The sequence below is a fragment of the Phyllostomus discolor genome, chromosome 5, assembly GCF_004126475.2.
Source record: "Phyllostomus discolor isolate MPI-MPIP mPhyDis1 chromosome 5, mPhyDis1.pri.v3, whole genome shotgun sequence".
In the NCBI taxonomy this organism is placed as follows: Eukaryota; Metazoa; Chordata; class Mammalia; order Chiroptera; family Phyllostomidae; genus Phyllostomus; species Phyllostomus discolor.
In genome coordinates, this window is record NC_040907.2 from 76340292 (window position 1) to 76484470 (window position 144179).

Sequence of the window (144179 nt, forward strand, 5' to 3'; positions counted from 1 at the left end):
GTCTGCCACAAGTGGGTGTGGGACCAGCCTGTTCCCATTCTCCATCCCTCCTATCAGTTTCGATGTAGCTTCTTCATTAAATCCCTAGTTGTAGGATCTACATTCAGCTAGATTTCAGTCAACTCGAAATGATGGTTACTCTATAGTTTAGTTGTAATTTTGATGTGGTTGTGGGAGAATGCAAGTACCACATTTTACCTATGCAGCCATCTTGACTAGAGCTAGTGGAGTTTTTTTAAACAACTCCATGGGAATACTTCAGAAGAAGAAAACTGCACGCTTTCACTAAAAAATGCAATTAGAGAAAAACATTGGAGGTAAAAGAATGATAAGGGGAATGAGGAATAAAATCTATAAGCCTTCAGAGTGATTGATTCAATTTTCTGTTAGTCTTGACAATGAAAATTGAAGAGAAATGTGAATAATAATGAAGTTAGAGAATTCTTACTTTCTCAGCCACCAACCAAAAAAGAAAGAAGAAATTATGAAACTTATAATAATTTAAGAACATATATTTTAGATTTAGCATATTATGATCTGAGCAATTAGCAGGGTGCTTATAAATTTGTACCAACAAATATCTTTTTATGGGAAATAAATTAGACATTTAATTCACTCAAAAAATGATAACAGCCCTGGCTGATGTGGCTCAGTGGACTGAGAGCTGGCCTGCAAACCAAAGGGTCATTGGTTCAATTCCCAGTCAGGGCACATGCCTAGATTGCAGGCCAGGTCCCCAATGAGGGGTGCACAAGAGGCAACCACACATTGATGTTTCTCTCCTTCTCTTTCTCCCTCCCTTCCTCTATGTACAAATAAATAAACAAAATCTAAAAAATAATAAAAATAAGTATACATGGAATTTCCTGTGTAAAATGTTAGAGAACTTTCATAGAATGAAATTCAAAATGGATTAATCTTCTTATATAAGGCAAGAAAAGTATAAGTAATGTGTTCTCAACATTTTTAAAAAAATTAATTATTTATTTTTAGAGAGAGGAGAAGGGAGAGAAAAAAAAGGGAGAGAAACATTGATGTGAGAGGAAAACTTTGATTGGTTGTTTCTCATACATTACCCAATCAGGGACCAAACTGGCAACCTGTAACTTTGCGGGATGATGCCCAACCAACTGAGACACATGGGACAGGACAATGTTCTCAATTTTTAAAGTTCAACAGGTCAATATGCAAGCATATGCAAGCATATGTATTATGCAAGCATATTGTTATTTATGTAAGCTTCCCACTGCATGTGACAGAAAGCTAATTGTGTTTTCTCAAGCAAGAAGGATTGGGGAACATGACAGTTAATGGTAGACGCAGGGATTTTTATTGCAATTGATAACTTGTCAGAGTAAATTCCCCAGATGGACACCGTATAACTAAAACAATTTTTAGGAAGATTTTTCAAGTATTGCTTTTCCTAAAGTACTGAAAATGAGGAAATAAGTTAGGATACTATCACAGCAGTTTACATATGAAGCCAAGAAGAAAGATGGTGACCATAGAGATAGGGGAGAAAGAACTATGGCAAAGAAAATTTGCCCCAAATTGGTGTCAGCTTCAACGTAGAGAATGGAAGAGAAGGACACTGATGTTCTTTTAAAAACTGGAAAAAAAAATAATATACAAGCATGATGTGAAGTGAACCTGCTGTTTCCTTTGGACTAATTGCTAAATGTTCTCCATGTAATCTAACCACTAGGGGTCAGGGTACCATACTTCTAATAGCAGCTCTCCAATACTACAAATGTATATACACTGGTTTGGCTCAATTCTGTAATTAATTTCAACTTTTCCTTCTCCCACCATCAGCACAACTGGTTTGGGGTTGTGCCTGGGGCCCAGGCCACAGCAATGAGAGCACCACATTCCTCTACCAGAGTGCAGGGAGCCCACGGCGGGCCAGAGTGAATTCTAGGTTCTCACCCACCAGGGAGAACCTCCCGTGGTTGGGGCGGTTCCAGGACTGCCCTGTGGAGAACACCTGCCTGAGACTCAAGCCCCTTCAGAGGAAAGTAGAGCTGAGTGAAAAAGGGAGAAATCAGTATGTTCTGAAGACAACTCAGCCCCCTACATCCCATATGTTCAGTTTTGTAAACAACTATATTACTCCCTTTTTAATCCCTCGAGCAAATTTGAGGGGGTCTCTTTCATTTGCTACCAAAAGAATTCTGGCTAAACTTATTTTTACATATTATTTTGACTTTTAAACAAATAACTTGTATCTGTTTTCTAACTCTCTGATTGCCTATAAGTATGGAAAGTGGGAAGGAGACATATGATGTTTTCTGTCCTTCAGTAATATATGAATCAAGTAGCAAACTTATTGAGTCATATAATAACATATTTATTGAGTGCATACAGCATACAAAGTCTGTGTTAATGCTCAGAAAAAAAAAGGCCAATATCTCTACCCTCTTAAGAGTTTATATGCTAGCAAATATAGATCAACAATATATAATAAATTTGATATAAATAAAATTATGTTTTTGATTCAAAGGTTATAAAAATAGCCAAAAAATTAAAGCAAATTAAGAAGAACCAAGAGTGAGTGTTTGCAATTTATAAAGATGGTGGTCAGAGTAGGCTTACTGAAAAAGGATCTTTATGCTTGAAAAAGATAAGGAGATTAGCTAGGGAATGTGGGTGAGGGAGAGGAAATTCTAGGGAAAAAGAACACACCCAATAGCAAGTCACTAATAAAGGAGCAGGCTTGGCTTGGTCAACAGAAAGCAGGCAGATGAGAGTTGTTGGAATGGAATGAGTGATAAGAAAGGAGGTTGAAGATGAATAAAACAAGATCATATATGCCCCTGGGCCATAGTCAGAACTTTGGCTTTTATTCTGGAATGGGATCCTTTGAGGGTTAGAAGAAGAGGAATGGATCAAGAAGTTAAGTTAGAAAGCTTTTGCAAGAATCCAGCCAAGCACTGATGGTATCACCTGGGCTAAGGAGGTTACAGTACAGGTGATAAGAAATGATTAGATTCTGAGCATATTTAGAGACGCACTCCTAAAGTTTTGTGTAGAATAGATTGAGGATGTGAGGGGGGAAAAGAGAAAGGATGATTTCAAAGATTTTGACTTGGACTACAAGAAGAATGAAATTGCCTCAGTGGAAATATGATAGATCACTAAAAGACAGATAATGAATTAGAGGTGTTCTTTTTTTTTACTTATTATTATTTTTTATTTTGAAATAATTTTAGATTTTTAAAAATTTTCAAAAATACTACAGTTAATCTGTGTGCAACTTTCACCCCACTCCCCCAGATTATAACACTTTATAAAACCAAAGTATAATTATAAACCAGGAAATTAACATTTATATGATGCTGTAACTGTCCCAATTTAGGGCAGTTTCTCCTTTCTTTGTTTTTCATAACCTTGATATTTGTTAAGAACACTGACCAGTTATTTTATAAAATGTCCCTCAATTTGAGTTGACCCTGGTTATGAATATTTGGCCATACTACTACAGAAGTGATGCCATGCTACTCTTACCCCATTACATCAAGGAGGTATGTGATGTTGATATGTCTCATTACCAGTAATGTACTTTGAACACTTTCTCTCCAATGTAAAGTTACAATTTTTCCCTTTGTTACTAGTAAGGGTCTTGTGGGATGATACTCTAAGACTATATAAGTATCTTGTTTCTCAGCATGTATTTGCCCACTAATTTTTGCATCCATTCAAGATTCCCGTAGGCAACAATTATTACCATGCTGTTCACCAAATGGTAATTTTCCATTATTCCTTTTACTTTTATTATTACATGAGCTGTCCCTTCTAATTATTTATTTATCTGTTCAACAATGTATATTAGTATGGAATTTTATTTTATTCTATGGCTTATAATTTACTAGTAGCATTATTTTGATGCTCAGATTATCTCATATTTGGTCACTGACCTTCACATTGGCTTCTGTGTTCTTTTGACAAGTCTCGCCCCCACCATCTTTCTTTTCAGCACTTTCTTATTTTCTGGAACCACAATATGCTTCAGGATCATCTTGTACTTTCTCTGACCCATGCCAGGAATCAGGCAGTTCTCTAAGGAGTCATGGTTCCTTTTAGTGGAAAATGGTATTTAGAAACCAAGATACTATCACCACGTATGCTCATTGCTGCTGGGTGGCATTGCTTCAGGAAGTCAGTTTTAAACCTGTTAAACTTGAGATGTCTATTAGACATCCAATGAGATTGTTAACTTGGCAGTTAGATTTATCGATCTAAAGTTTAGATGAAAAGTTTGGGATGAAGATATAAATTAGCGAGTCACTGGCATATAGATGATATATAAAGCCAAAACACTAGATGAGATTAGCTATGGAATGAATATAAATAGTGAAGTGGACCAAAGACTGAGGCCTGGGGCACTCCAATGTCAAGATGAGGGAGAAAGAAGAGGAAAAGCCAGCAAACAAAACTGAGGAGGAGCACCAGTAAGGTAGTAAGAAAAGTAAGAATAGGGTATCCCAGATGGCAAATCATTAAAGTACATCACAGAGGAGGGAGTGTCAAATTATGCTGACAGGTGAAGTAAAATGAAGTCTGAGAATTAATCATTGGATTGAGCAACTTGAAAGTAGTTTTGAAGTGGTATGTGTAAAAGTTGAATGAAGTTGGTTCGAGGGTGAAAAAGAGACAAGAACTGGAGATAGCACACACATAACTATTTGAAGATTTACTACAAAGAGTAGCATTGATATGGAACTGCAGCAGTGGAGAATGCGGGTTTTAAAAAATGGGATTTTTTTTCACTAATACATTTATTATTTAATTATTCAGATCAACATCCTTTGCAGGAATTTTTTTTTAAGATACAAGAAGCAAGAGTGAGCATGTTTATATTATAAATAAGAACAATGTGGCCCTGGCCTGTCAGCTCAGTTGGCTAAAGTATCATCCCATTATGTCAAGTTTGCAGGTTCCATTCCCCAGTCAGGGCACATACAAAAAGCAACCAATGAATGCATAAATAAGTGGAACAACAAATCAATGTTTCTCTCTTTCTCTCTTTCTCTCTCTCTCTCTCTCTGTGTTCCCCCATCCCTGCTTTCTTCCTCTCTAGAAAACATCATCCAACAAAATAGAACAATCCCATGGAGATGGGGAAGTTCATTGATAAAGTACAGAGCAAACTATTGAAGTGATATCCCTGAGAAAGAATGGCAACTAAAACCTCAAGTACATTTAGCTGATATTATTTTTAAAAATCAAATGTTTTTTTAAAATGTGACTTTTTTAAACTAGAGCTTTCTAATAAGACATTAGCAGTGACTATCAAGAGTCACCTAAAATATTATCCTGGAACAATAGTTCACTGGCAATAGCAGATGTGATCACTGCCAGGACGATGTGGAAAGAGATGATCCTTTTCTTCTTTTTTTCTTTTTTAACCATAGGGCACTAAAGTGGCTTTTAAAAAATGCATTCATTAAATGCTCACTATTAGCCACATCTCTCACTGGATTCTTTCCAAATATTTTCTTGCAAGTGGTAAACCTGTAGGGGAAATTTAGAGATTTGCAATTCTATTGAGAGCAAATTTCTTTGAGAGTGAGTGGTGGCAATAACAAAGGCTGGCAAGGGCTCTTCACTAGTCAGACACTCTCACAGAACAGAACAATCCTCAAGGCTGATTTCATGGGAATTTACTCCCTGAAGGTATAGAGAAACCAGGTTACACTGCCAGGGCTAGGAGGGGAGGAGGGTTTTCGGTTTTGGTTTGTTTGATTTATTTGGTTATTCTAAATTTCTCAAAGACCCTCTTTATGGTTTTACCCTTTCAATAGGAGAGTAAGAGCAAAGACCACAAGAAAAACAACTAGGACAAAATAAAGGAAACAAGATTTTTTATCTTTATTTTTGGTTGTGTTGTCATATTTTCCCTCTATAATTTCTCAAGAAATGACTTATAAGGAAGTAGAAAAATGTTTAGTACAAAGGTACTCAGTGAATAATTATAACATTTTCAAAGCATATATTTATGTTACATATAAATATGGACAGAATTCATATCCTAAATGAATTTGCCCAAAGCAAAACTGCACTCCCTAAAGTTGATTTGTTTTCACATACTTATGATGTAATATTAGGCAAATGACCCACATAAGTTTATTTAATTGATTGTTGATTATCTTGGCTAATGGGAGGAAACAATGGTGTGGTTAATCCAAAACAACCTGAAGTCATTAGTATTTGACTTTGAAAAAATATTGTATGGTATTAGGAATGAATGAAGATATTTTTTAATATTCTAAGATTTTTAAAAAACTTCAAATAAAACAATGAAAACATATTGAGTTTCTCAGCTTACTTATCTGTAACTTAGCAACTATTTCAGATCGTCATTGCTTTTCCTTATTCAGAAGAATTTACTCTAATTCTATATGGCTCAGCCAGCATGGACTACTTCAGCAACTGACTAAGACCAGTTCAATCAGAACTAGTATTTCTCTGACTTACATTACTAGATTTGATGAATACATATAATCTGGGCAAGCCGCATCATCATATCCTATCCTACTGGCAATAGATTCATGGATGAGCACAAGGTAATAACTATGGCTCCTCAGCTGCCATTTTTTAACAGATTTTATTTATTTATTTTTAGAGAGGGGATTGGAGGGAGAGAGGGAGAGAAACATTGATGTGTGAGAGAAACATCAATATGTGGTTGCCTCTCACGTGCCCCCTACTGGGGACCTGGCTTACAACCCAGGCATGTGCCCTGACTGGGAATGGAACCAGCCACCCTTTGTTCTCATGCCAGCACTGAATTCACTATGCCACACCAGCCAGGGCTCCAGCTGCCATTTTTTAAAGAAATATGACCATACCCTCATGGACTTTGTTGACTGATCTAGAGCTGAGCCCTGTCCAAAATTGGGCCAGTTACAGCCCTTTCTCCATGATTTCAAAGGTGAGACTAAGAAAGTCTATGGCCAGTTTTGACATCTCTCTGACAGAGGAGTTGTATATTACAGGTCTTTTGTGTGAGTGTGAGAGAAGAGAAAGCTATTCTAGAGAGAGAGAATGAGAGAAGAAAGAAGCAGTCAGGGAGAGAGAAACAGAGATAAAAAAATGAGGAGAAAAGTCCTTCTTCTTTTCATTTAGACTAGGCTTAGTTCTCTGAGGGTAAAATTTGAATCTTCATGTTAATTTGTTTCTTTGAAACTGGCTCCAGTTGTTTTCTCATTGTTAATAAAGAAACTGTACTACTTCTGCAGCCCTTGAAAGTGCCATGCTAGCAGAGAATGCAGATGAGTATAATGACCCAGGGTTGTGAATCTGTAGGACAGATAGAGTAGAAAGACAAGAGGAGAAGGAAATTGAAGGTACCAAAGTGAACAAAGTTCAAATGGCTGAAATGAAGGTCAAGTGAGATTGAGAAGAAAGAGAAACCAAAAATGGAATAAACCCAACTAGAGAAGGGAAAGAGCTGAGGGACTGGCGGGCAGTGTTAGATGCTTTGCTACTTTGTGGGAGTCAGAAAGTGGGAGGAAGGATGCAGCATGAGAGTGAGATATAAGAGGTCGAAGAATCTTAAGTTGTAACAAGATCTAGGACATGAGTGGGGGAGAGGTCTGTTGAAAGGAAGTAAGAGTTAGCATAGAGATTAAGGAACTCTGACGCTAAGCAGTAGAGCATATAATATATCAATGAAAGCAGCAGAAGTTAGGTAGAAAAGAATGTGAATCAAGTGTCAAAACCCCAGTGTATGTGTGTTTGTTAGAAATACAGGCACTTGACAGAATCAAATTATATTGGAAATTTAATTCCTCGGTGTCAATATGAGAGACTGAGTGGATGAAGCATTATATGAAAGGTCCTGATATCTTCAAATATAGAGATGATATCTGTAATAAGTTAAATGAGATAGAGGAACTCTATAGTGCATACAAGTGTTCTCTAGGCTATCAGTGACAATAAAAACAGAAATAAATAGCAAAAAGATGAAATAAAAAACTTACATAAAAACAATTTCATTTATCCTAAATAACAGACTTATCAACAAGAAAATTAAGAACACAATAAAAGTCTTTTTTTTAATAAAGTACTTCTCAAAATTCTTGAAATGCAGGAGAACTCACCTTAGAAGAAAATAATGCTCTTAAATCATTTTATTACTAATAGGCAATTAATTAAATAGACATTCAATTTCAGACCATAGAAAAGGAAAAATTTTAAATCTTGAATAAAAAACACTAAAAGCAAAGCTAACTAGAAATTAAAAATGCACTTGAAAAATGAAATCAAAAGCTGCTTTTTAAAGAAACTAATATAATGAAGAAATGCCACATATAACACAGTAAAACGCAGTAAATAGAAACAAGAGGCAGATATAAGCAAATCAAAAGTAATAAAAAATTATAAAGGAAATGTTATAAAAGAATTTTTATAGATGTCACAAAATGTTTATATAAATTATTCTCAAAAATACCAGAAAAACTGAAAACAACTGTCCAAAATCTTTCAACTAGTAAAAAGTTAATCTTTGGGACATACATTCAATGAAATATTATTCAGCAAGAAAAATGAATGAACTCTTTAACACATATGAAAGTATGCTGCATGAAAAAAGTCAGACTTAAATGAATACTTACTGTCTGACTCCACTTGCATGACATTTACTAAAAGGTGAAATTATAGGGACAGAAAACACATCATTAATTGACAGGAACTGAGGGTGGGGGAAGGATTGTCTATCATTGGCATGAGGAAACATTTTAGGTGTTAAAAATGTTCTGTATCTTGATAGAGATGGCTGTCATATGATTCTGTACATTTGTCAAAACTCAGAACCGTGCACTAAAGGTGAAATTTATTCTATACACATTGTACCTCAATAAACCTGCTTTAAAAATTATATTGGACAAAATATTAAATAATAATATTAAAAATAAGAGGGAAAATTGCTTTTACAATAGAATATTACACAGCAACACAAATTCAAAAGTGTCAATAGTATGGCACTGATATAAGTAGACTTAAGTATAGGTAATAGTTCTGACCTAAATATAAGTAATGGTTTCTTTTCCTTCTTTTCCTCTTTTCCTTCCCTTAACTTGTCTTCTTTTCCTCCGTTTCCTTACCCCTCTGCCCTTCCTGAACAATTCAGTGAAAAACCAGTAGGCTGTGAGAACGTACAGTGGTAGAGCTACCCTGAAAAAGAGTGTGGCAGTTTATTAAAAAGCTCAACATGCCCTTGCCATATGACCCACCGATCACATTCCTGGACATTTATCCCGGAGAACCGATGATCTATGTTCACACAAAACCACGTACGCAACTGTACTCAGCAACTTTATTTGTAATACCCTGCACTACAACCAACTACTATGTCCTTCAGTAGGTGAGTGGTTCAACTATGGTGCATCCACACGATGGACGCTATTCAGGAGTGGTGACCAAGTTTAAGATGTCAGTGCCTGAGTTGAGTGAAAAGGGTATCAGTGTAGGATGGCACCAGTACCATCCTTGTGCAAAGTATTAAAGCCCAGGCAGAGTAAGACTAATGTCTGACAAAGCCGGGTGGGTGGTACAGGGTATAGTGTATTGTGTCAAATTCCAAGTGGGGTGAGGAGGGTGTCTATGACAGGAGTCATAGTGGCCAAAGTGAGAGATTAGTTACATAGAGGAGGATTAAGCAAATATGTTAATATACTGAGGATAATAGGAGCCAAGTTTCCTCCTGTCAAATAAGAATTATAAATAGGGAAAAAAGAAAATAAGAATAAACCCTGTGGTACTGAATTTGAATCAAAGATGTCAGTGTGAACTCATTCTTAATACATAAAAGTAAATATAAATGGAATGGCATGTGCATATACCATATGTGTGTACATACATAATAAGTATGTGGGGGTGATGTGTGTGTGAGTGTGTGTGTATCTAAAGTAAAAGGGGTTGTTTAAATCTTAGGATGGATCATGCTTCAGGCAAAAGAGGATTTAGAGCCTCATATAATTTCACCCAGGACCCGTTTCTCTCCATCTCTTGGATTTGTCATTCATTTTTAACCTCATTTTTATTCTCAGACCTACAACGTATCAAGATGGTTAGCTTCCAGGCCAATTTCCACATTCAAATCCAGGAAAGAAAAACAAAACAAAACTTTACTTTCCGTTCAATAATTAAAAAAAAAAACTTCCTTGTATGCCATTGGCTCTGACTGGGTCTTGTGCTTATCCTTGCAAAATCTTTGTGGAACAGAGAATGCAATGTACTAATTGGCTAAAGCTGAGCCACACCCACATCTGGAGGCAAGGGTGGAATAAGCTCTCTAGTGCACCTGGATTGGTTGTGTGGGACATGGTGGTTCCAAAGAGGAAAATTGGACTACTTTTGGCAGAATTATGATGAGTGTACCCTGGGGAGTAAAATGGATTTTTGTTACTCAGTTCATTCCTTTTGAAAGCTCAACTTTCCCACATACCCATTTTCCTATACATCTGTCTTAAAACATGTCCACTTCCCTATTGAAATAACTTACGCAACCAAAACACATCCATTCATTCTCAAAATAAGACAGCTCAAAGTCCTATCTAGCTGTTCCATTGAAATACATGTCCTAAGTTCTTTGGATAATTCTGTACTTTCTAGCAAAGCCCGATTTAAATGATCAGGCTCTCTCTCTCACAAACACCCCCCCACCCCCAACATTTCCTAGATTTCCTGGATAGTCAGATCAACCGGTCATTACACCATAGCAGCCATACAAGAACAACCATCTGCTCTCAATTCAGAATATGCTGCTCAGCTATGAGTGCATTTAGCTAACAGCCTCCATCAGCAGCACCTCTAGGACCTACCCCAGCTTGTCAGTTGAGGTCATGCCCTTCCTGGGTAACTCAGCCAGGCAATGATTAGGCATGACAGGCTTATTCATATCTAGCCATTTCTGTCCAGTGAAGCTACTGTAACTGCAATGTTTGCTAAGGAACTCTCCATTGCACTGACCCAGGCCTTGTATGACTTGCATTGTTCACCAAAGGCTTTCCCTACCCAATGCAACTTGCTGCACCTTTATCTTTTCCAGACATTACTCCCAGGAGTTTTTAGAGTAGTATAATGTTGGGTTTTTTCCCCTGTGGATTCTTCTGCCGCTGCCTAATAAACCTTTTGCACTCCTAACTGCATCAGCATCTGCTTCCCAATAGCCTCCAACAACTCTTCTTGGGAACAGAGAAGAGTAGGAAAAAACAGTGATTTCCAATCTATAGTATAAATCATATACTGTGAGGCAGGACCAGCAATGTCCTCAACCTTGGCAATAGAGCAAGTTTCTTAATCATTCAAACTGGTCCCTTTTCCTCTGTGGCCACATTTAATGTGGATATCACAGAGGATTTCCCTTTTTGAGGTTGTACCCCTTTAGCTACTAATCATGTGGCAAGAGCTTTCACGATGAAATAATCATTAGTTTTTGTTTGCCAGGCCTGGAGTTTAGTTAGTTCTTGCTTCCATGGAATTCTCTGGACTAATAACCAAAGTCAGACAAAAGTTGAGTCTAGTACTGGACCTATGGGTTTCTGTTTCTTAGCAACAGACTCCAGTGCTCTATTGTTCTTCAATAACCCTTAGCTTAATGGCCTTCATCTTCACATCTGTCTTGAGTCATTCAAAATGACGTTCAGTGCAAGTAGGCGAGGCTAATCTGCTCCAGGCTTGGAGCTCAGCCACATTTTTGTAAATGGTAACTGCCCCCTTTGCCAGGCAGAAGTACATTAAGGGAGGTGGTTGGATGGGACCTATAGGATCAAGAGTGTTTTTAGCATTGATGCTAGCTCTTAGATTTCAGATTTCAGCCCTTTCAACCTAAGCTGTCCTTTTTGGAGTACCATAACATGGACCACAAGAAATAGCCAACACACTCTAAAATTTTGACATTGTCCAACTGTATTCTCTAACATTCCATCTTTTGTCAATAAATGGTCTGAGTCCCAAGATAAAGTACAAGATAGTCATTTGACCAGCTGTTTCATACTTCATATTAAGGATTAAGACTTACAAACTCAGCCTAGGAAAGGGGGGTCTTCACTCTTATTGAAACTACTCCTAACTTGGATGACTACTCTTAACTTAGACTCCTTTTTAGTCACAAACAATAGAAACCACGATGCAAATTAGCTTAAAATAAAGATAAGTTACTGGCTTATGTTACTAAAAAGTCTTGTTAAGATCTCGCTTCAATCAAGATTGGATTAGGAAGAAGGTTAATCAAAAAATGTCATCAAAATACCTCAATTTCTTGTCTTGAAAGGTTTGGTCTTGTTCTCTGGCTCTATGGGGTAACAACATGGCTGTCTATAAAATTATCTTCCCAGATTCAATTCAATAAAGAAACAAAACTTAAGTGTGTCTTTCAGCAATCCCAGCAAAATCTTATTTCTTTTTATTAGCTTGATTAGATTACATAACTGACCCCGAACAAATTCTCTGTAGCCAGGAAAATGTAATACAGTATAGGGCAAAAATAAGTTTACAGTTGTGAGTACATGAAACACAGAGTTTATTCTTGTATTATTTATATTTATTAATTACTGTATTATTTTTCATATGAACAACTATAAACCTGCCTTTGCTCCACTCTGTATTGTAATTAGGCAAACTGAGTCACCATGAATTCTATTATATATTTATTTTTAAATAATTTTTAAAGGTTTCATTTATTTACTTTTAGAAACAGGGGAAGGTAGAGAGAAAGAGAGGGAGAGAAACATCAATGTGTGAGAGATACATCAGTCGGTTGCTGGTTGCCTCTCACATGCTTCCAACTGGGGACCTAGCCCAAAATACAGGCATGTGCCCTGACTGAGAATTGAACCAGCGACCTTTCAGTTCACAGGCTGGAGCTTAATCCACTGACCCACACCAGCCAGCACTGAATTCCACTATTTAAATAACAGCTCTATTGAAATATAGTTCATATACCACAAAGTTCAACCCACTTGAACTTTGGGTTGAACCCAAAATTCAACCCAAAGTTCAGCCCATGGAAACAGGGTATGTTTTTCTGGAAACAGAGCATGGCATGAACACCATCTAAAGCACCTAGACTGAAAGTCACAGAGGTGAGATTCCCCAGAGCAAAATGGGCACTGTTGTTAAAAGAGTGGTAAATAGTACTGGCCACCAAAAACTGAGCCTGGCTAGTATGAACCGATTTTATAAGGATCCTACCTGACATATCAAAGCTTTGTACAGTTAACAGCTACTCTAGATTATCCCCAAAATGCAGCACTTCATGGGCTTTGGCTTAAAATAACTTATTTGTTGCTTCTCTACGGATGTTGAAAATGCCTTAAGTCCCAAGTTTTTATCCACTATTCTACTTGGCTCTGTGTTTTGTGCATAGTTGACACAAAAGAAAAGTTTTATGAATTTCATTATTCAAAACTCACTTTGTTCTCTGGCTAGTGTGGCTCAGTTGGTTGGGAATCATCCTGTAAATGAAAGGTCACTGGTTTGATCGTGGGTCAGTCAGGGCACATGCCTGGGTTGCAGGTTCAGTCCCCAGCTGAGGTGTGTACAAGAGGCAACTGATTGATGTTTCTCACATCCATGTTTTTTTCCTTCTCTTTCTCCTTCCCTTCCCCTGTCTCTGGAATCAATAAAAGAAAAAAGAAAAAAATACCTCACTTCATTTATTTGAGTCCTAATATTAATTCTGTAATTCTCAAGCAACATCCTGGGAAGGCTCTATGTCTGATTGGGAAATGACTATACCAGTACTTCCCAGTCAGGCTCAATGGCATGTGTGGGTTCACACGTGCCCTTGAGGTAGGTAAGACTTCAGAGCCCAGACATGGAGTCACATAGCCCTAGCTTCGAATTCCAGTTATACCACTTTCTAATTCAGTAAATTTGGGAAAGTCATTTAAGTTCCCTAAACTTCAACTCCCTAATTACAAAATTAAGATAATATTCCCAATGACTAATAGGAAGATGATAAATGAGGTGACATACATATAGGAAGATAGAAAAAATCACATTCTCCTGAATTAGTGTTGTGACCTAGTACATGAGTTTAGAAGAAATGCTTTGACGTGCTCCTTTAGACTAAGACCCTAGAGTCAAGCTCTGCTATCAGAATATACTGCCTTCTATGAAAGGGGAATCCTGTTAACTGAAGGCCTTTCTGAAGGACTTTTGTTTCTCTGAATGTTGAATAGAAGTTGGATATGCAAAATTTGATAGTTAGTACCTGAGAGATGGGGTAACTCTGTGAGAAAGAAGAATTAATGGCCCTGACTGGTGTGGCTTAGTTAGTTGGGCATCGTCTTAAGGTGAAAGTTCACCAGTTCAATTCCTGGTCAGGGAAAATGCCCGAGTTGTGGGCCCAGGCCCCGGTAAGAGCACATGCAAGAGGCAACCGATCGGTTTCTCTCCCTCTCTTTCTCCCTCCCTTCCCCTCTCTAAAAGTAAATAAATAAAATCGTTAAAAAATAGTCAATGAGGGTGGTGTTGAAGGGGCATTAGGGTGTGCCAGGGCATCATCTCCCAAGGGCTGATTGTTGGCACCTCTTCCCAGTGCCGTGTTCAGTGACATTGTGTTGGCAATATGAAATTGCACCCGTGAGCTTAGTTGCACCACAGCAGGTGGCAGCTCTACAGATGAGCCCCTCCAAAGTGTGGCCTGCTGACCGTTCACAGCACAACACTGTGTGGAACGTCCCTGTCAGAGCCGTGGGGGACATCACTGTGGAACAGGGATGTCTAAGAGACATGTTTTTTCCAGACTGCTTCCCTCTTACTCTTCACTTGATATTTTTAGTAAAGTTCCTTTTAATCACTACCGTTTTCAATTCAAGTGAATTTTTGAAGGAGATGAGGACAAAGATACAGCTGCTAAGTACAGACAAACGGTAGCAGTAGATGCCTTTATTATTATTCATAACAACAAGCACAAATGGTGTCTTTTCTCCCTCATGTGGGTGCTAATGGAGCTGCTTTCCTGAGCAGAACAGATTTCTTTTCATCTCCTTCGTGACAGGACATAAGTAGCTCAGGGTCCCCTGTTCCGAGAGGCCATCACTCTGTTCGAGTCCCACCCATGTGGAAGTTTTGAGGCAGTGACTTGGAAGCCGAAGCCTGGAGCTGGCAGTGGCCATGGGAGAGAGAGGGTGTGAGGAAGCAGGAATGCATTCCATACAGAGGGAACTGCAAATCCAAAAGCTCCAAAATAGAAAAAAGTGTTGGTGGATTTGGAATGTATTAACTGGAGAGAGTGGCTTGAGATTAGGGTTAGAAATTGTTACCAACAAGTTTGTGTTCTTGTCTCCTGATATACAAGAATTTAGACCAGGGACACTAATAAAAGCAAAGGTGGATTTACTGAGGCCCTGTGGAGGATGAGAACACTGAGATAGCATCCCAGGTTCTGCTTCTGGAAGGTGGGGCTCGGGGTTTTCATTCCTTGGGAACATGGAAGTTGATGGGGTCAAATGATCATGGTGTGGGTCAGCAAGCACTTCCGTTTATGAAACACTGATGTCCTAGTGCATGTCAGCCAAGCAAGGGATTCTGCAGCACTTATTATCGGATGCAGGAAGGAACATGGCTTGGCTTCAGATCTGAAAAACAAACCTATAAGGAGTCAGAGTAGTTCCTGCGCCATTGTTCTATAGCTTCCTGGTCATAACTGCCATAGTTCTGGCAGGGCTTACCTTGATGGAGCAATTTGTCCCAGCAGGGCTTGACTCCATGGAGCAATTTTTGGAAACATTTTATATTACCTGTTGCAGAAGTAGGCTGAGACCAGCCATGCTAGGCCTTTTATACCCAAAGAGTGGCTGTCTGGCCTCAAGGAAATTGTCAGGGACTATAATGCCAACTTTATTGATGCTCAATATTAACTAAATCTTGGTTGACAGATACAATATTAATATAGGATTGCCTGAAGCGTATGGAGTGCATGGCTGTCTCTAAAAATCTTTGTGTTAAGTTAGAGGCGCTGAGAGCTAGAATGCATTTATGGAAAGGTACTATGATTTAATGTCACAAGGCCAAATTAAAGGACATGTGGTGGCCAGTATCCAAGATCACCTCAATGATATGTATATATCCCGCCTTTATATATGCCCCTTCCACATTGCATCTGGTTGATCTGTATACACAGTAGGGTATGGCAGTGTAATTTCTGAAGGCTAGTACATACAAGACATTGTAACTTTGTCTTTTTCTTTCTTGGATCATTCACTCTGGGAAAGTCAGCCTCCATGTCATGAGGAAACTCCAGCAGCCCTTTAAAGAGGTCCAGTTGGGAAGGAACTGAACCCCTCTGCCAACAGCCAGCACAAGCATACCAGCCATGAGAGTGAACCAAGTTGTAGCGAATCCTCCACAACCACTCAAGCCTTTGATGACCACCAGCCTAGCTGACATCTTGATTACAGCCTAATGAGACACCTCAAGACAAAACTACCTAAATAAGCTACCCTCACATTCCTGACCACAGATACTGTATGATATAATCAATATATATTATAGTTTTAAGCCAGTAAGTTTTGGTAATTTTTTATGCAGCAATAGGTTAAAGCAGACATTATAGGAAACATTCATAATCAACTATTAGCTACAACAATAACACTGTTTTTAGTCTGTGAGTTTGAGCAAGTTACTTAGCCTTGTTACACTTCAGTATCCTGATCTGTCAAAAGGGACTCTTTAATGCCCTGGCCGGGTAGCTCAACTGGTTATAGCATTGTCCCAGTATGCCAAGGTTGTGGGTTTGATCCCTGGTCAAAGCACACACAAAAGTCAACCAATGAATGCGTGGACATGTGGAAAAACAAACTGACGTTTTTCTCTCTCTCTGTCCCTAAAATCAATGAACGAAAAAAGATTTTTAAAGGGGCTAATTAACAATAGCTATTTTTCAGAATGTTTATAGCGTTAACTGTAATGATAGATGTAGATATTTTCAACAGTAAAATGGACTCAGAGACAGCCTGTAGTAGAAACTCAATTAATTTCATCATCATTATTATTTGCTGTTGTTACACTATTATTTTTTTATTTTAATTTTAACCAAATCTGCTTCTCCTCATGTTTTTCAAAATTAATTGGTAACAAAATGATCTAGACAGTCAAAACATCAGAAACCTGGACATTATCTTTGACAGACTGTATTCTTGTTCTTTGTATCCAATCAACCATTATGTTCTAATAATTATATCTACTATGTACTTTGATACTATTTTCTTTATCCCTACTTCCACTGCCTTACTTCAAGACTCCATCAACTCCCATCTAGAGTACTAAAAAAAATTCTTAATTGTTTCCTGCCTCTAATCTTATTCCACTTGAAATGGTTTTTCACACCACAGTGACCTATCTACAACACAAATACGGTAAAGCCGTTCCCAGGTGAAAACCTTTCGCTGGCCCTCTGACAGCTTTACAAAGTCCAGTCTCCTTAGGATGCGCTGTAAGACCTGTCAGGAGCTGCCCACTGCCTGGCTCTCCTCTTATTGACGCTGTGTATCAAGTCTTAATTCCCTTATTTGTTGTGTTTGGTGCCTCCCTTTCATAGTATTGATTTTCTTTAGGTGTTTGGTGGTTCTTGTTTTTTTTTTTCCTTTCTTGTTAATATTCGCTGCGTGGGTCTAGATTAAACAGCTATTTCTATGCTCAAAGTGAGACTCTAGTCCCCTATTCATGGGTTCAAGTGTTGATCACAGAAAGCCAGTATTGATTATTGCAGGTGAGAACTGGATCAAGGTGAAGAGTAAGGGCATTCACACTCTGAGACCTGCAGATAAAAAATTCTGCACAAAAGTGAATTATTAAAGAATACATAGATGCCTTTTCCACTCAGGATAGGCACTCTGTCCTGGCACAGTGGGATCTGCCTCCCTAAACACCCACTCTCACACTAACACTGTTCGAGCCCCAGAGAAGCACGTTTCCTCATCCCATGTCCACGGCCCAGAAACGAACAAAAAGAACAAGACAATCCTGTCAAAGGACATGAAGGTTTGCAAGTTGTGCCCTATCAGTTTCAGAAATGGGTATCGTTTCAGCTGGAAGGATTTGAGAGGCAGAAACATTGAAGAAAGAGAAAATACAAATCAATTATTTTGCTAAATCATCCCTCTCAATGAATGCCATAGTTTCTTGCATAATAAAGGATTATTTTCTAAGATGGCTGAGCCTCTATTTTCTTGTTTGCCTTTGTGGATTGGAAGATTCCTTTGAATTAGCTCAATATATGAAGTAATTGTACATGACAGCTGAATAAAATTTTGCAATATTAAATAATTCATGTTATTTTTATATTTAGACATAACAGACACATAGCATGAATGGTGATTCTATTGGCAACTAGATGGATGATGAAAACTGAATTTATGACTAGCATTTAGTGTATTTATTTTTAAATTAATAACATTAAAGTTATTTTATTGACTTTAGAGAGAGAGAGGAAGGGAGAGAGAGAAAGAGAAAGACATTGATTTGTTATTCCACTTATCTACGTAGTCATTCATTGGTTCTTGCATGTGCCCTGACCAGAGGTGGAACCTACAACCTTGGTGTATACAGATGATGCTGTAACCAACTGAGCTACCCAGCCAGGGATCTTAAATAAAAATTTTTTATATTAAATTTACATTCTATCTTAAAAACATAATATTGTAAATATTAATTGTAATTGTAAATATAATAGTAATGTTCTAAATTCATTAACTGTAATTTGAGTTTCTATTGAACTTTAATAATTTTCAATATTTTAGAAGGAAAACACTTTTGAAAACATATGAGAAATAATTTTCACATTTAATTTATACATTTTGAAAAAGCAATTTAAATTTTGTACATTTTAAATATAATGAGATTTTATTTGTATTCCCTCCAATAATTACTGTCAATAGAACACAATTATATGAAATTTTTGATTATAATAATACAATTAATGATTTTGCTAAAATGGTCAAGAGAAATAAACGTTATAGAATAAATATATAATTTATGAATTATAGATTTTTAAAATATATGAACATGATTGACCCATCAATAGAATATCCAGACAGGTTATTGAGAGAGATGGAGAGACAAAGACAGAGACTAAATGTGCCTCGCGGTTATGGCAGCACCTTACTGTTACCAGGGTCCCTGTGTATCTTCTAAAACACTGTTTTTGCTTTCTCTTTTAAGTGCAGTACTTATGACTTTAGTTTGGAATTTTTCACCTTTGCCGAAGTCTAGAGTTACCTCTGGCTCTTCCTTACTTAGCTCTCTGACCCAACTATCCATGATAATTTTAACTAAGGCCTTCCCTGTCATATTTAGAAAAAAATAACATTCTCCAGGCTTTATTCTGGGAGCAAACTGTGGGTTAGCACATGGGAGGGTGCAGGGGGAGCCAACAGATGCCATTGTTCCAAGTCAAATCATTATAATTGTCGTAATGATGCATTTGGGCTTCTCTTTTCTTCTATTGACATACAATGAACTTGGGCTTTTTTAAGGAAAAATCTGTTCTTACCCTTGAAATATTATAGAAGAGATTTTTCTCCCATTTTGTGTTTTGGCTACAGTTTCTTAATCTTCTTTCTTTGCTAATCTGATGCTATAAATATTCTATTTTCCAGGAATTCCTCAACTCTTTTATCTGCTGCCTACAGCCCTTCTAAATTTACGGTGTCATTATGAATTACTGTTTTTAAAATATCTTTCCTGACATTCCAATAGGCATATGCACAGGAAAGGAAATCATTATTTGTGGTTAACATGTCAGCTTAATCTCAGTACATCTACTGGCATTTTTGGTTTTTTAATTATATTTTATTGATTATGCTATTACAATTGTCCTAGTTTTTCCCTCTTTGCCTCCCTACACCCAGCACCCTCCATTTCCTCTGGTGATCTTCCCTCCTTTGTTCATGGCCATGGGCCATGCATATAAATTAATTGGCTGCTTTATTTCCTATACTGTATTTTCCAATCCATGGTTATACTGTAACTACCTATTTGTACTTCTTAATCCCCTCATCACCTCGCCCATTCCCGTACACCCCCCTCCCATCTGGCATCTATCAAAATGCTCTCCGTATTCATGATTCTGTCTCTGTTCTTGTTTGCTTAGCTTGATTTTTAGATTCAATTGTTGATAGATATGAGTTGAATTTTTTTTGACATTTTATTGTTCATAGTTTTGATCTTCTTTCTTTTAAATAAGTCCCTTTAACATGTCATATAATAATGGTTTGGTGATGATGAGCCCCTTTAGTGTTTTTCTTTTTAGGGAAGAACTTTATCTACCCTTCGATTCTTTTTTTTTTAAATATTTTATTTATTTATTTTTATGGGGGGAAGGGAGGAAGAAATAGAGGGGCAGAGACATTGATGTGCAAGAGATATTGATCAGTTGCCTCTTATACGCCCACAGTTGGGGATCTAGACTGCTACTCAGGCATGTGTGTCCTGAGTGGACACAAATCAAACTGGCAACTTTTCATCTCTCAGGCTGGCTCTCAATCCCCTGAGCCACACCAGCCAGGATCTGCACTTCAATTCAAATGATACCTTTGCTGGGTAGAGCAATCTTGGCTGCAGGTCTTTGCTTTTGATGACTTTGAGTGTGTCTTGCCAGTCCTAGCCTGCAAACTTTCTTTTGAGAAATCAGCTGACAGTCTTCTGGGAATCCCCCTGTAGGTAATTAACTTCTTTCCTCTTGCTGCTTTTAAGATTCTCTCTTTATCTTTCACTTGTGGCATTTTAATGATGATGTGTCTTGGAGTGGGCCTCTTTGCATCCATCTTACTTGGGACTCTCTGTGCTTCCCGGACTTGTATGTCTATTTTCTTCACAAAATTATGTAAGTATTCTTTCATTATTCATTCAAATATATTTCCAATTTCATGCTCTTTCTCTTCTCCTTCTGGCACCCTTATGATGCAAATGTTGGACCTCTTGAAGTTGTCCTAGAGACTGCTTATGCTGTCCTCATTTTTTTGTATTCTTTTTTCTTCTTGTTGTTCTGATTGGTTGTTTTTTGCTTCATTATGGCCCAAATCATTAATTTGATTCTTGGCTTCATCCATTGTGCTGTTGTTTCCATGTCAATTGTTCTTTATTTCAATTATTTTCTGGCTGGATCTCTTTTATGCTGCTGAGGTCCCCACTAAGTCCCTGGAGCATTCTTATAACCAGTGTTTTGAACTCTGCATCTGATAGATTGCTTCTCTCCATTTTGGCTAGCTCTTTTTCTGGAGTTTTGATCTTTTTTTTTTTTTTTTTCATTTGAGCCATGTTTCTTGGCCTCCTCATTTTGGCTGCCTCCCTGTGTTTGTTTCTATGTATTAGGTAAAGCTGCTTTGACTCTGTGTCTTGGTAGCATGGCCTAATGTAGTAGGTGTCCTGTAGGGTCCAGTGGCACAGTCTCCCCTATCATCCAAACTGGGTACTTGAGGTATGCCCTTTGTGTTGGCTGAGTACAACCTCTTCTCTTAGTTGAAACTTGGTTGCTGTTGGCAGGTCAATGGGAGGGATTTACCCAGGCCAGTCAGCTGCAAGGATTGTCTGTGACCATTGACCACCAACCTTCACCCTCCGTGGAGGATATGCTGTGCAGGGGCAGGGTGGTGGTGCTCCGATGCAGTCTATAACTGTCCATTAAGTGTGCTGGCCCTGGGGTTTCCTGGGTGGTGCAGGCCAAGGTCTGCTCCAACCTGAGTTTGCCCGGGGCCACCCTGCTGGATCTATAAAGCAATCTGAGATGGCTGCTACTTGTGCTGGGTTTGGAGATTCCCAGTCAAAGCCAACCTGTGAATCTAGACTGGCTGCTGCCAGTACCAGGATGGTGCTCACTAAGTCCAGCTGTTGCTTGTTTGAGAGGATTTAGGAAGTTGTAAAGCATGAGCCAAGACCAGCCATTCATATAGAAAAGCAACTTGGGTGGGGCAGATTCTCTGGGGATCTCCAAAGAAGGTTAAACAGTGTTGGCCAGGTTGATGGAGTTTCAAATATGACACCAGCTTGCCAGTTCTTTGGCTCTGTGTGGGCAATGTTTAGCAAAGGGACAATGACCTCTACTCACCTTGATGCCAGACACTTCCCTTGCTCCCTTTATGCTACTGGTGCCTTTCAAGCAGCTGCCTTTCAGTGCTCTGCAGCACTGGAGCTCAGAGGGAGTAAGTCTGAGTAGGTGAGTCTGTGTGTGGGTTCTTTAAGAGGAACTGCTTGGGGCTCCAGCAGTTCTTTCACTGAACTCCATCCCCACTGGTATTTGGAGCCACAATTGTTGAATTTATCTTCCCGGCACTGGAACCCTGTGTTGGAGGCCTGGTGTGGGGCTGGGACTTCTCACTCCTAAGATAGCCCTCCCAAATTTTTACAAAATGTGGATGTGGAACCAGCCCGTTCCACATCTGTGCCCCTCCTATCAGTCTGGAGGGATGTGGTTTCTTTAGTTCTTTAGTTGTCAGACTTTCATTCAACTCAATTCTGATGGTTCTGATGGTTGTTCTTTATTTTCGTTGTAATTTTGATGTGGCTGTTTGAAGAGGCAAGACACGTCTGCCTATGCTGCCATCTTGACTGGAAAGTACCACTACTGGCATTTTTAATCTCATTGCCTGGCATTGTGAGCTTTAGTGCTACAGGAATGCTTGAGTCCTCTACAACACTGCCCCATTATGCTTCTGAGCCTTTGGTTGTGCTGTTTTCTTTTTCTCACTCAAATATTCTCCCCACTTTTGTTCACCTGGAAAACTTACTTATTCCTCAAAACTTAACCCACACATTCTTTTGTCTGGGAAAGAACTAATCAAATAAACAAAATAAAATTTCTGAGACACCTCAGTTTGGTTTAAGTCTCCCTTCTATAACATCTGTATACACTGTATCTCTGTGATTCTCAGATAAAGTATTTGGGAAACACATACTAAAAAAATGTTTCATTGTTATCTGAAATTCAAATATAACCTGGCATCCTGTTTTTGTTTTCTAATCTGGCCACACTAAATAGCTCCTCACTTGCTAATGAGTACCCCTCCCTCGGGTAATGAAAATTCCTTGCAGTAAGGAACCATGTTTTTTTAGTGGGGAGTTGGGGTAGTAGGGTAGAATACATATATATTTTTAAAATCTCTGTTCCCCTAGCAGCTGACAAATTGTCTGACATACTAGGTTATATTAGTAAGGATCTTTTGGTTGCAAGTAATACAAACAAAACTGAAGCCCAATTAAACAATGGAGAATTTATTATACGGAGAATTCCAGGGTAAGAATGCAGCTGGCTTCAGAGCATGTGGAACTCATTGCTCTCTTTGTTTCTCAATTCTGCTTTTCTCAACCCCTGAGGTCCCCTTTTCTCGGATTGCCATGGCTTTCTCTGCTCCTCAGTTTATGTGAAAGATGGCTATACACACTCTTGAATGGTTAATCTTCTCCATTCAAGATATAGACACTAGTTTCTCTTAATGCCAATTCAAATTCATGGGAAAGAGACTGTGTTCAATCAGCTGAGTCTAGGAAATGAGGGTCATGTAATAACAGAGGGTCCACCTGTGAACCTATGGTGTGATCATGGAAATGAAGGAGGGGTAGATGCTGAAAAGGTTTCTACTATGTAGATGCTGCATTAGTCAGAGTTCTTCAGAAGACAGAATCTGTCAGGTGTGAGTGTGTGTGTGTATGTGTATGTGTGTGTGTGATTGGATGAAGCCCACCCACATTAGGGAGGGCAATATGTTTTACTCAAAGTCCCCAACTTTAAATGTTAATCGCATCCCAAAACATACAGAAACGTCCAGAAAAATGTTTGACCGCATGTTTGGGCACCATAGTGCAGCGAAGTTGACATACAAAATTAACCATCACAGATACTCAAAAAATATTTGTTGAATTCAAGAATTTTTGTTGTTTAATACATTTAAAAGGTGTTCTTCCTATGAAGATTCTCAGAGAAACTGTGAATTTGGGATTTCAGAACCAGGAATAGTTAGACCTTCTCCTGAGTTCTGCTTTGTTTCATCCAATGAACCCTGAGTCATATAGATGGTCAGGTTTCTCTGTTCATGCTGGTTTGAGGAACATTGGAGTTGAATTAGTGTTTCTTTTACACCAAATGTGCAGTGGTCTATGGATGCATTTTGCACACTAATCTCACTGCTATATATATTATCTTTAAGATAACTCTAATGCATGACTTCTGGTCAAGATAGAGGAACAGGTAGACATGCTTCATCTCCTCATGCAACCACAAAAAGAATAAAATAATTACAAGTAATATCACACCCAGAACTGTCAGAAAACTGAATTGTGTGGAAGTTCAAAAACCAAGGATTTAAACAAGCAATGGTCATCCAAAGGGGAAGGAGTGGCAGAGACATGGAGACGGGACAGTGAGGCAAGGAGACAGGGTGTGTTGTGGAGAGGTGGTGGCCATGGTGTAACAAGCATGGGTGGTCCCACATTCCTGTGTGTGGATAAAAATTGGGAGGGATACCTAGGGAGTGAGTGATTCCAGCCCCAGGCCAGAACACACAGCCCAGGGTTCCAGCATGGGGAAGATAAAGCCCCATAACTTCTGGCTATAAACACCAGTGGGGGTTGGGACAGTAGAAGAAACTGTGAGATTTGCAGGAAACTTTGCTTAAAGGGTCTGCACAGTCTTCAAACACATGCAAACCCACCCACTCAGGGATTCAACATTGGGGTACAGCTGGAAGGGTGCCAGTTTGCATAAGGAAAGTGGATGAAGTGACTGGAAATGAGGCAAGTGCTGGGCAAACTGCCAGGAGCCAGGCAGAAGTACAGGACCCTCTCTGAGCCCTCCCCCAACACAGAGCCATAAAGCAGTGAAGCAGGTTTCCTCACCCTGGAGATTACTTCAGGCTCCAACCCACACAATTTACAGGTGCCTTTTACAGGGAGTCAAAGCAGCTCTACCTAATACACAGAAACAAACACAGGGAGGTTACCAAATTGAGGAGATAAAGAACTATGGCCCAAATGAAAACACAGAACAAAACCCCAGAAAAAGAACTAAACAAAACGAAGATAGCCAACCAATTAGAAGCAGAGTTCCAAACACTGGTGATCAAGATGCTCAAAGAACTCACTGAGTATGGCAACAATATAAAGGAAGAAGTGAAAGTTTTACTAAGTGAAATAAAGAAAAATCTACAGGGAACCAACAGTGAAGGGAAGGAAGCCAGGATTCAAATCAATGAATTGGAACATAAGGAAGAAATAATTATTCAACCAGAACAGAAAGAAAAAATAAGAATTAAAAAAAATGAGGATGATATAAGAAGACTCTGGGGAATATCCAAACATGCCAGTATATAAATCATAGGGTGCCAGAAGGAGAAGAGGAAGAGCAAGAAATTGAAAACTTACTTGAAAAAATAATGAAAGAAAACTTCCCTAATTTGGCAAAGGGAATAGACATACAAGTCCAGGGAGCACAGAGGATCCCAAACAAGATGGAATCAGAGAGGACCACACCAAGACGCATCATAATTAAAATGCTACAGGTGAAAGATAAAGAGAGAATCTTAAAAGCACCAAGAGAAAAGAAGTTAGTTAACTACAGGGGAGTTCCCATCAGAATATCAGCTGATTTCTCAGAAGAGACCTTGCAGGCAAGAAGGGGCTGGAAAGAAGTATTCAAAGTCAGGAAAGGAAAGGATCTACATCCAAGATTGCTCTATCCAGCAAAACTACCTGGATAGACTGGAAGGGCAGACAAAGTGCTTCCCAGACAAGGTAAAGCTAAAGGAGTTCATCGTCACCAAGCCATTATTACATGAAATGTTAAAGGGATTTATTTAAGAAAAAGATCAAAACCATGAAAATTAAAAAGGCAACAAATTCACAACTATCAACAACTGAATTTAGAAAAAACAAACAAACAATTAAGCAAACAACCAAGCAAACAACCAGAACAGGAATAGAATCATAGGTATGGAGATCACTTCGAGGGCTATCAGCTGGGAGCAGGAAGGGGGAGAATGGGGGAAAAGGTGCAGTGATTAAAAAGCATAATTGATATGTAGAAAATAAACATGGGAATATTAAGAATAGTATAGGAAATGGAGAAGCCAAAGAACTTATATGCACGACCCATGGACATGAACTAAGGGGGGGACTGCTGGAGGGAATGGGGGTTACCAAGCAGAGGGGAACAAAAGGGGACAACTGTAATAACATAATCAACAAAATACAGTTAAAAAAGACAACTTTAATGCATTTTGCACACTAATCTCACTCCCATATTAACCTTAAGACAATTATAATTTTGAATTCTCTTTTTAAAAAGATTTCATTTAATTTTTAGAGAGAGGGGAAGGGAGCAAGACAGAGAGAGGGAGAGAAACATCAATGTGCAATGGAAACATTGATTGTTGGCTTCTCACATACCCCCAGCCAGGAACTTGGTCTGCAACCCAGGCATGCTCCCTGACTGGGAAGGAACCACCAATCTATTGGTTCACAAGCCAGTGCTCAATTCACTGAGCCACAGGGCTAATTTTTGTATTCTTAGTTGCCTTACTGTGTTGTTTTGGAGGAGGTTGTTATGTGTTTAAAAATTCGTAGTCACCATGCTGTACATTCCATCTCCAAAACTTACTTATTTTATAAATGAAAGTTTGTACCTTTTAGTCATTCTTAATCTACTGTACCTACCCCTCACTCCCCACCTCTGGCAATCACCAATCTGTTCTCTGTATCTCTGAGTTTGTTTTTTTACATTCTACATATAAGTGAGATCATACAATATTTGTCTTTCTCTGTCTTATTTCACTTAGTATAATACCGTGGAAGTCCATCCATATTGTTGTATGGCAGGATTTCCTTTTTTAAAAAATAGCTCAATAACATTCTAATATATAGAGCAACCAGCAGAAGTTAATGCCATTGAATGTGGTTGGCAGGGTACGTGAATGTCTTGCACAAGATGGACAATGATTTGAACATTTTACCTAAAGTGTCATATGGTGTGCTTGAGTGTGATATTGTTGTTATAGAATTACATGCTTATGATTTTGTCATAAAAGTTTTTTATGTAATGAAAAAAGTGCATTATTTGTGGACCCTGTATGTATAAACTAACACATATATCTATATTAAATAACATTATATATGTAAAATATATATAAAATAACATTTTCTTCCATTCACCTTTTGATGACACTTAGGCTGTTTCCAAGTCATAGCTATTGTGAATAATGCTGCAATAAACATGGGGGTGCAGACATCTTTTTGAGGTAGTGATTTTTTTTTTTAGATAAATACCCAAAAGTGGAATTGGTGGGTCATATGGTAGTTCTATTGTTAATTTTTTGTGGAACCTCCATACGGGTTTCCACAGTGGCTGTATCAATTTACATTCCCACCAGCAGCGCATATGGGGTCCCCTCAGTAGTTTGCTTTTATTTTATTTAACACCCTGTATGGAAAGAGTATCAATTGGTATAGAAAGAAAGCAAACACTTGTCAAAGTTCTTGATCTACTTTTCATAGAGCAAAGACCAGCTTTCTTCATTTTTAATGATTCTGAATGATCAGGTTATATAATTTTACAAGTCATCATGTGATCTGATTCCCATATCCCTCCCACTCAGCATTCCTGTTGAGAAATGTAAAAGAAACTCAGCACATATCAATACCTTACCATTTAAAGCAAGATGAAAGTCAAGTGCTCGGTGCTGCAACAACAACAAAAAAACACCTCGGGCATTTTTTAAAAACCAGCTTACACTGCTGTTATTCTACTGTCCTAAAACATATGCTCTTTTTTAAAAACATGTTGACTTCTAGAAAAGGCTCTTTGCCTAGTGGTGGTAGAGATGAAAAGTGAGGGAAAATGAGACAGAGTTGTTGGGAGCAAAAACAGAACAGAGAGAAGCATCTTTGTAATTATATATAAATCTGTTCAACAAATATGGCTGGCATTAGAACTTTTCTGAACAACCTGGAAAAGTCTCCTTAATTATACTGCTGTATACTTAAGTTTGGAAGGTTACACTGAGATCACCATATTTTTGATCATTGAAGCAAAGGAAGTTATTGTTATACTTCACTCTGGGTTGAGGCTTTCCATGTACTCTTCATTTGGTACCTTGCAAGCAGTCCAGCGTGTGGTGGCTTTAAGGGATAGACACCAAAACAGGAAGAGGCCAGAGAATGGTCTCCATTTCCTTTTCTATTATCATGTCACCTCCTTGTCCTGGTAAGAAAAATAGTCATCTTCAAACAAGAGAAGTTTTTTTTTTTTTTTAAGATTTTATTTATTTATTTTTTAGAGAGGGAAGGGAGGGAGAAAGAAACATCAATGTGCAGTTGCTGGGGGTCATGGCCTGCAACCCAGGCATGTACCCTGACTGGGAATCAAACCTATGACAATTTGGTTCGCAGCCCACTCTCAATCCACAGAGCTACACCAGCCAGGGCTGAAAGTTTTCTTAAATGACACCGAATTTCATTAAAAGTTTAGTACTGTGTATTTCAGTTATGCTAAGTAATTACCAGAAGAACTAAAAGAGGAAAAAACTGGTAATTTTACCATGGAGAGAATACCTTTGTAATTTTAAGAGACTAAATAATTAAAGGATTAAAAGGTCCTAAAGAAGATTTTAAGAGTTGAGTGGCTATTTCCAGAAAGTATTTAATAGAATATTGTTTTACTGCCTCTGCTCTTTCATTAATTGCATGCTGTGATAGCCAGAACTAGAACAGTAAGTCCCAAGATGCGACACACTAAGCCTGGGTGGTAGGAGGGGATTTTGGCTGGTGGTGTGGGGGTGTCAGTGCTGGGCAAGTGCATTCAAGTCAAGTTTGCACTGGTTGTGATAGCCTGACAAACATGGACCCGAGAGAGGAAAGAGAAAGCAAAGAAGATACAAAATAAGCTGTGGAATTTGGAAGTGAGACAGGCAAGAAGGAATAAATCAGCAAGAATGGTTCAGAAAGGTCTTTCTTACTCCAATTTTCTTTCCCTAGTATTTTTGTGAAATTACTCCAAAAGGGGCAAGGTTCCCAGTGCAGAATCCGTGGAGGCTTCCTCCTCAGCTCTTTCTGCTCTTACAGGCCCAGCCCTGTTGACTCTTAACCACAAACAAGTTGTCCCTGGGGCCTTTAAGGAGAAAATAAGTGAACACAACTGGACAAGGGGCCTGGAGGAAAAGCCTGTTTAATCAAGGGTGGGTCCTGGCATTCAGTACGTGTGTATCTGCTCTTCACAAGTAAAGTACTTGGTAGTTCTGCTTTAGTAAACCTCTACATTTTCTTTCTCCTTGCTTTTTTTCTTCTAAGTTTTTTATTCTGATTTAATTCTTGGGCTTTTTTTTAAAATAGCGAATTGTAAATAAATAAAATCTTTTTTTTAAGATTTTATTTACTTATTTTTAGAGAGGGAAGGGAGGGAGAGAGAGAGAGAAACATCAATGTGAGGTTGCTGGGGGTCATGGCCTGCCACCCAGGCATGTGCCCTGACTGGGAATAGAACCTGGGACACTTTGGTTTGCAGCCCGCACTCAATCCACTGAGCTACGCCAGCCAGGGCTTTCTTGTTTTATTTTTATAGATTTTATTTATTTATAGGCTTTCTTGTTTTATTTTTATAGATTTTATTTATTTATAGCCCTGGCTGGCATAGCTCAGTGGATTGAGCGCGGGCTGTGAACCAAAGTGTCGCAGGTTCTATTCCCAGTCAGGGCACATGCCTGGGTGGCAGGCCATGACCCCCAGCAACCTCACATTGATGTTTCTCTCTCTCTATCTCCCTCCCTTCCCTCTCTAAAAATAAATAAATAAAATAATAAAAAAAAATAAAACAATGAATTGTAAAACATTGACTTTCTATTAATTCTACCCAATTCTCTATTCTTATCTCTTCATTAGAAGTCTTTGCTGTAATACACAAGAGAACTCAATGTATGGTGTGTTATTTTTCTAATGTTAGTTAGCAATACTGGGCAATGAAACATCACATTTAGAAATCTAAAAGCCAGTTGGTTTGTCAAGGAACCTATCGACTCCTTACCTGTATCCTTCTGGTATTTTAGGGCCCAAACTTAAGAAAAATTTTAATTGTGTAATTATTTCATGGATGAAAGATATGTAATATGAATGTAAAATTAGATGGCTTAATAAAAAATGAGTACCTGTGAACTCACCGCCTAACTTAAGAATAAGTCAACAATATTTTTGTATCAAATGATGTTCAAATTGTCAGTATTTTTTCATGGGTTGTGCTTTTTGTTTTGTATGTCAGAAGTCATCACTAAATTCAGGTTGGCCTGGATGTCCTTTTATGTTATCTTCTGGAAGCTTTTTGATTTGTATTTTACAGTTAGGCCTATGACTCCTTTTGAGTTAATTTTTGTGAAAGATGTAAAGGCTATGTCTAGATTGATTGATTTTTTGCATGTGGGTATCCAGTTGTTCTATGACCATTTGTTGAAAAGACTATTCGTCATTGAATTGTCTTTTCTCCTTCCTCAGAGATCAGTTGACTATATTTTGGGGGCCTATTCCTGGACTCTATTGCATTTCACAGATCTCTTTGTCTGTTCTTTCACCAACACCATACTGACTTGAACACTATAGCTTTATAGAAAGTCTTCAGGTTAGGTAGTGTCAGTCTTTCAACTTTATTCTTCAGTATTATGTTGGCTACCATGGGGTTTTCCCCTTTTTATATAAACTTTAGAATCAGTTTGTTGGTATCCACAAAATAGCTTGCTTGGATTTTAATTGGGATTGAGTTGAATCTACTGATCAAATTGGGAAGAACTGACATCTTAACAATATTACTGAATTTTTAGGACTATAAGGTGCACTGGACCATAAGATGCACCTAGGTTTTAGAGGAGGAAAAATAGGAAAAAAGTTTTGAAGCAAAAAATGTGGTAAACTATTTAATAACCTGTGACCCCACTCCACTGCCACCCACCCCCACCCAGTGAGCCAGGTAAGCTACATTTGGACTATAAGATGCACCCCCATTTCCTCCCAAATTAGGGGTGTGTGTCTCATAGTCCAAAAATACGGTGAGGTTTTTTTGTCCATGAACGTGGAATAGATCGCCATTTATCTAGATCTTTGATTTCTTTCATCAGAGCTTTGAAGTTTTCCTCATGTAGATCTTATACATATTTGGTTAGGTTTATACCTAGGTATTTCCTTTTGTTGGTGCTAATGTAAGTGGTGTTTTTAACTTTAAATTTAAATTTTTTATGTCTGGTATAAAGGAATACAATTAATGTTTATATACTAACATTATACCCTGTAATATTTCTATAATCACTTATTAGTTCTAGAAGGCTTTTTGTAGACTTTTTTGGAATTTTCTACATAAACAATCATGTCACTTACAAAGGACAGTTTTATTTCTCCCTTGACAATCAGTATGCCTTTTATTTACTTTTCTTGTCTTCTTGTCTTACCCAGGACTTTCAGTATGTGGTTAAACAAGAGTGGTGAGAGGGATGCCCTTGTCTTGGTTCTGGTGTTAGGGGGGAAGCATCTAGTTTCTCATCAGTATGATATTAGCTGTAAGGTTTTTATAGATGTTCTGTATCTATTTGAGGAAGTTTTGCTTTATTTCTAGTTTTCTGAGAGTTTTTATCATGAAGAGGTATTTTGTGAAATGTTCTTTCAGCATTTACTGACATAATTTTTCTTCTTTAACTTGCTGATATTATGTATGGATAGCATTAATTCATATGCAAATGTTGAACCAGGCTTGCATACTAGAATAAATCCCACTTAGTTGTGGTAAATAATTCTTTTTATATTTTAGTAGATTTGATTTGCTAATATTTTGTTGAGCCTTTTTGCATCTATGTTCTTGGGAGATATTGGTCTCTAGTTTTCCATATATGTAATAGCTTTGCCTGGTTTTGATATTAGGGTAATGCTGGCCTCATAGAATGGTTTGGGAAGTATTCCCTCTGTTTCTATTTTCTGAAAAAGACTGTGTAAGTTCTACCTACTCCTTTCCTTCATTACACTCCTATGCCTATTCTTGCCTTTAGCATCCACCTTATCCCTTAATATATACCCAAACTCTGAGTTGATGATGGCACTTTCTCTTTAACTAAAGAAACACCCATTCTTTGGTTTCTTGCCAATGACAGAATTTAGCTTGTGGCTCTTTTTGAGCATCTTGGATCTCCTTCTGTCCCCTCCCATTTCTAAGCACACACATTCTATTCCTATCCCTAACCCATTTAAACAAGCTCTTTTTGTTGACAAGATTTAATTTTTATTTACTTATGTTATTATTTCAGTTCTCTTCTGTGGAATTGCTCCTTGGGTCTCCAGAGCATGGTCTGATGCTAACTGCTTTTCTTCCTCTGTTTATATCACTGCCCACACAGTTCTGTCACTTGTAGATTGATTAGTTACTTCTGCAGCTGTTGCCATCAGTTACAAAAAGTTTTAGGTGAAGAAACGAGGGATATGAAAATACTATGTAAACTGTAAAGCCCTATACAATGCTAAGGACTAGTCAGAGGTGAGATGCAGTATTTTAAGAGCTTCTGAAACTAAAAAGTGGTCTGTATAGGAAGAGAAGCCTGAGTCTTATAGGGGAAAAAGAACATCCTATTAGGAGCTGCTGCCAATTTGATTCTTCCTCTATTTAAATGGATTGAATTTATTTTCATCAAAGACTGAAGACAAAACATCACTGAGAACTCCTCCAAACGTACACTTCCCACAGCTTCCATCTCTCCCCATTTGTTGTGCCCAACATAGGCACAGAGAGAGGGTAAGGATGGCACGCACCCGTGGAATGTGGTATGGAGTGGGAAGAACTATGGTGCTAGCTAGCAGACAACATGATGGGGCTCTTCTTCCAGAGTCTTATACTAATTCGAAGTGATGAATGGACCGTGACAGCCGGGCTATGTATGGTTCCAGGGCTGAGACTGGGAAGAGGCGGTTTTCTGATGAGTGAATCTGAGCAGGGAGCTAAGGGACCTTGTAGATACAGCAGAAAGAGTGTTGGACTAGGATTCTGGAGACTGTTTTCTTCAAAAAAAAAAAAAAAGAAAGAAAAATTGATAACCGATTGTCATATGATGAAACCAGCGTCTTGTTGGATATGAGGTTGCCTTCCAACTCAAATTCAGTGATTCTATGATCATTGCCAGTTGACAAGGCTTTGGCTGAGTTGAAAAACTAGGCCTTTGTTAATGTTTTTGGTTTATTTGTTTATCTTAATTCCCGGGGTTTTAATCTCATGTTTCTGTGTTTCTGACTGTGTGCAGTCAGCCACTGCAGTTGATACAGAAAAGAGAGGATGCACACGTCTTCCCTTTCCTCTGGGAACTATCTGTTCTGTCCTGTGGTAAGTCCCCAAGTCCCAACATGTTCCAGTGGAAGCACTGCTGGAGTTCCGAGTTGCTTCTGAGGCACATCCCTGATAACACAGGGCTTTGTCCCTCCGTGCCCCACAGCACTTCCCAGACACTCCAGCAGATGCAACTCCAGAACTTTTTGATAATATTCTTCACACACACAGCATATTAATTTCTAGTATTATAAACATTAGATTATAATACTTTGTTCTATTTGTCTTTTCAGTCCTCAAGTCCCAGATTTAAGGGCACAATGAAAAGCTTGCTTTTTGCATTCAACTTCCTGCTATGAATGTTACTTCTTTTAACTTCTGATTGACTCCTGGCTGATACATTCTAAGTAGCCAATGCAGGAATTCTCAGCAATACCCCAATGCACAATCATTTACTCTTGTCATTTTCCTTCATGAAATCAGGTTGTAGTCCAGATGCAGAGTGAGGCTCCCCAGCTCCCTAGGTTCTAGAAAATGCATCTGTTGGTTTACATCTGAGTTGTGTCTACTTGGCAGTCTTCTGCAGGCACTTTGCATCCAGATGCACAGGTCCCTAACCACTCAGACCAGAATCTCTCCTGCTTTGTAAAGGTTTCATCCTCCTTTCATCTCCATTTCCGCATCTAACCATCTGTCTTTCCAAGTCTTCAAACATGGCTTCAGAAAGAAAAATCACTTATTTAATATCTGGCCCTCAGTATTTGCTTCTTCTAGCTAAAATCTGTTTTCCCCCAAACAGACTGTAAGCTTCCTCTTGCTGTCAGGACTGTGACTTTTTCCATTTGGACCCCAACACTTTGAGCAGTCCTGACATAGAGTAATCACGTTAGACTTGTTCCAAGAGTAGAATGAATAACAGAACATTGGTTTTCTCATAATGGACACTGTGTGAATGAATACAATTAATTCTTCTACAATGGCTTCATTTTCTCTCTTAATATTATTGAGACCGATTTCTAAATTATTCCCAGAATAGAAAAAGGCCACTTATGAAAAAAAATACTCAAGTTCTGAATCATAAAATATTTACACATCCTAGCCCTGGCTGGCGTAGCTCAGTGGACTGAGTGCGGGGGCTGCGAACCAAAGTGTCACAGGTTCGATTCCCAGTCAGGGTACATGCCTGGGTTGCAGGCCATGACCCCCCAGCAACCGCATATTGATGTTTCTCTCTCTCTCTCTCCCCCTCCATTCCCTCTCTAAAAATAAATAAATAAAATCTAAAAAAAATATTTACACATCCCAGTTATACGTGCATCTTTTTAAAGGATGCAGCCCTGTATGATTGATTCACATTTATGTTGTCTCCATTTTCCACTCCTTTTGTATACGGGCAATTCTTGTTTTATTTACTAGCTCTGACCACCTCCTGCCTTCAGTAGTCCAAATGCAAGAAGGGATACATCTCTGTATCATTTTGTTCAGATTTTATCCCTGGCTTGACTATAGAACACATGCTGACCAAAGATGCAGATCCTTGGGTAGACAGTACCTATGTTGGATGACAAAATCAGGTCCCCAAATTCTGGGATTCACGGGACTCTAGGCAGAACTAAGGATGAAGGCAAAAATGTAAAATAATAATTCCAGTGCAAGGCACAAAATGTGGAAGATGACAGCACAGGTGAAAAAGCGTGTTCATTCTAGCACTGTTGGGTTGTTTTTAGAAAAAAATTCTTCAACCTCAAACTCTGTCTACAATATGGGAATAATTCATTCAAATATGTATAGGTGTTATGAGCCAGGATGCATCCTAAGCACTTGGGGGCACAATACATTCTGGAGGAGGAGACAACACATTAGCAAGTGGTGTATGCTTTGACAAGAGTGCTCAATAAAGCACTTACAATAAATAGTACCTAGAGTTCTGGGAGCCGGAAGGTGAAAACAACCCTAATGTTCAACAACTGATTAACGGATAAAAATGTAGTACAACCATACAATGGAGTATTATTTGGGTATAGAAATGAATGAAAATATTGATACATGCTATAACTTGGATGAACCTTGAGGACATTATGCTAAGTAAAAACAGACAGATGCAAAAGTTCACATTCTGGATGATTCCATCTATAGGAAGCATCCAGGCTGGGCAAATCCACAGGGACAGAAAGCAGACTAGTGGTTGCCAGGGGCTAGGAATAGGAGATGGGGAATGACTGCTTGCTAGGTATGGGGTTTCCTTTTGGGATGAAAACGTCTGAAATAGTGGTGATCTTACACAACACTGTGAATGCATTAAACGTCCTTAATGAGTAATGCTGTCATTAATGGTGCTCTACCTGGCATGATATAAGTAGTACCTGGTATAATGTAAGCATTCAATATTATGTATTACTTTATAGCAAAACAAACAAAAATCGCTCAAATATGAAATCACCTAGAGTAATACATTATTAAATATATTTTTAATTACCGGAATGCTATGAGGCTTTTGGAGAATGAACATGATCTATAAGCACACATGGAAAGATGTCTAAGATGTAGTTAGTTAAAAAAAAAAAAAAAGACCTACATAAGCATATATTTGGTATACTTTGTTAAAATACACACGCCCAGGCACATACGTTTTTATATAAGTGCAGTAAACAATAGGATGGTGAGTAAAAGTGAAATTAGTGGTTACCTCTGGGGTGAGGAGAGTGAGGAGCGCAGGGAATAGCTTACTTTCTTGCATACATTTTGAAGTTTTTAGATGAGCTTAGAGTTAAGTGTGTGACAAGGCAGGCAAAAAAGTCCTAATATGGCATTACAAGAAATACAGAATAATTACCAGTATTGAGAAAGAAACTTCATTGGCTTCATGCTCCTGATGGAGAACCAAACTTGACTTGCCACTGTCTCCGTGCAAAAAGCCCTCAATGCCAGCGTGGCCTCTGCAGAAGGCCAGAGACACAGCCAGTTCTTGCTCTTCCCAAAGTGGGGACCCGCCACCCCACCGGTGCTCCACAAATGCTTGTTCAATGTTCCCGATGTCCCAAGTGGAGGGGGCAAGGCATACAATGTTTTAAGCTTGTGTTCAAATTTCCTCCTTAACTTGTTACATCAGGTCTTTAAGCATGAAATTAATACAGGAGCAGAAGACCACAGTAAGAAAATCCATTCACAAGTCTGAACTCTTAAAAAAAATCATTTTATTGATCCTTTACCATACAAAATTTATTCAAATTACACCCATTTGAAGTGGTAAGATCACAGCTAGAGAACAGGTTACCCTGTAACAAATCTATTTACAAAATCCATCATAAAAGCCTTTTTTTTTTTACATTATATTACACATTTTCTTTTTCAAACTAGCATACAACACAAAGCTAAACTGATTAGTAGTTTGCCTTCTCCCAATTTTGGGAGAAATACTTCCTTTTGACAAAATCTTGTACCCCAGAGGAAAAGAAATTCCCACAATCGGACAATTACCACCCGACTCGCTCCACAAGGCGTCTTCCCGCAAACCCCTGCTCTCACGCACACGAGTTGTCATGCACACGCTGAGTGCTTCCTTCTTTTTCCTGAAAGCTAAAGCTTTAAATACTGCAGTTTTATTTACAGATCTACACTCAAAACAAAAATGAAACAAGAACCACAACAAAACCCAAAATATAACACTCTTAAAAAATTACAAACCAGCTAGAAAATATTCTGGCAGTGTTTACAAATTAATTGCTATCTCTGTACAAAATTGCTAGATAATGAAAATGTGAGTAGACTACATACCAACTTAAATAGAACCATTGCTATGCACAAGTCTGTACATATAAACACACACCTTAACACTGTTTGACAGCTCATGTGTTGCCCTTTATACAGTTTATTTTCTAAGGCTCACGCAGTCATAATTTGCACACTTGTAACTTATAGCCATTTCATGTGTGAGCTTTAATAGCAGCAACTCAATGGTACCAGGAAACCGGCATACTTTGACTTAAAGTAACACAAATACTGGACAACTAACCCACTTTGTGTGCCGGATACTGTGTCAGAAAGAAAAGGACTGACGCGAACAGAATACAGCATGGACATTTAATTAATGTGCACCAGTTAAGCCCATTAACTGGAGATATCTTATGCATGAAGGAACTTTTAAGACTTATTAGTATTCCTTTCATTAAAAAAAAATAAATACGGCATTATATTACGAAAGGTTTAACGAGAAATTCAACAAAACACAGAACAACTTAGCCAGGTGAGCTCAGTCTTCAGACTTTGGGAAAAAGTCAGCTCCGTGCAGCTGGCAAAGAGAATCACACAAAGCTGGAAGCAGAGGCAGCTAACCAGATGAGATAAATACGGGAAAATGGGGAAAAGCTTGGCATAAATGGTTTCCCATACAGGAAAAAACCCCACAGTGCATTTCCAGTAGGCACTTGACACAAAGCTCTCCCTCCCTCCCTCCCCCACCCCAAAGCTTCATCTCGGACCACATGATATTTGTACCAAGTCCAGTGTGTGTGAGGGGAGGAGGCTGGGGATGGAGGCAGAAGAAAAAGGGGGGTAATCTGCACCTTTGTTTTTCTTCCCAAACACACACTCACACATACCTACACAAATCATTTAAAGTGCTGGTGTCATGGTTTTGACCCCACCACCACTTTGCATATTGTGGAAATCTACCTAGAGTTTGTGGTTTTGTGTTTTGTATTTTTCCTAAGGGATATTCTTAGTTCAATTATACACATGAATCGAGTGCCTACTATGTGCCTACCACTGCGCCAGGCACACAGCATTTCAGTTTGTTTGTTTTTTTATAAGACTCCCTCATTCCCGTTAGCATCCAAGGAATGGATTTGAGGTACTGTGTCACATTCCTGGTGGGCAATGGCCATCTTCCCTGACCAATGGGAGAGCCTATCTTGGACATAACTGGTGGGATTTGCAGCTCACATGAAGCCTCCAACTTGGGACACCATTCCTGAAGAGTAAAGCGGGGATACACCCTGGCATTCTATCACTTCATTTTCCACGTCCGCACTTCCCTTGGTCCAACTTAATCCTTCATAGAGGAAGGGGGAGGGGTTCTGGCCAGGGGTATGGCAGCCCCCCCAAAGTGGGAGCTCCCTGTTCTCACCGGCTTGAGTAAATGCCACTGATATAGGATGCCGCTCACACAATGGGATGTCTTTCTCCCTAGAGGCCTCTCCATCTGACCCCATCCTGAGAAGTGGTCTCCCTGAGTGCAGTGTAAGAGAGCCCTTTCCCGGGTCGCGGGGCCCGGGGAAGCCCAAGGACAGAGGGATCCACACCTGCTGCTCCTCGGGATTGCTATGTCATCTGACCTGGTTCTCCTTTCCAATGGGCCACCCATGTCAGCGAGCTCCAAGACCAACTCGCTCCAAGCTCCCCCTCCATGGAAGGAAGCCAGATGGGGCAATGCTTCTCGCAGAGGCTATTAAACCTTAGATCACACGTTTACATGCTCTGATCAGAGAGGTTCTCCACCTCTGCTTAAATAATTTGAATTAGTAAAAACTGCTTGAAAGTAAACAATCGAAATGGTGATGGGTGCCACAGGAATGCTTAAATGGCAGCTAAAAAAAACCAACAACAACTTTAAAACAATCCACAAAGAACTCTTAAGTAGGCATTTGCTAAAAATCAACTTTAAACTCACAAACACATTGGGGGCAGGGGAGTGGGAGTGGTTTATGGAGACAGGAAAATCCACAACAGCTTAGAGTGGCAGAACTTGACTATTCTTCTGTATCTGCAACAAGTATTTGAAAACAGGTTCTTCATTCAAAAGGCTGTGGAGGTTCCCTTGACCTTCTAGTGTGGGACACACAGTCCATAGCTTACACTGAATTATGACAGTAATTTAAATATTCCTAAGAAGAACTGAAGAAATTCATTTCATACTTTTGCATGACTTCAAGTTTACAGTTCCTGCAGTTCCATTCCATATTAGCAGACCCCAAAGACATGCATTCTGCAGAGAAGGCACGGCTTGAAATGCTATTAAGGAAGATTGCTGTATTCCAGTGGGCCAGGTGGCCAGACCCCATTCTACAGCCCATCCGTCAGGCACAGCAAGCCAATCCGGGAGGGAGGAAAGGTGGGAGGGAGGAAAAGTATGGGTGAGAGACACCTGATTGCACATTTTCTCACTTGCTGACTCATCCAGGAGATTTTGGAGCCTGGGGAAAAGCAGGGTTTTCCCAAGGAGCCTGCAACTGTGCGTTTAGACAATTTATTATTAAAAAACAAAAATCATTAAAATGTCAGCTTTGTTCTGAAGTTTGTAGTTTACTTCATGATACTATCTTGGAGGAAGAAGGTAGGAAGGGACAACACTGCATGACAGGTGTTCTGGTTCCATAATAAAAAAATATTGGTTTATAAGGGGAGTTCACAAAGCATAATCAACTACACATAAAGTCTTCCACCAGTGGGAGCTTTTCCAAATCATAAGCATCAAAGAGATCACTGATGCCTTCTTCCTCCCCAAGACTTAGGAGATAGTCTTCTTGGAGCAGGGGAGGCAGCAAGTTCACAAATGGCCCTTCTAGGTTGGAAGGAATTTGGTCCTCAGTCTGCTGTAAAAGGTTGGTGGGGGAGGCCAGAGGAGAAAGGTTTGCCATAGAAATAGAGCAATCGCTATGTCCTGAGTTGGTTGAAGCCAAGTCTGAATGGAAAACATTGGCAAAAACACAAAAATAAGTTAGGAGAAAATAAAAATGATTTTTCTGTTAGAATATACAGGTTGCTGCTTTAAAAGCATTCACCCTCTGCTAATAGCAACTAGACAACATTATGATGCAGTTCGCCTTAGGAAGTCTTGCTTTGTTCTGGCATATTCACTCATCCTTTAAAGTACCTGCTGTTAAACAAGAATGCAAAAACCTCCAAAGGTTAGAGGTTAACAGGTGAAAACACTTCTCTCTGATGTTAGTCATTATTTAAGGAAATATACATGGTGTAACAAAAGGAGGGTTACAGTTGTAAGTACTCAAAACATGGAATTTATCCTTGTATTACTACTTATTAATTACTGTATTATTTTCCATACAAACAACTGTAAACCTACTTTTGACCCCCCCCACATACTGTAAAGTGCGCTCCCTAGTAGAAACTCACTGCTTTCAACTTACTCTTTTTTGAACAATGGCTTATTAAAGATACCTTGAAAAAGTACAAATAACAAGACATATTCACTTTGAATATTTATGGGGAAAAACAGTCTTTTGTTTTACTATTTGACGTGCTGTACAGTGGTCCCATCTCATCTGAGGTTTTGCTTTCCTTGGTTTCAGAATTACCCATAGTCAACTACGGTCCAAAAATATCAAATGGAAGATTACAGAAATAAACAATTCCTAAGTTTTAAGTTGCCACTGTTCTGAATAGGGTGATGAAATCTTGAGCTGTCCTGCTCCATCCTGCCCAGGATGTGAACCATCCCTTTATCCAGCATCTCCACACTGCAGACGCTCCCTGCCCGCTAGTTACTTAGGAACCATCTCAGTTACTGGGTAGACTGGTGTGGTACTGCAGTATGTGTTCAAGTGATCCTCATCCTGCCTAAAGCTACCTCACAATGCCTTCATTCATCTTTCTTTATCTTATCATGCAGGCACCATATCATCTCACATCATCACAAGAGGAACGGTGAGTACAGTACAGGATATTTGGAGACAGCCCATAGGCACATAACTTTTATTACAGTACACTGTTATAATTGTTCTATTTTATTAATAGTTGTAGTCAATCTCTTACTGTGCCTAATTTAAAAATTAAACCTTTATCATAGGTATGTATGTCTAGGGAAAAAAACAGTATATACAGCTGACCCTTGAACAACATGAGTCCATGTAAACTCAGATTTTTTCCCCAATAAATACTTGTACTATTGTCGATCAGCAGCTGGGAGTCCACAGGGGTCCTAGAACCAATCCCTCTTAGTTATCGAGGGACAATTTAAGTTTTGGGGGAGTCAACAGTTATATGTGGACTTGACTGTGTGTGTGTGGGGGGGGCTCAGTGCCCCTAACCCTGTTGTTGTTCAAGGGTCTACTGTACGGGGTCGGCACTGCCCCCAGTCTCCGGCATCAACTGTAGGGCTTTGCTCGTTATTAAATCAGACCTATTCACTTAAATCATTGCAATTCTTGTTGCTATATTGGGAGATGGGGGAAAAACTAAATACACATCCCCAATCAGAAACTGAAAAAAAAATTACAAATATCTTCCTTTGCTCTAGAGACAGTAGAGGAAGAAGAATTATTTTGCTGGGGGCTTCCGCCAATATCCTTTCCCCATCACATTGAAGGGAGGGAGGGGAAATCAAGACAAAACTTCTTTGATAGAAGGCTTTTCTTTTACAAACTATTTTCATTTCTCTCTCTAATGATCTCTGTGGTGTCATGCAAAGGTGTGTGGCTAAGTGTTGCTGATGATTCATTCACCCAGCTCCACTCCCACTTTGGCTGGTTTTCCAAACACAGCAAGGAAATGCTTTCTGCCAATAGCAAGAGCCTGAGGGACTCCATTAGCGGGTGGAGGAGTCATTAGCCTGAGACCATTATTTTATTCTGTAAACTACTCAGAATGCCTTTTTAAAAATGTTACCTTAATAACAATAATAACAGAAGATTCTGTGTCCTGCCTAGACTTGTGGTTCTGATATAGGATCCTCATAGTCACCTTCATTTCAAACATAGTTTCCAAATGATACAAATGGAATTTTTACCTTTGGAAGTGGGTTTAGGGATATTCCCATTGTGGTCTTGGGTGTTTGTTTTCACTGGACTGTGTGTTTCAGTCTCTTCTGGACATAAGTAAACCTCAATGGGTCCTTGGGTGCTTGCCAAGTGTATTTGTAGGCTCTACGAACAGAAAAGAGTGAGAAGAGTTCAAAGCGAAAGTTCTTTGAAAATGAAAGCTATAGTCATTTTCACCTAAAAATGTAAGGTAAGTGTAATTTTCGTAGTTCACTTTGCTTTTTTATAGGTAGTTTACCTTTATCAGTGATTGTCATCCTCTAGGGAACAGGTCAGCAAACTATAGCCCAAGGCCCAAACCCAGTCCACGAACTGATTTTGTATTGGGTTGGCCAGAAAGTTTGTTTGTTTTTTTTTCTATAAGATGGCTCTCATAGCACTTAGTTGTCTTTAACTTTATTTGAGACAATTTTGTTAGACTGTATTGTGACAGCTGTCATATCAGCATGCTTTGAAAAAAAAACATCAAAATTGGTGAATTTTTGTGTAGCCATTTTAATATTGAAGATGGAAGAATATAAGTAACATTTTTGGGCACATTATGCAAAATATTATGCTTATGCTTTATTATTTCAAGAAAGGTAAAAATGCAACTGAAGCACAAGAAAGATTTGTACAGTGTATAGAGAAGGTGCCGTGACTGATCAAACATGTCAAAAGTAGTGTGTGAAGTTTCATGCTGGAGAATTTTTGCTGGATGATGCACCACCGCTGGGTACACCAGTTGAAGTTGATAGTGATGAAATTCAGACATTAATTGAGAACAATCACATTATATCACACAGGAGATAGCCGACACACTCAAAATATCCAAATTAATAAGTTATTGGTGAAAATGTGTTTTTCATTTTGCAGAAAAAATCTTATGGACTTTTTGGCCAACCCAATAAAGTTTTATTGGCACACAGTCATGTTTATTCCCATTACTTATGCATTGCCCATGGCTGTTTTATTTCTCATGCTATAATGGCACAGTCATGCAGTTGAATAGTCCCAACAGAGACCATATGATTCACAAAGCCAAAAATATTTACTGTGTAGCCCTTAAAAAAAATTGCTGACCTCTGCCCTAAAGGAAGTGAATTATGCTCTCCAAATATATTCTTTTCTTTTGCAAACTATTAAAAGGTCCTTCTAGTATTCCAAATGCAATATTTCCACATTATTATTCCTTTATGGAAGGGCATTTTTGTGTTGAACTTTAATAATCACTGGAACTGAGTTTAGTAAGAGAAGGCAGCACACTAATATTTAACATTCTGCTTCATCTAGGTCACAGAGCTATTATTATCACTTAAGGTGAACTCTACCTAGACGGGAGCTTGCAAATTTCACTTTTTTAAAATTTTCTATGCATATTCTTTTCACTACATTTCTTTACCTTAGCGTTAAAGTCTAGTTCTATTATTATCAAAAATGTCTGAAATCAATCATGAAAATATGCCCTTACTTTCTTACAATATTCTAGTCTATCAAATAACCCAAAGTCCCATTTCAATCCTTAAAAGTAAACATAATATAAATGATAAATTCTTAAACGTGGTAAGTTAGGGAGATACTTTAAAACATTTGTATATCTATTTGTGGTGGGAACCAGAGTAATCAACATAAAATTCCCCAGAAGTTCAAATTGATCGGAAGCAACAAATTATGTAAAAAAGGAAGCACAGAAGGGATGGAACCGTATGCCACTTCAAGCTGAGCGCCCTGTTAATATTAACATTAGACTTTTGGGACACTCAATACATCATACTGAACTGGTGAAATGCTTCTAAAGTTAGGATTCAGTACAATAGATGGGGAAAGAACTTTCAAGTTTTTTGGAAGGTGCAAACTTGAACCATGCATTCAATGAACGATTCTTTAACACCCAGCATGCCACAAAGATCTCTGCAGATGAACAAAGATGTGTCGTCTCCTTACCTCTAATGGGTCAGGCACTTCAAGTCTTGTTTCTGGAGGGGCTTTCACAACTATGACAGTTTGGTCTTTAAGGCCACTAATTTTTCGGATATCTTGATATGTAACATAAGCTAACGTAATGAGTGTTAAGGAAGTCGTCCAACTGATTGACTCAGATGTAACCATTGTGAGGAGATAACAAAGAGACGCATGGAGAATTCTTGAAATATTTTGAGTTTTTAAGACTATATCTGTCTTGCTTTCTAGATCTTTAAATATATGGGATCTCCCATAAATCTTGTTTTCTGGGTGATTCTAAACAAAAGAAATGTATAGTTTTTTTCCTGCACATTTAAAAAAAGTCCATGGCTATCTAAAAAATTAAATACAGAAACAGAATAGGTCAAATAAATTACCAAAAGAAAACCAAAGCCTAATTTGGTCAGGGATTTTCAGACCAGATCCCGCTGGAACACAAGTATTCCATGAACTCCAATGAAGTGTGCTGTCACTCAAATCGAATGATTGCAGACCGCAATTTATAGGAAAGAAGAAAAAGCTCTATTAAGTGTAATGTTTTGGAAATTTCAATAACTTCCACTTTCTACCTGATTATTAGAAAGTGCCAGCAGCCACCCAAATGAATGAATGAATTAGTAGCAAATAGTTTTATTAATGGGAGAACACAATATTGGTCAGGCAGGCAACATGTTTCCTTAAGCGTACCTAGGCTGGCTGTGATCATCTATTGTCTACTGGTAAGAATGTCAGTCTTTCTCTGTTAGAAAATTATCCTTTGTATGATATTATTAACTCTATCACTATTTCAGTGTTCACAAGGAGGAAAGGGGTTTCCAGATGGTCTGCAACCTGCATAAATTTGAGAAACACTAATTTAGGAAAAGAGAGTAACATTATATTACTCTGGGTAGTTACTTCTGAGCACTGAACACCTCTTTTAAGTGCGCTGGCAGCCAAACCTAAAAGGGTATCATGAGAATATGGTACTATTCTATGATAGAAGTATTCATGCAAGCTTGCCTGGAGAGATAAGCTTTCACTTGGCACTAAGAGAGAACAGGCTGCATGGCTTTCTTATATAAGGGACATGGAGTAACACAATTAATGTACAATGTCTTTAGCCAGCATTTTTCTTTCATAAACCCACAAAAAATGCCTATGATGAAACAGAAAATCACAGCTCAATGAAGGCATTTCTACAGGTAATATAATGTGGCTAATAGACTCTGATCTAATATGCTGAACACAGAAATAGGACTTAGAGAGCCTGGAGGAAATAATGTCCCTTAGAATAGTAGCTTTTTATTAGAAATTGAAGGAAGCTAAGAACCTAGTCCTCGGGAAAACAAACACATCCACCCCAAATCTGCACACACATTTAAGGGCATTTATCAAGGCTATCTCCTTTAAGTTTCAATAGTTGAGACAACAGCCCACAGTGTTGAGCTTGACTGGACAGCTGAACCAGCAGTCCAGGTTTTATGCCACCATTTACCTCATCAGGAGAGCCAACTGGTACCCTTCCAAAAGGCCTGACAGTTCTGAATTTTTACTGAGAACACTGGGGAGACTGATCAGGTACTTACACCACAGCCCACCGTCAAAAGCTATGTGACAAGAACTCATTAAAATAAAAACTCATCTACAATTACTCAACATGCTACAGGAAAGAAAATTTCAACACATTTGTGAACAAGCTGTACCAAATTCGGAACTGAATGGCAAATTGAAATAAGTTGTGCAAATATATTCTCTAATCTTAAAAAGGGCTTCCATTGTGGCTCCCTCCTGAATTTGCTTCTTGGGTTAGCAGCCCCCTGCAAGGAAGCTTTCATTTTCTGCAACAAAGGCCCCAAAGAAAGCTAATGTAGGTGACAATGTCATAAGCCACAAGCTGCCAATCATGTGTGACTGCACATCTTCTTGCTGGGGCTCCAAACTAAACGACGACTCAAACAGCCCAACTGGGGCTATTCCTGTTTCTCCCCCTGTACACCCACTCTGCCCACCACCTGGGGCTGCACACTAGCACACCTCTGTTTCCATTCCATTCACCATCAGCTGACGAGGTTCAACTTTTGGTCAACAGGAAATGAATAATTGCAGTTTCAACAAATGGCCCAAACTGGAAAATAAATGTCCCCATACCCTCTGAGGGAAAGCCTGTTAGAGAGGAGACACTAAAAGAAACTGGGAAGGACACATTTTACTTTCTCACAAAGGTAAATGTGGAACAATTAAGCTTGGAACTGCAAAGTTAGGGATGGGACAACTTAAAATATTGCTTTTGTCTTCAACTAATAACTCAGAATATTACAAGCTCTTCTTGCCAAAACAGTGAAGTATTCTCCCTAAGTGTTTTGTCTTAAGTGGCATGATGAACAGCAGGTTGTCCTGAGATGGTCAACAGACTGTCAGCCTACTGAGAATAGGAACATGGTTTTTGTGTATTTATTTCCAAGCACTAATATTTGCAGATGAGTGGATATACTGAGATTTCTCAGGCCTTGCAGTGCTTCTGAAATCAGTTTTTAGTGTTGTGAATCAGCATAGTGCTCTTTAAAAGTTATAGAATAATTTTTTATACTCTCTGGATTTTCTCAACTGTAGCTCAATCAGACAGATTCAACAAATTCCAATTGCTCCAATATCTGATGAAAAGAAAACAGAATGTGAGAACCCCAACAGTGACAGCTAACACCCACCCAAAATCTGGAAAGCCAAAGATGAATCTGCAGAATGTTGTCATTAATATTAATACTGACACCACACATATCTTATAATAGTGTTGCCTTACGCTATGAGTGTTTCCATATGCGCCAACCACACATGAATAAAATGACTTAAAAAACAGGTCTTTCCTTGCTATAAAATAGATATAACAGGTGATTATCCTTCCATAAACACTGACTTTTAATGTAAAAATAAGTGGATTCAAGACATATGCACACACACACGCACACAACATAGACACATGAACATGAAACCAGAGTAAAATTCTACCTTGTGCATGCATCAAAGATTGTCAGTTCTGGAAATAACCTAGAAGACACTAACCCCCGATGACCAGGTGGCACAAAGGATATCTTTGATTCTCTGAATCCTCGGTTAACAGTTTGAGGTCCAGGGTGCAGCTTTGGATCAGTTCATCTAATTTCTTCTCTTCCTGACTGAGCTCGGTCACTTCCTTTGACAGGCCTTGACACTGGGCCAGCATGCCCCCGTCCTCAGACAGACTGCAGCCCCTAGAAACCCAAACACAGACTCTTCATGGCTACTGGAGAGGCCGAAGGGAGGAGGAAAACGAACAATCGAGGGAGGGCAGGGAGAAATGATCCCTTGGGTAAACGCCCCCTCTTGATATAGGAGGTCACATTGTTTGTTTGCCAAGTGTTAAAATTAGAACATTTACACATATTTTTTAATATACTCAGTCCTTCACTTTTCACACCATAGAAATTAAGTGAAAAAACCTTGCTATTTTCAGGGTTCTTTCCTACAGAGGAGGCCTGTTTATTCAGAAGGCTCAAATTTGAAGGGCAAAGCTCCTTCCTGCCACATGCCTCCTGGGGGGAGAAGGCAGATAGGAAAACAGAGAAAAGTGGAAAAATTGAAAGAGAGACAGAATGATTGAAAATTCAACAAAACATCATCCAAAAAGCACAAAAGGCCTAGGTAATTTCTGAGGGTCTCACACCAACAACTGACGAGGGAAAGGAGGGCACGGAAACAGATCCAGGTGCGGTACCCAACGACACAGAACTCCCAGCGGGCCTCTCCCAGACCACAGGCCACACCATCTTCTCAGGTCTGGAGTAGTATTTTTTCAACCCTCACAACAGACTTATTCCTCCCAATACGCTTTAGTAGTTCCTTCTAAAATACTGCCTGCTCAGGTGCTTGTTCATAATTCACAAATTTAATCACACATGCGGGTATATAGGCGATAAGCATTATCATCTCTGCTTCCTAGAAAGAACTGAGGCATTTAACTCTTGTGTTCATTTATTCGGAAAGTGAGTTAATCTGCTATTAGAAGCATGGATAAAGATATTCGGTGACTGTGGACTCACACAGATGTGTCGATACACAGCCACAGTTAATTTCCAAATTCCTATTGGAGTTAAGACATGTGCAAGCGTCCCTGAAATTACACACATGGACCTCATGGTCACAAGTGAACAGCACTCTACTTCACGTCTGCAGGACCTAATCAATCCCAGGGTCCCTTCGCTTGAAGCTAATGGAATACAAACCCTTTTATCTCTGACACTATCGAAATAAGTCTCTTCCTAAAGAGACTTTGAACCTGTGGCTAAGGAGTTGAGGAAGGAAGAGAGAAGGAGACAGAAGAAAAGAGTAGGGGAGTTAAGAAATCAAGCACAGGTATGAATATAACAGTCGGGACTGGGCGGAAGCACAATCAATGTTTGAATGGATCCCATCTGATCAGGGGATGGGGTGGGTGCGCGACTCATACTCACATCCATTGCACGTTGTTTTTAGACTTCTTCTTAATCAGATGGATGCCTTCCAGGACGTTGGTGATATCATAAATCCTTCTCTTTTGCACTTTCAGCACCTCTGCTGCCTTGTTCAAATCCAAGACCCCATCAGGTGACTGGCTCAGCAGCTGAATGAACTTCTTGGTGAGTAGACCAAGGGATGTATCATACCGTGTTTTTTCTGAGGGAGATTTTGGAGCTTAAAGAAAAACAAAAACCCAGCGGTGGGGAATAGGGGGAAAGGTAAAGAAATGAAGGGTTTCTTTGCAGTTGAGCAAGCCCTCTTTCCCACTGCAGCCCGAGTATTAGTACTGGAAGCAAGCTGTTGTTGCTGTTGTTTTTGTGAAGTTACAGAGAAAGCTGTGAAATTGCTTTATTAAGGAAGAGACAGTACAAATTCCTGTTTGCTTTTACTATAAGTTTCTTAGTAGCTTCTACTTTGGCTTACCCTATTCCCTGGGGCTAGTGAAGTATCTCACACATAGCAGGTGCTCAAAAATGTCTGTTGAATGAATGAAAAAGTGCTGTAGTCCCACGGGATCCACAAGTGAGGAACCTAACCTGATGGGCCAGGTGACAAATCTCTGCAGCATCTTGTGACGGGTTGCAGACAGACCCACTTCAACTGGCCATTCAGGCTCCAGTATGTGTGTGTGTGTATAACTCACTCACCAATATTTCAAATCATGCTGTATTTGGATGAAGACTCTGGAATCTGGAAGAGTCTTTTAATCAAATCTCCCATCCCTCTTGAATGAAATTTCTTACTTAGTATTATATCTATTCTCTGATAGGTCACAGGTCAAAGGTTTAATTTAGCAGTACATATAATCTGTGGATTGCCTAATTCATAAACTACAAGAAAGGGGAGGGAGAGAGAGAGAGAACAAAGTTCTTAGCCTTTACATTAAATGCTTGAGACGTAAAGGACTATTTAGCCACCTCCCACCTACTTCTCTCTCTCCCAGGAGAAATGATGACTGTATCAGTGGAAAGCGAAACGAGCTGCAATTCACTGGCCTCAGTCAATTCTTATGCTGCCTCACGTCGAGCTAGAGATGTAGGCGACACAGACATCGGTGACTCTGGCACAGTCGCCCACACCCAGTTAACCTCCGTCTCTAAAGTAATGTCTGTTCAAGTTAGAATTAAATTTCATTGTAGGACACAACAAAGAGCTTGTATTCTGAGTTGAAAAATGAAATTGCACACATTTTAAGAGGCCTCCCCTTAAGCCAGTATTTAGGTACTGGAGTGATTCTGTAAACCTTCTGCTGGGTGTCTGCAGACACTGTATTTATTTTTTGGATAGGCACAGAAAGAAATGAAAAAGAACAAAACATGCCAAAATTATTCACACCTTGGCATCCTTCCAGCCACAAGCTTTGAAAGTTGGGAACCTGCACCACAGAGAATCAGAGATGAAAGAATCCTTACTTTTGGGACTGTCCGGACTTCGCAGTGCAGCTCTCCCTTTGCCCTTCGGGGTTTTTAAACCATCTGAGAGGTACTGATGACCGCTTTCTCCTAGCTCCAGCCTTCGCTTGGCCTGGAACGAGAAAGTACAATCATTCGTCCCGATCATATGGACAATCACAAGAAGTGAGGCTGTTTGGAGCCCGGCCTCTGCCCAGTGCTCAGCGCTGCAGGCTCACACCTGCTCTTACACCTCTGCGCCGCTCACTCAGGTCTCGCCGGCCCCCACGGCCAGCGTTCTGGCTCTGGGGGCTGAGCTGCCATGCAAACTCTGTCTTCATCTGCAGTGATCATCTGTGTATACTCAGATGGACAAATCCAGCATCCTTTACGATTAAGTCCAGGAGCCACTTTGTTCATTTATTCGCTGATTCAACACACGCGCCAAGCACGGGGCTAGGCACTGGGAATACTACAGTAGGCACCAAGGAACTTAAATGATCACCTCCCCAGTGAAACTTTGCTGCCTCTCTCCATCTCTGACCTGGTTGGACCTCCTCCCTTGTGCTTCCCCAAATACTGTGTTTATTTGTATCATACCACTTATTGGATATGAGTTATTTTACTAATCTGGTTCTCATTTCCTTCCAGGCAGAGACTGTTTCCCATTTATCTTTGTATACCAAGTGCTTGGCACAGAGCCTGGGTTTCTGTAGGTATTCAATCTCTCTCCCTCTTTGATTGAATGGGAACACAGCTAGTCACAGACTACAGGTGGTCATTCGTCAGAATAACAAATAGTGCAAACACCCCATCTTCAGCTTCAACTACTACTATTACCCCTGCCACTTTGTCATCAAACCTGGCAAATGAGAAGCTCTCACCTTAGTTTTAAATTTATTTGCATTTCACTTAAAAAATATCCACTTAGTGTCTTCTATGTCCTGGGCACTGGGCATGGGGAACAGAAGGAAGACAGAGGAGTCCTAAACTACCTGGGGCACAGAGTCCCCGAGTGAAGACAGAGTATTGACCGTGTGGGTCTGATGGGCGCTCAGACAGAAGTGGCGCCAACTAGATGCTCCACATGGAAGTGTGTGTCTCAGCTCATTTTAACGCAGGTTCTTCTAATGAGGAAATTCACAATTGCAAAGTAACTTCCCATGAATAGAAACGAAAGTAACAACTTATCAGCTGATGATAAACATTCGGTTTCTCTACAGAAAGTTATCAGCAGTTTGGATTGCCCACTGCAGTAAGCAGCTGCCACACGTGACTCATCTGAACTGCCTTGGGCTATAAATTTTAAATGCTCACTGGATTTTTGAAGATAGTTCAAAAAAAAGGGTAAAATATCTTAATAATTTTAATATTGATGATGTTAAAATAAGTTTGTTGGCTTTATAAATAAGATAGTATTAAAGTTATTATTTCTCCTCTTTCCTTGTTTTCTCTCTCTTTTTTTTTTTACCATGTGGATTACATCAGTGGCACAGATCACCTTTGTATTGCCTAACATTACTCTAAAGGCCTAGGAGTGACAATTCACCAGTTTGTTTTCTCAACTTCACTTCTCCCTCCCAAATGTTGTGTCCAATCCCTGTGTAGTCCTGTTGTTTGGCTGGCCCAGCAAAATTCCCTCTTCATCCGGCAAATGCTCCGACAGCTCCTTGAGTGGTAACCTCCCCTCCCCCTCAGTCTAAGCTGCAGACAGGTGGCCCAGGCCTAGCTGGTCATCGTGGCCCCTTCTCCTGTACCTCTTCCCTTCACAGCACAGTGGCTGGTCGGGGTGGCACACAACCCAAGCTGGGTGAACAAAGACCAACTCCAGAAGTTTTTCTGTAACTAATGGCAAGAAGATGGTGTACTTTCCCAGTAAAATTGACACGTGGAAGCTGGAAGCTACCTGAGAATGGAGCCTCTGCAGGGGAAAGCAGAGTGGAGAGATGGAGACAAAGGGGTCTGAGGCCACCGTTCAAAGCTCTGGATCAGGCCATACACACACTGGGGTCAACAACTGGTCTTCCCCAGACTTTTCAGTTACATTAGTCAATAAAATCTTTTTGCTTAAAGCACTTGGAGTCGAGAACCTGCAAGTGTGGTGTTGCAAGTGGTGGTGTGTGGGATTAGCTGAGCAGGGTGCAACAGTGGGGCTGGCAGCCCTGCTGAAGAGTGGCCGAGTGTGTGGGTCCCTTCTTGGGGCCTTCAAGAAGTGATCACTGATAGAGACAAGCCTCATTTGAGGCTGGCCTACCTAAAGATAGAGAAGAAGAGAGCTTTGTCATGGAGGCCTTTTCTTTGTATAATGCAATCCAAGAAGGTAGACAGCCGTATTCTCTGCCTGTGCTACAGTCCACAGAAGGAAGGCAAATGGGAAAAGAGTCTGGGACCCCCAACTCTGTGGTCCTAAGGCTGTACTCTCCTTGAACCTTCACAACAGAGAACCAACCACTGGCCAGCAGCCTGGGCAATATTAGTTTTGCTTCCCCATCTGAGGCTTTTGTTTCAAATTGCTCTGAGGCAAAGGCCTATGGAAGCAGTAAACCGATAGACTAGAGATTCGCCAGAAATCCGTTGCTGAGAAACTGAGATGGAACTTTAAGGGCTAGGACTAGTCATGATGAGTGACTTTGGTTACCAAACACTAAGCTCTAGAGTTCAGCAAATCTACGTACTAGATAGAAAAATCTACTAAATTTTAAAGGTGTTTGTATCAACAGAGAATCTTTATATCCAGAAAGCAAAAGGTCCATGATGTCTCAGCCACTAAGACAACCACCGAGCATATAAATGCACACCACAAAGATATGAGCTTTGAGAGGGTAGCATCCGAGGTAGCCATATTGACTCCACAAGCCAGAATTGAACTTATAGAATTGAGAGGTCTCCACCAAGTCTCCAAGTGCCAACATTCGTGCTGAGAGGACAGGATGTGCTACGGAGGCAACCCCTGTGTTACTTTCTTCCTCCAAAGGATATTTTCTGTTGGGTTTCCCTGTTACCTTTCCCCTACTGTCCAGTGAGTGGGGGCTGAACTTGCAGTTCCTAGATCTGAGGATGGGCTGAATAACTGGGCTCTCTTTTTGGCAAACGCTAATAATTTTGATACATAACAGAGTAGCATTACTTTTTTAAAAAATGACTTTAGTTTTTTACTTATTGAATTGAGAGGCAGAGGAAGGGAGAAAGGGAAGAGAGAGAAAGAGCAGGAGAGAAGTACTGATTTGTTGTCCCACGTATTCATGCACTCATTGGTAGATTCTTGTACATGCCCTGACCAGGATCGAACCTGCAACTCTGGCGCGTTGGGAGGGCACTCTAACCAAATGAACTACCTGGCCAGGGCTTGGAGCAGCATTACTTTAATTTGGCAAATTCAAGAACACATCCATGGTAAGATACACAGAAACAAAAAACTAGATGGGTGGATTTAAACAGTGCAGGTGGTCTCTGCCTACACCCCCTTGCCCTGGGAGCAGATGAAAAATCTCTTCTCTTGGTCATCTCAACTTTTGGTTACTATTAGGGTGAACCCCTTGCTGAACTGAGTTACTTGATTTATAAACAGATTTTCATATTACATGGCTCCTGAGCAGGAATCAAGGCTGCACAGAGGAGATGCTGTGCAGATCACCCACATGGCACCTTCCTGGAACCTCAGCCCCAACTAAGATCACATTCCTCGTAACAAAATAACAGGATTAATGGTCAGGCAGTCGAGCAGTGGGCTGTGGGGAGGGAGCACCATGGTTTCCACCTGCCTGACATCTGTTGCCTCCATTTTCTTCCCTTGGGGAAGGAATGTAGTCCACGTGGTTGCTATGTTTCCAAGCCTGAAAACAAAAGATCTGATATTGCTCAACATCTTAAACTGACCCTTCCCATCCTGGTTACAGGATGTAATCGGAGCCTACTAATCAGTGCATTCCAGTCTTTTAACTAAGACGACCGGTTTAGAGATAGGCCCCATGAAAAAAGTGGAATGAACCACTCAATCCTGGGATTTTTGTTGAGAAGTACTGGGTTCTCTTCACTGGGAGATATCAGGGAGTAGGGTATAATCCTGGAGTTGCCTGGGAACTCAGCCAACATAGGAGAAAACAGAGCTAAGCACTGGAGAAAGGCTGAGTCCCAGTACGTTCAAGGGAGGTGCTACATAGAGCCATGCCCAAAGGCAGTCCTACCCTAGACTTCCACTGTGTCAGCCAACAAACTCCCTCCCTTTTGTGTTAGCAGACAACTGAGTTAGATTACTACCCCTGGCAACCAGGAGCCCGGACAGGTATGGCCCTTTAGCATTAACTATCACACAATGAACATTGAGTACTTACCATATATTATGCACCACATTAATTGCTTTCCAAATAATTGTTATCTCATTTTCATACAACTTCACGAAGTAGTTATTATTATCTCTGATTTTACAGGAGAAAACTAAGGTTTAGTGTTTAAATAACTCTTCCAAGAACACGTGGCCAGTAAGCATGCCTATACTAAAGTCCATGCTTATAACCAGTTTATATAGAGTTTATTATATTGATACCATCTTACTTTAGGATTACATGTAAAGACTTTTATTTTCATAATAAAAAAACTTTCCCTTAAATAAATGGTCATGGTAACTCAAACAGTACAAACAGATATATATAGAAAACATATTTTCTCCTAATCTTGAACCCTAATTCCCTTTCTTAAAGTCAAGTGCTATTAAGTTACTTTGACATGCTTTTTGATAGTCTATGTAAATACACATACCACACCTTTAAAAACTGTATACAAATGGTAGCAAACCACATACTATTCTTACAACACACTTCAGGGTTTGAGTACTGTCACCATACTTAGAATGACTTTATTTTTCACAGCTGCATAGCACTGTATTACTATACCATGGCTTGTTTACTTAGTGAGGAACGTACTTGGCTGGGCTGTCTTTAACTTCCCTAGGAACCCAGCATTGAGGGCGGGCTCTGGGCAGCTACTCTACCACTACCTGCTCAAGACGGTCCACCTGGATCCCAAACAGCAAGGATGCAAGAACATGAGCTTCCGGAACCCGGGAATCTTAAGCAGGAGGTCAGTGAGAGGTATTCCTCAATGTAAACAACTCTCCTGAAATACCTCTTGGAGACCTGTTTGTATGATCACTGGACCAAAGGCTCAGTCTTTAGCAGCTTAGTTTCTGCAGAGCCTTGCTCATGGCATGTACTCAGTCAAATTTACCTATTTATTTTGAATGAATCAAGAAATAAATTTCCAAAGGCTCTTGGCAGGTAAATCATAAAGCTCAAACATTACCAACCTTCAAGGTGAATGTTTTAAAAGACACACACACACACACACACATATGTATATATACATATGTAATATGTATTTATATATCCTGGAGCTTAATCTCTATATACAAGGAGGGATAAAAGCAGGTTTATAGTTGTGAGTACCTGAAACAGTTTATTCTTGTATTATTATTTATTAATTATTGTACTATTTTCCATTGGACCAACAATAAACCTGCTTTTGTCCCACTCTGTATTTGAAAAGATTTCCAAGAAATATAAAGAGGAAAAATTACAGTTGCAGTTTAACATATGCATAACATGATCATAAAGGGGTAAAAAATGGTAAAACTATAGACCTCACTATAAAATTTCCATGTATCCATAAAGGAAAAGGTCTGGAAAGATCCACATTGAGTGTTAGCAGAGGTAATCTCCGAGAACTAAAACACGGGGTATTAATTTCATGCTTACAGTTCTGCAGTATTTGATTGTATTTTTAAAAGTGATGTGTCTATATATGTGTTACATCCTAGCAACTCCAATTCTTGGAGAATATTCTGAGAACATTTATGTTGTTTCTAGGGTTTATACATTAAAAGAAGCCAGCCAGTTTGTTTTTAATATTTACGTTGTCCACATAAGTCCAACATAAATGCCCAATCTCAGAAGAATAATTCAGTAAGTTACTGTACATTTATATAATGGAATGTTATGCAATTAATAATGATGCACATCTATGTATGTTTTTAAAAAGCAGGTGTGAGTAGTAAAATTGTGTTTTTGTAGGGAAATTATATGCGCAGAAATAAGGCATCTAAGAATACATACCAAATAGTTTGAGAATTAATCTTTGTGTGGTAGGATTATGGTTTTATTTTCTTCCTAGCTTTTTATATTTCTAAATTATTTTAGGGTGAGTGTGGGTTACTTCCATTACAAGAAAAACAAAAATCGCTTCCATTTGAGGTTAAACAAAACAAGACTGGTAGTTTATTTTTTAAGACTGTTGAAAATCTCATGCAGCATTCACTGTGTATGGCTCTGGATTCAACACAGAAATGGGCTGTGCTCCAGAAAGAGCATCCCAGCTTCACGGGGGGAAAGCAAGTGGTGTTCTTAGCTACCATTCAACTGAGCCACCGGAAAAAATCAACTCAAGAAAAAGGCACGGCCTGCTGTAGGTTAACAAACTGTGAACACTAAAATAAACTTCCTTCAGCCCAGTTAGTAGGAGATCTGGGCAGGGGAAAGAACTAGATATATGATACATTTTGTCTCAAAGCCAAACATGAGACAGACATTTTGAACAGAGGAAGAAGGGAAATAGAAGAAAAATGGAAATTAAATAAAAGGAATGAGGACCAGGTTAAGCACATTAGTGAAATAACCCAAAGGAGAAATCTCCAGCTGAAGCCCAGACCACAGCTGAGGCTCCCTTGGATTTTGGCCACCAGCTCAGCAGGTTAGGGCAGGAGGGTTTTAATAAAGGACTACCTACCTTCCAGTCGTAACTACTATATTTGATGCAGATTCAGTGCTTTACTCATTCAGTCATTATGAATGCAACGACCACACAGTACACACATTCACTCATCGGTGTCTACCACCCCCACCAACTAGTACAGTGAGGTCATCATTGTTCCGAATGTGCATCCAGTACACCACTCTCCTCGACTGCCTGGCAACCTTTCTCATTAAATTAACAATGGTTGGACTTCTCTCAGACAGACCTGCACCTGAATGCTTCTAAAGGAAAAGGAATCTCAAACTGAATCATGACTTTTGAAATAGAAGTCATTTACCTATACTGCCCTTCTACATATATTTATTGTTTTAAAAATAATTTAAACAATTTTAAAAATCAATGCATACGACTTTTAAAAATCAACTAGCTCAGAGAGCTTATGACTACCTCCCCAGGGTCACCTCTGTATCTCTAAGTAAGAAGCTTACACAGCCATTTCTGGGTGTAGCCATTTTCTTTATTTATGTACATTTCCTTCATGATACCATAACCATCTCTTCCACACTTTCCCCCAATAGTTACATCATTATTCTTGTTTAAATTGAAAACAAGTGCTGTGCATTTTGACTATACAAATACCATTCATCGCAGAGTTAAATAGTATACTGAGATTGCATTTCCTGCCACGCAGAGCTCGTTTGTGTTCTTGGGAGTTTCCAGTTGTCTTTCCTGATTTTTGGCACCATTTGCCTTAACCACATCCTCCACTTTTCCAACTCTCCATATCGTATCCAATACTCTATTTACTTTCCATTTCTAATGCTGTCTGAAACCCTTGGACCTCCTGCTGTCTAGACACGGGACTGATTGTTCTCCAAGCCTGTCTCACAGATGCCTTGCTACAGTTTTCCCTCACTGCATGTAGTGTTGATGTCTGAGGTGGACACTTGTCATTTTATTTGAATGCCCAGCCTCTGAACCTGCACCCCTATTGTTAGAAGTTTCCCACTTTGACAGTCTTGGTGGGAGGGAGGCATAGCCACCTTTTTACTGCAGAAGCCGAAGGCCCCCATTGCCCTTTCTTAGCTTCCCTGAACCCTGGGCCAGAGCCGGCACCTCGGCTGGCACAGGCAGGTCCAAAACCCCGCTGGACTTGGATCTGGAGTCGCTCCTGTGAGGAAGCCCAGTGGTAATGGCTGGGGAGGCTGGGAGAAGGGACTGAGGGACACTGGCCTTGTGCTGTGGTTTGATATTTGGGCTGTGGTTCAGGCTATTGATCCTTCTGTTTCTGCCTGTTCTCCAAGTCTGATTCTCTAAAAATATTCCTGGCAATTTGGTTATCTAATATCCTTTCAATAAATTCCTTTCTAGCTTAAGTTAGCCAGAGTTGATCACACTGTTATCAATTGTTTTCCTGGAACACACCTGAACGAAGTATGGAAGAGAAAATTTGTGTCTTTATGTATCTGAAATGCATACTTCAGCCTCACACTTGATAGTTTGGCTAAGCTGACCATCCCTTGACTCAGAACTCTGAAGGCACTGCTCCAGTGCCGATGATAAGAAACCTACAGTCACCGATTCTCACTCCTTTGAAGCTACTCTACTTTAATCTCTCTGTAACCTTCTAGGCCTGTCTTATATTACTGCAAAATCTCATAATGTATTCAGGTGTGCATCTTCTCCCACTCAATGTGTAAGAAACTCATGGCTCCTAAAAACTACATGTTTTGATTTCAGCTTTAAGAAGAAACACGTAAATCATCCCCTTGTTGTCTCTAACCTTTCTAAAATTCCTATTCCTTTTTAGATTGATCCTCTAAAGCTCTTCGTTCCTTCCTTTCCTCTTATTTTATGAATAGCATAGCCTCTCTGGTGCCACTTATTATTTCCTTTAAAGTTTTCGTTTCCTGTTTAATCGGTTTTCTTCATGGTCATATTTTCCTATCACTTAAAAAAAAACCTTGATCTCACTGCATGATGTTGTCATCTTTTCTCAAGCGTCCAGTCAAGATTTGTGCCTGTTCATATTTAAGAGCGGAGAATACACTGACAACTGGGAGCTGCATGATTTGAGTTTAGGTGATACCCTTAAATGCTAGAATGGAGCCAATCATTTATTCTGAGGAGGTTTCTAAAACCTCCTTTCTAAATGAATTATTTGTGTGGAAAAAGATCCCTACATTCCAGACATCTATTCTGTGTGAAGATGTTCACATGCCTCCCCTTTTTGCCTTTGGTTAGGCCGCACCTGAGCTCCTGTGGTTCTCGGGAGCAGACTGGCACTCTTCCGGGCCACGGCTGTGCCTGCTGTGCTGGACTGATGGTCACTCCTCCATCCTTCCTGTTTTCCAGACATCTGTTGAATTATCTTGTCCACTAAAAGCCCCACTGTCTTTTTTAATTATTATTTTTAAAAACCTGTTTATTTTCAGAGGGATTCAAGGGGAAAGAGATAAATATGTATGAAACTGCCTTTCTGAGCCACAAATGAGCCTCTTTTTATTTAACTTTCATTTATCAGCAAGTGGTACTGACTACTCACTATGTGTAAGGCACTGTACTAAGCACTTCGTATTAGTACATAAACTAGGCAATGATTTCTTTTGCAAATAGAAGCTGAAGTCCTAATATCTTTCCTACCTAGGTCTCTACTCCAATTATTTTATGTTGATCTTAAAAACCAAAACCCCCTGAAAACTGTTTATAGATTAACTCTATATCAATGTATGCATATACACAATCCATCCCAAATTAAGAGTGAAGGGTTAAGAAATTTAAGAGAAAGTCTTGATTACTAAATTAAATAGATCCAATGTTACTCAGTTGAAATAAGAGAAAATGAGTAATATTCTTGGACTTCCGGTCAAGATGGTGGCATAAACAGACATGGCTTGCCTTTGTGCACAACCACAACAAAATTATAACTAAAATATAGAACAACCATCACTCAGAACCATCAGAAATAGAGTTGAATAGAAGTCTGACAGCTGCGGAATTAAAGAAGCCACATCCACACAGACTGGTAGGAGGGGTGCAGATGGGGACCAGGCTGGTCCCTCACCCATGTGTGTGGTGCATAAAAATTTGGGAGGGCTATCTTGGGAGTGAGGAGTCCCGGCCCAGCCCTGTACTAGGCTCCCAAGCTCAGGGTTCCAGTGCCAGGAAGGTAAGTCCCCACAACTTCTGGATTGATGGTAAGAGAAACTGCTTGAGCCTCAAGGAGGTTCTCTTAAAGAACCCACACACAGACTCATCTGTTCATACTCTCTTCCTCTGAGCTCCAGCACTGGGGTAGCAGCTGGAAAGGCACCACTGGTAGACAGGAAGAAACTGAAGTATTTGCAACGAGGTGAGCAGAGGCCATTGTCCCTTTTCTAAATGCTTTCGTCACAGTGTCACACAGCTGGCAAGCTGGTACCATAGCTGAAACTTCATCACCCTGGTTAATACTGTTTGACCCACCTTAGAGATCCCTAGAACTCCCAACTAACTGGCCCATCCAAGCTGCTTTTCCCTATGAATGGCTAGTCTTGGCTCCTGATGCACAACTTCCTAAATCCTCTCAAACAAGCAACAGCTGGCCTCAGTGAGCCTTAGCCCAGCACTAGCAGCAGCTATCTCAGATTGCTTTATAGAACAGGCAGGGTGGCCGCTGGGAAAACAAAGTTGGGGGCTAACCGTGGCTTGTACCACCCAGGAAACCCCAAGGTCAGGGCATCCAGTGGGTAGCCACAGACCATGTTGGAGCACCACCACCAAGCCCCTGCACAGCAGATCCTCCATGGAGGGCAGAAGTTGGTGGTTAGTGGTCACAGCCAATCCTTGCAGCTGACTAGCCTGGGTAAATCCCTCCTGTAGATCTGCCAACAAGTACCATGACTCAACTAAGAGAGGAGGGTGTACTCAGCCAACACAAAAGGCACACCTTGAGTACCCAGCTTGGGTGTTAGGAGAGACTGTGCCACTGAACCCTACAGGACACCTACTACATTAGACCACACTACCAAGACACAGAGTCAAAGCAGCTCTATCTAATACATAGAAACAAACACAGGGAGGCAGCCAAAATGAGGAGACCAAGAAACATGGCCCAAATGAATGAACAGATCAATACTCCAGAAAAAGAGCTAACCAAAATGGAGACAAGCAATGTAGATGCAGAGGTCAAAACACTGGTTATAAGAATGCTCCAGGAACTTAGTGAGGACCTCAGCAGCATAAAAAATATCCAGTCAGAAAATAATTGAAATAAAGAACTATTGACAGGGAAACAACAGCAGAGTGGATGAAGCCAAGAATCAAATCAATGATTTGGAGCAAAATGAAGCAAAAAACAACTAATCAGAACAACATGAAAACAGAACACAAAAAAATGAGGGTAGTGTGAGCAGTCTCTGGGACACTTCAAGAGGTCCAACATTTGCATCATAGGGATTCCAGAAGGAGAAAAGAAAGCAAGAAATTGGAAATCTGTTTGAACAAATAATGAAAGAAATCTTCCCTAATTTGATGAAGGAAGTAGACATGCAAGTCCAGGAAGCACAGAGAGTCCCAAACAAGATGGATGCAAAGAGGCCCACTCCAAGACACATCATCATTAAAATGCCACAAGTGAAAGATAAAGAGAGAATCTTAAAAGCAGCAAGAGAAAAGAAATTAGTTACCTACAAGGGAGTTCCTTCCCAGAAGACTGTCAGCTGATTTCTCAAAAGAAACTTTGCAGGCTTGAAGGGATTGATTGGCAAGATATATTTAAAGTCATGAAAAGCAGACACTTACAGCCAATATTGCTCTACCCAGCAAAGCTATCATTTAGAATTGAAGGGCAGATAAAAAGCTTCCCAGAGAAGAAAAAACTAAAGGAGTTCATCATCGACAAACCATTATAATATGAAAATTTAGAGGGACTTATTTAACAAAAAGATCAAAACTATGAACAATAAAATGGCAAAAATACTTATGAACAACTGAATAAAACACAAACTAAGCAACAAGAAGAACAGACAGAATCATAGACAAGGAGAGTGTTTTGATGACTGCCAGATGGGAGGGGGTTGTGGTGGACTGCGTGAAAAATGTGAAGGGATTAAGATGTACAATAGGTAGTTACAGAATAGCCATGGGGTTGTAAAGTACAACATAGGAAATGCTGTAGCCAAAGAACTTATCTATACGAGACCCACAGAAATGAACAATGGTGGGGAGATTGCCTGAGGGAGTGGAGGGTTACTGGGTGGAGGGGTGCCAAGGGAGAAAAATCAAGACAACTGTAAAAGAATAATCAATAAAATATAATTAAAAAAATAAAAGAACAAAAATAAAAAGAGAGAAAATGAACAATATTTTAAATAAGAGCAATGCTGTGATTACTTTTTATATCCATGAGTCATGGATATAAAAGTGGTCTCTAAAACAGAGTAGACAAAATGTTTTCATCTGCCATAAAATGTTTAAGCTCTATTATTACTTTTAACTCTAAATTTTGTATTTTTTAATGAAAAATCAACAGCAGAGAAAACTGCAATTAAACCACTAACTTAAAAGAGGGTTTTAAATTTGTTTATATTACCAAATTCATATTTTCCTATTTTAAATAATTGCCAATCTTAAAATGTAGTTATTGACCATAAAAGGGAATTTAAGAATTCTTCTCTTCAGGTATCTCTGTTTCCAATTTGGAGGTTGGCAAAGCATTTCAAATATATTCCAGGATGGGCTGTAATGAAGCTTAGGCTCTAATTCTGCTGCTCAGATGCCTCCCACCATAGTACACTTGAACCTCCCACCTGAGTAAAACTATTTAGTTTATCTCTACTTCCCTTTCTGATTCCTAGTTTTTGGTCTTAAGATTTTACCTCGCTTCAACACCAATGGAACACACCAGAAGTTGACATTTTCTGTAAAAGGCCATATAGCAAATATTTTAGACCTCGTGGGACATAGTTCTGTTGTAGCTACTCAATTCTGCTACAGCAAGAATGCATAAATGAATGGGCTTCTCTGTATTCCAATAAAACTTTATTTGCAAAATTGGCAGCGGACCATATCTGGCCAGCAGGCCAGTTTGCAGACTCAAGGGATAAACCATTACCCTGTAATTATGATTGTTTGTTAAAGGATATTGATACTGCTCACAACAAATACTAAAATTTTATGAAGTGAGAAAGCCAATCACCTTTTTGAATAATTAAATTACATCTCTGACATACTTTGTGTTATATGTAAGGACTAGAACAAGCTCTAAAAATAAAAGCAAATTTAAATTATCCATTTGAATAGTTGCACCTCATCCTACCCACAGAAAACAAAGATAATTGAACACACGGAGAGGCTTCTTTTCATGTCAATGACTCATAGTTAAAAAGATACCATATTTTGCCATGTATAATGTGCTCCCATGTATAACATGCATCCACATTTTTGGCCCAAGCTTTTGGAGGGAAAAAAAAATACCCCAAACACCTTCTGTTTTAATTTTTAAATTCAATTAATTTATTCAATTATCTATCTACCTATCTATTTATAGAAACAAACCAAATATCATATTCCAGGGTATTATTTTATATACGGGTATCATTGTTGCTTTCTAGAGTTACACTTGTAATGCATAAGCATAAATAAAAAAATTAAAAACATTTATATAAATACAGTATTAATACTACCCATGTATAATGTGCATCCTTATGTTTCCCTCAAAATGTGGGCAAAATTGCGCATTATGCATGACAAAATACGTTAGTTTATAGATACAATGAAAAGCTATAAGGTCTTACTATGGGTTCATCAATGCAGAGAGTAGTAATTCAATTGCTTCATTCTTAGTATCCCTCAAATCTGCTGGTACACTTTCTCCCATTGAGGTATTATTGACACATCAGGTTACGGAACAGTAACTTTAGAGCCCAGTTGCTAAAATGGCTTGCAGCAGTGTGCTAGCAGTGCCGTTGCAGAAAAAGAACACGTGTTTCATTATCCCTCTGGTTCTTAGGGACAGGGCACTTGGTGCTGGTGGACATAGTTCCACCAACTATCTCCTGGCGTGGGAGCATGGTAAAAGGACTCCAAGAAGCAGGAATACTCTTGCAAGACTTATGAACCTAAGAACTAATTACCTACTTTAAGAAATACAGAGAACTAATCTAATATATAATTTGAAAGCCAAAAAGTGCTGCTTTCCTGCTCATTCAACTTTCACTTACTGGTAACTTCAATTCCTGTATCTGACGGTGAGGAGTTTCAGGGCTGCAGTACAATAAGGAAGAATCTAGGAGGAAGCCAATAAACTCCCCAAGTAAAGAAGGTGGAGGTGAGAATTCTAGTTACTGTAATCTAGAATTCTGACAGACTACTGGAAAGGAGAAAATCATTCAGAGAGAGAACCTTGGAAATCTGCAGAACCTTGACAATGCAGCAGTATACTAATCAGTATAATATACGTGAGAAAACTAATCAAGGTCAGGAAAAATAAATACCTGAAAAGGAATAGAAAACATTGCCTAGAGCCTCTACAGGGCTTGAAATAAAAGACATGTTATTCAGACAACTATTCTTACTAGCCAGACAGGAAGAAAAAAACCCCAAACCCTCGTTATTCATAAGGCACAGGCTAGAGTACCCAGAAGGGTGTTGTTTCATTAGTGAGGCAAAAGTAGCTCTAGAATAAATACTGCTCTGGTCCTGTGTAACAAAGCAAGACTTCAAAGACAAAACTGTTTCTAAGAAGCATAGCTGCATCTCAGACCACAATTTGATAATAACTACGGAAGTACAGAAATGTCTAGCACCGAACAATGACCATTATCTAACCAAAAATTACCAGGCTTCCAAGGAAGCATGACAACATGACCCATATTTGGAGAAAAATCAGTCAAAACCAACCTAGAACCAATACAATTATAAGAATACAGAAAAGAGCTAATGTAACTGTACCCCATATGTTCAAAAGGTTAGGTAGAGACATAGATGATATAAACCTAGATTCAAGAAGCTCAATGAATCCCAAACATAAAACTACACCAAGGCACATCACAATCAAACTGCTCCAAATCAGTGACGAAGAGAGAAAATCTTAAAAGCAGACAGGGGTCACCTGGGGGCTGGGGTGGAGTAGAGTGGAGTGGGGGTGGGGATGTTACAAACAAAGAAATAAAAATGATAGATTTAATTTGTAACAGTGTAGCTAAAAGAATAGAGCAACATCTTTAAAAGTATTGAAAGAAAACTGTCAAACTAGAATTCTATACCCAGCAAGAATATCTTTCTAAGATATTACCAAAATCCAGGGCAAAATAGACTTTTTCAGAGATATAAAAGCTGAAAGAACTCTTCATCAGTAGGCCTTGCACTAGAAAAAAATATTAAAAGAAGTTCTTCAAGCAGAAGGAAGTGCCAGTGGAAATATGGAGCTATTCAAAGCAATTAGGAGCATTAGAAATGGAAATTACATAGGTAAAAGGTAAGCCCCCCACACACATTTATTGAATTTGCGTGTCGTCCTTGTGCAGGGGCCATGCTCGCCTTCTCCATATAGTTCCAGTTTCAGTATGTGCGCTGTCAAAGCAAACACCCCACCCTCCACATTTAAACCTCTTTAAAAGATGACTGTCTAAACAGAAATAGTAAATCATACTGTGGAGTTTGTAACAAATGTATAAAATACATAAGAGTAATAACATAATGCCAAAGAGGTGAAAAGTAAGAGCATATTATAAAATAAGTGTTTCAATCTTAAGCAGACATAAGAATGAATAGGGTAAGTGCAAAGAGCCAAGAATAAACAAGGCAATTTTGAAGAAAACGATTTAGTAGAGAGACTTGCCTTACCAGACACCTACATTTTTACTGTAAAACTGCAGTAATTACAGAGAAATGCAAATTAACACCACAATGAGATATCACCTCACATCTGCCATTCATTGATTATAGGATGGCTATAATCAATAAGTAAACAAACAATAACTATTGGTGAGGATTTGGAGAAAGGGGAACCTTGCATACTACTAGTGACAATGCAGACAGGTACAGCCACTGTGGAAAACAGTGTGGAGTTACTTCAAAAAATTAAAAATGGAAATGCCTTATGACCCAGTAATTCCACTTCTGGGAATTTAACCAAAGGAACCCAAAAACTAATTTGAAAGAACATAAGCACCCGTATGGTCACTGCAGCATTATTTACAACCGCCAAGATTTGGAAGCAGCCCCAATGTCCATCAATAGATGAGTGGATAAAACAGCCATGACACATTTACACAATGAAATACTACTTAGCCATAAAAAAGAAGAAAATCTTACCCTTTGCAACAGCATGGTTGGACCTGGCGAACATTATACTAAGTGAAATCTAATGAACAAACTGAATTAATAAGCAAAATAGAGACAGATTCACAGATAGAGAGCAGGCTGACCGCTTTGGGGTAGGGAGGTGGTACTGACAGGCTGGGTGAACCAGCAGGCCGTTTAGCTGCAGTGACTTCCCAGCAGGAACTGCGTGACCGAGGATTTAAAGGCCCCTCGATCTGGACAGCAGGAAAGAGGTCCTCTCATTTCTGATCTTCAGGGCAAAAGAATACAGCCACCAAATTTGAAAAGGCATAAGTCTCTGAAAAGGAGTCAATTCCCCCACTCCTACATTGTGCAGTTTTATGACACGTGTAGGGTTTTGACACATGAATTGGACATGAAGTCCCTGCTATGTGGGCCAACATTCTGATAGAGAATATGATTCAGAAGCCTCTTACCCACTAAAGATTCAAAACAAGGTCTTATCTTTTTTCTACTCCATAATGAGCCACTCACTGCCTTTGCGGTACACACACACACACACACACACTAAATGAAACAAAAACCTAGGGCAGAGATTGCTAATGAGTACATATGAAATTGTGTTCATTTTCAAACACACATAAAAAAACTTGAAAACATACTAGGAATAAATGTTATGAAGATGTGGAACAGAATAGTAGGGATACAACAGCTCTGAAAAATATACAAACTTGACACTGAATTCAATGAACTAAGAAAAATGTTCTTTACTTAAATGAGTTTTGGGGGGGAAAAAGCTAATATGTTGCACAGGAAAGGAATGATGATAATGCTAACCTTTATTAATGACAAAAATCAATAACAAACTATGAAGTTTATCAAGGACCTGGCTTGATCCAGCAGCTCAAAGATTACAGGAAAAGCACCCTTTTATTTGAACGGAACTTTAGCTCCTGTGGAGCGAATGAGGCTCTCTTAAGGGCAATGGTGAGTGGCAGGAACAGTTATGTTACTACACTGATAGCTTGTTCCCTTTATTTTACAAGTGAGTTTTTTTCTAACCCACTTCTCTCTTCATTACCTCTAGCCAATATACCTTACCACAATTCTAGGCACCAGCTGTTACCTCAACAGATACGTTAAATGGGAGACTAAGGATCTCAAAAAGTACTCTAGTTGGACCTGTTACTTTGGAGAACAATTTCTTCCTAGTCTATAATTAATCCCGGATGTAGACAAGGGGGACGGGTGAAGGAGAAACACCCTCTCCATCTCTGAAGCTCCATATGCACCCGGCCACTGCCTCTCCTTCCACCGGTTCTCACCCTGGGAATCTCATCTGTGGGCAAATGACTTCACAAACCTGAAAGGCATTGCTTTTCTTGATGAATCATCCTGAGTGAACTTCAAAGAACTCTGTGTGAGGTCTTACCTGAGAATTCACCCGAGGATCCTATTACTAGTGTTAACTTTTTTGCAATGCATCATTACAAATGCAAAATAAGTACCTGGTAACAACAAAAAAAAATTACCTGTGTGATAAATAAAACTTCACAATCCCTACAAATCAGTTAAAGTTTATATATCTGAGACTGTTAGAACTTTATAAATTAATTGACAAGTCAAAAAAAACCCTCTTCATTTTATTAAACATGATTAATGAGTTTTGCGATTATTTTGGTACTTTTTTCAACCAATGGACTGACATGAACGTTTTACATAATCTGTTTCTATTTGTATTCATACGTTGCATCATTCACTAAAGTACGTGTGTGTGTGGCCAGTCACTTCATATAAAAAGCAAGGAGGAAAATAGGCAGAACCAATTTTGAATCACAATTTAGGAAAATGCTCTTTATGATGTTATCAGAGTGGTAATTCCTTTTCTCAGTTTTCAAAATATAACAAAAAAAATTTAACTGTGAGATTGTGAAGAATGGCAAGAAAACTTGGCCAAGTAACAGAGCTTTCCAGGGTCTCGGTTTCCTCATTTGTGCTAAGTGATTGGAACTAGAAAAATCCCTGGAGCACTTTCTAGGACCTGAATGAATGCCTGACAGCACCTCTGTGCTTCACCTCCTAATCAAGTTTAACATTAAAAACAATTTTTCTTCTCTTTTATTGATTTCAGAGAGAGGGCAAGGAAGGGAGAAAGACAAGAAGAAAAACATCAATATGAGAGAGAAGTTATCAATTCTTTGCCCCTCGTACTCGCCCTGACTAGGGACTGAACATGCAGCCCAGGCATGTGCCCTGACCAGGAATTGAACCTGCAACCTTTCTGTTTTTGGAACTGCACTCAACCAATTGAGCCACACTGGCCAGGGTGTGAGTTTACTGCTTGTCCTCTTGTGCTACCATCCCTGAGCAACACTGCCTGCCTAAGTGTGCACTGACCAAAACCTGACAAAACAACTCAATTTACCAGAAATTTTAGTTAGATTACAGTTAAGAACAGGCAGAGAAAATATACTTCAAACACCATTATAGGTCCCTAGGCAAAAGTTTGGTGTGAAAAGTCTCTTGAATGGGGACTTAGCCAAACACACGAGTTCTTTTCCCAGCTCCTTCAACTGTTAAATGGGAGGAGTGGCTTACCTCAGCCACTGGGTCATTTCATGAGCGCTCTCCCTGGACTCCTAAGGGTTTGGATCTAGAGTCACCTGGAGTTGTAAAAGGGATGACAGAATTCCCTTCTGTCCCCACCCTATTACCACACTGTTTATGACCAAATGGTACCTTTGTCAGAGCATTAGGGACACCCTGCCCCAGGGCCAGTGTGAAAGGATGTTCACTTTATTAGGGGCAGGGCCCTGTCTCCAGGGAAAGCAGGATGTGTAGAAAGGTTTGGGTTCAAACCTCATCTCCCCTTTCAGGCAACTGTGACTTGCTACAGCGAAAATTGTACGGCACAGCCAAATAATAAAATGATGGACTTCTGGGGGGGACTGCCAACTGCTGTTGTGGACAGGGCGATACCTGATGGACCAGAAGGCAGGAGAAGGTCTAAAAAGGACCACAGCTTTCCCAGGAGCTCTCTGAGACAGAAGCTTATGGATATCCCAAGTTCCAAAGGGGGGTTGAATCAATGTGCACAATGCATCAAAGCAGAGACAATGGGAAAGTCTAACAACTGACCCTTGTTGGTACTTTGTCACTTTCCCTGCACCCAACATAATTAGCAACTGTGACTACAGAATAGAGGGTGCAGAGAGAAACACGTGCTGCTACACGGGTCCTTCAAACCATGAGAAAGCCATGCAAAAAGGAGGTGATTTAAGTTTCAAGCAAGTCGCTATTTAAGCTACAAATTTCTAATTCTGATTGAATTTGGCATCTTTAGAACCACATTCTTGCATGTTGTAGTCCTGTTATATAGTCTTTTTCGTTGAAACGAAAATCACTTTAAAAGAAACGCACAAGTTCTGGTTCTCAAATATGAATACACACTGAAATTGAGCAGGAAATTTAGAAACTTCCCATGCCTGCACCCTGGCCACAATATATTAATTGCGTTATAGGAGTGTGGTCTGGGTGGCAGGATTTTAAGAAGCTACTCAGCTGATTCTAAGATCCAGCAAAGTTTTAGAACCATGGCTCTGAGGTGGCTGGCAAGCAGACTCAGAAGATACCACTGTTTACAGGAAGTCTGCCTTGTCCTGCCAAGTGTAAGCACAGTTATGGTGTGGCCAACAGTCATCAGAGGTAAATATGATTCTGTTCTGATATCAAATTATTTTTAAAGGCAGAGGGGCAAGGGACAAGAAGGAACAATGATGCTTTTGTAGAGTAAGAGAAGTTTTCAATGCTCCTAAACTTCCTAGCACATTATAAAAACCAGTTTTGCTGGTTTTTTATTATATGACAAAGGGAAGCACTGCCCAATCGGCAGAATTTTGGATATAAGACGTACTAGTCCAAAGCACTAGTGAGATATCTTTGAGACTCCTGGAAAAATCCAGAAGTTTTCTACTCTAAGAATACCACTGTCAAAGAATAGACATTGTCACTTCCTGCTAGTCTTTACATTTTTCCACGTCAAGAAGATAAGGACTAAACTTATCCAGCTAGAGGGTAGCACTCTGAAGTTGTAATTTTCCATCGAAGGATTAAATATAACTTGTAAGGTCATGAGCCTCAAACTTGACCCTGCTCAGAATCACCTGCAAGGCCCATTAAATGCAGATTGCTGGGTTCCCCCACACAGGACCACTGATTCTGTAGGTCAAGGACGCAATTTCTGACAAGTTCCGAGAGCCTGCTGCTGCTGCTGCTTGTGTGGGGACCAGAACTGTTCTAAGCGCTCACGAATGGCAACCTCTTTGAGTAACTAGAAAGTTATTCAAAGCCTGCTTTAGGTTTTGTGATAAAGAGACAATTTACTTTGAGAGAAATGAAACACTGTTCTAAGATAAATCTTGAGGTTTATGTCACGAGACAAAATTTTATCATCACTCTAAAGAGGAAGAGATGGGTTCAGTTAACTCCTTTCATTCAAATACTCATGAGTAAACATTACCCTTGGAGGAGAAAGTGGAAGAGTTGCTGCCTGTAAGTTAAAAAAGGACCCGAGCATTTCCCACCCCCCAGAAACCTTGACCCATGGTTTCTGTTTCACAAGGGAATAGTGGGAATTTTTCATTTACCAAATGTTTAGTTTATAATGTGGGTTTAAATGGGGGTAAAGTTGGGCTTTTTCAGTAAGGAGTTAGGTTGACTGAGTACCGTCTGGTAAAAAATAAAGTTGAATCTGTACTTTACAGAAGAACAACGTAAGTCTCAAATGGAGCAAATATTTAAATGTAAAATAATACAGAAAGTCTGCAAAAAAGAGGGGGTCAGTTTCTAGGTGTGTCTGTGGAAAAGGGAAAATGGAGGATGCCTCCTGTGAATCAAAATCTGGAAGCCATAAAAAATGAAAAAAAAAAAAAAAACCCAAAAAGCTACATAAAAATTAACTTCTATATGGGGCAAACAAAAAACTTCAAATATTAAAGAAAATGCTAAATTGAGAAAAATATTTGGAGGTCACGTCATGGACTTAGAGCTAATTAATCACCCTATTAATAAAGAGCCCTGCCAATCAATAAGAAAAACAAACAATAACCCAATAGTAAAGCAGATGAAGTACAGGAACACAGTTTGCCAAAAAGGAAACACACATGGCCTTTAAAAGTAGATGATGCCTGACCTCAACCTTCTTTAAAAAGGCATGCAAATTTAAAACAGATCAAGATACTATACTTTGTATATCATACTGGCAAAGATCCAAAAGGGTGACAACCCACTGCTGAAGCTCTCCGAAGTTGCTGGTGGGAGTACAAAATAAAGTGAGCCCCAGCAAAGGCAAGTGGTATCACAAGTACACATGCGAGTACACCATGATCGGATTCTAAGTTTCGTTGCAGGAAACTACCCTGTAGATGTGCCTGCACATGTATAAAGTGATACTCATGAAATTTTGTTCCTAATAGTGGAAGACTGAAAGACTCTAAGAGCCTATTCATAAAAGATTGGTTTAATAACTATGACACATCCATACGATGGAATATTATACAGCTTGAAAAATAGTGTAAGGCAGTATTGTATGTTCTAACACGGAAAACTTATTAAATTATTTGATTAAATGTGAGAACAGGGTACAGAATAGGGTATAGTTATCATACTGTCTAAGGATCGGAAAAGTAAAAATATTTTTCAAAAACTAAAAAAAAACAAAAACAAAACAAAACCCCTAATAGAAATAATGACTATAAAAAGCATAGGAGGGTGGGGAGGATGGGAACTGGCCCAAGAGTGAGATTTTTGAGTATACCTTCATATAAAACTTCTGTGGTAATTGTTACTAAAATCAAATAGCAGAAGTGAATAAAAATAAGAAACCTTTGTTGTATATAAACAGTTTTTTCTCTTTAGATGTTTTTTAGCACAATTAAAAAAAAAATTACTTAGTAAACATGAATCAAGTGGTGCTAGGCCAAAGTCACTGACCTCCAGGGGGCCAGACATGAGACGGCAAAGTCCACTCTGCAGGCGAGGGTTTTTCAGAACAACATTTACTACCACGGGTCTCTGAAGATGAGACGCCAGGCTTTTAGTTTTACTGGATCATTCAATTTCTATAAATACTCTCTTCCAATTAAGCCAATGAATTTACATCTCTTTGCAGCCCATGCTTTTAAGACAAGCTCAGATGTTTTGCCACAGAATGTTTTTCACTCTGCGGCAATCTCTTCCACCTTTGTTTTAATAAATAAACAATCAACATAAGCACCTAATTAAACACTTCAGGAATATAAAATTTCTTAGATGAGATGAGAAATACAATCTACCCTCCCCCCCACCTCTCAAAATTTGTGCTCCATCTAACGTGAAGTGAGGAAACGTTAGGTACTGCACAAAAGCACACCGCATGCAGTCTTCAAGTGAGTCTTAGGGACCAAGGGGTTTTGGTGCCTCCACGTCCATCTGAACCCCATGCTTCCTAAAATACCTTATTTTAAAGTCACCCCCTATGTTCATACTCTTGTTACATAACATTTATAAAAATTTAACATAAACTTTATTTAATACTCATATCAATAAAAAAAAAAAGACGAATGCATTTAACTCACTCTGGGTACATGTCAAGTCACCAGAGTTACATTTCTACAGTTGTCTGTCATATATCCATGAAAGAAAACAAGTCTGTTGACCTCTCCTGTACGACTTTCGTTGCCAGGAATTTACAGGAGGATATTTACCAGCAAGCACAGTAACGTACCAGTCGGCACAGTGCTCCTTGGAGAGCTGATTATTGTTTCTCTGGAGATGTTTCTAAGCTATGCATGGAGAACATTCATAACAACCAAACCAAAAAAGCCTACTACACAAACTGGATTTTCAGCATCCCTGGCTCAGTTTCTAAAAGCAGCACCTGTAATCTACATGGAAAAAAAAATGGGTTGGACTAGTGAAAAACCTTTCACATCAACCCCCAGGGATGAAATTTGAGTAAAACCTTATGCATGTGTTACCAGGAAGCACAGTAGAAAGACCCAGGGGCAAGGTATCAAGAATGACCTGTTTTCTAGTCCTAGTTACGTCCCTAACTCACAATGTGACCCTGGGCAAGTCGATTTCTCTCCCTGGGCCTCCACTTGCTTATCTCCAAAATTCAGTGGTGGAACTTGAGGCCTCATCGGGGTCTTTCCCAGCACCCATGAACAGAGCCTTGAATCTATCTCTACTACTTGAAAATCCAATTTATTGGCAAGAATAAATTATGGCAATAATTGTGGGTTCTTCTGTTGGTGAGTGCTTACAATTAATGAATGTGCTGCAGTCTACCTTGTGAACAAAATGACTTCACAACCTAATGCCTTAGATTTTCTGACTCCTGATTATATAGTAGTAGTCTCTGCACAAGATGACATAATATAAAAATAAATTCTCTAGTCCATCCCATCCTCTATCCATAGAAGCCAGATCAGCACAAATCACTGACATTAAGAGAAAAAGAACTGCCAAAGACAGCCGTGGGTCTCAGTGTGGTGCACTGGTGAACTGCCTCCAAGCTCTGCTCTAGCTCAGAGGCACGAGCAGAGAAAGCAGTGGCTTGGGTTTATGATTATGTTCCTGTGCCGAGGGCTGGTTGTTGGATATAAAGCAAAATGGCAAAACTTATTGGCTCGGCGTGTATGCCTGTTTTGCTCTATCACATGCACATGTGGGTGCACACACACACACCGACTTAATAATGCAGTATTGCTTAAGTCATCTGTACTTGAGTAAGAAACCTCACAAGAGACATGCCTTTCCCCCATGTCTGTCAAAAGGTGCAGAACACCAGGCATTGGAAGGTCCTAGTCCCCTTCAAAATGACATTAAACCGTGTAATGTCCAAGTTCCTTGCTCCACTATGCTCTGACGACCTATCTACTTTCCCTGACAAGAAGACACAAGCTAATACGTTAATCTAACTTATTACACTGCAGCCTGATAATACCCAAGAAATATGATTTTAAAAAAACCATCACCTTCTGCATCCAAGTGGCAGTATTTCTTTATAAAGATGCAGTATAACACTGACATTTTATGAGGATGCTTTTGTTATCAAGATTTATTTTTTACTTTTAACTTTCTAGGTTCCCTCTAATGTATGAGTTGTCTATCCTGTCAAAAATAATACAGAGGGTGGATTACACCTTTCATACCCTAGTCCAGAAGCAGGTATTTTACACTGGGCTCAGCAGTGTGTCCAGCCCTAAGTGCAACCAAGGCCGTGACAGGACACCTATATGTGTCAAGCGGGGGCTCCTAATGCCACCGACTGTGAGTCCCTCACCTTGGGATGAAATAATTATACTTAACATGTACCAAGTTTCTGCTGAAAGTTGAGTTGCTTCGCTAAGCAATATCATTTCATTTTCCCTCAACTTCTATGTCACAAAGAAACTTGATGTCAGCCTGAAAGTGGCAACATGGACACTTGAAAACAAGTCCCTCTACTACCAATTTACCTCCAAGAGAAGAGACAACAAATTCCTCAGCTCTAAGAAGCTAATGATTGCAAGATGTGATTGCAACGATGTACCCCAATTTTATAAACAATGGGAGGGAGATCAATGGTAAGATGCATACAGACACAGGGGAAAAAAGCAAGTCTTAAAATATGGAGAAAAGATAATCATTTTTGCACAAAAGGAACAATTTACCATGACCTCACTTGCCTCCCCCAACTGAGGAGGAACCTGAGGCCAAGGAGTGGAGGGGCCGAGGCAGTTCAGTCAAAAAACAAAAGACTGCAGTGAGCACCCAGCACATGACGGGAACTGTGCTGGGCCTGGGCACTCAGTGTGGCTCCTGCCCCCAGGAAGACACACCACCAGAGCATAAGCCCAGAGGTCCAGGCCCGGTCCTCCCACGCCTCCTCCCACCGTTCCTGACTCAGGGGGACTTCCCAAGACCTTTGGACTGACTTGCGACATTTCTCCAAACTTAATAATAAAATCTTAAGTTGATTGGTTAACAAACCATGTTTTCTCTGTTCTTTTTATTGTTTTCTGATTTTGACATAATATTTCACTTCCAAGGACTGTGCTTTGGGGGAGGATATAAATGAGTGGTGCAGGCTGTAAGGACGGCACTCACACGCCTTCCTGCGTGCTCTCCAGGGGCAGCTGCAGTGAGGGACTCACACATGAGGGGACAGGGAAAACAGATTTACAACTGGTGGGAAATGATATTGTTTCAGGGCCCACTAGGCATCAAACTAGTAAAGGAATGAACTAAGAAATAGACAAACTTTTAATCTGCCCAAGATGTCAACTAAGTCACTCTACTGAAAAATGGACATCTCAAAGATTTGAGTAAAGTTTATTTCACAAAGACTGACTTTGTTACGACTCACAAGTAGCTAATATTAAAAATCTCGTTGTTTGCCCTGGCTGGCGTAGCTCAGTGGATTGAGCGTGGGCTGGGAACCAAAGTGTCCCAGGTTCGATTCCTAGCCAGGGTACATTCCTGGGTTGCAGGCCATAACCCCCAGCAACAGCACATTGATATGGTTTCTCTCTCTCTCTCTCTCTCTCTCTCCCCCCTCCCCCCTCCCTAAAAATAAATAAAATCTTTAAAAAAAAATCTCGTTGTCTAAAAGCAATGTATCACATCACAAACATATGGTGTGTACCTATAATATACAAGACATGGGGAAATTAACATGTAACTTTTATCTCCCAAAAACTTACAATCCAGCTGTGAGAAGCATTCTATCATTTTAAAAGCTAACCAATAACAAAATACTTGATAGCAAATTAAAATAAATAAAATGGAACAATTAACTTCCATTGATGAAAGATATGCAATATCTGTAAATACAGTAACTGCCAAGCAACTTCTATAGGCAGTCTATCTATCAGAATCCACACAGGCCAAGACAATATCTGAAACACTGTAGTTTTCAAAACATGTTATTTATAACCCCATATGGGATTTTGGATTAAGAAAGTATATACTTTATAAAAAGTGGAAGTATGGGGAAATCACGAGTTGAGATGCTGGCAAGTTATGTGCATGCCCAACACAGTAACTCCACTAAGAGAAAGAGAACATGGATCTACAAAGGGCACATTCTCGGACAGCGTCACAGAAATCGAAGCAGACATCTCTACTCGTGCCCCCACCAGCCGGCAGTGCTGTGCTTCCCCCTCTACACTGGCCCCTCCCCCCTGCACCCCAGGGGGAATTTGTGGGCAAGCCCAGCTTTCCTCATTGCCAGGCACGTTCATTTCCTTATCTGCCAAAACACACAAATGTTTCAAAGGTTGAATTTTTAAAAATGGCGTTGAGATTTCTATAAAAATAACTATTCAAGAAACCTAAATGCTCACTGAAGGCTTTGCTTATATTGCTCAATGAAAAGAATCATGTCCAGACATAAACACACACACACACACAAACAAATGGTGTGAGAGCATTTCAAAAAAAATACTAAACTTTTCTTAACTTACTGTTATTATATATAATGATAAAAATGTATAAAAAAGTTGAATGTTGTAGAAACTCTAATAATTCTACACTCTGCTTTAAAAAATACAAGTTACTAAGATGATTGGTAAAACAATATCTGACATGTGAGGAGCCCTACCTTTGGGTACGCAACACGAGATAAATTTTTCATTTGGATGAACCTGCAGCTAGAAGGTGGTTACCAGGAAAATTAAAAGACTCAAAGGCAGGCTATTTGCGGAGGAGGCAACGAGCTGGCTCCTTTTACAGCGAAGAACACAGAGTGGCCCAGCGTTGACACTGTGACCACAAGGAGCCTTCCTGCACCTCATAAACACCTTGCACGCCAACCAGCAACAGCTGAACTGAAATGCTCCTTTCCCGACCAAAGCGAACTCACCAAGCAGCAAAACACGGTCACTCAAGGAAGGCCCAGTGATGAATGACGTCTTCGTGAACAAATTAGAGTTAGGTGACATCCAGAGGCATTGAAACAAGGGTTTCTGCCTTGTGCATGGCTGGTGGAAATGTAAAAGGTGCAGCAGCTGTGGAAAAGTTGGGCAGTTCCTCAAAAAATTAAACACAGAATTATCCTGTGATCCAGCAACACACTTCTAGGTGTATACCCAAAGGAACTGAAAATAGGAACTCAAACAACACTTCTACACCAACATTCACACCAGCATTATTCACAATTGTCCCAAGCTGGAAACAACCCAAGAGTCCACCAACAGATAAACAGATAAACCACCATGGGTATATATACAAAATAGCATTATGAAGCCATAAAAAGGAATGACATTTTGATACATGCTACAATATAGACAGACCTCGGAGATGTGCTAAGTGAAATGGGACAGATTTCCCTTATACAAGGACACTGGAGCCAACGAATTCACAGACATCAAATGGAAGAGTGGCGACCAGGGACGGAACAAGATCGGGGGCAGAGGCGTGGAGTCACTGTTCAATGGGGCCGAGTTTCCGATAGGGATGGATGACAACAAAATTCTGGAAATGGATAATGGTGATGGTGGCACATTATAAATGTACTTAATGTCTGCGAATTACATACCTACAAATGGTAAACTTTATGTTTTATACATTTTACCACAATAAAACAGGGATTCCCAAAGGACACCCTCACTCCCCCTGGTCTGTCTCCACTGGATTGGTTGTAGGTCTTCCCAACCTACCTCTGACCATGCCCCCTCTCCCTGACCATGTCTTTATTCCCCCATGTGAGATGTCCACTGAAATTACTCCTGGCCAAAGTAGGCTCAGATCAGCCTGGGAACCAGAGTTTACGCAAGAGGTTTATGATCCTTACTCTCGATGTTCTACTGTTAGCTCGAGCACAGGACCGCCCCTGCCAAAGGAAAATAAGTCATTCTTAATGAGTTTTCACAGAGATGGTAAGAAAACTACAGTTTCTCCAGTGGGTTCCAGAGAACATACTAAATCCTAAGTTGTTTTTTTTTTTTTTGTCTTTAAAAAAAGGGCTTTTCTTCCTGGTACCAGTGACTTCCTACCAAGAAACCCAAGAGAGAAAAGAGACAAAAGGGGGCCAAGGCTGCACATGCAGATGGTAAGTCCTTCACTGTCCCCGACACAGGGGCCAAATTTTCTCCTCTCTTCTTCGGGCCGAAGGATACAATCCTGCCATTACAGCTGCCTGGAGAAGAAGCAGGCCGGGGCTCAGGTAAGAATTCACGGCAGCCATTCACTGCCGTGAGTAATTCTGGAAAATGTTCAGTATAAGATACTGTTGGCTCTATTAATTGAAGTTATTATAACTTTTCTGGATTACCAAGTGAAATAACTGTTATACTTTCTTTGGTAGTAATGTGCCTGTCCCAAAATATGCAATAGTTAGGTATTCATGGAATGAAAAAACAACTCCCTTAAACGAAAGAGGAGTCCAAAATGTGTGACGAAGCTCACAGTTCAGTAACACAAGTAAATCCTTGAGATACAGCAATGGGAATGGAAGAAACCGTGAAGGGGCAGGTGGCATGTGACATTTTGATAAGGAGAGTTGACTGCAGACGAAGCAGCAGCACTGGGTCGGGCACCCAGGCTGGGCAGGTGTGCCACTGCTTCCTCCACTGGACTCGATAAACAAAACACAAACATACAGAGACAAAAGTACCAGTATAGCTCATAAATTTAAGTATTTTCTTTGCATATGCTTAAGTAGGGTGACATTTGTGAGGTCAGGGAAACGTAAATTCACCTTTCCTTTCATTTTTTCTAAAGGAAAAACAGGAGGAAAACAAACAAAAAAAGATGGTTACAGAGGGACACGCCACTGAAGTTAAGAGCACGTGGAAAGAACTGCAGTATGGAGATCAGGCCCGAGAGAGAAATGGGCAAATGAATTAGGAAGTAGAATAAAAGCACAAACAAAAAGGAAACACCTGAAAAAGCCTCTTTCTCTCTCCAAAGGGCAGCTTGCTTCATCAACTCAGGCTAAAGGGTAGTCTCTACATTTTGGAACTCAGTTTAAAATTTGAGCAATTCTGCATTCTGCTTCACATTGACAAAATAATTCTTTGCTGCTACATATTTATAATTTAATTCCCCTGATAGTTCTAAAAACAAGGGAAGAAATATTTTCAAACAAAAATCATTATTTATACAGCTGGAGTTCCCATTTAAGTTAGGAAAATTAGTAGAAAAATGGTCAGAATTTAAGGTAAGTTTTAAATGTTTCACAAAAACTTCATACTATCAACTTCCATATCTCTTTTACTATGTTTAAATCTTTTCCAAAGTCAACAAGGGAAGCCCCCAAATCAACTAAATTAATGGGTTCTGAATTGGGCCACTCCTTTGGCAAGAGATGGAGGATCTTGGAACCAGCAGCAAAAATAGCTCAATTAAAATACCATTCTAATATGCAGTTCGTTTTTGTTTGAAAATGGAAACCAGCAACTTGCTTGCATGAGTAAACAGAAGACAGTTATTCAGGCTGGGTTCTACAGAGCAAGAACAAGAGCAAAAGAGACAGCTGGCAATTATCTGGCTAACTTAACCAGATAATTCATGCCTAAGTATCCACTCTGGTGCCCAAATTTCCCAGATCGACTATATTCATAGAAGAACTAAAGAGTATAATTACCAAATCTCCTTCCAATCCGTGCTGCCAAGGCTGTGTGCCTAGGTGGGCTGTTTTAAACTGATGACCCCATCCTAACTATATTCAACCCTCTACTTCCCCAGTGAAGAGCATGCTAGGAATTTCATAATATAAATTTGGATATTTGCCTAAGTGCCCCATGACCCTAAAGAAAGCAATTATCATACAACGAATAAAGTACCAAAAATTTCATGCTATCATTTCTAGCATAAAGAGTCTAAAGAGAAAAAATAGTGTAAAAGCAGAGAATTTTAAAGAATATGCCCATTAGAGTAGCCAAATTTTTGATGTCTTTTTAGCCTATTACCAAAGATGTGAAATTAACACCTTTATGTTTATTTAGCACTTTATACTTTTATAAAACCTTTCACAACTTATTTGCACAACTGTATAAGGTAAATTGGGTGAGAATTATTATTCCCATCTTATGCATTAAGAAAACAGAGCCCTGGCTGGTGTGGCTCAATGGATTGAGTGCCAGCCTGTGAACCAAAGGGTGGCTGGTTGGATTCCCAGTCAGGACACATGCCTGGGATGCAGGCCAGGTCCCCAGTAGGGGGCGAGTGAGAGGCAACCACACATTGATGTTTCTCTCCCTTTCTTTCTCCTTCCCTCCCCCCCCCCCCCCCCCCCCCCGTCTAAAAATAAATAAATAAAATCTTTTTAAAAAGAAAAAAGAAATAGGACCCTCAGATTTGCTGAATCAAAGCTAATGTGATATTCACCATCACAAAATAGTCTTAGTGTCAACACACGTCCTTAAATAAATGCTATAACCAAGCTTGGCCTGAGAATACAGATTGCACGAGAAGGTGGTTATGATGAAGGCTTCTGTCCACTAGTTCTGTGTGAGCTTGGGCAAGGATTTCTCAGAGACCTGATTTCCTAATTAGCAAAGCAAAAGGACTGAGTGGAGAATCTCAAGTCCCTTCAGCATCAAGCTGATTGTGAAACTAAGTGGCTTCAGTTTTTTTGTTTCTGCCCACTCAGAATTCAAAGCGCCAACTTTCTTCTCCCCCCTCTGGATATTAGATGCTTCTCCAAGTCAATGGCCCTCCACTCTCCCCAGCTAAATGAAAACAGTATTCTAAAGTATATTTTACCAACTTTTGCCCAGCTTAACTAAACCAATATTTAACACTTTATAGAACAAACATTTTTACAATTATTTAATGTTCTCTGAAGGTTACAACACTGCTGAGTTCCATTTCCAAACTTGATTTGCATCAGCCAATTTTTTACTTTCCAGATAGATCAAGGGTATTAGAAGCCAGAAAAAGGAATAGTCATGCCCTGGACATAAAAACCGCTCCTTTTAAATTGATGCCATTTCAAATGCTGATAAACTCTATTCAAAATTACTAATTACCTATAGATGGCAATAACGGATATTATTTTTTATTTTCCATATAAGCTAGGTCCAACCAAGAGGCTTCTACTTCTCACCTGAAAATAGTGATTTTTGGTGTTCTAAAAGATATGACAGACTTCCCCACACCCTAAATGGACTTAACTGTCATAGTTTCATAGAGGTCCATATCAGAACTTGACCATAACTCAAAGGCTTAAATTACAGGCAGACTGCTCCCTGGGCCTGCTTTCCCACTCCTGTGGGTAGTTCTGTTTAAGGGAGAAGGGAGGAGGAAAAAGGACCTACTCATGAGGGAAAGCATCTTAAGTATGGAAATGGAGAATCTCTAGTCTACCATAACTGGAGACAATGCAAACATTCCTTTTTTTATAAAGACAATTCTGTAGTCTACAATCTTTTGAAGTTCTTCCCCCCCTCCAGGGTAGGTTGAGAGGGACAAGAAATCAAGGAAAGAAAGAGCTGTAATAATACTAATTATTGTTATTATTACTCTATAATAACAAAAGGAGTCCATTCTTCTTACTTCCTGTATCCCTTTAATTATGGTATTCAGCAAGTTAAAGATTTTTAGTAATGCTCATTGTTCCCTCAATATTTTTAGTTGATAAGTTGGCTTGGTAAAGTTTTACAACTTTTATTATGCTACAGTGGTCTGGTCTCATTGAATCCAAAGAACAAACAATACTTAAGTCTCTCTGATATTTGGACTTGACTATGAATTTCTTACATGACTTTGGGCAAGTTATAACCAACCGAGGTCTCTAGTTCTTCCTCTGCAAATGGATATACTACTAAGCTACTTCAAAGAGCTACTGCTGGGAAGAACAAATAAAAACCACCCTGAAATATTTTAAAACAATCCATCAGGACCTCACTCATGCAGAGCCACACCCATTCGCACGGGGCGGGGGGGGGGGGGTGGTGGTTGGTGGTACTGAGCGAGCACCTGGGGACAGGTGCCAACCATCCTGGCGCTGGCACCATATTCCTGTGCCCTCCTCTCCAAGGCTTTTGCCTGGAACTGGTCACTCTAGATTCCCCGCCCATTCTCCATCTGCCATGCTAATTATATGTATGCATGTGCCTTTGCTAATTTTGAAGAGCAGAAGTCATTGGTCCTGCTCAGTGTTGTCCATGGTGTAGCCCCCAGTTCTCATTCATACCAAGGATGGCCACCAGCACCACAGAGCTTGCAGCAGTTAAGTGGGGTGACTGGGCAGGGACAGGATACTCAGGTACCTGGTTCCCTCCAGGTCCTAAATGACATAAAGAATTGAAGTTCTAAGAAGCAACAGTCAATAAAGGCACTTGGAAGAAGCCTGCATTTCTCTATACACTTTCTAGAAAGAGCAAGAAGACCACTTTTGGTAATATTGAAAAAATCCACTGATACATTTAGGTGCTTTTAGTAGGTATTAAGATTTAAGTGGCATAGCAGAAGCCAAACAGTTATATTACTTAAAAATTTTTGTTCTGATACCTTGATATCACAGTTTAAACTATATCTAAGTATAGATATACTTACCACAAAGTATGCCACAAAGGGTACTATCTTCAAGTTTGGAGGTTCTTTAGATCTTAGTGACCAGTCCACCTCCTAATCATGTGAACTACAAACCATAAAGCGACCAGTCTGAGTTCCTTGGCCCCCCTGTGCCAAGTTTAGAACTCAAGCCTCCTGACACCCACTACAGCACTCTCGTCTTTATATCACAACAGGGATTTGCTTGTGGCTATTTTAATCAAGTCTCGCCACTGGTGAATTTAGGCTGTTTTTTATTAAGGTCTTAACCAGAAGACCATTTGAAGAGCTCTGCCTCTCCTAAGGCAGGACAAGCTTGTTCTGACCAGCTGTCCTAAGATTTTTCTGCTCAATCATCGAACCTGCAATATCCTCTTGCAGTCCTGACAAGGTGAGTACCTCTTCCAACCACACCAATGCATCTCTCATAAAAGGTACATTCTGAAATCTACAAAAGATCCAGAGGCACAGATTCAAAGGGAATCACAAAGCCTGGGGCAGGGAACGGGACCATTTTTGACAGGAACATTTACTAACATAATTTAAGCTGAGAAGACAGGGTCTCTGTTTTAACACAGCTCCACCGGGGCTTTTTGTGTCACAGCTCCTTTGGCCTCTGGTGAAGCTGTAGATCCCTTGCTCAGACTAATGTTTTCATATACCGAATGGTTGCAAACACTAATGTTTTTATTTCCTTTGTAATAAAGGAAATAAAGAAAATTCTTTATTGAAGTAGAACTATTCAAAATATTAAAAAGCACTCTATGAACACAGTGCTCTATGTGTTTTCAATAAAAAGATCCAGTAGTGGGTGAAAAAATTATTGTAATTTTGAAGTTGTAAAGAGCATACGCGATATTTCAAGATAATCTGCAATGTGTGATGCGATACGAAAATATCTGGGATTTCTGTGGGTGACAAAGTTGTCAGTACTACCAAGATGACTGTGGATTATTGCCTACACTCCTAATGGGAGGCAATGCTAAACTTCAGTCAGAGGATGGTAAAAATAAAGAAATAGTATCCAGAACTCTATTCAGGGACTCAGGTTCAGAACCACACACGATGGACTATGACCTCCTTGAGGTCTTAGTCATCTTCAATTTTCTGATACCTGATTAGTACTGAGAATGGCACAAAACAGGCACTGAGTATAAGTCTGAATTAAACTCAATTTAATGGAATCAATCAATCAAACTCTCGACTTAAAACAAAACAAAACAAAACAAACCCATCAGGAAGGAGCTGAGGAAGTCTAGGCTGACATTCCAAACTCCCAAAACTCCACCAGTCCACTCACTGCCAGCCTACTCCAAGTTCTTCATTCATTTAGCAAATATTCACGGAGCACCTAGTGTCAGGTAACATTCTGGTGAACACAAAATCCTAACTTCAGGTGGCAATTAATGTTAAGAAAATAAAACATGAAAAAACAAGGGGAAAAACCATGAAAACAGGGTAGTTACTGGTGGGGGAGGGGCGTTTTAGAATGGATGGTGGTAAAAAGAACTTTCTGGAATTTCAGCCAAGTCGGTGATAAGAAGCGAAGCCATGGTCGCAGGAGAAGGTGCAGGCCTAGGCCATTCCAGGCAGGGGGAACCACTTTGTAAAGGCTCAGAGGCAGGAAGAGGCTTGGCACAGGTCTTTTCTTCCTCATAATGTATTATATACTCTAAAGAGCTGTTGATATTCCCTGGCTCTGTCTTCCCTCCAGCACAACACTGCCAATATGTCTTCCTTAAACACTTTTGTACTGTGGGGCCCTTGCTGAAACATGCTCCCTATTCCTCAATACACCTGCCCATACCACACCTTGTTCAACATTTCCTCCCAGTCTTTCACATAAACCCTCTGGTCTCTTCTTAAGACCCTGGAAGAGGCTCTATTCATTTCTCCTATACCCTTCCCATCTTCCCCTCCTTCTATCACACTTTCAAATACTTCAGGCCACACTGATTTCTCAATCAGAGAATTTCAGGGCACAGGTTTAATAAATCATCTAAGTTATGAAATTATAAATTTGACCATTATGACCAATAATCACAATGATTATTATTATAATCATTTAGATGATAAAGAGGAGTGTTGAAGAACACTCACTAGGGTGTGCTCACTTTCAGCAGACTTGCAAATTCAGTATTTTAAATAAAAGCTTTGGTTGGGCCTCTTACTGTTTTCCCAAGCTGAATGAATCCTTTTATAATCAACCTGTTCCAGCTGTTAAAACTGGCCCTTCAGCTCTAAAATGAATTCTATTGCTTATCAACAGCAGGAGTTTAGATATTGTATAATCACCTAATTTAAGTTCTAGGTAATTCCTGGAAGCCAACACATAAAAAAGTATTCTCTCTCCTATCCAGATTTCCCCTCTAGAACTGAGTTTTTAGGTTGAATATACGGTACTGTTGAATATCAGTTAAGAGATTTCTAATGCCAGTTGATTCAAACTGCCAGTTGATTCAAAGATCAATGAATTTGATTAGAGAACAAATTTTCTAAATGACCGTCAGAAAATTATTTCCTTCTTTTGGGCAAATAACTGCCTGAGATTTACTATTTAACACTTTCGTGAAGTATAACATCCAAGATGAAGTTATGCAGGAAGATGTCAGGCACGAGAGGCATTTCCTGGTATTCTCCAATCACTCCAAGTCCCATCTTTAGGGTTGCCAGATTTAGCAAATGAAAATGCAGAACAGTTAGTTGAATTATAATTTCAAACAAACAACAAATACATTTTTATTCTAAGTATACCCCCAATACTGTACAGGATATACTTATACTAAAAGTATAATAAATGTTATATGAAATTCAAACTGAACTCAGCATCCCATATTTTATAAGGCAATCCTACTTAATATTCCCGAATGGAAAAAAAAAGCAAAATTAGAATTTAAAAGGAGAATTTCTATTTAAAATATAAACATCCTGTTTTAACTCCAATAAACCCCAGCAGAAGGCTCAAAGCATAACTAGTTAGAATAAGCCGCTACTATGACAGGATTCATTTTAGAACTGATGGTTCATTCTAACAATGAGGGTAGCTCCATTTGAAAGAAATACAAGAATTTAAAAACAAACATTAAATTTCCCCTAGAAATCAAGATGTAAGAACAAAAGCCATGTATTACTTGTATAAAAAAAGAGCAACTAATATGTAGTAAGAATACATTTTGTTTGCATAGCTTGCTACTTTTTACTTAGTGTTTACAAAAAACTAAAACATCAATGCAGATTATGTGATGCTGAGGGGAAAAAGCCCACAACTCCGCAAAAAAGAAAGCTGTTGAGGAAATTTCTGACTGGATCTGAAAGTTTTATATACCTCAAGCTATATGGAAGAAATGGCCTTAGAGCTTTCAGGATTTTGAAAATTTTTCACATGGAAACCCAATACCTTGGAAAATGAACACACTTGTTTGACTTTGCAATAAGGGGAGAAAGCCTGCCAGCAATGGGAACAGGATGACCCGAGAGCACGGGTTCCGAGCTCAGCACTACCGACATTCTGGGCCCAAGGATTCTTTGTTGTGAGGGGGCCTTTGCCCAGCAGAGAGACACGGGTACCATTCCTCCCCACCCCCAGTTACCACAACCAAAACTGTCTCCAGACACTGCCAGATGTCCCCTGGGGGGCAGAACTGTGCCCCGTTGAGAAGCAGTAGCCTCTCCCCTGGCAATTACAGTCCTGAGTTCCCAGCAATTTTTAAAAAGTATATGGCAGCACAGCTTAGAATAACAAAAGAAAGAAAAAACCATAACAAACTTTCCATCAAATCTGTGTTGACCAAAATTGCTCTAAATATATTCACCTATAATTAAAATAAACAGGTCTATGTACCTAAAAGTATTTCTAATTCTCTTCATACACAGGAAATTGTGTGCTAATACGGGACTTAGAGACCTATCTTGAGTCCCATCTCTCCATTTGATCAGCATACAGTTGTACAAGAGCTGAACTCCCTGAACACTTTCCATGTTCCAGACATGCATTCTCATTCAGTCCCTCCCTCCCTCCATCAACCCTGAGAGGTAGGTCATTAACTGTCTCATGTCATGGATTAGGAAACTCAGGTCTAGCAAAGTAAAATAAATTACTCAAGCTCCCACTCTGTGTGAGATTCTAAACCCAAGTAACTTCAAAGTCTAACCCCTTAACCACAAGAGAGGGCTCTCTCATCTTGGGGGAGAAAAGCCACTCAATGTCTCTGAGTTTCATTCTGTTTCCCCACCTATAACTGGAAAGAATGTTTCTCAGTATTTCTCAGAATTGCTGCAAGAACTTAAAGGCAGGTCAGTGAATTGTTGGAGGGTAAGAACCCAAGTCCTGGCAACCTGCAAGCAGTGACAGTCGGATTCTGAAGGACTATAACATCCTCAAACACCAGAAGAACCACACACTGACTCTGAGATCTACTTAGACTTGAAAATGAACTGGTGCCAACTCACTTGGAAAGAGCACTGTCAGGAAAGCAAATGTAAACAGTAAACATCATAATTAACCCTTAGGACTTTGAAAAGCCAAGTGAGAGACATCAAGTCTGGATGGGAAGGGGTATGGCAAGTGATAGGAGGCAGGCCACTCCCTTCTTTGCACAGGTCTGAGTCACCTCCAATGGTCCTCTCTCACATGGGACAGGGTACCTATACACCCTGGGAAGTACAGGAAGTCATGGAAGGCCTGAGTGGAAGGGGGTCATAAAGATGACTCACACTGGACAGATAAGAAACTGGAGCCAGAGAGGGGAAAGAACTGATCCACCCCATCTAGGCTGTGACCCCTGGCCGGGTTCCAGGTCCCCTGGGGCTGACTTACACAGCAAAGGCCAACCCCTTTCCTAAGTAGCCTCCAGTTCTGGGTAAGAAAGGAACTGCTTGCCGTACAGTCTTGGCCTGCCGCCAGCACAAAGAAAGAGTCATATTTGCCAGGTGTGTATCTTGCAGGAGTAGTTTCAGGACCAAATTATTGTTTTTCTAAGAGAAAAAAGACCAAAACAAAGTGTTTGTATAACTCAGTCCAAGAAGCATAAATGAAATGGTTAATCTTTGGGTTACAAAGTCTCATCAATAAGGTAAGAAATAGCCGTAGGAGCAAAATAGGGAGGGTTCTTGATTCCTATTGCATGATAAGAAATGCAATTAGGTTGAAGTCTATTCAGTATGCTTGGTGGAGGCAGGCAGCAATGGTGGTGACCATCTCTCTACTATAGATGCAAAGAAATAGCAAACACTGCTCCTTGTATAGAACTCTTCATTCTAAGTCACTTTCAGACACATATTACCCTATCCCCCCCCCCCGCCTGCCCCTCAATATCACAGTGGAGAAAGAAGGTACAGGTAGATGGTTTGGGATGCTAGGAGACCACAGACTATTTTGAAGAGAAAAATGTCTTACCCATCATTTCATGAAGCCACATTTAGATTCTAGGTCTAATTTCAACAGATATCAGCACAGAGGAGCTACAGTTACAGTGAACAGATCATTTGTCAATGGAAAAAGCCAGGATGTCAGGGGAGGGGTGTGTGTGTGTGTGTGTGTGTGTGTGTGTGTATGTGTGTTCGAGCACCAGGGGGATATGGGGAGAAAAAAGTGAAAGTCCATTTTAAAGGAAATGTAGAGAAAACTGCTAACAGAGTGGGCAGATTAAAGCTTGAGCTCTGGCAGTGAGAAAAGCCCAGGTCAGCCAAGGCAAAGCCGTGGGCGCCAGGACTACCAGCACCCACGGTAGCTACCAGCGCGGCCTCAGCAGGCCTGCCCGTGATCATAATCCCCGAGGGACGTTAGGTAGTGATCAGAGAGCCACCAGGAATGGAGAGGCTGGGAATGGAGTAGATGTGCCAGCCATGATTGCAGACATAAGAAACAAGGCCGGGCATCATAATAAATAATAAAATAATACAAATAATAAAATAATTACACATTTACCTTCCAACCTGGAGGGAAACCTTGTCAGCTTTCACAAAATGAAGACAGCAATCATGCAGTCAAAAGGAAAATTCCTTTTCTATTTTATAATGCAAGATTCACGCAATGTGGACTGATTTAAACAAGTGAACAAAGTACAACTACGTATTTTTATAAAGATCTGTAGGATTTAGTAGCTATTCCTCTATGCTTACACCAGTGATTGCTGAAGAAAAGGTAAACTAAAGGATTTAGGACATGAAAACAAATTTGACCTACTCATTGCCAATTTAATTACATGCATTCAAGAACTTCATGAAGCACCTAATCATTTATATTCTGGGGTAGTATTTCTGCACAGCTATTCTGTTAGATATTTTAAATTATAATTTCAAATGCACTCATTGTCACAGGCCTCTGAGTCTATTTTTACACACAAATCAATATACTTCTACTAATAAATAGGATTACTTTCCCAAGGCTCCTAGTGGGAGCTCAGCTGGACTTCTGTTTGGGAGGCCACTTCAAAGTTCTCCAAGAGTATTACCTTCCTGATGTTCAGCCTTAAGAATCAACAGAAGGCACCTGAGAGAAACCAACTCAAAAGGCAACCAAGCACCTGCAGGATGGGAAGGTTTAGATTGGCAGGTAGATTGACTCAGACACAGAGGGGAAAGCCCCAGTTTAAATGCCCTCTCCTGCAAAGTGTTTCCAGACCCACCACAGACCTTTGTTCCTCCACTTGAGAGCTAACACATGTTGCCTTCTCTTTGAAAAGGTACACACTCCTGGGGTTGTGTATGCCTTTTCCCACCAGAATGCCTGTCCTCCAACATCCAGGGCTTCATCCTCCTCAACTCTGTGGTCCAAACCACAGCCAGACCTGGAGCTCTCAGAGCTGAGGGAGGGCTAGACAAGTGTTGGGCCTAAGAAGCAGCATCTGCCAAATGATTTCTCTCTCTTCACTTATATTTTATACTGTGGTCTCATGTGGGCTCATGTCCTAAGTTGGAACAAATACTCTCGGTGAAGCTGAATGTTTCAACTCTTGCTGGCACGATATGCGAGTCCTCAAGGGAAGTCTTGTTGGGTCTTCCACTCCACACAATAAACACTTCGAATGCCACTTGCTGACTGCCCGCAGGACACAGAGACACATCGTAACCACCCTAGACAAGAGATTCCACGTGTCTGAGTAGCACCAGCGTTAAAGGAGAGGTTTGAAATCACTTGGTCTAGAGTCCTGTTTCTACCACCATCTCGAAGTGCAGCCTGAAACAAATGGTTTACTTTCCTCATGGGCAGATGACAAAGGGCTGCAGTATCAGATGAAGTAACACATGGAATCTGTGAAATGCTCATTCCTAGGGTACACACCTACCAGTAAGGTAGGCAACTGTTATCTTTCTTATTGCCCTACATCCACAGTGGATGGGGTAATCTATAAATTTTCTTTCTTTCTTTTTTTTTTTTAAAAACAGTGGTTTTTTTTTTATTTTTTTTATTTATTTATTTTTAGAGAGGGAAGGGGGAGAGAGAGAGAGAGAGAGAGAGAGAAACATCAATGTGCGATTGCTGGGGGTCATGGCCTGCAACCCAGCCACGTGCCCTGACTGGGAATCGAACCTGAGACACTTTGGTTCGCAGCCCATGCTCAATCCACTGAACTACGCCAGCCAGAGCGTAATCTATAAATTTTCAATAAAGTGTGATAAGAAAATAAAAGCATAATGAGGAAAACTAATTTTAATAAAAAACAAAGATAAGATGAACGGGGGCAGGATTTTCCCTACTGACAGAAAAACGTACCACAAAGCTACTGTATTTAAAGCAGCGCGCTGTTTCCTTAGCGACAAAGATGTCAGCAGAGGGTAGAAGGCCCAGACACAGACCAGCAGCGATCCCCGCACCGATCCAGGCACCCAGTGCTTGCTTCCAGAGCTCGCTTTCATAGGATGCAAATGGCACTTCAGATTCAAAGGGAAAGGCTGAACCATTCAATAAATGACGCTCATTAATTGGCTATTCATTTGGGAAAAATACAAAATCAGTTCTTTAAAACATACACACCCTTCCAAAGATGTTAAAGGTCAAAATGTTAAAATTTTTAAGCCAGAAGTAGAAAATATGGACTATTATGGTTATAATTTGGGGATAGCCAAGGCTTTTGAAAACAACCACCAAATGCATAAACTGTAAAGGCTGTAGTTTTATATTTTTAAAAAATGAGCAAAACTTCTGTAGAGAGATATACATCTCACAGATAAAATTAAAAGAAAAGTGAGAAACCAGGAAAAAATATTTAGTTTACTTCACATACACACCAGAGAAAGTCCAATACCTGTAACTCATTAAAAATTCCAATAATTCCATAAGAAAATTATAAACAGCCTTGTAAAACTGATATAGGATTAAATGTAGTAATCCATCTCTGATTCTGTGAAATGTGTACAATAATCATACCAACTTCTGTAAAATGAGGACAGCAATCATAATAGATTCACAGGGAAGTGGAAGTTTAAATCTCATATAATGTGCTTAAAACAATCCTGGCACATAAAAACTGTCACTCAGTATTAGCCAGTAGCGGTAAGAATAGTACCAGTGGTGGTATGAACAGTAGTTAAGTGTTAAAGAAACACAAAATAAAAATCAGGAAATACCACCTAGTATCACTAGCAAAACTGCAAAAAGACTAATGCTTTCCAGCCCTGGAAAAAGTATCAGAATACTAGTAGGCACTGGTGGTAGGAATAAGAATGGGTTCATCCTTTTTGGAGGACAACTTGGCCTCACCTGCCAGCATTTTACTGTGTGTGCTCCATGACAGAAATTCAATAAACAGAATCCAGCCTACAGAAATGCACATGGGCACAAAAATATATGTACAAGGATAGTCAATGTAGCACTGCTTATAATTATCGACAGTTAAAATGAGAAATACCAATTAAACGGGAAAAGCTAACTGCATTCTGGCATATCAGTATCATGGGTGGTAATGCAGCTATTACCAAGAATGAACATCAGTACAAAAATAGGTCTAATTCCTTGCTAAGTACAAACTGCAAGCCGCAATTTGCACTTTCATATAAAATATTACATTTGCAAATGGATATGAAAGGGGAGGCCAAGCTGTCATGGTGGTTAGCTCTAGGAAGGAAAGCAGAACTAGGAGGAAGTAAAGAGGGGTATTTTACATTTTACTCCATTGACATATATTCTTCGATTTCTTTAAATAATAAGCATGTACTAAAAATAAGTACTTCCTTAAAAAAAGGGGGGGGGGGCTCTGACTGGTGCAGTTCAGTGGATTAGGTGCTGGGCCTGTGAACTGAAATGTCACCCTTCACCCTTTCGATTCCCAGTCAGGGCTCATGCCTGGGTTGCAGGCCAGGTCCCCAGTAGGGTTCCAGCGAGAGGCACCCAATTGACATACCTCTCCTGCATTGATGTTTCTCCCTCTCCTCCCTCTCTCTGAAAATAAATAAGTAAATAAATAAAGTCAAAAAGAAAAAAAGGGGGGTGGCAGCAAAGTCAGTGTTTCCTAACAGTCATAACTGGAACTCTGACTAAATGCCTGTGTCCACCATGCTCCTCAAACCACAAAAGGGACTGCCGCCTCTGCAGGTGCGCTCAGAGGTGCTGCCGCAGCGGGAGGATACTAACAGTCACTCAGCTCCCTTATTCTGACTCAGCTTAGAATCTTCTGATCAGGAACACAGGGCAACACCAATTTGTGCCACTGCCCGCTTGGCAGGTGTTATTTGTCCAGGTAAATTAATAAGCCTGCATTCCAGTTCATTGATCTTCAGAACTCTGATTCACACATTATAGTCCCCCTGAGTTCCTAATCATGAAAAGTTGGGGCCTATTTCTATTCTTATTGAAATCTCTTCTCTAAGGTGCAAAAACAGCAGGAGACCTGCCTTATCTAAAATGGGTAGCCAACTAGAAGGCCATTTTAGCAACATTATTCTTATGTTACAGCAAAGGAAAAGCAAGACTCAGAAAAGCTTAACATTTGGCAACCTGTTACTGTCAATGGTGACAATACACATCTAGAGCTATCTTAACAAATATTGATAAAGTTCAACAGTGTAGACAGCATGGCTCTATTCCAATTCCCCTGACTCCTCAAGGCAGGGAAGGCTCACTCTCTGGTCTGCAAACCTGGTTTTGGAAAGGATGGCAGTAGCTGAGTCATGCTGGAAATCAGAGGTGGCGCACATTTAAGGGCCACACCTTGGTCACCCCTGCTACACAGCACAGCAAACTCGCAAAGTCAAGGACGTAGAAACGCTGATCCTCACCTTCTCAAGCAAGGCAGGAAGCAAGAAATGAATATGCATGCCTTACTTCCCCAACCTCTATAATGTGAACAGCCACAAATGGCAAACTTAAAACTGCTGCTGTAACCAGAAGTTGTTTTGGCTGAGGGTGCACAGAAAGGAAAAGGAAATGCCCACCACTGGACAAAAGGACATTTTTAGAAGAGAACCATCAAGACAAACCTAGGTCATAGAGCCTTATAATCTTTCACATGAATTTTCAAAGTCCATTGTCAAAGGAACTCTCCATCCATCCCAAACCCTCCCTTTAACAAGGTAGTAATTAATTAGCATTTGTAAACTGAAGATGGCTGTTACACTGACAAGTTACTTAAAAAAGACCCAGGTTTGTGTTAGTGCAGAACTAAAGAATTTTTACCAATTTAATTAAGGTTACCCCCCTACTCATCTTCATGAAAGACCAGGTGACATCTAGTTTTTTGAGTGTTTAAGTTCATTTAATTACACATAAATTTAATAAAAGTTTTAAATAATCAGAACTTCTGATTCCATGATTTTGGTTATAATTTATACAATGGTTATTCACACCCATTCAAACTGTGAGTAGTCGAAAGTTCTTCACACAGAGAACTGTGGTATCTATTCAATGACTTTATCGGTTTTTATGAATTGGGGGTAGGGGCAGAAATTGCACCACATTTATCGAGTGGCCAGCCGCTCTGTGCCAAGCTCCAAGCTGGATGAGTTCCATGGCCTCTCATTTCATTCCCTCCTTACAATATCTTTAAATACCCAAATGACCTAAGGAGAGCAGCCATTTCATTTGTACATCTGGCTGGCAATTTGATTATAGATGCAAAGATTTTTAATCGTGCCGGATAAGAGGGTGATTAAGAGAGAAGGAATTAAAAGAAGGAAAATAATTGTCAAACAAGCATGTCGAAGTCTCTAGAGAGAAGGGAGGGAAGTTTTCCCGTTCACTAGATGACAAAAAGCCCAAAGGACGCGGAGCACTCATACAATGACTGAGTTCAGTGCTGTGGCACACGGGAGCCTCCCACTTCAAGGAGGGACTGCAGTACCTCCGGTTTTGAGCTATCTTCACACACCAAAGACTTTTGGTGCATGTGCTTTTGTAAGTGCTGCTGTTATCTGGATTGCTCTGTGTGAGCAACACCTTCCTTGTGTATCACGTTTAACAGTGCAGCTCAGTGAAGGCCACAGGCTTTCCCCAGTCCTGAGAAAGTATCTTTCCACAAACAGTGGCTCTCAAACTTAGTGCATCAGAATGACCTCAGAGGCCTGCGAAACCCTGCCACTGGGGTCCCGCCTGAGTTCCTGACTCAATACACCTGAGGAATGGCCAGAAATTTTGCATTTCTAACAAGCTCCCAAGCGCTGCTGGTCTGAGCCCACCATGTAAGAACCACTGTTGTAAAAAACCAGATCAGAGTCCATCAAAGACAGCAACATCAACATAAGAAACAAGCAAACAAAATATAACCAGAGACACTGAAATTAAGAACAAACTGACAGTAACCAGAGGGGAGGTGGGGGAGGATAATGGGAGGAACAGGGCGGGGTGGGGGCGGTTGTCTCAGGAACTACTGTAAAGGACACCTGGACAAAACCAAAGGGGAGGGTGGAAACAAGGGAGGGAGGTGGGTTTGGCTAGGGTTGGGGGTGGTTGGGGGAAATGCAGACAACTGTAATTGAACAACAATAAAACAATTTTTTAAAAATTTAAAAAAAAGAAACGGGGTACTTACATGGCAAAGCTTTCATCGGTATGACACAAGCCACACAAAGGCAGGGAATTTTGTCTGTGTTAACACTGTTTCCTCAGCACCTACAACAGGGGCTGGTGTATCCCAGGTGCCTCATGGGTCAGGACGGATGCTCCACGGCAGAGACTGGCCAGCATGCAGAGGGATGAGCAGCAGCAAGGAAATGGCTGCTAATGCTGAACTACCCTGCACGGGAAGCTCAACTTGCTAACCATGACAGCAACAACAACACTAATAGGATGACAACAAACATTTAGGAGTGTGTAGCACTGACCAGTGTGGGAGCCAGCACTTTACAGGCATTGCGGCATTTAATTTTCACAACAATCCTACGAGGGGAGAACCTCATTTAACAGGTGAGAAAACAGGTTAGAGGGGAGGTGACATGCCCACATCACCAACATCACCAACATCACCAAAGGCGAAGCTGGGATCAACAGCCATGCTGGGATGTTAGTCCTGAGCAGAAGGGCTCCTTTAATTACCCAGCTGAGTCAATGATAAATACAAAACTTCCTTAGCCTGCCCTGAACTGCAGACTTTGACCCCTTCTCCAACTTACAGGGAAACCTCAAGTGGCCTGTTCACAGAATTCATGATCATAAAACAGACAGGGTGGGCTTCAGGGGACTACAAAGAGCTAGGAAGAGTGGGACCAGTGAATCACAGCTTTGGGGGTTCCGTGGTTAGGCATGCCAAGGGAAAAGGTCTAGTTCGGTTGTTCTCAATGGGAGGAAGGGTGCTTATTGACCGGAGGGGACACCTGGCAATGTCCAGGGACACATTTGATTGTCATCACTGGGGGTGCTACTGGCATCTAGTACATGAAAACCAGGAATGCTCCTCAACATCCCAAGATGCACAGGGCAGCCCCCACTACAAAGCATATCTGGCCAAAATGCCAATGGTGCCAAAACCCGGGTCTAGTTTCAAACTTCCTAAAGCCTTCTCTGCCAACCCTCCCTCTTCCCTGCTTCCCCCCAGTTTGGATGCCTAAGACTTCCCTTATATTTTCTCATGTCAATCACTGTCTTTCATCTTGTCTTAAGTTCCTGAAGAACATGTTTCGTTTCTCTTATCTCCTGATAAACTCCTTGAGGGTCAGAGCATCTTAGTCTCCTTTTAACCCCCAGAATACCAGGAACGGAATTCTGCACTAAGCAGGCGTTAAAAAGTGTTTGCCTAATAGTCTCTTCTCCCTGAAGTGGGCAGAAATGCTAAGAATTTAGATTCAACTAAGAGTTCTTACCATGGTGGGGGGCACACACTAGTTAGGAGCACACAGTAAATTTTTTATAAACACTATTGCATTTAATTCTCCCAACCACTGGAGGAAACACGGACACTATTTTAGGTAACTACAGCTCACAGATACAGTTTGTAAAAGGTCACAGGCTGGTAAGTGAAAGAGCATGTTTCTGGAGCCAGATCTTTAAGTCCTATGCTCCCTCCATACCCACCGCCATGTCCTAGGGCTGAAAACTTTATCTCCTAAAGCCTAGTCCCAGAATTAGGGTGTCTGAGATGTGAACAAGGGAAACAGCAACATGAAAGGTTGGAAACTTTACCACAGTATTACTGTGACCGTCACCAATTCTGCTAGTCAATATAACAACAAAATCAGTCAATTCAAAGAGTGGTACAAATAGGGTTAAACAGATGTTACATATTTAAAAATCAATTATAAAGATACTTAGAATTTACATAGCTCTTTCCTAGAGAGCAGTACTCAAAGACTCCCAGTTTTAAACTTTAACATGCTAAAAATTCAAGATTTTTTTAAAATCAGCAAAACTGGAGAGCAGAGGACATAATGGCCAGAAGAGCCATCTTAGTTCAAGACGTAATTATGTGACCTTTCTGTACGCACAGCACTCTCCAGCTGGCTCTCTGCTCTGAGAGGCTGCAAACTGTGGGCTTTCTCGGAGCACAGAGGAGGCAGCCCGGACCTGGCGGAGCATGTAATAAATAACATCTGATGGCTCATCTCTGGGCACCCTGACAGTATTGATCCCCAAAAGTCAACCTGATGAATCTGTCTCATTTTCATATCATAGAGGGAGAAGTGGAAATGATGAAAAGGTTTTTGTGGCACCAATTTTTTTTAAGCTACAGAGACCAGTGCTTGGCTTGTGATTGCTCATCCGGACTTCCACTAAAACCCATATGCCAAAGCCACATTTCCACAGCTCAGACCCTGCCTTTCAGAAATTCCGATGGCCTCTGGTGTCACTCACAACCAACTCAGACCAAACTAACCATTCCCTGCACACCGTGCACACCCTGACATAAAAGCTCAACCTCACCCATTCTTCCAGTCCCAGCACTTAAAACATCCTAGAAGCCAAAGGTGTATGTTTTCTTTTCTCCCTTATTCTGTCCCTCACTTCCACCTGCCTTTTCACACTGTCACCACAGCTGTCTTGCTTCCAGACCTATCAAATCTGTAGTACCCATCCTCTAAATGGTATCCCCTGGTTCTCCTCCCAAGGACATTTCTGGCTTTTTATCCATTTGATAACCTGTACCAGGCAGGCCCAGGCCTGACAGAATGAAAAGGCTTCCTATAATAGGTAAAGTGAGACCTATTGAGAGCAGGGTGTCCAGAATTATCTCCCGGGTTCCCAGCTGGTGTTGGTGCCTGGAACGCAGCAATGGTGCTCACGTAAACCTCCCGAGCTCAGATTCTTCACCGTTGGGAACCCCTTCTTGTTTTACCTCCTTTGGGTTTTGGGTAACCCATCGCTGGATGGCTTGCCTTGGCAAAGACCTGGAAATCCAGATGTTGGAACTGCAAGGATGGATATGGGGTACCAATGCACCCACCCAGGGCTGTTCTGTCCAACTGAGGAAGCAGTTGGAACAAATGCGGCAGATCCTGCAGCACCTGGTCATTCCAGCTTCGAGAAACCTTTGCTTGTGCTCAACTACCTACAGCAGTAGGTAGTGCTTCTCTGATTGCGGAAGGCAGAGCTGGAGCCTGAAAATGGCCACCTGGAACAAGTGCTACAGGCAATTCTTACTGTCAGGTAAGCTTAGAAAAACAGTGGATTACTTCTTTTGGACAGGTATCTTGGGTTCCTACTATGTAATTAATACAATTAGCAGAGAACACAGGGGATAAAAGCCAGGAATAAGCTGAGACTTTGGAGCCAGGCTCCTAGGGTTCAATTTCAGGTGCCCCACTCATCAGTGGAGGATCGAGCCAGCCCCTTAACCCTTCAGTGTCTGTTTCTTCTCATGCAGAACAAGCTTGATCATGATACCCACTTCATAGGTTGTTATGTGGATAATGTGCGTAAAGCACTTAGTTCCGAGCCCTCCATACACATGGGCACTTGATAAACATTAACTATTATTATCCAAGAGACCAGAGATTGCTGAGTGGCAGTGTTTAAGCCAAATCTGGCCTACAGACCTATTTTGTTTGGCTTTCACATTTTCCTTTCCAATAAAACCAACATTTAAAAACTGGTAGATTTCTGGTGCTTTAAGGTTGAAAATCTGGCAACAAATGAGGCCTGCCTTGCCCTCTGGCAGCAATGGCCTGGGATGGGTCCCACAGCCCCCTTTCATAGGGAATTTCTCCCTTGTTCAAGCACAACCTCCACACCTCTTATCCAACCCCTCCTCCCCAACCCCCACCATTAATTTCTTGCCTGGCCCTAACAGGAAGGCAGTATCTACTGGAGACCAATTTTACCAACATAGCCAAAGTTAGGTCCTAGGATTGCCCGCATATTGACTCTAGTCCAACTGGTCTCTGCTCGTGCTAACCTACTTTCTGCCTCCCTACCGTCAGCTTATAATGCGCCCCCCCAATTGTCCCTCTCCACCTAGCTCAGTGGTTCCAGTGTTGTGCATTAAAATGATGTGAAGCACTTAAAAAAAAAAAAAAACAACCCATGTCTAGCCCCACCCAAAGGTTCTAATTAGTCTGGGTGGGGCCCAAGTATTAATAACTTTTTAAATTGTCCAGCTGATTCAACGTGTACCCTAATGTACTCCAAAACTTACGACCAGGAGGCCACGGCCTCCCCATTTTCACGGCTCAGCTGGCACTTCCTGCTGAAACTGTACAGCTGAGGACTCCAGGAGTCTTGTTTTGCTCCTGACTCCTGTTTAGTCTTGCTTTGGGATCAACTTGTGTCTAAAGCCTGTCTCCCCAAACAGACGGCAAACTCAAGAGTGGGCGGATCACACCTCATGCTTCTTTGTGTCCTCAGCAGGACAACTGGGGCACTACGCATGCTGTGGGTGTCTAATGAAAACGCCTCCACTTAAATATTTGAGAGTCTACAATGCAGAAGGCATTGCAAGGACTACATGGTGAAAACACCAGGCTGATTGCTCACAACTTATAGGTTTGAAAGAGTAAGTCAAGAACGCCCATGGTGAGGATACAAGGCAGACTACTAAGATGTGGTACAGGAGAGCAGTAATGTGAGGGAAGGTGGGGCCCAAGCCTTGGGGAGTCAGGGAAGGCTCTGTGCAGGTCTCCTTGATGGGCCAGTGGGAAGGATGGCATCCAGAGACAGGTAGAGTAGGAGAAGAAAGAACCCACGTGCAAATGAATGCATCAGAAAGAAACCTCAACCACCTGAACCACTGAGCCATGCCAACATCCACATTGGGAAGAATGGGAAGCAAACTGTCAAAGATAAGATTTTACCTTACACTGAACACTAGGGAAAAGGCTGTAATCAACCTAAGTCACAGAAGCAGTCAGTGACGGCCGCCATTCTGGCATCCTTCTAAAAGCCAAGCAGAAGGAAGGTGAGGGGTAAGGGGGAAGAACAGCCTGAACACAAAAAACTAGAGAAGCAGGAGACAAGAATGGGAAAGGAAGGCCCAGAGGCAGGGTCCCCGAACTCTGGAGAGGACAACTGCCCTCCTCCAATGGGGTCTCCAGGGCTGCCAGGGCCCAGAGACATCGGACACCCTGATTTCTGCCATTCAGTCTTAAGCCACAGTTTACTACACAGAAGTGAAATCATGTTAACAGTGTAATTCATATTAATAGTGCAACTGTATTAACACATTTAATCACAGAAATAAAGACTTTAGTCACAACACTGTTACTGCTGAATAAGTTTATTCTCCTCCTCCTCCCATGTCAAGGACAGCAGCTTATAAAGACATACAAATATCTTAAAGAATATGTTTGGACAAAACCATCCCATGGTTCACTCCTCGCCATCACCGCCATATTCAGACAGGTGTTAAAGGTTTCAGCGAGCACAAGAGCGAGGTCAGAAAAGGACCCACCAAAGAAGGGACAGCCCGGTAGAGGGCTGTGAGAGGGAAGGGCAGTCCTACCACGTACCCACTGAACACGCACACCCTCCTCCCGTGGGACAGGCACTGGCGTAAGCACTTCACAGACCCAAACTCCCATCTTCCTAAGCCCATGGAGGCAGGTACATTTATTTCCCCATTTTACAGGTGAGGAGATTAAGACACACAGGGCAAATGATTCGCCTCAAGACACAAAGCTAAGTAGTGTCGGAATGAGAACCAGGCACTCAGGCTCCGGGGATCATCATCTGACTCTTATCCTCAGCGGCCCCCACTTCACCTTTTTGGTGGAGGGTGTAGGTCGTGAGTCTGTTCCTCTCCTAAGGGCTGACAGACCCAGGAAGACTGAGATGTACAGGGCCACAGGGCTGCCGCTCCAGTTATGTATTTTTAAAGCCGTAAAACATCAGAAATGGAAAGGGCAAAGCAGGGATGATACTTGTAGAGGCTTACATCCGATGACTCCAGTATCCAGAGCCACAACCTTCAGGATCCTGAAAAAAAAAACTGGGTAAAGCCTTTCTCAGCAGTCAGTCAAAAGCAACTGGAGGTGCCAAAAGGATCTCTGGGATAGCTAGGCAGGTGCTGGCTGGGAGGACCAAAGGCATTTAGCTCCTCTGCTTCCTGAAAGATGGACTCTATTCACCAAAAAATCTTCTAGTGGAAACCATTGTCACCAGCAAATACAGCACTCATGATTGCTACTTTACCACTCACTGGCTGTAAGACCCAATCTACACGTGGCACCTTTCCGATTTGTGGCCTGCAGACAAGCCATATATCCCTGCCCCTAATGAGTCGGTGAACTACAGCCACCTTGGATTATATTTCACTTTTAGGCTTCAGGACTTGAAGTGATTCTATTTTTAAGCTTTCTCAGTTTCACAAGTAAAAGAAGACATTTTAAGAAAATTAGTTCTGGCTTTTAGGGGATGGTGGCTGCCTCTGAAAGAGTTAACAGACCAGCCACTTGGTTACACCAGAAATCTTGGGGAGCTGGGAGCCAGGGGCCGGGAAGAGCACCTAGTGTCATGTTGGTGGGCAGGGTCCAGGGTCCTCTGAAGATACAATACAAGGACATGGGTGGCCCCAGACAAACCCTTCAATTCCAGAGCTACACTCTGCCTCTCTCCCAGGGAAGTGTCAAAATCCTTTTATGTTTATTTTCTGTGAAGTATGTTTTACTTTTTGAGCAAAGAAATGTCATTTCCACAGAAGACAATCAAATTTGGATATAACTAATAAATCTTTAAAAAGACTACTATTATGTTACTGTTATAGTCAGTCATTCCTTCCATTTTAAAAATTCCCTTGCATTTAACATCTAAAGGAGCTTCACTTATTTTGTATCTTTGAGAGTGAAATGTTACTCCAATATTAACTACTCAAAGGACCCTTCTGTATGTTTACATTTTTAAAAAATGTAACTATTCCTGAAGGTAATCTAAAATGTATTCTACACATCCCAATTTTCATATATAGGGTGCATAAGACATAGTTAACTTTCTCTTGGTGAATGAGGCTGCTTCTAAGAATTCAAGTCTCCAATTTCAGTTCTGGCTCAGCCACTAGCTAGCTTGTGACCTTGGACAAGTAACTTAACTGCAGTAGGCCTTAATTTCCTCTCCTACAAAACTGGGTCAGATGATGACTGTTTCTTTACAGCTCTCAAATGTTACAATCTGAAGACCATTGGTAATATCGACTATGGCCTATGCTAACCTAAATTACTGTTCTTAGGGACTGTCAAGTTATGAGAATGTTACCTGCACAGTACAAATGGCCCCAAAGCAAAGTTACCCAGACATTCGTACGGTAATTGAAAGCAGACTAAAGTCAACCACTTGTATTATTTTAACCCCCTCCCATTCCATCCGCTGTCAATTCTCACTGCTATCAACCTCCCACTGACATAAAACCCTGCCTTAGCTTACAAAGCTAAGTGTGGCCTGCTTTACCCAGGTTCTCTAATAAAGCAAAAGGCAGGCGCTTTGTGATAAAATCTGACAACCAGTGGGCTTCATTTCTTCTCATTTTAAGTTACATTGTAGACTATTGTGGCCACAATACTGACCCCTCAGTTAAGGGTGGGAGGAGAATGAGAATGCATTCCTGTAATTCATGCTTTGAGATTTAAAAGCACACTGTTTTGGGGGAGTAGGGTTTGAAGCAAAAGTGAGAACAGAAGATAAACCAATTTCCTTCCTACTAAAGCAAAAACTATACTCCTTATCCCACCATATTAGCCCCTACCCATGCCCTTCCAAGTTTCTTGTCCCCATCTCAACTGTTGCTTTTTTGTACCGTCTGCTGTGTAACTTTTCTTTGTTAAGATACATTTTCCAAGTCACTCTTTGAAGCCAAAAAGATCAGAGTAGGAGGAAGGAGATACCATTTGTGGTTTCCTATATTTACAACTTTCCCAGTTATCTTACCTTCTTACTTCTAGGAAACTATGGATTAGTAGGGGAAAAAATGCTTCTTAGTAATTGTAAATATAGTCCCAGAAACACTATTTTAAGCTGCTAACAAGCATGAAAACATGCATTAAACCACATGCTTAGTACCTTAAAGAAGTCAGGGAAGTTCTCTTTAAAAACTAAAATGAAACAGGTAACCTGGTAAGAACTGAAACCTACCTTCTTTGCCTGGGGTGGTTTCATGGGAATCTATGAGGGATTTAATTCAATGAGCACAGACGATTCATACTCACGTATCCTAATTTAAGATGTCAGTAGAAAGTGGGTGGTTAAAAGGAATGGGAATTGGTTTAGCCTAGAAAGTGGATGTGAACTAGGCATGCAAATGGAATATACAGAAATCACATAAAATTAGAAAACCAGTCAGAAAATTAACTGAACACCTGAAACTTTGCCAAATGGGTCCAAGTCCTTTGAACGGGGGTAAAGGTATAGATGGTTTATCTACGGGGATGGCAATAAAGACTGAGGAGTTAGAAGAAAACTACTGCATTGTATCTCTGAGAAAAGAAAATAAAACAACTTGTCCCCAGCCTTTCCATCTCCAGGTGCTGTTAGTCATGTTTAAGCTTAGAGTATTATTTTCTGTTTCAAGTTAACTTAACACAGCACATTAATCTCAGAATCTATGCTTCCAAGTATTATACAAGGTGATGATTTATAGAAAAACAACAACAAAAACAATCCTTTCCTGTTCGCAAGCTTGGGTCTTTAGCTCACGGTGCCACATTTAAGGGTGCTTTGCTTCAGAGGGTGACTAAAGTGGTGCCCTTGATACTGACTATGGCACTGAGCTATTTGTACTGCCCAAGTCTGGGCTGCATTACATTAAAACTTCCATTTTGGGGTGTGTAGTGACTAAAAATTCTCTCCTGGCTTAAACTTAGCATCAACCATGTATCTCAGCAGAAGCAAGATTATTGAGTACTGAACCACAAAGACCCAGCATTTTTCTTCTTTTGTACTTGCACAGGAAAAGAGACCCGACCTTAGCACCTATGGTTCCTGCATTCTTACACGGAAATTTCAAGCTTACGCGGGCTCTCTCCCAAGGTACAACCAGTGGGTTGCTATGATTAGATTACATTAAATCAGATGTAACAGGCCATTGTCTCTTGTATTAATAGGGCCCAAGTTCTCTAGAAGTAGAATGAAATAATTTCAGCTTCTTTTTAGAAAAGGCAGAAAATGACAAAGACTTTTCTGTTCCAGAAAATAGCACTTCTGGCTGGTTTCTCTAGAGCTCCTCCATTTCCAACAGTTCAAGAGCTAAAACTGAGTTTACTGCAAGTCTCTCACTTGGTGACAACTAGGAGTTCAGTTCTCTAAAAGCCACTAAGTGCAAATGCACTCAAAAGTTGATAGGTTCATGGGTCATGAGTGGAGGGAAACTTCGGCAAAAAAGTGAGGATGAGTTGCTCCTTGTCACAAAATAAGCACAAGCTCAGGCTAGGGCAGCTCAACTCTGCCATCTCGATGCAGGCCTGTCACACTGAAAGGCCCTTATTTTACCCAGTGCTAGGACAGCTGTGTCTTACAGACTTAAAAGCCCATATTAATTAGGTATAAGTAATTACATTTCAGTCTAGAAAACTTTTAACCATTTTGTGCATATATGTAAACAAGGGGCAGTTGTACACGTGGTCTTATCCTTTGTCTAAGTTAAAAAAGTAGTATTTCTGCATCCTCATGCTATTGAGCATCTACTATTTGTCAGGCACTGTGCTGTTTCATGTGCATTATCATATTTAAACCTTAAAAACAAACAAACATAAAACCCTTCAAGTTAGTATTGTTACTGTTCTGATTTAACAGAAGAGGAAATTGTTTTGAGAGACTTACTGGCCTAAGATCATACAACTTGTAAATGAGAGGCAATCAGCTAGAAAGAGAACACTCACACATATTTCTTCTTGTTACAAAAAAAGGTAAAGAAGTTGTTCCTGGTTAAGTTCTCAGATGTTCTTGAGACAGAACATGGAATAAAGTGGGTCTGCAATTCTGGCCCCTGAACACAAATTTTCAACCACTGCGTGGACAGAAAGTATTTAAACAGTCTCTTGGCTCAGCCAGTCACTCATCTATCTCCAAGTTGTCTGTCCTGCTCAGGGAAAGAATTATCAATTAATTTCAAGTATTAAATAGAAGTCTAATGTAGTTTTGACGAGAACAAAGCAAATTAAACTTTATACTCAGGACTCGTGACTTTGGAATTATATATATTCTCATGGCAAGGAGGACCAAGTTTTGAAATAACTTGGAAGGTGGTGAGGGTAGTTTTTTATACTTTAAAAACTTAAATACAATGAACTACATATAAGTTTGGCTAGACAGTTTTGCAGACCTGGCCCAACAAGCAGGCTAAGACTAAAAAAAAAATCAATCTGGTGGTCTTACAAATTCCTATTATCAAAACTCCCCTCCATAAATCTGAATCCAATCCAAGAAGTATGTCAATAGCTGGTTGTTTAAGATTAGGCTTAAGATATAGTAACAGAACTGTGTAGAAGGAAAATATGCTTAAAATATGTCCAAGCATGTTTAGGTCAAGTCAGTAATAGTATTTAATACTAATACAAGCATGGAATATTCTTGTGACTGAGAACCCAGAAGACACATACTACATGTGTTAAACGGGTACTTGTGCTGTTTCCCCCCTGCTGGCAGGCCCTAGTCACTAAAAAAACCAAAAACCAGAAAACCAATCACCTTCTTTGAGAATGTATCCCACATCCCTAGCAAGTATCTCTGGGGCTGTAATGCATTTAAGATCCCACAAGGGAAGAAATTGGGAAGAGTCAGGCAATAAAATTTTTCTTTATTCCAAAATCCATCTCATTCTCAAAGTAATGCTCATGCACTGACTTTCTTAAACACCCCTCCAAATCTTGGACCCTCCAAAAAATAAACCCATTTGGAGCTGAGACAAGGTGAGGTCAACGACTGGTGTTGTCAACGAACCATTTATCTAACTGAGTCTGGTTCATTTCTAGCCTCGTGGTGGCCAAGCCTGACCACGAGGGTGAAGACAGGAGGCATGGAGGAAGGGAATGAAGGAGAGAAAAGGAGAAGGGGGGGAGACGGACCGCCGGGCCACAATTCTAGTACCAACAAAAAGAGAAGCCGCATACTGACCTAAATCATCTCTCAAAGGCGCTTTATAAATTACAGGGACAAAGGGAGGGGGTGGCGGGTGGCCTGGGAATCCTACGGACACCCAACCCTCTGACCCGCCCCCTCCCCCTCCAGCACAAGGGAAGGAAGACAGAAAACAGAGCACAACTCGGCCATTGGCGAGAAGCCCCCTCCCGTTTTCAATTGCCCATCCACAGGCCCCCTAAGAAAAAAATACACGTAAACAGCAAACCAACCCCCTGGGGCGGACACTCGAGCTCAGAGGTCCCCAGAACCGGAGGCCGGGCATTTACTTAGTTAGATTTTTCTTGCTTACTCATTTCCCTCAAGCACCCAACCCCCCGTTCCCACTCCAAAATCCCGCTCAACCGCCTACCCTCTCGGTTCCAGCCCCCAACAGAATCCGGTGCCCCCGTGGCGGCGGCAGCCCCCCGCGCGGTCCCGGTCACTAACCTGCTGCTGTAAGGGCATTTCCGAAACCAGCCTGGCTCCGGGGGAGGTGGGGGGCCGGCTGGAGAGGGGCCCGGAGGGCCGAGCAGACCAGCGGCGCCGGCAGAAAGCGGGCGTCCGGAGCGGGGGGGTAGAAAGCGGAGAGGGAGGGTGGCCGTGCGGGTGCGAGGGCGCCGGGACCGTCCCAAGCCAGGGAGCCGGCGAGCAGGAGGAAGTGGGTGCCCCCTCTCCCCTCCAGCGCCCCCTCCCGCCGCTGCCTCCTCCCCAGTCACAGGCGCGTCCTCCGCGCACGTGTGCGAAACGTCACCGGCGGGTCCCGGGGAGAGGGACAGACCCGGGCTGCGGGACGGGAACGCGGCTGCACCCGCCCTCCGTCGCCTGGGGGCGGGGAGGGGGACAGGGCGGGGAAGGAAGGGGTAAGGGGAGAGGCGGGTCAAGGGCAGGCCCGGGGCCCGGCAAGGAAGGCCCGGACGCTCCGGCCACGCGGGCGCCGCCGCCGCCACCACCAGGATGCGCCCAGGCCCGAGCGCCCTCTCGCTAGCCCCTCACCCCAGGACACCCCACGCCCCAGCCTGCACCCGCCTGCCAGTTCCACCGCTTCCCCCAGCATATCCCCCTCCGTTGTCCCCAGCCCTTTTGTTGCCCGGAGTTACAGATCCCAAAATGTGACAAGCGCAGCCCGGCAGAACCTCTGCGCTCCCAGCACGCCATAGGGACCCCGTACTGCCAACGTGCTTCCGAGGCCGGCGACCAGCCCAATTGTCCCCCGGTTTCCACCCCCCAGAGTCCCCCACTCCCCAGTTCACTACTCCCTCCTCCACCCCCTTCTCCATCCGGGGCGTGACCCCATCCTACGCCCGAGAAAGAGGAAGCTTCGAGTTGGAGGGGAGGGGACAGTGGGGGTAGGGAAAAGTGTAGGAAAAGAAGTGGGGGTCACAGAAAGTTTCAGAGTCTCTGATGTGGCTCATGCCAAAGAGATCCCTATTGCCCCACGCTCTTTGCGGAGCCCCCAGACCCCACCGGCGCTGAGGGGAGCGCACAGGTCTAACAATAAACCCTCGTTGGAGGGGCAGCCCAGAGGCCCACTGCGCTCGGCCTGCGCTCTCCCGGGACAACCCACAGCGCGCCCACCCCCCGCCTGGGCTGGAGACGGTGGGAACAGAAGGGCATTACCGGAGGGCCGCCACCGCCGCTGCCGCCACGTCCTAGCGCTGGTGCCTGCTGCAGCAGCCCGGTTCTGCTGGAGGGTCCGTGCGGCGTGGTGTAGAGGAGGCTGCCGGCGGTCTGCTCCGCGCCGGGGGCACTGGGGAGGATGGGGCCCGCGGCTACGGCGCCGCTTTGGAGGGAGGAGGAACAGGAGGTGGAAGTGTTCGTGGTGAGGATCTGGATGTACGCGCCCGGGGCGGCGGCGGAGGCAGCGGCGGTGGTGGCGGCAGGGAAGCCGGGGCTGGCTAGCAGTGCCCTTTTGTCCATGGAGGCTGCAGCAGCGGCGGCGACGATAGCCGCCCCCTCCCCACCCCCGGCGGTCACCAGGTACTGCTCCAGGGCGGGCTGGATCCCCCTTCTCATCTCTCGGTCCTGCGCTTTTTATTGCTACGTTATATTAATGTATTTTTTCAATTTCTTTATTATTTGCAGTCGGAGTTTCCAAGTCTCTCCTCCTTCTCTCCTCCCCGCCCGGCGCTTCCGAGCCCCTTCTCTCTCTTTTCTTTTTATTTTTCGGCACCGCACCAGCACCGGGGGCCAAAAATAATCGGGGCTCTGGAGAGAGGAGGGTCCCGGCCGCACGGATATCGGGCCCCGAGGGGGGATGGAAGCGTCAGGGGCGGCCGATGCAACGGATTGCGAGGCGGTGGCGGCAGCCCGGGTGCTGCGGCCGGCAGCTGAAAAATGGCTCCAGGAAGCTGCTGCTGACAATGAATGAAGGGATACGGTTTACGCGCCAAGGTCCTCCCGCGAAACTCAGATTTCCCGCCGGCTTTTCAAACCATATTTACATGTCCCCGCCCCTCAACCCGCTGAGGACCGTTCCCACAGCCCATTGGGCCTCTATCTCCTTACTTCAGTCCCAATCGTAGAGCACGATCACGATTTGATGGCTTCCATTGGCTGCCGTGCAGTATGGTTACCCGGGCGACGTGGGTCCTATTTGCATAAGCCGCCTTGATTGGCTAGGGGAAAGCAGGGGTTTTTGTTTTTTTTTTAGAAGGTGGAGCAAAGCTTTCCCTTCTCTCCCACGGCAGACCACGCCTAATATAGGGTCCGCCCCAGTCCCCGCCCGCCAGCCGGATGGGCGCTGCTGACCTGGGCAGGGACTCCGCGCCCCGCAGACTCTGTTGATCTAATCTAGAGCGCAAGTTTCGCTTTTGGAAATTGTCAAGGTGACTAAGGAGACATCTTCGGGAACTCCCTTTCCTTTGACCAATCAGTGTAATAGGAGAACAACCGAAGCTTTTCCCAAATATGTGCCAAAAGCAAGTTGGACCACGCGGACGATGCCTGGCAGGTGGAAGCGGAGCCCTTTAAAACAGGTTTCTCTCTTCCTGAATCCAGTCAACTCCGGGGTGAGAGGTGATCCGGAGGCCGAGACTGATAGACAGAAGCATGTGGGCAGACAGAATCGTGGTGGCAGAAGGTTGGGTTCACCTGATAGCGGGCACCATTTAGTTAATATTCTAGATCATTCCTGGTGGCTTGAGTATTTCCCTGGGTTGTATTTAAGTGAAAATTTAATCAGCGTTTTGTTGAGTGAAATCTCACCACCAGTATTGGTATGAGTCCAGCAAACACCCCAGGCTAACCCAGAAACACCCAGGTAGTTAATCAGAGCTAACGTAGGACTGATCTGGGGGTTTCCAACCCACCAAGCAGTAACCCGAAGTACACGTTTCCCACGATGACGTGTTGCTCCCAACCAGCCCTGCTGCACGTCTGGGCACCAGCACTTTTACAATCAAGGTTTCCTAGCAAGTTCTCTGACTAAAAGAAACCCGACGACCCAAACTTATTTCAAAATATTTTTAAAAGATTTTTTTTTACTAAACTAGAAACTGTCACCAGAAAAAAATATTAAATTATTGTCAAATGGCGTCTGTATTGGTGCAAATCCTAAATGCGTCCTAAAATTGAAGAATGCTTTGTGAGACCGAGAGGAAAAGGAACCCCTGCAGGAATGTGGGGCATGGTGTACATGTCAAGCAGTCTTACACGGTTCCAATCACTGAGAATTGTACAAAGTAGCTTCTGAGCTGGTGTGTTCACTGTGTGATGAGGATTGCAGTGCCTGAAGCCCTTTCCCAAAGATATTATTATTATTATTAATTTCCAAAAACTAATATAGTTTTTTAAAATTATTTTATTGTTGTTCAATTAGTTATCTGCATTTACCCCCACCACTGCCCCCCCACCCCAGCCAAACCACCTCCCTCAAAAACTAATATAGTTAGTCTTATGAAAAACCTGAAAAGATGTGTCAGTTCAGGCTCGAACTCCTTAATTTTTCAGTCCTATTACCTTATCTGAAACAGAATGAGCTAAGCATACTGTCAAATCTTGTATCAGCTGGAGTATTTGGGACTTGCATTCAAGCTAGATGGGGACCCATGGCCTAGTACCCAACCATTTATTGACCCAAATATTTATCATAGAACTGACATTATCTTTGGGGCAGATTAGGTAGTATATCAATTCCTGGTGGGGGTAGAGCCTAATGTATTATCAATTTCCTTAATATTGTTCCATCGATGTTGTTTTCCACTGTAGGTCACTTTGGAGAAAACTAGTACTGTAATTACTTTAGTATTACCACCTACAAAATATCACTAGCAACGTGCTTTTGGTAGTGATGGTGAGGGTTATGTGTGTGTGTGGTTGTGGGGGAGGCGGTACAATGCACAGTCATTATAGACCTACATCTTCAGATTAGGGACAAATGTAGGACTTGGGACTGTGTATAAGATCCCTGCTGGAGCTTCAAGTCACACACCCACAGGGGAACAAGTGTGCACATTCCATATCCACAGCTATGATTCTGGTTTAGAAAGGTTTGAAATAGTTACCATTCTACCCTATTCAAGCTATATTCTTTAATGTAGGGTATTTGGCAGAGAAACATGTTTTGACCTTTTATGTCTAGTAAATCCCTGGATGAAAAGGTGGAGGGAAGGGTTCAAAGAGAGAAGAGGTGTTAGAAGACAAGATGCTAATATTTGAGGTAGGCTATTAATATACAGAGAGGTAGCATGTTTTAGTAGAAAGATGGCTTTGGAGCCAGAGTGATCTGGGTTTAAATTCTGGCTGTGCCATTTACTAGCTACATAACTTGAATGTTTAAAATTCTGTTTTTTTCTGGCCCTGGCCAAGTAGCTCAGTTGATTGGAGTGTTGTCCCAATACAACAAGGTTGCAGGTTCGATCTCCAGTCAGGGTACATACAAGAGTCAACCAATGAATGCATAGATAAGTGAAACAGCAAATTCTCATTCTCTCTCTCTCTACGTCTCCCACCCCTGTCACCACCCCCCTCTCCAGTCTCCCTTCCTTTGTCCCTCTAAAAAAAATAAAAAGCCCTGACTGGTATGGCTCAGTTCATTGGGTGTCATCCCATAAAGCGAAAGGTTGCCAGTTTGATACCTGGCCAGGGCACATTCCTGGGATACAGGTTCGGTACCTGGTTACAGCTGGAACATGTACGAGAGGCAAGTGATTGAAGTTTCTCTCCCTTATCCCTTCCCCTCTCTCTAAAAAAAATAAATAAAGTCTTTTTTAAAGTTATAAAATCTTGTGTTTTTTTCATGTTAAATGGGAACCAGTATTGCAGATCCCATCTTGAAAGGTTATGAGGAAAAAAAGCAATAATAAATGCAAAGTGCCAGACATAAAACAGATGCTAAATAAGTGGCAGCTATTTATGATTCTACTTATTTGTATGGTTGTTCTTCGCCTCTCTTTGTAGTCCAATCTGATTCCTAGCGCCTAATCTTCCTACTGCCCTGGATATCCACTTGCTGTGGCAACTTTGTCTGAGAGTGGGAGCCACAGTCCTGTCCTGGTTAGTAGGGATTATAGAATCCTGACTCACAAGTTTAGGATAATGAAATAAATTCAGCTCTGCTACCCATCGCACTCTAACCTTCTCATCTGTTAGCGGCCAGCTTCTGGGTGGTTCCTAAGTCTGAGCCCTCTTGACCTTCATTTCAGTACTAGAACCAGACTGCTCTTACAAGTCACTACTGCCCTTTCCCTTGCTCTGACAGTGACCCTGGGCAGCTACTTGTCCCAGAATTGGTCTGTGTGGTTGGCTGAATGGCGCCCCTCTCAAATATGTCTAAATGTTAATCTCCAGAACCTGTGATTATGACCTTATTTGGAAAAAGGGTCTTTGCAAGTATAATTAAGAATATCTAGATAAAAATCATTCTGGATTATCTATATCCAATAAAAAGATAAAATATACTGGATGGAAAAGACAGGTTATCTCAAAGGTGTGTATTTCCTTGCCTTTTTTAAAAATTTAAATCTTCATTAGAGGTAGAAAGAAACATTAATTTGTTGTTCTACCTATTTATGCACATTGGTTGATTTTTAAAAAAATACATAAAAATATATGTTTATTGATTTTGGAGAGAGATGTGAGAAAGAAACATTGATTGATTGACTCCCATATGTGCCCCAAGAGGGTATTGAACCTACAACCTAGGTATGTTCCCTGACTGGGAATTGAACCCCCAATCTTTGGTATATGGGATGATGCTCCAACCAACTAAGCCACCCCTGGGCTGATTCTTTTTTTTTTTCCTTAATTTTATTTACTGATTTTTAGAGAGAGGAAGGGGGGGGGGAGAGAAACATTGATTTTTCATTCCACTTATTTATGTATTCATTGGCTGATTCTTTTACATGTCCTGACCAGGGATCAAACTCACAACCTTGGGGTATTGAGATGATGCTCTAATCAATCAGCTGAGCCATCCAGCTGGGCCCTTTTTTGTTTTTGCCTTTTTGAAACAGATCTTAATTGTAAAAAAAATCAAAGACCCAGAAAACCAAACAAAACAAATGTATGGATGAATGAATTATTATAAGGTGAACACCCTTATAGGTAACTACCAAGGTAACTACCCTGGTCAAGAAATAAAACTTGCTCTGCACCCCTTTTGTATATCCCCATTGTCACCACAATCCCTCCTTCCCACCACAAATAACCATCAGCCTGATATTTCTAGTCTTCACTTTTCTGGGGTTTTGTTGTGTGTGTGTGTGTGTGTGTGTTTTGGGTTTTTTTTTAGTTTCATCACCCAGATATACATCTTCAAGAACTTGCCCATTTAGAAAATGTTGATACTTCTTTTAAGTTTCTTAATCTAGAGTTCCTCATCCATCCTTTTTACTTACCTTTGAATTTATCATGAAGAATGTAGTGAGTTGAATGGTGGCCACTCCCCAAATATATGTCTACTGGAAACTGAATTTTACTTTGTTTAGGAAAGGGGTCTTTGCAGAATAATTAAGGTAAGGATATCAAAGTAAAATTATTCTGGATTAGAGCAGGCCCTAAATCCAATGTCAGTTATTTTATAAGAGAAGAGGAGAGGAGAAGCAGAGAGGAGATCTTGTGAAAGCAGAGGCAGAGACTAAAGTGGTGTGTCTACAAACCAAGGAGCACCAAGGGTTGCTTGCAGCCACCAGAAACTAGGAGAAAAATAGAATGGATTTTCCCTGAGAGCCTCCAGAAGGAACCAGCCCTGCTGACATCTCAATTTCGAACTTTTGACTTCCAAACTGTGAGAGCCATCTAGTTTGCAGTCATTTGTTACAACAACTACAGGGAACTCATTTCAAGAATCTAGACCATTTGACCTCATGGCCTGAATTTGGCAGACTGCACACTCATGGTGTGAGTTTATGGTGCAGTTGACCGTTTTCCTCTATCCTCCGTATTTTCTGCAGATTTGCAGCTGGATCCCATCTGGACCAGACTTGGGTATTCCTCTGGCACATCTGAAGCATGTAATGTTTGCTTGTCACTTTCTGGGATCTGAGCAGTCACTCATGCCCCTTACTTTCTTTTTTTGTTATAATACTTTTTTTAAAGTTATGTTTCTTTATTTTAATTTCTTTTTAAATATATTTTATTGATTATGCTATTATAGTTGTCCCATTTCCCCCTTCACTCCCCTCCACCCTGTACATCCTCTCCCACCCACTTCCCCCCCCTTTAGTTCATGTCCACATGTCATACTTATAAGTTCTTTAGCTTCTACATTTCCCATACTATTCTTACCCCCCCCATCTATTTTCAACCTACAATCTATGCTACTTATTCTCTGTACCTTTTCCCCCTCTCTCCTCCTCCTACTCCCCTGTTGCTAACCCTCCATGTGATCTCCATTTCTGTGGTTCTGTTCCTGTTCTAGTTGTTTGCCTAGTTTCTTTTGGTTTTGCTTTAGGTGTGGTTGTTAATAATTGTGAGTTTGCTGTCCTTTTACTATACATGTTTTTAAAAAAAATCTTCTTTTCTTAGATAAGTCCCATTAACATTTCATAAAATAAAGGCTTGGTGATGGTGAACTCCTTTAACTTGACCTTATCTGAGAAGCACTTTATCTGCCCTTCCATTCTAAATGAAAGCTTTGCTGGATAGAGTAATCTGGGATATAGGTCCTTGTCTTTCATGACTTGGAATACTTCTTTCCAGCCCCTTCCTGCCTGCAAGGTCTCTTTTGAGAAATCAGCTGACAGTCTGATGGGAACTCCTTTGTAGGTGACTGTCCCCTTATCTCTTGCTGCTTCTAGGATTTTCTCCTTCATTTTTATCTTGGCTAATGTAATTATGATGTGCCTTGGTGTGTTTCTTCTTGGGTCCAACTTCTTTGGGGCTCTCTGAGCTTCCTGGACTTCCTGGAAGTCTATTTCCTTTGCCAGATTGGGGAAGTTCTCCTTTATTATTTGTTCAAATACGTGTTCAATCTGTTGCTTTTCCTCTTCCCCTTCTGGTACCCCTATAATTCGGATGTTGGAATGTCTGAAGATGTCCTGGAGGTTCCTAAGCTTCTCCTCATTTTTTTTTTAATTCTTACTTCTCCATTCTTTTCTGTTTGGTTGTTTTTTTCTTCCTTCTGGTCCACTCTATTGTTTTGAGTTCCAGTTTCCTTACCATCACTATTGGTTCTCCGTGCATCTTCCTTCATCTCTTTTATGGTAACCTGCATTTTTTCATGTAATTTGTGCCCAAAATCAACCAATTCTGTGAGCTTCCTAATCATCACTGCTTTGAACTGTGCATCTGATAGATTGGCTATCTCTTAGTCGCTCAAAAGGATGAGCCCTGGGGCACTGATCTATTTTTCTGTTTGAGACATGTCTCTCTCTCTCTGGTCACTCCTGATATGGTAAGGGGTGGAGCCTTAGGTGTTTAGCGGGTCTGGGCACCCCAGTCACTAGATTGTGACGTTGTATGTGGGGGCAGGGGCGGGAGCGGGAGGGAACAATGGCGGTAGCTCTGTCCTCCTGGGACCTCAGTCCCTTCTCTGGGATCCTGGGTTCACACTCTGCCCTGGTCCACAATCGCCGCCTCACTGGGTCCGCCAGCTGCTGCTTGCGTACTCAGGGTCCACACACTGCGATCTTGTGCACCCCAGATGCCTTCCGCGCTCCCGGTTGCCTTATGCGCCCAGTTCTCCCTGTTCTCCGCGTGACGCGACCCGCCCCGGCTGCTCCTTTCCACCCCTCTTATGGGTCTGGAAGAACGGGTCTACTTCAACTTCTTGGCTGCCTGACTTCCATTCAGATAAATTCTCTGTCAGTTCTGGGTGTTATTCTGCCTCTAAATTGTTGTTATTCCAATCTTGGTTGTGTGCGGAGGTAAGGTGCGTCCACCTACGCCTCCATCTTGCCGGAAGTCTCCTGTTATAATACTTTTATGTGATATTTGCCCTCAATACTTTTCTGTTGCTCATTTGTGTGTGAAATTAGTATTCGTGGACTTATAGAGTGAGGAGTGTTCAGATAAACCTGTCTGCCTTCATAGAGGTCCATCTTCTATTACCATGAATATGGAAGTCGACTCTCTGAGATTTCCTTATCATGCCCCTGCATCCCCTGCTTCAGTCTAGCCTAGATCTTCCCTTTCCTTCACCTCTCTTGTCCCTGTGCTAAACAGTTTTGGTTCCATCTCCAACAGTGCCTCTGTGGTGTCTTACTGCCTTATAAGGAGGCCTTGAGGGTCAGTTTTGACAGGAACATGTATCAAACTGTTGCAGTCCCTTCAGACCTTCCTACCTGGTCCCTTGCTCTCACCAGCTCTGGGAGGGCAAAACCCTCCTCAGTTTCAGCTGCCATCCCCATGTCAGTCCACTTGCATCTCAGTGAAGATCTTCTGGCTCTTTGGGGCTTCTCCTGTTTGTAGGGTCAACAGGCACCGCTAAATTCTTCCTTTCTTTCTCATACTACTTGTGGGAATTGGTGGTTTGCCCTCATTCGGTCATATTTTGGGATTTGTGGGGCTACTCTGTCACTAAGTTGTGTGATTAATCTTGCCTGGGGATTTTTGGTTTTCCCATCTAGATGTTCTTGTTTTCACGTGAACATAAGGAGATATGGAAGGATGATGCTGCCATACCACTGTCTTCATACTTATTTTCCCTTTTATTTTAATGAATTTTGAACCTACCACATTGGATAGTCATTGAAACAATGCTATGGAGGCAAAATTTCCACAAGCATTAAGGAAAGGAAAATTATGAGCTATTTTCTTTCCAGTTTCTCAGAGAGAAATTGAAAACGCAAGCTGAAGAAGTGAAGTGAAGATATGCACTTTACTTAGGCAATGATTAATTAGAATGAGGAACACAGCTGCCTTTTCATAGTTGGTAGCCTGGTTGTACCTCTTTCTTGTGGGTTTTAAATAGGGAACATTGTTGTCAGCGTATTATAAAATGGGCCTGTGGGTAGAAAGTTACAGTTTTCTCCTCCACCTTAGTTTCCTTGACAGTACCCACTCTTGTTTCCTGTGCTTCCCCCTGGCTTTCTGCATCTTTTAAATATATATATATTTTATTGATTATGCTAGTACAGTTGTCCCAATTTTTCTTCCTTTACCCCTCTCTGCCTAGTAGCCCCATTCCCTCCAGCAATCTCCCCACTTTAGTTCATGTACATGAGTTGTGCATATAAGTTCTTTGGCTTCTCCATTCCTATTCTATTCTTAATATCCCCCCTGTCTATTTTGTAGCTGCCAATTTATGCCTCTTAATCCCTGCACCTTTGCCTCCCTTCTCCCTCTTCCTCCTCCCAGCTGATAACCCTCCAAATGATCTTCATATCTATAATTCTGTCCCTGTTCTTGTTGTTTGTTTAGTTTGTTTATTTAGATTCAGTTGTTGATAGTTGTGAGTTTGTTGCCTTTTTAATGTTTAATGGTTTTGATCTTCTTTTTCTTAAATAAGTCTCTTTAACATTTCATATAATAAGGGTGTTATATTATGATGATGGATTCATTTAGCTTTACCTTATCTGGGAAGCACTTTATCTGCCTTCCATTCTAAATGATAACTTTTCTGGATGGAGTAATCTAGGTTGTAGGCCATCACTCTGAATACTTCTTGTCAGTCCCTTCTTGCCTGCAAAGTTTCTTTTGAGAAATCAACTGATAGTCTTATGGGAACTTTCTTGTAGGCAACTCTGTGCTTTTCTCTTGCTGCTTTTAAGATTCTGTCTTTATTTTTAACTTTTGACATTTTAATTATGACGTGTCTTGGTGTGGTCCTCTTTTATTCCATCTTGTTTGGGATCCTCTGTGCTGCCTGGACTCGTATGTCTATTTCCTTTGCCAAATTAGGGAAGTTTTCTTTCATTATTTTTTTCTAATAAGTTTTCAAATTCTTGCTCTTCCTCTTCTCCTTCTGGCATCCCTATGATTCAGATGCTGGCATGTTTGGAGATGTCCCAGAGTCTTCTTATATCATTCTCATTTTTTTTTTTGAATTCTTGTGTCTTCTTTCTGTTCTGGTTCAATGTTTATTTCTTCCTTATGTTCCAATTCATTGATTTGAATCCTGGCTTCCTTCCCTTCACTGTTGGTTCCCTGTAGATTTTTCTTTATTTCAATTAACATAATCTTCATTTCTACCTGGGTCTTTTTTGTGCTGTTGCCATACTCAGTCAGTTCTTTGAGCATTGTGACAACCAGTGTTTTGAATTCTGCATCTGATAGGTTGGTTATCTCTGTTTCATTTAGTTCTTTTTCTGGGGTTTTGTTATATTCTTTAATTTGTGCCATATTTCTTTGTCTCCTCAATTTGGCAGCCTCCCTGTGTTTGTTTCTGTGTATTAGGTAGAGCTGCTTTGACTCCCTGTCTTAGTAGCATGGCCTATTGTAGAAAATACACCAGTAAATTGTGTGGGGCAGAGACTTAGGTAGTCACCAGGGTAGGGCTCCCATTCACTGCTTTGTGGCTCTGTGTGTGGAAAGGGCTTGGAGAGGGAACAATGCCACTTCTTGGCTTCTGGAGGTTTCCCAGGAGGAAGCTGTCTCCCAGCACTCTCCCTGTTTCCAGTCACTTTGCTTTCCCCCTGTATGTCCCTGGTGCCCTTCCAGGTATTGCTTTGGTGCTGAATTCTAGAGGGAGTGGGTATAAGTAAGTCCTAAGTCCATGTGGGCCCTTTAAGAGGAGGTTCCTGAAAACCCAGCAGTTTCTTCCACTGCCCCAACCCCCATTGGTTTTTACAGTCAGAACTTATGAGGATGTATCTTCCTGGTGCTTGAACCCTGGGCTGTGTGGTTGGCCTGGGGCTAGGATCCCTTGCTCCTGAGGTATCCTTCCCAATTTTGATCTACCACATGTGAATTTGGGACCGCCCGTTCCACTGCCTCTCTGTGCCACACCACATCTCTGTGCCTTTCCACCCATCTCCACTTCTCTACCCCTCCTACTTGTCTGGATGAATGGGGCTTCCTTAAATTTTTGGATGTTGAACTTCCATACAGCTCAATTTTCTGACGGTTCTGCGTGATATTTGTTTTGTGGTGTAGTTATTTTTTCTGTAGTTGTACGAGGAGGCAAAGCATGTTTACCTATGCCTCCATCTTGACTGGAACCAGAAAGGGCTGCATCTTCTTTATGGCTTAACTTTCTTCTTTATTCTCTTAAAAAATCTCTTATTGATCTTATTATTATTATAGTAAAATATACATACCACCATATTTATCATTTTAACCCCTCGTAAGTATACATTCACAATGTTGTGTAACCATTACCACTATCCCCAACACTTTATTATCCCCAACAGAATCTCTGCACCCATTAAACAATAGCTTCCTATCCCCCATCTCCCCTAGTCCCTGGTAATCACTATTTTACTTTCTGTCTCTATGAATTTGACTACTCTAGGTACCTCATATAAATGGAATTATACAATATTTATTCTTCTATGTCCGACTTATTTTACTTAACATAGTGTTTTCAAAGTCCATCCATGTTGTAAGATATATCAAAATTTCATTTATTTTTATGACTGAATCGTATTATATACGTATATATTACATTTTGTTTATCCATGCATCTGTTGAGACTCTTGGGTTACTTTCACCTTTTGGCTTTTATGAATAATTTTGTCATGACCTTAGTATACAAATATCTGCACAAGTCCCTGCTTTCAATTCTCTTGGATATATCCCCAGCAGTGGAATTTCTGGATCATATGGTAGTATTATGTTTAACTTTTGGAGTAACTCCCTGAATAATCTTGACCTTACCTACAACTTCAACTCCAGTTAATATAGTTGTGTCTAATAGAGCTTTCTACAATAATGAAAATGTTCTATAATTTGGTACTGTCAAATACAGGAGCCACCGGCCACACAGGGCTGGTGATCACATGAATGATAACTAGTGTGACCAACAGATTGAATTTTTGTTCTATTTGTTTACTTATTTCTTGCAATATAGATTTTTGAAAATTATTTATTTATTTATTTTTAGAGAGTTTGAGAAGCGAGGGAGAAAGTGAGAGAAACATCAATGTGTGAGAGAAACATCAATCAGTTGCTTCTTGCACTCCCCTAACTGGGGACCAGGCTGCAACCCAGGCATGTGCCCTGACCCAGAATCTAACCAGTGACCTTCAGCTTTGCTGGACAATACTCAGCAGAGTCACGCTGGCCAGGGCCAGAATTATTACCTATAGTCACCATGCCGAATCATATTTCCATGACTTATTTCATTTATAACTAGAAATTTGTAGCTTTTGACCTCCTTCACACATTTAATTAATTTAAATGAAAATTTAAATAACCATATGTGGGCTTGTGAATTAGGGAGCATATTATCTATATGCTGTGATTTGTTCTAATTCTGTATTTCCAACCTGGCAGTTTTTCCTGAGTTTCACATACACATTTCCACTATGTTTTCACGAACATTTTCAAAATTCTTGTGGTCTTTATTTCTTATATGAACTGTTGCTGCAGACTCCAAATTTATTTTCTAATGTGAAATTGACATCAAACTCCAGTCAATTCTACTGCCAAAATGATCTTGTTTGTTTTACTCCAGATACTTGAATTGGTCAATGAGATCTCCCTCCCTTCTCCGGTCTCTAAAAATAAATACATAAAATCTTTAAAAAAAAAGAGAAATACCTAAAAATTATTGTCAATATTAGAAACTAGTATTCATCTTTTAGGACCCTGATTAAGGAATGCCTCTTCTGTGAAGCCTCCCTTGACCACCCTTTCCCAATTCATGTATCCAATAAATGTTTTTGAGCAACTACTTTGTGCCAGGAACTGTGGATGTAAGTGAGAAATAAATAGACTTAAGGGTGTCCTTAGCAAGAGTAGGCTACCAGATAGGGAATTACCTCCTACTTAACTATATATACAAATAGTATAACTATATATACCTATACACACAAATACTATAACTATATGTTATAGTAATAATTATAATACATTAAGTGCTGCAGTATGAGGCAACACAAAGTGCCATCGAAACACTGCAAAAGGACACCTAACCCAGGGTTGGGGCAGAGTTTAGGGAAGGCTTCCTGGAGGAGAAGAAGGCTTCCCATCAGTAGAAGAATGAGTGGAAAGTATTTAGGTAATAGAATGGGAGCAGGGAACATGAATGTGTGGCTTCTTGAAGGAAATGAAAATGGTTCAGCAGGGAATAGTGAAGAATCTTATAAATAATTATCAAGACATTTGGAATTTATCCTGAAGGCAATGAAAAGCCATTGCAACAGAGTTGAGACATGATGAGATTTGGTCTTAGAAGGATTCCTCGGGCTGCAGTATGGGGAATGTATTGGAGGGTCAGGACTGTGGCAATTATCTAGGTCAGGAATGGGCAAACTTTGGTCCCTGAGGCAAATCTGACCCACAGTCTGCTTTTGTACAGCCTATGATCAAGAATGATTTTTATACATTTGACATTTTAAAAAATATTATGCTTTAGATTATTTATTTATTTATTTATTTTAGAGAAGGGGGACAGGAAGGAGAGAGAGAGGGGAGAAACATCGATCTGTGAGAGAAACATTGATTGGTTTCCTTTTCCACGTCCCCAACTGGGACCTGGCTTACAACCCAGGCATGTGCCTTGACTGGGAATTGAACTGGGGAGGTTTTGATTCACAGGCTGGCACTCAATCCACTGAGCCACACCAGCTAGGGCTTGATATTTTTGAATGGTTGGAAAAAATCAAAAGAAGAATATATCCCATGACATGTGAACATTAAGTGAAATTCAAAGTTTTGGTTTCCATTAACAATGTTTTGTTAGATCATAGCCAAGCATGTTTGTTTCCAATTGTTTATGGTTGCTTTCAGGCTTGTAGGGCAGAGTTGAGTAGTGGTGACAGAGACAGTTAACCCATAAAGCTGAAAATCCTGTCTGGCCCTTCACGGAAAGCGTTCACCTCTGCTCTAAGTGAGATGTCATAGTGAATTAGACCAGACAACCTAGGTAGACTTAGACGTCTCCTTCTCTCCTTTTCCTTTACATGTGAATGAAAATGAAACTCCACTGATTTCTTTTTTTGTGTGTGTGTGTGATCTTTTTTTTTTTTATTTACTTATTTTTAGAGAGGGAAGGGAGGGAGACAGAGAGAGAGAGAGAGAGAGAGAGAGAGAGAGAGAGAGAGAGAAACATCAATGTGCGGTTGCTGGGGGTTATGGCCTGCAACCCAGGCATGTGCCCTGGCTGGGAATCGAACCTGGGACACTTTGGTTCCCAGCCCACGCTCAATCCACTGAGCTACGCCAGCCAGGGCCACTGACTTCTTATTGTTCTCTGTTTTTCTCTCTTCCACAAAAGTGTGAACATCTTAAGAGCAGATTTTTTTTCCCTCAGTCAATGTTGTCATTTTGGTGCTTAGCACATAGTATATGCTTAGTGAATGTTTGTTGGGTAAATAGATGTATGTGGATTATATGGGTGTGACACTCACCTACTTATGGACATAAAGCATTTGCTGCTTTTGCTTGCTGTTCTCTTTTCCCACTGCCAGGAACCATGTGATTTAGTTGCAGCTGACCCCTTTTGCCCCTACCCTAACTGTGGGACTGTGCCCAGGCCTGGCTAGTAGGTCCTTTCTAGGTCTTTGGTTTTAATACTTGGAAGCTCAGAGGGCCACCTTTCCCTTTAGTTTGATTTTGCCTAGAGTTGACCTTACTTTCATCCTGCCCAAAGCTGGCAAGATATCCATGAAGCAAAGGGAAAGTTTATCCCTTTAGGTACTCATCAGTCCTGTTCTTGCATGAGACACTTGCTCAACACACGTACACATACACATAGGAGATAGAACCTACTGTCAAGGGTGGACATGTCGATTCGAGAACCCTGTGTGCTTGTAGGAATGCCCTTGAGTGGAGAAAAAGCTCTAAGAGAAACAACAGCAGAAAAGCAGAAGAGCGAATGTGTATGTGAAAGGTGAAAGGCAAAAAGGAGAAAAAGAAAGAGGTAGAGTATGGAACAAGAGGTAGAATATGGAACTGTGATCTTACTGTGAATAATTGTATCCAACACTTTATTTGCACAAGTGAAATATAAGATGAATGGTAGGTACTTTGGAAGGAATAGTAGTATTTTTAAGATATTGGGTATGATTTATTAAATGTAATGGTATCTTAATTTGAGAGTACTTTACAGATTATAAAGCCGTATGCTTTTTACATTAAATATTTTAATTTTGCTATATATTCTTGTTTTAAAATTTCTAAAACAATATTCACAATATACAACTAGGCTAGGACTTTTTATCCACTGTAATACAACCTTCTGAAAAACTTAACATAGAGGGTTACAGATATTAAATGCCAAGCTCCAAGTCTCACATCTGCTAGATGGCTGAGCAGAATTTCTAATTCAGATGTTCATACTCTTGATTCAGTGATTCTCCTACAATGCATGCCACTCTACATGGGAGCCCAGTGACCTATGGATGACACACCTCTGAAAATGGATCACTGGTTTCAGCTGAGTAGCCAGCTTTTCCAGACAGCAAGATCTGGTTTCCAAGTCATTCTCAAATAAAATTGCAGATCCCAGATGTTATGGGTTGAATTGTGCTCCCCCGCACAAAAAAAAGATATCTCTATGTCCTAACTACAAGTGCCTCAGAATGTGACCTTACTGGAATAAGGTCATTGCAGACATAATTAATTAAGTTAAATGATGTCATACTGGAATAGAGTGGGCCCTTAATCTCGTATGACTGGCGTCTTCATAAGATGGCCACGCAGAGACAGAGTTACAAGGAGAATGTCACCTGATGATGAAGGCAGAGATTGGAACTTGTAGCTACAAGCCAAGGAATGCTAAAGATTGCCGGCAAACTACCAGATGCTAGAAGAGGCAAGAAAGAATGTCCCTACAGGTTTAAGAGGGAGCATGGTGCTGACAACACCTTAATTTCAGACTTCTGGCCTCCAGAACTATGAGATAATAAATTCCTATTGCTTTAGGCCACCAAGTTACAGAAGCCCTAGGATACTAATATGCCAAGTAAATTCTACATAAGAGCTTAACCATAAATAATGATCACATTCTTTTGGTCAGATGAAATTTTCTGCTTATATCTTAAATTGCTCAAAACAAAACAACAGCAACAAAAGCCAGGAATACTATGACTTTTATCTTTCAGTTACTCAATGATAGTTTAAGAGTTCAAAAAAATGTTTTTGGTTTAAGAGCCAATAATTGATATTTAATCCCTATCGTTATTTTCCCCAACATTTTATTTAAAAGGTGTTTTAAGAAATAAAATAAAGGAAACAAAGATTAAAAAATGTTTTGACCTCTGAGGTTATCTTATTGGAAACATATAGAGAAATATTTACACATTATGGTAGTATGAAAACCTTTTCAGCTTAAACTGTGACAGAAAATGTATAAAGCATGAATGCTGCTTGAAGTATATATTAATTTTTTCCTCTCCTTGCAGAAGAGGGCTTGGAATAAGGTCACTACATTTTTTTCACTGAAGTTGTTTTGGGCCGGAGATGACCTATATGTAATAGCATGTGGTAAAGGTCCCTCCAGTTCTAGTATATCTACCAACCTTTGTACCCTGGCCAAAAATTCCTTCCCTTAGAGTCATTTCTTTAGGCTAGAGAACAAAGGTCAGGACATTGTCTTTAGAGGTTGTAATAATTCACAGATGACATCTGAGAGAGGTAGAGGGTAAGTGTGTAGATTTTCTGTGGCTTTTTTCCCATTGGCTGAGTAGCATGGGACCATTTATGTGTCCTGCTAAAATTCGCCAGCCATGTCAAGGGCTCTGGATTGGAGAGGCTAAATTTGGCGGTAGAGAAAGTGCAGTAACATCTTGAAAAGTTGTTGGAGATACTGGTGGACTCCTTATATGGACTATGCTCACTCTCTATCAGGGAAGGGCATCTTCTCCCTTTGACCAGCCAACTTTAGGAGGAACATTCTGGAACAGGGAGGAAGCAAGGTCTACCCCCAAAAGAGCAGTGGAATCTACCTTGTTAATGAATAGAGGTCCAGGGTGGGTATGAATGCTGCATGCTCATACCTTAGTTAGAGGCAAGACACAGTGCAGGAGGAACAAAGGAGAAAGACACACTCAGAGAGCCACCTTCCCTTTGGTTGGTTGTATCTAGAGTTAACCTTATTTTCATCCTGCCCAAAGCTGATGAGATATCCACCAGCAGCAGTGAAAAATTTATCCCTCTAGATACCCAATAGTCCCTATTTTTCACATCAAACACACACACACATGCACACACACACACACACACACACACACACACAGAATCTAATGTAAAACTGTTCATTCTGAAGGCAGTCATTTTTGCTTTGAACTACATGAAGAAATAATTCACCTGTAACCTTTAAAAGTCTTTCTTTTCCTCTTCTCAGATTACTGAAAAGAAAGGATAGACCACAAGTTCCTTTGCTGAGCTGTCCCTCACAGGAAGCTTGATATGCTTAAGAATGAGAACATTGTTTTCTCTGTTCAGGAATGTCTCCATAAATATTTGTTGATTGATTGCTTATGTTGCCCATCAAATCTTATCTACCCAAAGTATGTACATGTAAACATCCTGCTCCAAGACATATTCCCCACACATCATAGTGAATATAAAACAAAAGAAAACGAAACAGGGGAATAAGCACGTGTCACACAAACACACTTATTTTACTGCACCGTCTGGTTCATAACCAAAGGCAGAAATAGGAAGGGACTAATACACTTCAAATGAACAAATGTTAAAATCTATGTTTGTGACTAAGTAGAAATGACTTTCTGGAGGGACGAAAGAGCGGCAGAAAGGGGGTGGGGTAAGAAAGAATGTGTGGAATGATGGAAAGAACATCTGGTTCAGTTAAAGAGTAAAACCTAAAAAAAAAAAAAAACCCAAAAGCTGGAGGCCTGGTTGTCCAGTGTATGTTAGTGATAGTTTCCTAAGAGCTGGGACTTTGTTGTTTTCACTGCTAAGACCCTAAGGGCCACAATGGGCATACAATAAATATTTGTCAAATGAACAGGTGAATGAATGAATGAATCAATGAATGAAAGTCTAGAAATAGTATCCTGTCTATGAGAAAACTGTGTTTTTTTAAAAGTCAAAGGATTATTTTATTTTTAGATGTTGAATTCTCTGTTCAAACAAAATATTGCTGAATATAAATCAGGACACATCCACACTGATGCAAGTTCAAACCGGAAGTCCAGTGATGTCATCAGATCACCCCTACCAGTCTACTGGCTTTATTCCAGATACTCCCATTCACTGGCTCTGGGAGGGGCACTCTACCATATTGTTCATAGGAGGCTTCTCAGATGATTCTGATGCAGATCCAGGCTTGGATGCTGCAGTGCCAGGCTCTCCAGGACACTAGACCGCGTGCTTCCTGAGAGCGCGGCACCTACAGTTGTGTCCCTGACAACAAGATGGCCACATTCACCCTGGACCCCAGCACTTTTTCCCTACTTCTACTCCTGCACTTGCCTGTTTGTGGTGTTCTAAACTACCCTCAGAGCTGATTTGGGAGTTAAAATAGACATTCGGTAAATATATGCTGGTTTCATCTAGCTTTCTCAGATAATTTAGGGAGAGGGAAGAAAGACATTTTCCTCTCTTCAGCTAAGATAGGGTTTTCCTCCTTTGAAATGTCATTCTCTGACATTTTTCTTCAGGGCATCCTAGTGGGTGGGGAAGACAGGCAATTTTATTTTTATTTTATAGATGTGGAAACCGAATAGTAGGGGTATTTATTTCTTCCTTGCCAAAAAGACAATTCAAAGCAGAGCCAAAACTAGCTTCCCTGGACATATTTACAGTGATTTGCTCTCCTTAGGCGACAAAGGGGAGGCCTTTTCTCAGGCGAGTAAATTAGAACAAACCCTTATATAAATGTCTTCTGCTTAGCAGAAAACTGGTAAATGTTTGATTACAATACAATCTCATAATTTTGTTGAGCAACAAACACAATCTCAGATTTTATTTTCAAGATTATAAACTTTACAATTTTTAAACAATTTTTGGGTCCCTCAGCCCCGTTCAAAGTATGACTTAGAATCTTTTCATTAGCAGTATTTCTACATTGCATTTCCAATTTATTTTCTTTTTAAAATTATTATTATTTTTAAAGGTTTTATTTATTTGCTTTTTAGAGAGAGGGGAAGTGAGAGAGGAAGAATGGGAGAGAAACATCAATGTGAGAGAGATACATTGATTGGTTGTCTTTTGCATGCCCCCAGCTGGGGAACCTGGCTAGCAATCCAGGCATGTTCCCTGACTGGGAATCAAACCAGTGACTTCTTTTTCGCAGGCTGGTGCTCAGTCCACTGAGCCACACCAGTCAGGGTGTATTTGCATTGAGACCATTCTCCCGAAGATTCGAATAAGCTTCCTTTGTAACTGAACTCCTCCACTTCCTCCCCAGTATCTGTTACAGAACAGACCCCCTCTGAAAAGCACAACATTTAACATATTATATTGCATTTTGATTCTCAGACTTTCTGAGATTACCTTGAAAGAGCATCCATTCTATGGCATTCTCTAATGAATATCATGGGAACGTGCACGTTTTGACCCAAACCATGAGAGGCGTTCCTTTGGAAGTTATCCCAGATTTGGGTCTGCAGATCATAAGAATGAGTTTATTTATGGACAATGATCATGTGAAATCTTCTGTAAAAATACAGAAAAATTCTAATCATTGCCTTACTCTTGGGCATCTCTCCTCAGTCTGAACATAATTTCTTTCAGTTTTGATCAGGATGTGTGATGCATAACTAATGGGCTTCCCACTGCCATCTGGCTGACTGTGTGAGTTCACAGCTCACACTACGGCGGAGGCAAGACCACAGGCCACATTTAAAGTAAAGTGGGCTACAGGACAGCTAGACTTGTTAGAATGGATTTTCGTTCAGCTCTGTAAATTCTTTTTGGTGGGACTACCACCTTTAACAGTTTGTAAATCTCTGTAGGTTCTCAGATAGGACACTACCTGCTTTGACAAAGATGAATCTGAGTTTCCAAATTGTTTTGTTACCAAAGAAAATTTGCTTATTTATTGAATTTCAGAGCTCTCTGTTTTCTCCTTGGCTGGTGTGGCTCAGTGGGCTGAGCACTGGCCTGCAAACCAGAAGGTCGCCAGTTTGATTCCCAGTCAGGGCACGTGCCTGGGTTGCAGGCCAGGTCCCTGGTTTCATGAGAGGCAACCGACTGATGTTTCTTTCCCTCTCTTCTTCCCTCCCTTCCCCTCTCTCTAAAAAGTAAATAAAATATTTTTTTAAAAAGCTTTATTTTTTCTTTTTTCAAAGCTTTCTTTGGTCTGAATCATTCTTTTATCACCAATTGTTAGAATACAACTTAATTATAGTAAGAGAATGGATTCTAGCTAACTCTTGAGAAGATGCTTATGTATATTAACCAATATTCAAAATATGTTTAAATTTAATGATTGCAGGAAAACATCTTAATTCTCTTGCTTGAAACTATTGTTACTGTCATTAATTCTTCACCTCAAAATGGGTCACTAGAGTGGTTCCAGGTAATACTGGAGCAAATAAGAATACTGGCAATCACAATTACTTTAAGTAATTTATGCTGTTTTATAATTTTTGCATGAAATAATTTTTCCCTGAAGAAACACTGCAATGTCTTTTTCACATTATCCTATTCCCAGACTGGAGCTTATCTTTGTTTCGTATTCACATATGTAAGTCCATACTGCATTAGCTGCTCTTGTGACTGTAAGTCAAGCCAGCCCACTTATATTTGCTTAGACTCCAAGGAGGAGTTGAATAACAACTCTATTTTGCTAATTCTAAAATTTTGCATTACAATTTCATGGTGAGGATGAGGAAAAACATGAACCTTCCTCCACTGTTTGTGGGATTGTAAATTAGTACTACAGAAAACAGTAGGGAAATTCTTCAAAAAATTAAAAATAGAGCTGTCACATAATCCAGCAATTCCACTTCTGGCTATTTATCTGAATAAAACAAAAACACTAATGTGAAAAGATATATGCACCCCTATGTTCATTGCTGCACAATACTAGTCAAGATATAGAAGCAACCTAGATGTCTGTCAACATAACATCAGTGGATTAAGAGGAGGTATGCATACAATGGACTATTATTCAGCATTAAAAAAAGAATGAAATCTTGCCATTTGTGACAACATATATGGACCTACAAGGTATTATGTGCTAAGTAAAATAAGTCAGACAGAGAAATACAAATACCATACAATTTAATTTATGTGTGAAATCCAAAAAAAAAACCACCACAAAATAAATGAATAAACAACCAGATAGAAACAGACCCATATAGAGAGAGAGCAAGCCAATGGGAGCCAAAAGAGAGTGAGAGGAGGGGAATTGTAAAAAGTTGGCATTAGAAAACAAAGCAAAACAAAAATAACTAAAATTTTCATTACAATTTAAAAACTACTTCTGAAATAAAATTAGTAACAATTCATAGCCTGTTATAATTTAGTTGCAAGTATACTTACATAGAATACATATATAACATAGTGGTACATCTTTCAATTGACAGCGTCTTAAATTTGATCAGATATGGGAAGTCGCAAGAGGTTGTAATGCAGCAGGAACTCAAGGACTATTTGAACCAGAACATCAAACACTACCAGAACTTTCTCTCTATGACCATGCTTCCCTCACTTGGATTGGCTTCATTTCTATCGCTGCAGACTGGCTTCCTCTACATGCAAGAGAAGGGGCTGCCAACAATTCTTCTGTTTCATATCTTATAGGTTCCACACCGTTGAGTTTGAGTCACAAATTCAAAACTACTAGTAAAGGCACTTGTTGTCTTAGATGGGATCAGGTCCCTTCACCCAGATTGGTCACATTTGGCTGGGGAGATATAGTGCAAAAATTATAAAGAACATAAATAATTAAGGAAGGTCCCATAGCAGCCATGTAGGTGGGAGTGGTAGTTTAGAATAACTTCTCAGAGCAGAGAAGTCCATCCTGGAGGCACAATGCCACGACACCCACCATTGTTATATCCATATTAACAGGTGATCAGTTATCTTGGGAGTGTTGAATCTTTACAATTTTCTAGTTCTGGACTTTGTTCTCTTCACAGCTGGAGCCACCAGTTCCTCCTCATAGCCCTGCCCCCATTTGTATGACAAGTTGCAAGAGGGCCAGTTCAGCAGAAATAAAGGTACATATAAACATATAGATCACACACACACACACACACACACACATATTTTTTTGCTCATTCAGAGGACAACATTTTATTGAATCTTTAGAGAAAAAGTATTTGTGTATAGTAGTCCCTCCTTATTCATGCTTCTCTCTGTGGTTTCAGTTACCAATGGTCAACCAATGGCCAAAAAATGTAAAATGGAAAATTCCAGAAATATATAATTTATTAGTTTTAGATTGTGTGCCATTCTGGGTAGTGCAATGCAATCTCATGAGGTCCTCCCAGGGACATGAATCATCCCTTTGTCCAGTGTCTCCATTATGTATGCTCTCCTGTTAGTCTCTTTGAAGCCGGCTAGGTTATCAGATGGACTGTCCTAGTGTTATAGTACTTGTGTTCAAGTCATCCTTATTTTCCTGGATAATGGCCCCAAAGCTCAAGAGTAGTGAGGTCAGCAATTTGGATATTCTGAAGAGAAGCTGTAAAGTGCTCCCTCTGAGGGAAAAGGTGAAAGTTCTCAACTTAATAAGGAAAGAAAAGAAATTGTATGCTGAGATTGCTACGATCTACAGTATGAAAAAATACTGTAGATCTTATTTTAAAAACCTTATATTAATGAAATTATGAAGGAAAAAGAAACCTGTGCTGGTTTCACCTCAAACTGTAAAACTTATGGTCACAGTTCTTGATAAGCTCTTAATTAAGGTAGAAATGGCATTATATTTGTGGGTGAAAGAATGAACACAAAATGTGTTCTGTGTGACAAGCTACGTATTGCACCAGAAAGCAAGGGCCCTGGCTGCGTGCTCAGTGGTTGGAGCATTGTCCCATATGCTAAAAGGTTGCAGGTTATATCCCTGGTTGAGGCATGTATGGGAGGCAACTGATCAATGCTCTCTCTCTCTCTCACTCTCTCTCCCTCCCCCTCTCTAAAATCAGTAAACAAATCCTTGGGTGAGGTTTTTAAAAAAGACTTCAGCAAGGGATCCCCTGAAATGAGTGACCACATTCACATAATTTTTATTATAGTATATTGTCATAATTGTTATATTTTATTAGTTATTGTTAATATCTTATTGTGCCTATTTTATAAATTTAACTTTATCATAAGTAGGTATATATAGGGGAAAAATGGTATATGCAGGGTTCAGTACTATCCATGATTTCAGGCATCCACTAAGTGGTCTTGGAACATATCTCCAGGGATAAGGGGGGACCACTGTACTTATAGCGGAATTGACCAGTGTGTAGAACTCACTCCAAACCCTTCTCAATTGTACCTCAGAGGTAGGAAGCAAAAATCTTTCTCAGATTCCTTTGCAAGTAGCATCCACAGGAAACTGGGAAGGCGAGGAGGACAATATGAGCTGGCTGACTGGTGGGGAGACAGGATTCTGTGGCGGAGACTGTAATCCTCCCAGGGCAGCTGGATTGTGGCACAACTTTCTGGGGGCCAGTGGCCTCAGCAGCAGTGGGGGGGCTTCCTGGTGTTATTGAGCATTTCTCCTGGCAGCATCATTCCTGGCTGTGTGGCCATGAAACTTGATTCTGGCCTTCTCGGAAATTCTGCAAACTTAGATAGCAATGTATTGGGTTGACCCAAAAGTCCACTGAGTTTTTTACATAAAATGAAAGGCACATTTTTCATTTTCACCAATAACTTTATTGATTTGGATATTTTGAGTATGTTGGTTATCTCCCACGTGGTATAATGTTGATTGTTCTCAATTAATGTCTCAATTTGATCACCATCAGCTTCAACTGGTCTACCTGACCATGCAGCATCGTCCAGGAAGAAGTCTCCAACACAAAACTTCACAAGCCACTTTTGACATGTTTGATAAGTCACAGCACCTTCTTCATTCATTTCGCAAATCTTATTTTGCATTTCAGTTGCATTTTTACCTTTCTTGAAATAATAAAATGTAATATGCTGAAAATGAGTATTTTCTTCCATCTCCAATATTAAAATAGCTACACAAAAATTCACCAATTTTGATAAGTTTTTGTAATAATACACACTGATATGACAGCTGCCACAATATAATCTAACAAAATTGTTTCATGTGAAGTTAAAGAAAACTCAGCGCTTCTAGAGCCATCTTACAGAAAAAGACCAATTTTCAGCCAACCAAATAAATACTTTTGTGTTGAAACTAGCTACAGTGGATTCTGCTGCCTTCAACTCAGTTCCCCAGCTGATACTCTCACATTGTCATTGAGAACATTAGAACTTTTTGTTTAGTCACAAAAGTTTTAAAATCTGTGTGCACTGGAGAAGTAGCCGCATGGAGTCAACTTTCTAATCTTTGATCCTTTACATCCACTTTGGGCCACCAGTTCACATATTATGTTCACCCACATTATTGACAAAATGCATAAATGCTTATTATTAATGAAGATGTGGGGAAATAGATACCCTTCCTCAGAGGGGCATGTGGTTAAGCTCCTATGCTCTGGTACCCAGTTTACTATCCCATGATTCTGGTTAAATTATTTGATTTGTCTATGCTTCAGTTTCTAAGTACTTTGTAAAATGAAGATAAAAAGAGTTACCTGAAAGGGCTGTTTTAAGGAAAAAATTAATCAACCCATGTGGAATAGCTGGGAAGATGCTTTGGGTACAATAAACCCTTAATCAACATTGGCTCTCACATCACTTACCTTTGCTAGGAGTGTACAAGTACGTTGGTGACCCTTTTGGGGGGACAACTTGGCAATATCTATCAAACTGTCTATATACTTTGGCTCAGCAGTTGCCAAAAAGCAGTTGCTTTGTATCTAATCTATAGAAATGCACTTGCTGAAATGTTCATTAGTAGGGAAATAGAGTATATCAGGTCATGGAGTACTGTGCAGCCAATTAAAATAAGGGAAACCCGTATGTTCTGTGTGGAAAGATAACCCATATATTCTTCACTTATTAAACAAATATTTATTGAAGACTTACTGCATCCTTACTGCTCCAGGTGCTAAAAGTTAAAACTAATAAATCATGGCATAGTCTATGTAGTATGGCCAATAAGTGCTAAACAATATTTTGCACCTGTGTTCAAAGGCATGTTGGACCATGGTTCCCTCTGTCCAGGCAGTAAAGAAGTCTCAGGCTGGCTTCCCTCAGGCTACCCCATATGGATGCTGGGGTTGGCTTTCCCACATCACCACTTCTTATGGATCCTGGCTCCACCCTCCACCTTAGAGGCCTATAAAATGGCCTGGGCATTGGAAAGGGCAAAGTTCTGGGGCATGAATGGACATCTTATCTGCTGGACAGCTGATGGCAGCCAGAAGAATGGTTCCCTTGGCTCTTCCTTCCCATGGCTGCTGGACCCTCTGCAGACACAGCTTTGGGCCCCCGGTGGCTCTCAGCTGCTCACAGAAAGGAAAAAGGCATCTCCTTTGATAGGTGTGGTTGCTTCACATCCTGCCTGTCATCCTGATCCACATAGACTGCCCCCGCCAACCCCCATCATATCCTGTCTCTTCTACCACTCCATTTTTCGTCTAGTCTCTAGTGGCTACAAGTTGGACTCTTCATCCAAACTACTGGTTGTGCCATGAGCTTTTAGTCCAAAATATTTCAGGGTTTTACTTTGATTCATAACATCAAAATTTGTGAACTGAGAACTTTCCTTCAGGTCTTTGGAATCAAAGCTCTGGCCATAAGTCATTTTGATACCTGCCCTGTCCCTGCCTTAAGGTCCTCCTTTAATGGCTTGTGTGTGTGAGAAATGTGACTGAAAGAATCAGCAAATAAGCAAGAGTTATCCCCCAAATTATTAACAACACAAATATTGAAGACAAACTATTTTGGTTAATATACCAAAATATTATTTGACCACCCATAGAAGAAAATCTGGGATAACTGCCTAGCTCTTAGCAGGCTTTATGTCTGAGGAATGGAGGGGGATTGGTAATGAGATAAAAGCAGACTTTCTATTTTTATTCTGAAAACCTCTTTTGGCTTCTTTGAATTTTTATAGACATGTTTTAATGCTATTTTTTGTAATTAAAATTAATGATAACAACATCAGTGTTTCCTAAGCAGGTCATAGTGTTTGGACGTTGGGCTTGAGGTTGGGTGAAGGGGTCCCATGCTCTTTACTCCACTTTGACCTTGTCTTCTGCTCGTTGTACTTCAAACTCTAGGCTGCCCTTCTTCACCTGGTTGACTCTTAGGATATCTCAGAGAGCTCACCTCCTCAGGAGGTCTGTTTGGACTTCTTTCCTGTTCTCTCCCCAAGGCTGGGGTAGATAACCTTTCTTGTTGGCACTCCCCGCAGACCATAATATTTACCAGGTGGCTTTGAAATGCTCTGTTTATGTGTTTGTCTTCCTGTCTCTAATGTGAACTTTTCAAGGATAGAAATTGTGTCTCATTCATTGCTGTGTCCCCAGATCCTATCACAATTCCTGGCATGTGGGAGCATTCAATAGAATGTTTATTTGAATTCTGCTCCTGCATCCAAGTCAGAGAATTGCTGCCCTGGCATGCTATAAACATATGCAAATGCAAAAAAAAATGCTACCATCAACTCAGCTTTTTTCTGCTAATTGATCATTCTTTTTTCTATATCTTCCCTATCTCATGTCTCACATCAATTGCTTCAAACTTTTTCGCATCCCAAAGGTGAACTTCTTCTGAGTCTACTAGGAAGGTCCAGACCATCCCCGATTTTTCTACTCCTAACCACTTCTGAGTGTCCCTGTGGAGACTAATCTGCTTTTGGAAGCATCTCCTTGTATCTCCTGTTGAAGCTATGTTTAATTAGTTCATTAATTACCACCACTTTCTGAGTTTTTTTAAGAATTCTTTTTTTTATAGAGAGAGAAAACAAAAGAGAGAGAAACATCATTTTTTGTTGCACTTATGTATTCATGTATTGGTTGTTTCTTGTATGTGGCCTGACCAGGGACTGAACCCACATCCTTGGTGTACTGGGGACAATGCTCCAACCAACTGGGCTACCCAGCCAGAGTGCCACCCCTTTCTTTATCTCAGACATTGTTGGCCATGATTTGGCAAGCTACAGCGAGATAATTCATTTTTTCATTGTTCATTCAACTATTATTAAGCACCTAATAGATGCCAAGCACTATGCTGGATGTGAGGCTCCAGAGATGAGTGAGAAAACACCTTTGCCCTTGTTAGGATCCCAGCAGAAAACAGATGGCACTTCAATTTGGTTTATTTGAGGAGAATGTAGATGGAGTTTAAGGAAACCATATAGGATAGTGTAAGGCTGGTAATAGTAGAATCCTTAGGTGAGTGGGGATGGGGGATATAGCTACCAAAACATGGGAAGGGAGGAGTACCAGCAAACTATGTAGAGATGTTTCCTGAGAGGAAGTGGCCTTTAGTCAAAAGCACAGTTAGCAAATGGCAACCTAGGAAGGAGGGAGCTGGGGAATAAATACTCTGACCTGACTCTACCTACCCTGCGGTGCCCCTTCCAAATTGATTGGAAGTGTGTGGGGGAGGAAGCCATTTGATACCATCTATACATCAGCTTCATGAAGCAGAGCACGAAGTAGAAGGATAGAGTGGATCTCATATCCTGCAAGTCCTCAAGAGATCAGTATCTAATGGAAATAAAAACAGGCTCTTATAATACAATATGGGGTATAATGGAGTAGCTGTGTAAAGTACACTGTAGTGATTATTGTATGCTAGGACCTAAAAAATTCCAACAATGTACAAGGTATAGGGGAGAAAATTAGCATGAAAGGATCCGATAAGCTTTATGGAGAAAGCAAAATGGAGATGAGTCTTAGAGTATGAGAGTGAGATGGCCAGGCTAAGCTGGGTTTCGGGAGGGAGTAAGTATAAGAGCAGACTTACAGAGGAATGAAATAGTGTCATGTGTAACTAGAAACTCACAAAGTTCATTGTCGTTGGAGTTTGGGAAGGAGCACTGAGAGGAGACTGAAGAGGGAGGCAGGGGCTGGAGGATGAAGGGCCCATTTAGATTTTATCTAATGGTTACTGGGCAGCAAATACATTTTTTAAAAAGTAAAGAGATATAATTGACATAGAATATTATATTAGTTTTAAGTGTACAACAAAATGATTTCATATCTATATGTATGGTGAAATAATCACCACAATAAGTGTAGTTAACACCCATACCATGCATAGTTACAATTTTTTTCTTGCAATGAAAAATTTTAAGCTCTACTCTCCAGCAGCTTTCAAATATGCAATGCAGTATTGTTAACCACAGTCAGCATGCTGTACAGTATCTCTCCATGCCTTATTTATTTTATACCTGGAAGTTTGTGCCTTTGAACACTGCCACTCATTCTGTGCCTTTGAACACTGACACCCACCCCTGCCTCTGCCCATCATCCAATCTCTTCTCTATATCAATAAACTTATTTTTATTAAGTTACTTATTTTTCCACATGTAAATGAGATCATATGATATTTGTCCATCTCTATCTGACTTGTTTAACTTTGCATAATGCCCTCAAGGTCCATCCATGTTGTCCCAAAAAGCAAGATTTCTTTGTGTGTGTTTTATGGCTGGGTAACATTCCATTGTATATACATACCACATTTTCTTTACCCATTCTTTCACTGATGGACACTTAGGTTGTTTCCACAGTGTCATGGGTAATGGGCAGCAAATGGACAGTTTTCAATAGGAGAGGGAAATGGTGAGCTTTGCAATTAGGTGACTGTATGAGTGAGGGAAGCATAGCTTTGAGGGAGGCAGGACCAGAGATGTGGAGACCTATAACAGAAGACCGCAATGGTGGTAGAAGGGAGAAATGAGGTGGCTAACACTCAGGCTGGAGAAGGGATGGTGATTTTCAGAAATATTTAGGAGCCAAAAGTGGCAAGCCTTAGGATTAAAAATGAGGGTTGAAGGAGAAGAGGTTACCAAAAATGACCCACAGGTTTCCAGGTTGGGTAATTCTTAGATAATGATGAATCCAGCTAAGAGGTGCCAACTAAAGAGAAGAATGAAGGCTTGGCTGAATCTGTGGGACAACCAGGTGAAAATGCTTAGCAACAATAAAAAAGTAAAAAAAAATAAATGAATAAAAGTAAAATAAAATAAAATAAAATGCTCAACAAGTATGGACATACCTCATTGTATTGCTCTTCACTTTATTGTGCCTTGTGGATGTTGTGTTTTTCACTAACTGAAGACAAGACTCTCCACAGCAGAGTGATTACGACCCACGTTGTTGGGAGACACATTATTGTGGTGGTCTGGGTCCACCGACATTTCCAACAATGTTTCTGACATATGCTTGTAGATGAAAAAAATGGGCCTAAACCGCAGGGAGAGGTCTAGGCAGGAGAAACAGTTTGGGGAGTTTTCAGCCTGTAGAAGGGGAGTGGTCAAAGCAATGAAAGTAGGTTGGATCACTTGGTGATGGATTGGGGAGTGAGCAAAGGTGAGAACTCTTTTGAGGAAGAGTGTATGTGGTTGGACAGTAGTTGCCAAGAGATCATAAAGAGAATATGTAGAATCCAGAAAAAAAACTTTTTTAAGGAGTAAAAACTTTTAAGACACCTAATATTTGAGCATCTTTGCCTCTCTCCTTTTTCTTGAAAATGTCCACTTTTCTTGGCTTCTGTGAAATTGTATTTTTCTGGTCTGTCTTCTCTTGCTATTCTTCCAATGGTGTACTTCCCTCTCCCATCCTTAAACATGTGTCCACTCAACGTACTTATATCCTCAAGATGTTTCTAAGAAATAGTAGTTCTTACTAACTTGTTCTACATTGAATCTATACCCATAGTTGACTCAGGGATGGCCCCAGAGTTTCTCAAGATGTAAGATCATTTTCTGCAGTAAGCCTCCCTGGAGAGGGAGTTTTATCTGTACCATGCTAGCTCTCAGCCATTATCCTCCCTATTAGGTCAGTTGTACTCTCCACTTCTTACCTTCACAATTAACATCTTCACATGTGCCAACAGGTGGGTGTACCGCAGAGAAAGCAATAATAACATAATGTATGATAAGTAGCTATAAAGAGTACATCACTGGAGGTAGAGCCATAATCAACTTCTTCTACACCTCCTATTCTAACAATGCTGTCTTTGCTGAACAATGCTGAATCTTCACAGTGCTGTCTGACCACATATACATCAAGACTTTTAGAGAAAGATCAAGGAAGAGTTAAGATAGAGGGGACTAAATAGGGAGGCAAGTATGACATTTGGGCCAAACGCTTTTGCTGTCCCATTGTAGGTATTTCATGTGCCCTCAAGCTCCTGAGCCGAGGCTCCTGGCTTTGTTGCTCTCTCTGATTTTTGATTTGAGGAATTTGAAACAATTAAGGTACTTACTTGATGTTATCAAAATTCATCATCACTCACATGTGGGAGTTACTTACAGCTAATAGCTCTAGAACACAAGATACTGAGTCCACAGGGAATGTGTCTAGAGCCACTGGTTTGCAGGCCAAATGCCTCTCTGGAATCAACATTTGGGCTTACCATTGAGCTTATTGTTAATTGGTGGGATATTACTCTCCCCACAATGGACTGGCTTCAGGAATTCATTACAACAAATGGCCTATCCTGCCTTCTGTTACCGTAACTCCAGTCCATTATGCGTCACGTTAGCACTGCTCTAGTGAAAATGGATGTCATCCATGATTATGTAGCTTCTGGTTGAGTGATTTTTTTTTTTTGGTTGAGTGCTTTCTGCTCCAGCCATGAGTATTTATGACTCATAATTCTGTCTGTGTCAAAACACTGCTGCGAGCTGTGTGTACCTGTGTGGGTGTTTTATGTAGGGGTGTAGTCTTCAGCCTGGGAAGCTAAACCTGTTGGTGAAGGGATTTTCATTTACCTAAAAGAAAGATCTTAATGCTTAATAAAGATCACATTAATTTCAACTGATTGTTTACATGTAAAATAAGGCTTGTTAGCAAAAGAAAGTGGTAGATGCTTCCTCCTTCCCAGCTACTAAGGATAAGAGTGGAGAGGAGAACCAAGGAAATGTTAATTTCTCCAAGGCTAGGCAGTCTGGTTAGTCCTCCTGTTTACCTCATAAACCCTCTGGGCTCCTCCGGCGCTGGAGGAAGATTAAACCTTTTTGAGACAAGGAGAGCCCAAGGACTCTAATGGGTAAGAGGATAGACTCTGGATCCACACCTTGTGTGGCCTAGGGCAAAAGTTTCTTTATCTTTAAAAAAGGATGGTAATAGTGTGTATCTCTTGGGTTGCAGTAAGGATGAAATGAGCTAATACACAAAAAGAGCTTGGTTCTAATACACAGTGTGGCTCAAATAGCTGTCTTCTTTCTGTAGGGTTTAGGAAGGGTCCTAAAGCTGGAGCTGGTTCACTCTGTGGATGTAAGAAACATCCAAATCTGTAGATAAATTTTAACAGTGTATTTGAGACAAAACTGATGACAATGGCCAGAAAGCAAGATCGCAAATGCTTCTCTTATATATTTGGAATTAAGGAAATAAGGAGAGAAAGCACAGAAGACTGTAAGAAGGTGGAAGAAAGCAAGGCGGAGATTGTTTAATTAACAAGATTATGTGTTCTTTTAAGGGTGGTTTCACTTATTTCAAAAGTGCATTTATCTAGATGTAAAAAAACAATGGATAAGTGAACTAACAGGTAATATTTAAAAATACAATAAAGATTAAATAAAAAGAAAAACAATGGATAGGACTTTCTTAAAGCAAAGATAAACCCTTTAGTAAGAAAGCTATATGCCTGAGACATCAGTATCCACAAAGACCTGCTGGGCTGCAAATTTTTGGTCAGATCACCCTGTGAGGCTACTTTCTGTAAAACCCCCCTTCCCCGTTACCCCCTCCCACCCTGTCTACAACTCCCTTGAGTCAAACAAAGGAATCCGGGTCACAGACCTCCCAGTCTGGGCCTTAAGAAGTTGTCTCAGGTGGGAATACTCTTGTTGACCCTCTTCTTCTCTTTAATCCCTACTCTTTATGGTAGTCCTCTCCTGAAGGTCCCAGTCACCTGGTGGTTCTGCCTTGCCCTTGAAAGTCTGCTAAGGGCCATTCCTTTTTTCCCTACAGTTAAATTGTCATGCAGGCTGTGGTGTGTGTTGGTCTTTTGTTCCAGTCTGTTCCTCCCACCACCCCCACGCCACCCCGCAGGCCCGCAGGCACTGGTGCCTCCTTGCCAAGGCTGATTCTTTTCATCTTGCTCAAGTTTGAGCAGCTCTGTCAAACCCCCTGTTTGCTTTGAAGGAGTGTGGGTGACGTTGTGACTGCCTTCCACTTTATCTGAGGCCAGTTTGTTTTCCCCAAAGTGGCATAATTTGGGGGGTTCAATGTCTCTTGTTTTTTTGCACCCTGCATGGTAGGAGGGCTGAGCTGAGGCTGTGTGCACTCTTCATTAGAAACCCTAAGCTCTGTGCTAATTTCTATCTGAGAATTTATTCCACCTGGTGCAGTCCATTTCCACAGGCTTTGGATCCCTCATACTAAGAGGGCAGGCCCACAGCTCTCCCATTCATGTGCTTCCAGTTGACTGTTTCACCCAGTTTTGCCTCAGCAACCAGTTGCATTCACTGCAATTAGAAAACAAGAGATAAAGATAACTACATAGATTGGCTCTTTGCAGATCTTAGTATTGATGGGAATGCTTAGGATTTTATGACTTAAGAGAGGACAAGTTGGGGCTGGCAGCCCTACCAAGATGCTGCTGCGCTTGGCTCCCAAATCTTGTATCCTTCCTGGGCTATCTTTTTGAGGTGTTTGTTGTAGAGGATGTGTTTTTCTCATTTGATTGCTGCAGGTGAATTTTTAAAGGATTTACTTTTGCTTTTTTTCCCCCATTATTTTCTTAGGAATTACCTATGAGGCAGCTCCATTCCTCCATAGTAATCCAGACATTCAATTTTTTCCCCTTTTAATATGAATAAGACCCTACTCCATATATTCTAGTATCTGATTAGTGTGACCTTGTTAGGCTATAACACATTTTCCTCTTCTATGGTCTGGCTTTTTCTTTACAAGTCTCCACACATAAGCCAGCAATACTTCTGCTTGAGCTGTCTGGTAAAATGGCTCCATATATTATCTCCAGCATTCAAATATTTCCCCAATAACTGGGGGGTAATGATGGACCAGATGCTCTAAATTTCCTTAGAAATCAGTCTCCCTCAAGAGCAGTGATGTTGTAGAGTGATTATGACCCTGGGCCTCGGAGCCTGACTGCTTGGTGTCGGTTTTTGTCTACTACTTACTAGCTAACCATGTAAACTTGAACAAGTTGCTTCGTTTCCTGTGCCTCTATTTCCTCATCTGTGAAATGGGATGATGATAACTAATTTTACCTACCTTTTAGAGTTCCTATGAAATTTAAATGCATTATTATTATGTGTGACATGTTTAAAATAGCCTTCAGCTTCTTGTAACTACTTTATATGTAGTTGCTAATATCTTATTTCCTTTTTATTGAATTATTGACTTGAAAGAGAGAGAAAGAAACATCAGCTTATTGTTCCACTTATGTATACGTTCATTGGTTGATTCTTTTTTTTTTTAGAGAGGGAAAGGAAGGAGAAAGAGAGAGAGAAACATCAATGTGCAGTTGCTGCGGGCCATGGACCGCAACCTAGGCATGTGCCCTGACTGGGAATCGAACCTGTGATGCTTTGGTTTGCGGCCCGCACTCAATCCACTGAGCTACGCCAGTGCTCAGGGGGTTGATTCTTGTATGTACTCTAATGGGGGATCGAACCTGCAACCTTGGTGTATCAAGATGACGCTCTAAGCAACTGAGCTACCTGGAGGCCAGGGCCTAATATCTTATTTTCACACTCTGTTGGTATTTGTTGTTTAATCTACCGTATCTTGCCCTGTGTAATGTGCTCCTGTGTATTGTGAACACCCATGTTTTTGGTCCAAACTTTGAGAGGAAAAAATGTTCCTTTTTAATTAATTAATTAGTTAATTAATTAATTAATATTTAGAAGCAAAACTGATTATCACTTTCCAGGGTATTATTTTGCTTATGGATATCATTGCTGCTTTCTAAAGTTACACTTTTATTGCATAAGCATATATAAGAGAATTAAAAATACTTATATAGGTACAAAATTAGTACTACCCATATATAATGCATGTCTTTATTTTTCCCTAAAAAATTTGGGTAAAAAATTGTGCATTATACACTGCAAAATATAGTAGCTACTTCTGGCAAGTCCTGGTCTTCATTGACCAATAGGAGTAAACATACTTTTATTTAAGAAGAGTAATATAGAAATAAAAAGCTCTGGTGATGGAAAAGGGAAGATAGGAGTAGGAAGTGGAGGAGATGGAATAAAAGTGGGAACTACTGAAGCTGGGTGATAGGTACATGGTCCTTTGTTCTTGACCTGTCCAGAAACTATCCAACCAAGTCCTAGAAAAATAGAGCATTTATTGAAGAAGATACAAGATACAAGAAACATTGCACATAGGATACTGATGCTTCAGACCCCTTCAAAGTAGGCACCTTGGGACCTACTTTGGGTTCAATGGTAGTGATTTGAATCAAGTCATTAGCAACTGTAGCACAGTGTTCCTTCTGCTCTGGTAGCAGAAGCCACACAATCAATTTTGCCACATGTTTCATGCCAAGATCCTAAGTCAAAGTCTCAGACACAGTAGTTTTTGGAATCCCTAGATCAGCTTCTAGTTCTCCCACTGTCAGTGGCCAATCTTTGTTGATTACAGCCTGTACATGTTCAACATTTTCAGGTGTTCTGCTTGCTGTAGGCCTTCCAGAATGTGGGTCACTTTCAACAGATTCTCAACCATCTTTCAAGTGTTTGTGCCTCACTTTTGTTTGAGCTTCACTCATTACATTGTCCCTAAAAACCTTCTGAATCATCTGAAACATACTTCCCGCGGCAGAATGTTCAAGTTTAATGTAAAAATCCGTTGCTCTACTCACTCAGTCATTTTGAATACAATGGCCACACAGTACACATGCTCACTCAAGGGCATCTACCACCCTCACTGACTACTACAGTGAAGTCATCATTGTTCCTGCATGTGCATTCCAATCCACTCTCCTTGGCTGCCAGGTTACATCGATGTCACACAAACTGTTCTCCTTAGGTTAACAATGGCTGGACTTTTTCCGGACAGACCTCATATACTATTTTCTCACACTTACGAGTATTCATTTTCCACATTAAAATGTTTTTTAAATTAAACAAGAGGGGAACTCTGAATTGTGTCAGTGTGGATAAAGTACAGTGAGATGGGAGCTCTCATATGCTCTAAAAGGGGGGCCAAATTGTTACAATCTGCCTAGAAAACAACTTGCCAGGATATATTAAGAGCCTTAAAAATGTTTGTTCCTATTTACCATTGCTACATGAAAGTTACCCAGAAACTTGGCTTCAAACTCCATTTTATTAAGTGCATAGATTCTCTGACTCAGGAATTCAAACAGAGGAAATGGCTGGTTTCTTCAATGTCATGTGGTGCCTCACTTGGTAAGATGTGAAGGTTGGGGGTGAATCCTTGCCTGGGGGCTGGGGTCTTCTGAAACTTTGCTCATTCACAAGTTTGGGGTCTGGACCAGTGTGATGCAAAGACTATCACTGTCCCCTGGGGAGCCTTACTTGGCCACTCTGTGGATTGGCTTCCTCACAGCATGGTGGCCTTGGGGTAGTCAGGGTGTTTATAAGCTGGTTCAAGTGTGAATGCTCTGAGCCACCAAAGTTTGGAAGTCATACAGCATCCATTCTGCTTACTCTGCTGGCTGAAGTTGTCACGAATCTGCTGAGATTCAAGGAGAGGGGAACTAGACCCCAGCTCTCCATGGGAGGAGAGTCAAAGAATTTTGAGGTCATGTTTTAAAACTGCCTCCATATTTTTGTCTTTTGACCGAGTGATTTCATTTCTAGGAATTTCTTTTCATGAAATAATTAAAAATGTGGACAAAGGGTTATGTTCAAATATACATATACAGTATATGCATTTTAGTACAAGTTATAATAAGGAAACATTAGAAATTACTGTAATGACTAACTGTAGAAAAATGAATAAATAAACGTTGGTGAACCACTAAGAGGGGGTAAAGCCATTAAAACAGTGGCAGAGTTTTTAAATATGTAGACAAATGTTCATATTTTAATTTAAAAAGATAAATGTAGAATTCACATTGTATATAACATAGAATCTAAAGTATTTTTAAAAGTCTAATTTGTTAAAAATTATACAGACAGAGACAAGAAGGAAATATAGTGAATACTAATAGTACCATCTCCAGACAGTGAGGTTACCAGTACTTAAAATTTTTTTCTCTATCCTCTGCTTTTCCAATAATTCCTAAAATTTTCATGTACTACTTTTATAATTAGAAAAAATGTTTAAAAAATTCCAATATATTTGAGGCATTTGGAAAATAATAATGGCTCTTAATTATTTTGCTTGTTATAGTGAACTAAATAAATAAATACTTGCTGACTTGATTAAAACTTGCATTCGTAGCATCAAACCCTCTGGACTTCGAAAGGAAGACAGACTAACTGAACAGTAGCAGACTGGCTTCATTTTTCTGAATCCAGTTTGGCCTTGTCAGTACCTTTTCCCTCAGCCTGTCCCTCTATTTTTAGGATTGGGAGGTTTTCTCCTCTCCCCTCAGAGTAGGTGAGGTCTGGCAAAAGAGTACATGCTTGACACAGGACACGTTACCATTCCTTATCTGGGCAGTGAACAGAAGACAGAATCAGGAAGCTAAACCCCAGCTCTGTACCCCTAGCTGAGAGTTTTCTCCTCTGTAATGAATTTTCATTCTTTGATATGTCTCTGTTTCCCAGCAAACATCCTAACCCTAACCCCAAGTGCAGAAGTCCTTCCTGGCCCAGGTCTCAGTGTGCCTTTATGTGGGTCTTGGGATGTTCTTGCTGTTCTCTCCACTGGCTCAGCTCCCCTACCTGAGGGCTGCAGTGTGTTGTTTCTGAAGTCCCATCATTTGTCCCCATTCACTCTTCCCATGCCAGATGCATGTTCACCAGTGAGTTGATGCAGTGGTTGTAAATGAGCATTTGTGTCTAGTCTCAACAGAGGTCATCCCTAGAAATCTGTAGCTTCCAGTAGTTCTTAGTTGGCTACCTTTGCTTCTGTCTCAGCCTCCACCTGAGACATGTGATTATACACTTTGGTTCCAGTGGTGTCCAACTTGTTTTTGGCTCAGGTGCCGTCTGATGATGACCTATGCCATCTTTCTCTTCCCCCAGGCCACAGTCTCTCGAGACCAGTCAGTAAATGTACCAGATTGTTACACCTTAGACACAC

General features: G+C 40.6%; 1 protein-coding gene and 1 pseudogene across 2 annotated transcripts; both read right to left on the reverse strand.

The window, feature by feature from the left end:
* Positions 1-36443: 36443 nt before the first annotated feature.
* E2F3 (E2F transcription factor 3) lies at positions 36444-107691 on the reverse strand. Of its 2 annotated transcripts, none has more exons than XM_036026453.1 (7): positions 106942-107691; positions 49911-50022; positions 48453-48654; positions 47055-47213; positions 43969-44083; positions 42015-42150; positions 36444-39950 (listed from the first exon to the last, which is right to left on the reverse strand). In XM_036026453.1, the coding sequence occupies exons 1-7, from the start codon at positions 107335-107337 to the stop codon at positions 39688-39690; spliced, it is 1383 nt and encodes a 460-aa protein (XP_035882346.1). In that variant the 5' UTR covers positions 107338-107691; the 3' UTR covers positions 36444-39687. The 2 variants fall into 2 exon arrangements, with proteins under 2 accessions (XP_035882346.1, XP_028367455.1); XM_028511654.2 differs by having other exon boundaries at positions 48453-48672; positions 106942-107690.
* Positions 65087-65202, reverse strand: LOC114498253 (annotated as a pseudogene).
* Positions 107692-144179: the final 36488 nt, after the last annotated feature.

Coding starts and splice junctions, on each gene's coding strand:
- E2F3 (XM_028511654.2), bottom strand. CDS start 107,337: ATGAGAAGGGGGATCCAGCCCGCCCTGGAGCAGTACCTGGTGACCGCC. Junction 47,214..48,452: donor AAAAACAACGTGCAATGGAT/GTGAGTATGAGT, acceptor TTGGGTTTCTAG/GGGCTGCAGTCTGTCTGAGG. Junction 39,951..42,014: donor CCCTAAACCCACTTCCAAAG/GTAAAAATTCCA, acceptor TTTTCCATTCAG/ACTTGGCTTCAACCAACTCA.